We start from the raw sequence: 143,116 nt of genomic DNA on the forward strand, positions 1-143,116 counted from the left end.
TAGGCTCCAAGGTAGCCAACCAAGATTCACTGCACTGGGGGAGGGCAGGACAATGGGGGAGGGGTATCTTCAGAGACTGTGGCAAGTAAGTAGTGTCTCTAGCAAGCAGATTTCAGTGCAGAGAAGGGGACAGAAACACAAGAAAGTTTGATTGTTAAACTCAGAGCTAAGGGCAGGCAGGCTAGCAGGCAGAGTTCAGATAACCACATCAAGGGAGGGGCGTGGGGGCATTTAAATTCTCAGCTTTTAAAACTAAGCCCAAACAAAGCAACACCACTTCTCAGTCAGTGCCCTGGCTCTGGGCCATAAAAGAGGACTCTGAAAAATATGTTCCCCCACCCCCAACCCCACAACTCTGGCCCTGATCTTTGGTTCCATCCCACTCTTGAGGATGTAGTTAGATCTTACCCTGGGGGAGTTGGTGCTGTTACATTTAAATGAGGAGCTTTGAGGCTGAAGAGAGGAGGTCTTGCCGGCTCCTGCTTGTCAGATAATGTCTCTGCTCCAACCGTCAGCTCCATTGCTGGTATGAGAAAAGTGGGCGGGACCAGTAGCCAAGACCCCCATTGAGCGGAGCCAAGGAACCCCTGGCTCCTCCCACTCAGATCTGAGACACAGGATTGGATCCTATCTATAGAGCCTCCTGTTGCTGGCTCTCTCTGAGCCACAGTTTCCTCTAGGGGGAAGCGAAGATCAAAGGTGACTCTTTAATGTTCCTTTCCCCCCCCCTCTATGGTCCAGCGATCAAGTCCTGGGTTCCTTGAACAGCATGTGATAGAAACCTGAGGGCATTTGGCTGGAGCCCTGGTGAACCGGAGCACCCTGTTTGAGCCCTCCTTTCTTTGATGGGAAGGCCTCACCCAACCTCCCCAGCTGCTCCCTCTGGGGCACCAGGACTCCTTGAAGGAAATTCCTGGGAGGTAGCAAAACAACCGGGAAAGAAAGTTACAGATTCAGCACTTTCAGTCTCCAGAGCCAGCCCAGTGAGATAGTAAAAGGCTGGTTCCAAAGTTTATTGCTGCGATTCCCCAGTTCTATGAGCGGTCTCCATTCCTGGAACGGAGAGATTTCTCCTTACAGGAAGTAGCTGATCTGGAAGAATCCGTTTTTTTACAAAAATGATCTAGGCCCAGATAAACAAAACCAAAATGTTCCTGGGGAAGCTGGACTTGTCTGATCTTCCTATTTTGTGTCTGGAGGTGTCTATCTGGGCTTTGTTGCTTAGAAGGAAAAAAAAGGGGGGAGGTGGGTGTTTAATAATTACCTTTGTTGACCTCTGTACTTTCTGGCTTCCTCCACACCTAGGCACAAGACATGGCCCTTCCTGGGGATTGGCCCTACAGTTGCGGACTGGGTGGTCAGCTGAGCGAGCATCATCGGCAAAGGTAAGGCCTGCTTCTGTCCAGCCTGGGGCCTAGACAGAGAAGGGATTTAGACACAGGGTACCACCATCACCTCTCTGTATGTTGTACGTTGAGATGGTTTACTCCAACAAATCACCCCTGCCTTAGTACGTTTCAATTCTTGGCTTATTTTCTTTCTTTCTCTCTCTTTCTTCCTTTCTTTCTCGCTCTTTCTCTCTCTCTCTTTCTTTCTTTCTTTCTTTCTTTCTTTCTTTCTTTCTTTCTTTCTTTTTTCTTCTAAAGACAGAGTCTTTCTATGTATCCCAGGTTGGCTTGACTTGCTGGGTAGCCCAGGCTGGCCTTGAACTTACTATTTTCTACCTCAACTACCCTGGTGCTGGGAGTACAGGTATGCATTAGCACATATGTAATATGTAATAATGTCTTTATAATTTTGAAAAAACAGTGACATTGGGTCATGGAAGTAGAGCATATTTTAAATGTACTGGGGGCAGGCAAAGTTATACAAGATAACTTTGGAAGAGCAATGGGAAGCTCTGTGGTGCGGACAGTGTTCATGTCTGGCTTTCACCCTGGAGTGGAGCAGAGTATTCTCAGGAGAGGGGGCGGGATGAAGGGCTGTGCTCTGCTCAGAGGGAGCAGCTCCCTGCTTTTGGTCAACCACCTAGATGCCCAAGCCTGAGTGAGACCTTGTTGACACCTCACCACCACCACCGGGCCCCCCTCCACTTTGCATATTGTTTGCACCCCCTAACTCTCCTTTCAGCCCCTGGAGCTAGCAGTGGGCAACAATGGAGGAGACAAGCCCGAGGAGACGGAAAGAGGATGAGAAATCCATCCAGAGTACTGAACCCAAGACCACAAGACTCCAGAAAGAGGTGAGGGGTTGGCAGGGTTGGGGTTGGCCAACCGGTACTGGGGAGTGGTGGTGGTCCCTAGGCTCCAATGGTCCCCAGAAGAAGCACAGGATTGCTTGCTTGTTTACTGAACCAAGGTCTTGCTGTGTAGCTCTGCCTGGCTCTGTAGCATCCTAAGAATTGAGATGACGGGCAAGCAGTACATGGTAGCGCCATGCCTGGTGATGTTTTGTGGTGCTGTTGTTTTTATAGTCTGCGTGTCAAGTCTTCCTGGAGCTGTAAACACAGCAGCTGTGAGCCACCATGTGGGCCCGGGGAATAGAACTTGGGTCCTCAGAGCAGTCCTCACTCTTAACTGCTGCATTGGCCCTCCACACCACGGCTGTCTTTAGTACATTTAAAAGTGAACAATCATCTGGACTTGTCTCTTGCACACCCACCAGTGAGTTCAGTGAACTCTTTTGAAGTCCATGTCTATGCACTAAGTCCATGCATGTGTTTCTCTGTGTCAGCAAGCCATCTGCCCTTACAGGGAGCCTGTAAACCAATGGTCCTTTCAAAAAGGATCAGAGAGGCCTCTGATGGCTGCTTCCCCTAGGCCTCCAGTCTCCTAACCACAGCTGGCCATCATCTGTCCCAGCTGTGGTGCTTGGGACGGTTGAGCCTCCAGCAACTGTGCTGCTGTGCACCAGAGAGCTCAAGCTAGCAGGAGGAGCTGACAGGTGGGACCAGCTGAGTGCGCGGAGGTGTTGGGGGGGCGGGGAGGCTGAGTCCCAGGGTAAGAGTGGAGGTGGATTGGAGCTGGGCACGCCACTCGGCACCTGTCCCAGGTGTGTAGGCAGAGCAGGAGCCAGACAACAAGGGCCATGAAGCCTTTTAGGCTCATGGATGAGGAACCAGGGCTCCAGAGCAGCTCAAGATAGGTTTTGAACTCCAGATGACTTCAAGGGCAACACTGGAGGACTGCGGTATGCCTAGCAGGTAGAGGGTCTGGAGAGGGCTGACATGAAACTGTGTGGCCTGGTGGGGGATGGTATATCCCAACTGAGGGTCAGCATGGAGTCTTTGTCCCCAGCAGCCAGGCTCTGGACACTAACATTGTCCTCCCTGCTAGTAGGAGTCCTGATCCCAGTAGTGTCTTCTTGGGACCCCATGACCCTGCAGCCACCCAGCATAGCAAGAAAACGCCAGGTGTCTACACTCAGGTGGCCAGATGCTGAATGGCCGCTGATGTCCAATTTGGAAGCTACCAGTTTCTCTGCTGGGGAAGGCTCTGGAGGTCTCCAGTGGCACTGAGACAAGCCCACACCCTGGGAGGGGCCGAGGAAAGAAAGGAAGCCCAGGCAGCCTTGCTCAGCCTAAAGCTGGATGGAAGCTGATTCTCCATTTGTGTTTGCAGAGTCCTGGGCAGCCTCCAAGGGCCAGCGGTATTAAGTAGAAACCTGCGGCAGCTTGTTTCTTTTCTTTTTTTAATTTTCCATTTATTTATTTTTATTGTTCCAACATTCACGTAAACATTTGTAACCTCAGTCATTTGAGCTTTCGTGTACGAGCTTTTTTCTTTATTTTGTAGTTCTACTCAGTTTTTTTTTTTTTTTTTTTTGACTCATTAATTGGTATTAAGTTTATTTTTGCCGGGCGGTGGTGGTGCACGCCTTTAATCCCAGCACTTGGGAGGCAGAGACAGGCGGATTTCTGAGTCCGAGGCCAGCCTGGTCTACAGAGTGAGTTCCAGGACAGCCAGGATTACACAGAGAAACCCTGTCTCGAAAAACCAAAAAAAAAAAAAAAAAAAAAAAAAAAAAGTTTATGCAAAATAAAATGTGCAGATTTGCTCCCCCTTTTTTCTTTTTGAGACAGGAGCTCATATAGGAAAAGCTTCAAACTCACCACATAGCCAAGGATGACCTCAAACTCCTGATCCCCCTGCCTCTACCTCTCAAGGGCTGGGATTTTAGGCCTGAGCTATCTGAGTGCTTTCCTAAAAAAATGTTTTTCCTAGAAAGCTCAGGCCTCTGAAGTGTGACCGTAGGAGATTTTGTCACTGTCACCAGTGTTCTGCTCTTGGGAGGTTTCTACTGTTCATGTGGTCAGGACTCAGTCTTTGAGTCTTGTCTTGATAGTGGGAAACGATTTTTCTTTTCCTTTTTTCTTTTTTCCTTCCCTTCTTCCTTCCTTCCTTTCTTTTTTTCTCCCCCAATCTCCTCTCAGAGTTTCACTATGTAGCCCAGGCTGACCTCAAAGTCAAGCCTCAGCTTCCCCAGTGCTGGGAACGCTGGTCATCACACCCACTGAAGAAGTCTGTTCTGTTCTCACCAACTGAGAGCCATTTTCCACAGGCTCTTCTTTGTGGAGGCCGAATGACCAGATAGATCAGTGTTTACATGGAATGCAGGAATCAAGCTCCGATTTCCCTTCCTGTCTGTCTGCCTCAATTCCACCCTCCTGCCCAGTGAAATGGGTGTGATGGGGGTATAGCCAAACCCTGGGGCAGTTCTGATGCCTCAGTGTAAGGAAATGGCCTGGTGTTCCCGTGGCAGCAGCACAGGGTAGACATGCCTGGGGCACGAGTCAGCTTGGGCTCTTGTGGCCACACTTGGGCCGGGAGTAGGGGGTGGGTGGGGGGGAGTCACCTCTGGCCCCGTGAACTCCTGGGTGGTAGAATTCATTCTATTCTTGCATGTCTAGGTGGGGCTTCTCAGTGGCATCTGTATCATTGTGGGGACCATCATCGGCTCCGGGATCTTCATCTCTCCCAAGTCTGTTCTGGCCAACACAGCATCCGTGGGGCCCTGTCTCATCATATGGGCAGCCTGTGGAATCCTGGCTACACTGGGTAATAGAGGCAACTCCCTGGTAACTTCTCTGTCAAGTGTGGAGACAAGCCATACAAGCACAGGGTCTCATTTGGTAGCCAGGGCTGGTCTCAAACTGTGGTATGCCTGTTGCAGGGGATGGGGTGGGGGGTGGGAGGCTGGGAGGCGCAGTGGTTCCCAGTCCTCTGCTTCCCCCCTCTCAGGGTGTCTAGCATTGCTGCACACCAGGCTGGAAGGATGAAGCAGAGCCCAGAAGGGGCAGGATTCTGCAGGATCCCGATCTGGCTGGGAGTGTGGGGGGGGGGTGGGGGGGGGGGGCGGGGGGTTCTCCGAGGATCTTAGTGTTACAGCTCTTTTAGACAAAGGCCTTCTCTGACAGTCATCAATGAAACAGCTCTCTCAGAGGATCTCAGCTTGTGTGCATACCTTTATTCTGGGTTGGCTTGTATACATATACTTTATTCAGGGTGAAGGGGGGGGTTACATATGGACCTTCGGAGAGTGGGAAGTGGTCCTTCTTAGGGTGAAGTTTCAGTGGCTAGACTTTAAAGTGCTAGGAATGCCTCCTTTGCATGGAGAGGTGTTCCAGGACTTCCAAGTACTTGCTGGGGTGGGGATTGAATTTGTAAGTCTGTCAAGGACTATTCGACCTTCCCCAGGTAGAAGGTATGAGGGGGTAGGGCTCCCCAGAAAAGTTCCTAAATGTTGGGATTATAGGCTTGCACTACCATGCCCAGCTGGGTTCCTTGTAGTGGATGTGTGGGAAATAAGGGTGAATCTGACTGCAGTTAAAGACCCAGCAGCCAGAACTGGGCTATTCAGAATGTGAGCCCCTAAAGGAGGAAGACCCTGTGGAATAGGATGGAACCTCATAAGGAGGGGGCTCCCTTCTGTGTTCCAGGCGCCCTGTGCTTTGCAGAGCTTGGCACAATGATCACCAAGTCAGGGGGGGAGTACCCCTATCTAATGGAGGCCTTTGGCCCCATCCCTGCCTACCTCTTCTCCTGGACCAGCCTGATCGTCATGAAGCCCACATCCTTCGCCATCATCTGCCTCAGCTTTTCAGAGTATGTGTGTGCGGCCTTTTACTCAGGCTGCACGCCTCCTGCTGTGGTGGTGAAACTCCTAGCTGCTGCCGCCATCTGTGAGTACTAGCTGGGTAGGGGGATGGGAAGGGGAGACAGGAAAGGCCTGAATTGTTGATGTCTTTGGGATTCTAGTCTTGGCTCTCGCTCCCCCAGCACAGCAGACCTGCAGGGTTTGGTGAAGCAGGCCCAGGTTGGCTATCCCAGAAGATGTCGGGCAACCCCCAGGCCTATGGGAGCTGCAGGAAGGGGGCTATCCTGGGCTTTCCTTGTTCAGGGCCTGGCTGCTTCTCCTTCACAGTCTGAGATTGGACTTGATTTCAAGGATCAACATTGGTGTACTTTAACATTGCTAAAGCTAGTTTATTCAACTCTATTCCCATGGTGGGGCGGGGAGGATAGAAAAGAAAGGATTTCTAGGACCTTGGGAAAAACCGTGAATACAGAATGTTACCCGATTTGGGCCTTCCAGTGCTTATCACTACAGTGAATGCGCTGAGCGTGCGACTTGGCAGCTATGTCCAGAATGTCTTCACGGCAGCCAAGCTGGTGATTGTGGCCATCATCATCATCAGCGGACTGGTCTTCCTGGCCCAAGGTGAGGTGCGGCAGGATGGAAGAGCAACCCCCACCTGGCATGTGACTTTTTGTCTTCTGGAGCAGTCTTGCCCACTAGCATGTGTGTTTTGTGGTTTATATATTTGCCCTTGCTTAATGGATGGATTGACTGATTGATTGATGATACAAGAACTTACCATATAGCCCAGGCTTGTCTCTAACTTATAATGCTCCTGCCTCAGCATCCTGAATGCTGGGATGACAGACATGTACTATCACACATAGTTTTGGTTCCTTCTTTCTGGTAGAGAGGGGAATGCAGTGAATGTCTGGTCAGCTAATGTTCTTCACTGTCTGGCTTAATTTCAGGACATGTAAAGAACTTTCAGAATTCTTTTGAGGGTGCACAGACCTCTGTGGGTTCCATCAGCCTGGCATTTTACAATGGACTCTGGGCCTATGATGGGTGGTAAGCACTCCCGAAACATTCCAAGTCCACACTAGTGAGGTCTTTATGATGCTTTGATTTCAGCTGCCATAGAGAGCAAAGATGTTCCCTTTCTGGGGCACGGCAGCACCTCTAGCTCCACCTTCACAGTCCTTTTACATGAGGTGTTCAAACCCTGACCTTCGTGGGGTCACATGATTACCTTAACCCTTGGAACTGGCACCAGCCCCTGACAGTGCCCTGTGAGGGTATAGTTGGTGAAGCCTTGTGTAGAATCTTTACCTGGAGAATACCATCTGAGCTGAATGGAGGCAGCACAGGCTGCCCAAACACCTGACCAGACCAAGGATTTCAATGGTACTACCACAGCAGTTCAGGAGACATTAAATGGACCGTGCTGTGTCCCTCAAGGCAGAAGCATGGCCATGGTGTTGCTGGCCCTCCCCTGTAACCACTGGTTCAGGGTTCATCCTTCTTTCAGCCTCTTTCCAGATTTTCGAGGTACCTTGAATATTCTTGGAAATTCCCATGATTTCCACAGAGAGCAAAGATGTAACCCAGTGACACACAGCTAGCTCTTGGCAGTTGCAAGGAAGACCTGTAACCAACAGGACCTAGGGAGCAGAAGTTACCCTGCACTGGTGTGGAAAGCTCACGTGGGCCTTTTTTCCCCCCTCAGCACTAAGCACTCCTTGCATTATTTTATTTTGTTCTATTTTTAATGTTGAGGATAGAATCTAGGGCTTTGTATATGCTAAGAAAGCATTCTATTGACAAGACACCTCCCCAGTCCAGACCCTCCACCCTCCACCCCCACCCCCTACTCATTGTGGGATTCTAGGCATGTGCTCTACCACTGAGCCACACCCCCAGCCCGTCACTGGGGGAGTCTAGGCAGGGGCTCTACCACTGAGCCACACCCCCAGCCCCTCACTGGGGGATTCTAGGCAGAGGCTCTACCACTGAGCCACACCCCCAGCCCCTCACTGGGGGATTCTAGGCAGGTGCTCTACCACTGAGCCACACCCCGAGCCCCTCACTGGGGGATTCTAGGTAGACACGGATGCTGAGCCATGTCTTTCTGTCCTACAGTAGAAATCTTAATATGAGCCAACATTTATCATTGCTCCACAAACTTAGCCAAGAGAATCATGTAGCACATCATGGTGTCATCCTTGTTACTTTTCTTTGTCTAGGAACCAACTCAACTATATCACTGAAGAGCTTAGAAACCCTTACAGGTAAGAGCATTGCAGAGGGGAGGAGGTGATGTTCCCACAGCGTATTTCTCCTCTGTGGGGAGACAGTGGAGCTTCTGCCTCTTTCCACTATTCTGTTAGTCCATGAGCCTCTTCCACTCAGTCGATTCCACTCCCCACCCCTGTGGGCGTGGAAGCCAGGGCCTTGAGCATTCTGGGCAAGTGCTCTACCACTGGGCTATGCCCTGCCTGAGTGAACAACAGTACCCTTTGTGCTCATTATCCCATTAGTTGTCTCTGTTGGACAGTGGCACGGCTGGTAATTGGAAGGAAGAACACTGACTTTCTTTATCTCTGCTTTATTTTGCTTTAAGCCATTCAAGTCTCCTGTCTTGGAAATGCCTTTGAAAACGTCTCTCATCTCTGTTGGGGCTCCTGTGGAGTAGAAGCAGGGTAGAGAGGAGGGAGAAAATAGACCAGATGAAAAATGTCAGCAGTACCAGTTTCACAGGATGCTCTGGTGTGACTCTGGGTTCCCGTATCTTTGTCACTCTCAGAAACCTGCCCATGGCCATTGTCATTGGGATTCCTCTGGTGACAGTATGTTACATCCTCATGAATATTGCCTACTTCACGGTGATGACCCCAACAGAGCTCTTGCAGTCTCAGGCTGTGGCTGTGGTAAGTGGCTGGCACAGTGACCTTTGGAAGGAGGGAGACTCAGAGCAGACGGACTGGGCACATATCTAGGCTGGGGGCCAAAGGCGGTGGGTAAGACTGTCAACATGCAGCAGGCTGTGGCTCCTGGGTCCTCAGCCTCCCTCCCAGCCGCATGTAGCAATGGCTGAAGGACTGTGGGCTGGAGTCCTCAGAGGAAGGAGGGAGAAGAATGCAATGAGTGAGAGGAGGTAACTTTAGTAATGGGTTGTGGGACCTAGGCTGAGTAAGGGTACCAGGGCACCTAGGATGTTGAAAGGCCATGAACCTGAGACTGGAGGTTGAAAGAAGGTCATACCTGGTGAAGGGATGCTTGCAAGGTAGGGCTAGGAGGTGAGGTAATTGAGGTGAGGTGGGGCCAGGAGTGAGGTAATTGAGGTGAGGTGAGGCCAGGAAGTCAGTGGGGTGAGTTAGGGCCAAGATAAGTGAGGTTTGTCCAGGGAGGTGAGGTGGAGCTGGGAAACAGGTGAGAAGAAGTAGGGCCAGCAAGTGAGGGTCAGGACAGTGAGGTGACTGACAGAGATACCAGGGTGGTGGGCAAGGGTCCTGTCACTGGGCTGCTCTGAAGCCTTCTCCCTTTTCTCCAGTAGAGAGCCCCAGAGGCTGTGCACAGTAAAATGACATGGGGCTGTGGGTGCCCAGTGAGATCCCTCAGGATGGTACTCTGCTTTTCTGCAGACCTTCGGAGACCGCGTTCTCTATCCAGCATCTTGGGTAGTCCCACTTTTTGTGGCATTTTCAACCATTGGTGCTGCTAACGGGACCTGCTTTACAGCGGGCAGGTAGGGTACCCCCTCCTTGTCACACTCTCTGGGGACAAGAAAGTCAATGAGGGACCCCTGCATCCTTAAGGCTCTCTGCTAAGTTAAACCCCACATCGGGGCTGAACCCAGAGCGCACTGGGTGCACAAACGTGTACAAACTCTGAAGTCTATGCAAGGGATGTGGCGTGATCCTGGAAGTAAAGTAGCCAGGAAGGGGTGGACAGCCTTGCTGGATGGAATTGGGCATGACGTGTGCACTTTGGTCCTGTGCTCTAAAGTAGGGAACCTTGCCACTTTAGGACCAGGCAGAGGGGAGGGTCACTCAGTGAACAAGGCTTGTCTTTCACTTGGCACTTTCTACGTTGCATTTTTCTCCCCGGATGATCCTTCCTGAACATTCTGTCATGTTAATATCTGCACGGACTTGACCAGGAATTGACAGGCTTTCCTATAAATGGACAGATGTCAATGGCTGTAGGCTTGCAGGCTATCATCTGTCTGTCACAGCTTAATTCTGTGGAGCCCTGAACAGCTGTGGGGCTAGCCACATGAGCAGGTGTAGTTTGCCACTCTCTAGATCCCGCTGGCTGTGCTGTTTCTCTTTGTGAGGCATATGCTTTAAGGCCCTGGTGATGGGCCAAGCATGAGTTGTTTTTATGAACACTGTTGTGGGGAACATTCTAGAACATGTCTTTGCCCAGGGTAGTGCTCTGAATGGATAGACTTCCAAGTGGGGCTGCCCAGTATCACATGTTAAAAGTGAATCCACACTACAAAATAATTCTGCTAAAGTGTGTATGGAGGCTAGCCCCCAGCTTTCTTCAGGTCCTGTGTTCCATCCCTAGCAAGGAAGGAAAAGAAGGGAGAGAGATAGAGATGGGAAAAAAAAAAAAAACCTTTCAGTTAGTCTAGGGTCTTGATCTTTATGTGTAAATTTTGTTTTCTAATTAGCAACTAATTGCATGTGTTTCTGAGCTACGTTGAGATGTTTCGATACCTGGATGTATTGTAGAATAAGGAAGTTAACCTATCCACCACCTCCCATGCTTACTGGTTCTTTCTGGTGAGAACATTTCACCCTAACTCTTAGCAGTTTTGAAATATGCATCAATAAAGCAGCAGTAGACATATGTATAAACATCTCTCTCTATAGTAGGATCCAAGAGTCCCTCAGGTATCTACCCAGCAGTGTTAAAGCTGGGCTATATGAAAGACCTGCTTTGAGTTTTTTGAGGAGATTCACACAGATTTCCAGTGACTGTACCAGTTTACAATCCCAGTGATAGCGAATAAGGGTTCCTCTTTCCCCTAATCTTTGTCATCATTGTTGAAATTTGTTTTCCTGTGGTCATCTTGACTGGAATAAATAGAACCTCAAAATAGTTTTCAGTTGCATTCTGCCGTGGCTAAGGATGCTGGACACTTTGTATCCATTTGATGACGCCTGCTTGCACGTGTGTGTCCCTGTGGGCATGCAAGTGCTGCGGCACACGTGGAGAGGTCAGTGTAAGTTTCAGGAGCCACTTCTTTCCTTTCACGATTGTGAGTCCCAGAGTCAAACTCCACTGCTAGGCTTGACAGCAAAGATTTTCATCTGATGAGCCATCTTTCTACCCAACCAAGTGTGTTGAACACTTTGTTTGCAGACAGGGTTTCTCGCTGTAGCTCTGACTCTCTTGGAACTCGCTCTGTAGACCAGGCTGGCCTTGAACTCACAGAACTCACAGAAATCTGCCCCCCAAATCACCACAACTGCCCAGCTTGTTAAACATTATTTAAAGTGCTTATTAGCTGTTTGTATTTCTGCTTCTGTTTTGTTTTGTTTGTTTTGTTTTTTGTTTGTTTTGTTTTTTGTTTTTGTTTTTTTTGTTGTTGTTGGTTTTGTTTTGTTTTGTTTTGTTTTTTGAGACAGGGTTTCTCTGGCTGTCCTGGAACTCATTCTGTAGGTCAGACTGGCCTTGAACTCAGAAATCTGCCTGCCTCTGCCTCCCAAGTGCTGGGATTAAAAGGCGTGCGCCACCAGTGCCCGGCTGTATTTCTGCTTTTGAGAATTCTTTATTCAATATCCCTTTTTAAAAATTGTTTCCTAGCTAATTTTTAAGTGATTTGTGTATTCTAGATATTAATTCACTGTCAGATGTGAATTAATTAATTAGGCCAAGATTTTATCCCATTTTGTGGTCTTCCTCTTCACCCTGTTAACTGTTTTCCTTTGTTGTGTAGGAGGCTTTGAATTTCACTATTTTCCATTTGTCAATTTTCACTTTCTTTCTTGAGTGACTAGAGTCTTTCAGAAAGTCCTTACTTATATCTGTTTCTTGAAGTGTTTCCCTTTTCCTCTGTTTTCAGAGTTTTCTGTTATATATATGTAAATTTTAGTTATCTATGTATGAGTGCTCTGCTGCATATACATCCGCCTGCCTGAAGAGGGCATCAGATCCCCTTATAGATGGCCGTGAGCCACCATGTGGTTGCTGGGAATTGAACTCAGGACCTCTGGAAGAGCAGCCAGTGCTCTTAACCACTGAGTCATCTCACCAGCCCCCATCGTGTTTTATATTAAGGTTTTTGACCCACTAGGAGTTGATCCAGCTCTCCCCGCTCTCCCCAAAACCCCCAGTACTGGAGTTACAGGCATTTGCCCACCATGCCTGGCTTTCCTCCCCTCAACTTTGGTTAATTTTTTTTTTTTTTTTTGACAATTTCATACATGCACATACTGCATTCTTATCGTTACTGCTGACACCTTTTGAACCCCACCCACACCCCTTCTAGTTCCCTTTCCCAATTCATGTGTTTTAGCCAGGGGCATTTGTGAGACTGTTTGGAAGCCAGTATTTGGAGGCTGGTTAAGTAAGAACATAACTGAAAATGCATTTGGGTATGTTCTGTTTTCTTCCTTCCAGTTGACTTAGGGTCTTCCTTAGTCAGTATCAAGTGATCTTCTTTTTTTTTTTTTTTTTTTTTTTTTTTTTTTTTTTTTTTTTTTTTGGTTTTTTTCGAGACAGGGTTTCTCTGCGTAGCCCTGGCTGTCCTGGAACTCACTCTGTAGACCAGGCTGGCCCCGAACTCAGAAATCCGCCTGCCTCTGCCTCCCAAGTGCTGGGATTAAAGGCGTGCGCCACCACCGCCCTTCAAGTGATCTTCTTTATGATAACAGCAATACCTGATTATTTCCCATCCCTTTTCCTGCCTTTTATGGTGAGATGCATTTCTCCGAACCAACAGAGAAATGATTCCTACTTTTCTTTAAAATTTATTGATTTTATTGAGACAGGGTTTTTCTCCATTGCCCTGGCTGTCCTGGCACTCCCTATACACTGGGCTTGACCCTATACCACCTGCCTCTGCCTCCTGAATTAGAAGTATGTGCCATTATACCTGGCATGAGTCCTCCCTTTTGATTCAGTCTTCTAGCTTTTGATTAGGGAGTTGAAACCATATATATTCAGTCATTGAAATGTGTGCCTGTCATTTTTCTGGTTTTGTAGTGGTTGATGGTTTCCAGTCTTCTGATTATTCTAGCATGGATTGTCCTTTCCTGTGGCCTCATGGGTGCAGTCATCTCTCCCTTCGATTCGAAAGATTCCTTCAAGTATCTTTTGTAGAGTTGGCTCAGCTGTCACAAGTCCCTTTAGCCTGTTGTAGGCAGCTTTCTGTCTCCGATTATCATAATACCTTTGCTGGGTTGGCAATCATCTTTCAGTACTTGAAAGGTCTCATTCCAAGCCCTCTTAGCTTGATTAAAAATGATATTTGTGTGCATTGAGTATGGGTACCCACATACCATGTGTGTGTCTCTGTGTGGGGTGGTCAGAGGACAACATCTGGGAGTTCTCTCTATCATAAGATATGGGTTCTGGGGCACACACTGGTTGACAGGCTTGGCAGGGCCTTTTCCCACTGAGCTATGGATCTTAGCAGCCCCTCCTGCTGCCGAGAAATCTGCTGGTACTACTCTGGGTTCACTGTTACAGAGGAGCGGGTGCTTCTCTTCTGCCTCTGTCAATACACATTTTATTGAATATATACAACACAACTTTGTCTTAGGAATTTATCAACTTCATTCAAGGCATCCTTTCCGGCCTTGGGACACTAACATCTTGTGATCATTCAGTCTTTCAACTCGAGCATAAACTGTGATTTCTCCCAAGGATTTTGTTTTCTTTTTTAAGTTTTTTTTTAAATATCTTTTATCATGTTTATTAAAAAATCACTGTATAGTTTTTCATGCTGTTATGACATTTTTTTTGGTTTTTCGAGACAGGGTTTCTCTGTGTAGCCCTGGCTGTCCTGGAACTCACTCTGTAGACCAGGCTGGCCTCGAACTCAGAAATCCGCCTGCCTCTGCCTCCCAAGTGCTGGGATTAAAGGTGTGTGCCACCACTGCCCGGCTGACATCTAGATCTTTAAATGTCATTTTCTAATAGTTTTTTTTTTGGGGGGGGGGGTAGTGTATATAGGTACAAATATTCTAAGAATCTTACTTTGTAACTCTAGATAGCCTGGAACTCACTATGTAGACCAGGCTAGTCTCAAACCCACAAAGATCTGCCAGCTTTTGCCTCCCCAGTGCTAGGATTAAAGGTGTGCGCCACCACACCTTGTTTATAGATGCAGTTTTGACATCTGTGCTGCTACAAGTTCCTTCAGACTTTTGCTCTTGTAATTTTACCTCTTGTAAATATAAAGTCATGCAAACATCGTCTGTAACTCAGTTCTAAAATATATCCAACTCTTCTCTAAGGGTTGTTTAATAGAGATTTTTGTTACTTCTTCCATTTCTAGCCTTGGGCAGATCCGCTTCCTGCTTCCGTCACTGTTCGCTCTAGATCTTACATCTAAGTGATGTTTGTAACTGACTCTGTCAAGATCACATGCTCTTGAGTTCATGAGAATGGCAGTGCGTCAGGGCTCTCCTTCTCCTTGCTGAGTGGGACTCCATTGTATGGTAGACACTCTGTTTATCGTCAGTTGAACCTTTGGGATATTTCTATTATTGGCGGTTAAGCCTAATGCTGTTATGCACATTCATCTTTTATTTTACATGCATGTTTTTTTTTTTTTTACGTGGAGTACATTTTCATCTTGGTTAATTTCTAGGAATAGAATTATAAACTCACATAATAACTTAATTTTTGATTGTTAATAGAAACTCGTAGACCCCCAATTATGTATTTGGAAGAGAAAGGTCGGACCTGTTTTTATGAGGTTAAAGCGGTGGTACTGGTTAGGATGTGGCTTCGTGGCAGAGCCTGTGCTTAGCATGTGCAAAGCCCTGACTTCATTCTTAGAACAATAAAGAAAAAAGGACTAGTACATTAAATAAGACTTGGATGATTTTCTCAGTTGCTTACAACATTAGGAAAATTACGTTGTAGACATTTCTCTTCTCAAAGACTTAATGAAGCACATGTCCTTATATAGTCAGAACCTCCTCCTAAACTATGACTATATTTCAAAGAGGCTGCCAAAGAGTTCTGGGTAGGTATCTTTGGCCTGTGTTATTTTACCAAACTGTAACTAGAAATTGTGGTCTTTATTGACATCAATACTTCAGAAATATTTTGTTTAGAATTTTATACTCAATTACATGTCTGTGTGTCTGTGTGTCAGTATGTACATGTGGGTGGAACACCTGTAGATGGAGGAGGCATCTGAGTCCCTGGAAGCCGCAGTTACAGGCAGTTGCAACTTACCCAGAATATGTGCTGTCAATTCCAGTCGGGTCCTCTGCAAGAGCAGTCTGCACCCTTTATCTACTGAGCCATCTCTACAGCCCCCATTTGATTTATTTCTGTGAGAGTGTGTGTGGGTGCCAAAGGTGTCAGATCCCCTTGAACTAGAGTCACAGGCTATTATGAACAACCTACCATGAGTACTGGAAACTGAGTCCCCCTCCTCTGGAAGATCAGCCAGTGCTCTTAAATTCTTAAGCATGACAACTTTCTCATATGTATTTTAGATTTTTTTTCTCTGCTTCACATTTTAAACTGATTGCCAGATGAAGAGGAATCTGGAAGGGGAAGAGGTTTTGTCTGTTCAGGTACCCCTAATACACCTTGAGAACATGGGGACCCCAAAGGCTCAGGTCTGTTAAGCTTCCTGGCCCGAGCTCCACACCCTGGTCTAGTTTTTACATTTTCTTTCTTGCATAAGTCTTGGGAGTTGAGCAGGTAGCTACTCATAAACCATGTCTCCCCTGCCCAAATGACTTCCATGGTACCAGGATGCTGTGTGAATTCCTCACAGGTGCAGCTAACCTTCACACGTGCTCACTCTTCAGCCCCTTGCAGATAACAGTCTACTAGAAGATGGCCTTGCTGGTGACCTCAGAGGCGTCCTCTCTGTTCCCTGTATTGTTCTTTCAGGCTCATCTACGTGGCAGGTCGGGAAGGCCACATGCTTAAAGTGCTGTCCTACATCAGTGTCAAGCGCCTCACGCCGGCCCCTGCCCTCATATTTTATGTAAGTATGGATTCCACCCCAGATGGCAGCAGAAAGCGGAGGGGTCTCTTGCCAGGAGATCCAGTAGAGCTGTGCTGCCGAGCCCAGGCTTTCTGAGAGAACCAGGCTCTCTCATTCTTAGACATAACCCAGAAGCTTCCAAGCCTCTGCGCCCTGCTACCTATATGGATGGACTTATCTGTTCTGAGGCAAATGACAGGAAGGCCTATAGCTCCAGGGAGGGGAATAAGGGCCTTCATGGTGGTTGCTAACAGCCTCTGACTTCAGCCTGTTAACTCGGGTTATCCCTCATGGCTGTGGTTTCTTGGTGATAGGTAGGCCTGGCTCAGGGCCGGAACACTAGGTCATGTTCATTTCCCCACTGACTCTGAAGATGAGTAAACAGACTCAGAAACTGGGATCCCAAGTCCAAGACCGGGTCACAAATGCAGTCATGACCAGACCTGAATTTCGTCATAGTAAAAACTATGTTAAAGTCATCCTTATAAAGCTGGTGTACAAAATGTGTGTGTATATGTGTGTATAACAGAAACAATATGTATGTATGTATGTATGTATGTATTTTTTTTTTCTTGCTTAAAATCGTGACTTTAGGTCAGACGTGGTCGGCTATACCCAGCACTCAGGAGGCTGAGGCAGGAAGACCACAAGTTTCAGGTCAGCCTGGCTTATAGAGCAAGACTGTGCGTGTGCATGTGTGTGTGCACGCATGTAAGAGCGCAAATATCCAAGGGCACAATTTCACAGATTCAAAGCTTGTCCAAGTTCTTCCTGTGGAGCCTTGAGAACAGATATCACAGTGGACCAGCCTGCTGGGAGACAGAGGAAGTCTGCAGGAGAGGCTGCTGCCTTAGCCTTCTGTGAGGACAGTGACAGTGTCTGTGTGCACTGGCAACCTAAAACATGACTCTTCTTCCTACTAGGGTATAATAGCCATCATTTACATCATCCCCGGGGACATCAACTCCTTAGTCAATTATTTCAGTTTTGCTGCATGGCTGTTTTATGGTATGACAATCCTAGGACTCATTGTGATGAGATTCACAAGGAAAGACCTAGAGAGGCCCATCAAGGTAAGTCTGTGCTGACTGTCACAGCAGCTTTGGTTTCTGGCAAGAATTGGAAAGCAGCCATTTCTAATGCTCTTCATCCTGACTGCTCTGCTGTTGAGCATCCCTCGCTCATTTCAAACGATACCTTATGATCCACGCAGTCACTGGGGGTTGGACTCCACTGTCTAGCCAACATCGAAAAGCACATGCTTCGAGGGGAAGGCTGGAACTAGTTCAACCAACAAAATGTTTTCTGGTGCAAATTATAGAACTTTAAAAATGTCTTGGACATCCACTTCTTTTTTTTCTCTGCCTCCATCCCCAAGTCACTTCTAGAATGTGTGTGGGTGGGCGGGGGGCGGGGGGGCAGAGACAACAGCATCATCAGACCCCTTTGACCACACTCGGACCAGAAGACAATCCAGTGCTACCCAAGGGGAGAGGATGCAAGTCAGTCTGCTGTCCGGTCAAACTGACCTTGAGGAACAGATCCCAAGGGAGGGATGCAGGAGGTCTTCCTGCAGTCTCAGCACTCGGGAGCAGAGAGGGAAGACTGCTGTGAGCTCAGTCCAACAAGGATATGTCTATCTACATGAGATTTTGTCTTGGGGTGGTGGGAGGTACAGAGAGAGGAGGGGGAGAGAGAGAAAAATATCAGGCAAATGAATAAATAGAAAATAGATTGTGATCTTATCAGATAAGTACCCAGATTCAAAGCCTTGCTTAAGACAAAGGTTAAAAACAAAACAAAACAAAATACCACCACCACTACCCAACTCATTAATAAAAGCCAGAATGCACGCTGAGATAGCAGCGAAGAAGCCTATTCACCAATTTACCAGCAACTGTGTTCACAAAGCTGCAGGAGAAGCAGAACCAAACCTACTAACAGGCAGCTTGGAAACACACACCTTAGTCTGCAGCAGGTCCAGACCCATCATTGGTAAAAGCAACTGAAGGTCTGAAAACTAAAGCAAGGTGGAGAGCAGCCTGAGTTCAGAGCCTAGACACTCCCATCAAGATCTGAGCAAGCACAGAGACCTGCCTCCTCAAAGACGTGGGTGGTCAGGTGGGACTGTCCTATGGCGTTCCAGCCAAAGTGTTCCTTCTTTCACCTGTATGTAGCCACCTCTTTGCAGAAAGTGAGCCTTAACACATAGAGGAAAAGCCACACAGAGCTAGTGTCGGACACTCCATGCCATTTCTCTAATCTGACGGGACACAGGAGGCAAGGGAAGGGAGGGAAAATGGAATTTGAAAGCAGGCAGCTTTAATTTGGTAGAGACACAAACTTTTTAATATTCAAATGAAGCATCTGCTTTTGCACATTCTAGTAAAGACAAGACAAAGGTGGAAGAGGCGAAACGATGGGCAAACTTTTGCTGGGCTTCTCCACGCCTGTCTTGTTTCTAACAGTTTCAAAGGGAAACAGGAGCCGTCTCATGCTCACATGCTGATGTTCTGTTCTGCTTGCAGGTGCCTATCTTCATCCCTATCCTTGTGATTCTCATATCTGTTTTCTTGGTTCTGGCCCCAATCATCAGTGAGCCGGCCTGGGAATATCTCTACTGTGTGTTGTTCATACTGAGTGGACTTATATTTTACTTCCTTTTTGTCTACTACAAGTTCGGATGGGCCCAGAGAATCTCCAGTAAGTATCAACAGAAGGGCATAAGGAAAGTGCACTGGCTTGACTCAGCACATCACAGTTCCTTTTCAGCTGCACACTCCCCACTGTCACCCTCTGGATCCACCCTTGGTGTTCTCTGTTCCTGTCAATTACTGTAACAAGGAGGCAGCAAAAGCACCATTGTGTATTGCCAAATACACATTCACTGCTAACAATTTTCCATGAGGACCACACTGAGGGTGTAGTTTACAGGCATCTATACAGTCTCATCAGATGAGGTCTTTCAGAGCATGGCCTTTACTGTTGTTGCTAGTTTGAGGCCAAAGTTACCCCAAAGTGACAGCTAGAACCAGAACCAGGTATAAGACAAAGGCCTGAATCCCCCTCCTCCATCCCCACCTCCACCCCCCACCTCAGCCACAGGTCTCTGTTCTGCTGTCCTGGTCCTCAGCTGTTTGGACAAATGTTTTAAAAATTAGCTCATGTTTCTCTACATGGAAAGTAAGATGTCCAACACCACTAACAGAGACTAAACTACGCCTGGTTTTGTGTTTTGAGACAGGGTCTCACTGTGTAGCCTAGGTTGGCATCCCAACTCTTGGTCTTTCTGCCTCAGCCTCCCCGGTGCTGGGATTACAGGTGTTGTGTCACTGCACTCGGGTCTGCTTTACTTTTAAAGTCTAACTATCATATTTAGTGTTCTGCTATAGAGCAGATTTGGTCCCAAGAAACTCTAGCCTCAAGGCTCCTGAGCATCCATCCGTAGGTGGTGATGGAACTGTAGCATGTCTCCTCACTGTATGGTGTCCCTTAAGGACAGGGACTGGGCTGTGCAGTTGAATCCTGGATCAAGCACAGGGTGTTGTGTACTACAGTCACTTAGTGTTAACTGAGTGACTGTAATTAGAACCTGCCTCTTCCAGCTGGGCATTGCAAGCCGGGAATCCCAGTACTGGGGCAGAGGTAGGAAGGTTATAGGAAAAAAAGAGAACCTGTTTTATTTATTTACCTATTTTTCTGTGTAGCTCTGGCTGACCTGGAACTCACTCTAGACTAGGTTGGCTTTGAACTCACAGATATCTGCCTGCTTCTACCTCTCAAGTGCTGGGATTAAAGGCATATGCCACCACTACAGGGCTTTGAAAAAAAAAAACTACCTTTTAAGTATAATGTCTGGCCTGCAACTTAAGACAGGGACTTATAGTTGATAGCCAAATGGAGCTGCAGATGGGGGGGTGGGGGGGGAGGGGCACCTTCAGCTTAGCAGTGCCAGACATTCTCTGCCCATGCTAACTCACCTGTCAAAGCTGGCACCTCACTTACCTCACAGGGATGCAAGAACCAAGAGGGAGAACTGATTTCCTGTTGGCCAAAGTACAGTATGGTGTTTCCCTTTCCCAGGATCACTAGCCCCTCCCCTCTTCAGAGAGAGGGAAGCCTTGCAGAAAGCTAAGGACAGTCAGCATCAGGTTACAGCTGATCGCCCTGATGGATTAACTGGCAGCCTAGAGAACCAAGCTGCTCACTGGACTATCTGCTAAGGCCTGATGACAAACCGATATAAATACGACTATCAGGAGGCTGAAGCAGGACTGAGGCCAGCCTGTGCTGCACAGCAAAACCTTGTCTCAAACAAACAAATGAAAACATTGAATTAGTCTAAGGTAGTGAAAACAAAATGAACAATTTGTATTTTAAATAAAATGTCATCCTAGTCACTGCAGATTCATCCATGCAGCAGATACACATGATTGAGTTTAGAATATAGTTCTTTGGTAGGAACTAACTTACCTCTGAAGAACCCATGCAGTGACTAGGGCAATTCTGACTGACTGTGAACCTCAGTTGTCCGTAATGCAGGGTCTAGCCCATGACACATCACTGGAGTCACAACAATGAAGCCTTGTGGCCATTCTAACTGCACCTATGTCTTGGCTTCTTATATTCCAGGGCCGGTTACCAAGCACCTGCAGATGCTGATGGAAGTTGTCCCACCAGAGAAGGACCCGGAGTAAAAGCTCCATCACTCGTAGCCCAAAGCTATGATCAATTTATTTTTGTAAGCAATTATTTGTGGTTATTTCTTCCTGGTGTTTTTCTTAATGAAAATCTGTATTCAGATATTTTTTTAATGTTATTTTTAGCTATCCCTATTTCTATGAGTTAAGGGTCTTAACTAGAGGTAAGATATGTTTTCTGACATTATCAGGAGTGCTAGATGTGGTGGCACATGCCTCTAATCCTAGCACGGGCAGTGGACCTTTGTGACTTTGAGACTAGCCTAGACTATAGACTGAGTTCCAGGCCAGCCAGGACTACACTTGAGACCCTGTCTACAAACAAACAAACAAACAAATGGAAAATAGAAACCCCTAAGTTACCAGGAGCTGTCACCCATTACCTGACAGGATGGATGGTTGGGAAGGCTGCAGAACAGTGTGCCCGCTGCAGAAGTACTGAATAATAAGTAGCAAGGCACAGCACCTACCGAATGAAGAGGAAGCTGGGCGGCAGCTCAGGCTTGCCTAGCACAGGACGGCTCTGTGTTTGTTACAAACAGAACAAGCAATCCCCAAACTCAACCAAGTCCACAGGTGTTGGGGCCCAAGCTCGAGTCCCTGTTCGGGCGCCAAAATAATGTTGGGGTCCACACTAGCCCCACGTTGGGGCGGCCAAAATAAATGTTGCAGCCCAGGCAAAATGTTGAGGCCCGGGCCGACACACGTTTGGGCGGCCACTGTATCCCGGCCCAAGTTGCTACTCCGGTCTGCGGGTCGGGGTTCAGCAAGAGCGAGGGTGAGGGCAGACTCAAAGAATGGAGACCAGACAGGGTGTGATTCAATCCCGTTTATTCTTCAGTCTCTCTTCCTCTAAGTGTCTCCTGTCTGATTCTCCCTCTATAGTCTGATCTCTACTGTCTGCCTCTGCCTTTTATATGTCTTACTTCTAAGCCACGCCTCTAAGTTACACCTTTAATCATGCCCTTAGGTCTTGTCTCTAACTCTGATCTCTATACTTCTAAGTCATACTCTTAAGTCACACACCTTTAATCTCACACACCTTTAATCTCAAGGTATCTGAACCAAGATTATCGGAGTGTGCTCAGCTGTTGTAGGCTATTGTAATCCAAGTCTCATGTCAGGGTATATAGCTCAAGATGGCTGCAAAGCTGATAGCTGCTTTCTGCAAAAAGTTGGCCCCCAACACACAGGCATCTGAAGCTGCTGCTCACAGATCACTGGCAGCTTTAACTATGCTTTCCTCCTGCTTTTCCTCAGCATCCCGTTTTTTATCCTGTGCTGTGCAGAGCTAGCCTGTGCTCCCCGCAACTGTCCAAGGCAACTCTGCTGGGGTCAGCATCACACGTGCCCCCAGCTAACTGTCTTTGCTGGCATTTTACTTTCCAGAAAGTGTGAATGTTCCTTTGCATTCAACACAGAACAAAAAAAAAATGTGAACAACATTACACTGGAGTTTTATAGATAATCCACCACAGAGATGCTCATGTCATATGGGAGCAATTCTAGAGCACAGACTTTTCAAGTATTTCCATATCACATTTCAGAAACTTTCCTCAATCAGTACAGTTGAATACAATACAGAAAAGCAATAGCTGATGTTTGCATTGCCAGTCTCCCATGTGCTACAAGTTGTTGCTCAGAGGTTTAAGTATTGGAAAATCTGACCACCTGAAAAAAAATGTAAACAGAGCTGTGCCCCATTTCCTTGGGTCTTCTGAGAGCCTGCCACTTGCACACAGTGTCCAGTTCTACCACAGCCCTCCACCAGCTGGATGGACCTGCATCTGTACAAATGGACACTGACCACACCCAGCCTCACAGACACCATGCTTTCTGCTGTCTCAAGAGCCACTTTGCATTATGGCCACTCTGATACCCGCCTATCAACCCGAGAGTCATAGCAGCAAAAAGATGTCCTCCTGGTAGCTGTCCAGGCTGGGAAGTCTTTGACTGCTGGGCACAGGTCTAACCTTCCTCATAGTTGCTGGGAAAGCCAGGTGCCCACCCCACAACACCCTGGACTCTCTTGGGCTGCATGTGCTCAGGTCTTACTTTACAGATAAGAAAACCAAGAACCAGTGTGGGCCCAGCCCTGCTCCTGGCACAGAGAGCCAAGAGTTTGCCTCGGCATTGCAGCGGATCACTCCTGGGGTTACAGAAGTCTTGACATCTGTGTATCTTTTTATTTTTTCTTCAGTTTTTTTTTTTTTTTTTTTTTTTTTGACACTTGTTCTTATGTAGCCCAGGCTGGCCTGACACTTCTGGGTCCTCCTGTTTCCACCTCTCAAATGTTGGAATTATAGGCATGGGTGCATCTTGGAGTATTCATCCTTTCTGATATAAAGAAGAATAAGAGCTTGGGGACAGTCCGTCATCAGCAGTGAGGCGTCACTTGGGGACAGTCAGTCATCAGCAGTGAGGCGTCATCCATGTCCCTGCTCACTTCTAGGGAAACTGATGCAGAAATGCTAAGACACCGAGTTATAAAGTTCCCGCTGGCTCACCTTCCCAGTTATTTCAATGACATTTAAATGATAACTACACACACCCCTTCCCCAAACCAGGGTGTTACAGCTGCATTCAAAGTTGCCATTAGTGTTCTCAGGACTCACCTCATCTGGGTGTTCTGAAGGTTAACTTACAAGCACTATTTAAGTTCTTTTAGCATTTCTGAAAAAAAGTTCTGCCCAGGGTCCTATGAGTCATTTGGTCCCTGAGCTGAGGCATATCTATCTTGCCTTTGGGAAAAGAGGTCAATTTGCATCTCTTAGTAGCTATCAAAGCCAGGAACATTTAGGGGGTATTTGTATGTCAGCCTTAGATGCATTTAGGTCCCAAGTGAAAGGCACTGGCAAGCATGGTTGGTTATAAAAGTGTAAGATGGAAACTTCAGTTTCTATGTGTGACAAGTTGAGCAGTGTCACACACAGGTCTACATGGCACATGAGTAGATTAAGCCCTTCCTTATAAGGACAGTCTACTATCTAATGTCAGCCTGCCTCCGTCAGCACTGAGTAGTCAGGAGGAGCTAGGAGTCAGTGAGGAGGACGGACTGCATAAGCTTGGGTTACACTGGACCTTTGCTTGAAAAGATATTTTTGGAAACAGAACTTCCCTGTATAGGCCAGGCTGCCCTCAAATTTGCAATCCTCCTGTCTCAATCTCCTGAGTGCTAGCATTAAAAATGTCCCTGACTTTCTGTGTCCTCGACTGCGGCCCCTGCTTTGACCATCTCATCATAACCCATCACCTGGTATGTCCACCCACTTTTCTTTAAGTCAATTAAGAATTTTGCAACCGTAGTGGTGGCGCACGCCTTTAATCCCGGCACTTGGGAGGCAGAAGCAGGCAGATTTCTGAGTTCGAGGCCAGCATGGTCTACAGAGTGAGTTCCAGGACAGCCAGGGCTACACAGAGAAACCCTGTCTCGAAAAACAAAAACCAAAAAAAAAAAAAAAAAAAAAAAAAAGAATTTCTCATCGTCATCCATGGCAGTGTCACACAATGAGAGCAGAAGTCACTTTCCTGGTGAAAAGGGTTAGCTGTGACTGTGTGTCCGGTTCTGTCTGTCTCATCTTCTCACCCTGGCGGTTCACTCACAGGTCTCATTCGCTCTCACTCCCATCAGTACTGTCTGAAGAGGAGCCGCTGCTCTCAGCCAATGCTGCCACTTTGCAGGACAGGTTTTTAGAATTTACCACTAGAAGAGTATATTGAAAACAGTACAGGTTAATACCCATGCCCATTATTTTGGTTAGTGTAGCAAATGTCCCATGGGTCTAGCTCTGGTTTTCTTGCAAATTATTTAAGCAAGCAATGAGCAGATAAATGTCTACTCTTAGACAAATAGTTCTAAGGAAGAATATCATAAAAGGGTTCAGAAGGCGTGCTATGGAGCTGACAGTGTAGCTCGATGGTACAGTGCTTTCTTTTCTACCATACATGAAGCTATGGGCTCCATCTCCCGAACTCAAAATGGTTGAAGCAGCATGTTCATGACTAAGGCTCACTCCATACTCATCCTAGAACATTTAGCACCAAGATCAACCCTGGTTTTTAGGGATTTTCATTAATAGCCTATTTCCACAAAGTTAAAATCCCTAAGAACAGCTTATGCCCACCCAGTCTCCCTGCCCTGCCCTGTCCCCATCTGAGAGCCATCCTGTCCATCTTACCCTTGGAGAAAGGGCTGTCCTCTTCACACTCCTCCCAGTGGTCGAAGTCAAAAGCCACATTAGGATTCTGAGCAACACAAGAGTGCACACAGGTGTCTAAGTGCAAGGAGCTCACCAGCAGCAGCAGCAGCCACAGGCGCACCAACTCACCCTCTGCTTGAGGAGGCCGCACCAGCATTCTCGCTTCTCCTTTGCAAGTGTGATCAGAGGTTCGTCATCCTTAATTATGCATTTGCAGTCATCTTTCCTTATGTCACCTTGCAGTTCCATATCAGCCAAGTAAAACTTGTCTCCTACCCAGGCACTAGGTTTTCAATAAAAATAAGGTCAGCAATCTGAAATGCTGTATGCGACTTCAATTTTACTTTATCACACACACACAAACCTACCTGAAAATGACTCTATCTGTAAAGAATTTACACTTATAATCTTTGACATTCCTTATTTTTATCTTTAAGATGACCACATCATCTTTTTGGAACCACTTTATTTGTGGGTGAAAGCTAGAAGGAAAGAAAAGAGTTTTGTACTTGTGAGCATGCAGCTGCAGGCCGGGGGAGGGGTCCCCAGCAGCAGAAGCACATACCTTCTCACATGTGGCTGTGTAGCTTTGCTAATGGCCTCACTGCCAATGTCTTCAGATAACACTCCTGCACAAAATCAGTGTTAAAAATTTCAGGTTATTTATATACAACATACATACATAATTTTTTTTTAACCCAAGGCAAAGCAACTTTTACACGCAGAATTATTTTAAGAGAATAGATTTCAGCCAGATATGGTGGTGCACACTTTTCATCCCAGTGCTTAGGAGGCAGAGGCAGGCGGATTTTTGTGAATTGGAGGCCAGCCAGGTCTACATAGTGAGTTCCAGGACACCCAGAGATATGTAGAAAGACCCTGTCTCAAAAAACAAACATAAAGAAAACAAATTTCAGGCTGGAGAGATGGCTCAGTGGTTAAGAGCACTGAGTCCTCTTCCAGAGGTCCTGAGTTCAATTCCCAGCAACCACATGGTGGCTCACAACCATCTGTAATGGGATCTGATGCCCTCTTCTGGTGTGTCTGAAGACAGCTACAGTGTACTCATATAAAATAAATAAATAAATAAATCTTAAAAAAAAAACAAAAACAAATTTCATTAAAACTCAGGTATCTAGTAGCAAATAATAATGAGAAGAAACTAAATGCCCATCATTTAGGAAACTGACACAATAATCTATAATATAATAAACTTTCAAAGAGTAGAATTACCAGGAAAGTGCAGTTGCTTTTGAAGAGCCATGCTGCACTGCTGGTGTGCAGGCATCCAGGCCTCCTGTTCCCTCAGCCTGCAGGCTTCCAGAACAGAACAACTGCTGAACAAACACTCTCTAAGACAATGGAATTTAGACTTTCTACTAAAATATTTAAAACATAAAACAAGGCTCTAGGTTTGATTCACAGCAATGCAAAAAAATATATATATTAAGCCATTTTAATCCACAATAGCACCTACTGAGAAACAACCTTCATGTTCTCAATAAACCCCTGGTACAAAATAAATGCTAATTCATATAACGTGACAATTAAACCACATCACTGGCTGCAATGCTACAGACTGGAGGAAGCTGCATGCTTCCAACTCAGCAAAACTGGCAGTAATAGGAACAAGAAGGAAAAGCTGGGTCACTGGGGAAGTTCTGCAAACTTTTGGCCAGTAGATTTAAGTGTGGACATTCCCTTCACTGGTTAAACACTCACCACAGAGACAGCCACACTGAGGAAGAGTCACTGGCAGGCAGCACACGGTTCAGTGCTGTCTGTGTGGGTTGCACTGTGCTCAGTAGAAGGGAAGCCTAAATATGGGAAAGTCACAACTTGAGGTTAAGCTTCTTTTAAATACAGGTACTAACCAGGCTTTTGGTTGTCTGAGTCCACCTGAGAACCAGCTCCTCGTTCTGTACCTCCGTCTCTTTGCTGAGTGCCTTGCAAACACATGGTGTCTTCTACTGTGGTAGGTATCCTGAGCAGAAGAGGCAGAGGTTAAAAAGGCTTGAGGAGACTCTGGCAAAAGAGGGTACAGACATTAAACAACTCAGGTGCATCCTCGAGTGAGACCTACCTGGAGTCTGTGTGGGCTACAGACAATGGGAGTGCAGGCCAGTCAGTTTTGCTTAGGGTGTTCTTGCTGCAACCAAGCACATCAGGTGGGGAGGGGACAGGGGACAGGGGTAGGGACACCTGATCAGAAAATGGTGCTCTCTCATTGGCTCAGCTGGCCTTTCCTTCAAGCTCCCTGAACTAGGAAGAGGAGCACATGCAGCTTCCCCACTCATACAGGAGAAGAGAGCCTGGTGGAGAGCTAGTTTCTCCTCTTCCCTATCTGTCTCCTTGCATGTCTGCCCCAGAGTCTATGTTATTATCAGTCTGGGTCAACTTCTAGAAATATTGTTTTCATAAAAAAGTAAGTATCAGTGGGGTAAGGACAGGGAGCTGGCTCTCCAGCTCTGAAGTCAGTGAGGCAGGAAGGTCTAGAGGTTAAGAATATTTATGACTTCAAAAAAATTCCATTCACATGGAATTCTGTATGTATGCACAGAATCTACTAAATCCAACACAGTACCCTTTCATTTTTGCCTATTAGCTAATTAGAGATTACCTGGTTCAGGTGACCTCCTCTTTAAAAAATTACACACACACACACACACACACACACACACACACACACACACAAATTGCAGCCAGGAGTGGTAGCACACACCTTTAATTCCAACTCTTAAAAGGCAGAGGCAAGCAGATCTTTTGAGTTCAAGGACAGCCTACTCTACACAGTAAATTCTAGGACAGCCAGGACTATGTATAGACCTTGTCTCAAAAAAAATTAAAAATATGTATCACTAATCTTTTGGCTGTTTAAGTATATAATCAATTCTTAGAGGTTCTATTGTGATAGGACACCACGACCAAGAGCAACTGGAGAAGAAAGGGTTTATTTCAGTTTACAGTTCCACACCACAGTCTATCAGTGAAGGAGGGCAGGGCAGGAACTCAGACAGGGCAGGAACCTGGAAGCAAGAACCAACGCAGAGGCCATGGAGGAGTCTGCTTATTGGCTTGCTCCTCGTGGATTTTCAGCTTGTTTTCTTATAACATTCAGGACCACCAGCCCAGGAGTGGCAGCAACCATAGAGAGCTGGGTCCTTCTCGCCCCCCCCCCCCCCCCCCGTCAATCACTAAGAAAATGCCCTACAGGCTTGCCTATAGCCCATTTTATGGAAGCATTTTCTTAATCCAGATATGTCTAGATTTGTGTCAAATTGACAAAAACAAGCAGCACAGCAGTCATGTAGTTCAAGATAAAAAATAAAAGGTTGATACCAGGAACACTTCCTTGCAACCCTGCTCCACAGTTCCCGTGCTTATGGCTGGCAATGTAATTCACTGTGCACAGACTTTTAGAGAAAACTTAAGCTGACAGCTGCATGACACAGATATAGACATCTCTGAAGTCTCTGGAGGCTTCTGATCTGTTTATATGAACCTAGCCCACAACCCTGGAACTGGCACAGGGCCTCCATCACTGCCTCCACCAAAGCACTGATCTCCCACACTGGATATGAACGTGCCAACCTACTCCAATCTGCCCCTTCCTCCTTATATGCCTTATCTTCAACCTCACTCCAACAGGCCAAGGGCCTTTCACTAGCTGGTTCCTCAGCACAGCATGTCCTTCCAGTGACCTTAAAATGTACCATGTCCTAGAGCCAAGTCTGGGCCTTTCTCTAATGAGCTGCCCCCACCCAAATATCTCTTCTTACCCACAGCATCAACACTCTCCATCCCTGCATCTTAGAACCCCAATCCCTGTCAGCCCCTTAGTCCTGTGATTTCTCATCAGACAGAGCCCAGAACCTCCTTCTCTTCCTATCCCAGGGGCCACCCCACCCGCCCACATCATCTTATCTCCTCATTCCCTCATGCTGGTTTCCATTCTGAATACCTTTGACATAGCCACAGCCCAACTACACAGGCAGAGACAACAAACCTGCCCACTCATGCTGCACCAGACTTGCCTGGCTCCTGATTTCTTCTCAAAGGCTCTCTCCTCACAGCCTTAGAGTTCCACCACCATCCTTTATCAGAATCTCCCTAAACTTGAAAATCTAAGTGCTATGTGATAGGAGTCTCTTTCCAGACCATTTCATCCTATACATCAAAGGCTTTGCATCTGTCTCTGCTCTGACCTTGGCTCTGACAATAACCAACTTAAGATTCTCTCTGCTCAATTCCCAGACCAAAGTGTGAAGAGGAAATGCACAGTTCTGCCCAGAGTTAGGACTGAATACAAACAGCAATGGCATCTTCATTGTTAAATAATACCTTATAGTAATAGGAACATTTCTTGTTTCCTTGAATATGAGGAAAACCACTAGTATCCTAATTCCACAAATACCTAATTTGTTTCAACGAAAAACTAAAATCATTTCACATTAAAAAATATTTTATCTTTGCCAGATTCTTTGGCCACCTCCCCCTTCACCTGTAATTTAATAACCATCCAAGGTCACAGAAGATCATGACAGTGAACCCAAAGGTCAAGTGGGTCCTCACACCATGGCCAGGGCTCCAGGAGCACAGCAAATTATCCCAAGAATCGACAAAGGAGATTATATGATGTTAAATCACTGTACAGCGAAGGACACAATCACTAGAGTGAATAGAAAGCCTATAGAAATGGAGAAAGGAGCCGGGCAGTGGTGGCGCACGCCTTTAATCCCAGTACTTGGGAGGCAGAGGCAGGCGGATCTCTGAGTTTGAGGCCAGCCTGGTCTACAAAGTGAGTTCCAAGACAGCCAGGGCTACACAGAAAAACCACCCTGTCTCAAAAAACCAAAAAAAAAAAAAAAAAAAAAAAAAACCAAACAAACAAACAAAAAAAAAACCAAAAAAAAAAAAAAGAAATGGAGAAAGGTAAAGATATATATATATATATATACATATATATACATATACATATACATATATATATATCAGATAGGATATATAAAGTATTGCAAAATTTAAACACAAAACAACAAAATTATCCAGTCAATAAACAAAGTGATAAGTGAATAGACAATCCTCAACAGAAGAAATACAAATGGCCAATAAATCCTTAGAGGTCAGGGGAATGCAAATTAAAACTGCTTTGAGGTTCTATTTTACCCTGTCAGAACGACTATTTGTAAAAAAAAAAAAAAAAAAAAAAAAAAAGACCACAAATTCTGGGGAGGAATGTAGTTTTAATGGTCAGCATCTAAAATATGCAGTCACTATGGAAACCAGTTCATAGGTGCGCAAAACTGTTCTCTGTAAGAACAGTAGGCACTCCTACCTGCTGAGCCCTCTCCCCAGCCAGCTCCCCTCCCTCCCCCCATAGCTTTAACCTGCACATTCCTGCTGGCAAATAGAATGAAACAGAGTAAGCAATAACCCGCAGTTACGGATAGGAAAGTAGATTCTAATAGCATAGGGGGTGGATATCTGTCCAGCTCTAGTAATGTTTAAGACTTATTGTAAAAATAAAGGTTGTGTTACCTTTTATCAGGGAACTAAGTGGTCAAAGGAGGGGTAGAAGACCCGGATTGGAATTAAGAACTTCTACAACAGACTGGATGGGAGACACTTTGCCTCATGGGTGTACCTTTATAAGCTTCTGCAAAATGTGATTTACCACCATTGTCAGGAAATCCCAGAATGGGTCTGACCAAAGTCCATCATTCTGGGCAGTATTTAAAGTTTGCTTTAAATTTATAGTATTGGTCTTATTCTCCAACAGCGGGATTAACACTTCTCAGAGTGGCTTCACTAGATGCAGTTATTTTAAGATTGCTCAGTCTCTAACCCTGAGAGCTGGCCATGCTCCTTGCCGGTTGCAACACTCTGGAGCATGGGCTCCGTACCTTACCTGGGCAGCACAGTTGAACTGGCCCTGGTGTTGCAGGGCTGTGGGTGAACTGGCTCTTGGAGGGCATGAACTCTGGAGAGCTGGCCCCAGGGTCATGTGAGAGTGTGGAAAGATGACCCTGCCCTTCTATAGCTGCAGCACTGGGTAAGCTAGCTAGAGCAATGCTGGAGAGCTCACCCTGGTGGTGTGGGTGTGGACAGCTGACGGGCTGACCAACTCAGCTGCCACCAAGGCCCAGATGCAGGGCTTTGAGTCGGCCCACCCCAACATCTACCCCATCTACGAGCTGCTGGGACAACTCATAACCCAGTGCTGCAGGATCTCCATGACACAGGGCAACAACAGGTATCTGAGAGGCGTCCCAGTGAAGGTACAGCATTGATAGTGTAGCAGAAGCCAGAGGCCTTGAACCAGGCCAGGGACTCACTGCAATGAACATTTGCAAGTAAAGATATGTAGACAAAAGTGTATACTGTGTGACACACCACACAGCTTCCCTGACAAGATTTCTTTTTTATGTTTTGTTTTTGTATTTTTTATTTTTCTTTTTGGGGTGTTACACTGATGGAGGGCAGACAAGATGGGGAGATGAGTGGGATTGGGGTGCATGATGTGAAATTCATATAGAATAAAAAGTTAAAAAATGAAAATGGGTCCATACCAAAACAAGTGCTCTACCTATTGGGAAACATGTACATTAATTACATGTTGTATGTTGTGGGGGCACTGCGTCTCTAGCACACATGTGGAGGTCAGAGGATAACTTTCTGGAGTTGATTTTCTCTATCCACATGAGTTCTGTGGATTAAATTTAGGTCATGAGGCTTGGTGGTGGTGCGCTTACTCCTTAAGCCATCTTGCAAGTCCACATGGGCATGTAGGCTGGCAATAGCCAGTATAAAACCTGGTCATCAGCCACATCTGTATGACACTTCAACAGCAGCCAAGCCATGCAACCAATAGCTGCCCATCAGTAGGATACAGAAGATTTGGAGTTTTTCTCTTCTGCAAAACTCGAAATCATGTCATTTATAGGAAAATAGAACTGAAAATAACTGTATTAAGTGAAATAAGCCAGACTTAGACAAATATTGCATCTTTACTTTCACATGTAGAATCTAGATTTTTAAAAAGATGTCAGAGTAGAAAGGGACTATCTGGGGGAAGGAGAAGGGTGAGAGACAAGGGGCAGAAGTGATAGAAGGCCATGGAGACATGGTCAAAGAGCACCGTGTGCATGTGTGGAAGTGTCATGATGAAACCTATCACTTCCTGCAATGGTACTCGTGAAGAAGAAAACCTCGGGGCAGGAGCAGTAAGTACAGCTCCCTGCATCATGCACAGCAGCAGATGTGCAGGGGAGGGTACATGGAAGCCCCCTCACCAGCAGCACACACAATGAGCTTGAGGCCATACTTAGAAGGTACATTAAGAGTGCACACTTAGGTCAACAGCTCCACACACAGTATAAGTGAACTGTATACTCAGTGTATGGTAATGTAGCCAGAAACGAAGCAGAGAAGCACATGTGTTTTCCACTCAAATGACACGCACAGCCAGGGAGCCCCATCTCTTCTTTCCCTGGGTGTCCCCAGTATACTGCACTTTCAGTATACCCAAGTGTACTATCAAACTGCACACTGTGTTATCTGCAAATAAGATGTCAACAAAAGCTCTTTCTGTAAAAGAAACAATTAAAACGACATGTCTGCGGCTTGCTTCTATTGCTCCAGCAACATTAGAGAGGTAAGTTGTGTGTAGGACAACAGAAAGCGCTGAACCCTGAAAGCTCTTAAAGCTGAGTGTTAGAACATAGAAATTCCTCAAGCTTAACACTTGTTATGTTTTATACAACTGCCCCGGCCAGCAGGTCATTGAACAGGGGTCCAGGGAGATCACCTGAAAGAGAAGATGGGGGACAGGCGAATGCAAAGAACAGTGGCTTGTCTATAGGCTGATCAAACTGCTGATTTTACTTTTTCACACAGGGGTTATATACACAAAAAGGCAGAATGTGGGGAAGGGGATGACACAGGAGTGTAGGTGTTCAGGGGGAGTACAGATATCTTCCAGAACAGAGTATCGGCTGGGTGAAGGTTCAGGGAGCAGGTCACTTATGACTCCACCTATGATTTACTTGTCCTTATCTAAGTTCCACCAAGGCTACCCAAGGTCTATGACTATCCACAAGACCCATGACTACTTGTTTTTATCCAGGCTGGTAAATTTCCACCAAAGCTGCCTGTTTACAATATCTTATAGCTATCTGTTTCAGTGTTTTTCCACAGAGACCCAAGACTTTGTGTTAACAGGGTGACTTAGGCCTATTGCTGATTTTAGGCCTTCACTGTATAAGCAAGGCTGCCCCTGACATACAACCAAACAGCTTTTCCAAAAGAAGACAGAAATGCACTTACAAGGTCTGGCTCGGAAGATCCTCAAAGGCTGGCAGTTTAGCTTCTTTGTATAGTTTTTTCAGTTGTTCTAGGTGTTCTGAATTATCAATACCCATTCCCATGGACAAAATTTCAGCTCGAACGTTATAATCAATGACAGAAGTTTTTAGATTTGAAAGTTTTGTAACATGTACCTTCAACCAAAGGGGGGAGGGGGAAAGTAACATTTGTAAGAGTCACATTCTGAATCTTGACTGGGTCACAAGCACTCTCTCAGCCTCTTGTCTTCCTAGATGCACTTGGATACATGTCTCAGTATGGAAGGCTTCCTGCAGCAGCCAGATATTTTATCACTGAGATGATGGCAGAATCCTCTCAAGACTCACCCCATATTGTAGGGTTCTGCGTTAAGGGCAGAACTGTGGTATGATACCTTAGTGGACAGCAATCTAGAAGGCTGTAACCAGATACAAACTCTCCGTGCTTTCTTCCTTCTTCCTTCCCTTTGGCCTCCTTGACAAGGCTCAGATTCCTCATGTGTCTTGAAAGGACTCGTCATGCCAAGGCTTCGAGTCCTGTGTTCTACACCATTCTATCTACTTGTCTTTTCTCTAGCCAAAGCATTTCAAGTTATGCAATTTAAGGAAGACTTGCTATAAAAACCCACAACAGTGAGATTCCTATGTAGAGAGGTGTGGACAGAGGTCAGGTCCTCCCTATGTCCCTCTATGGAGGGACAGGGATGGGGACAGGCTGGCCTGCTGAGCACACACTCCAATTGAGGGATGCACAGAAGAGTCTACCTTCACTCAGAGTGGGGGGAGGGTGTTGCTCTGGGAGGACAAGCTAGGCTGTGCTCCCCTTTGGTATGTCAGTAGATACTGGCAGTTCCTTTACAGCTGTGGAAACATGTTTTCAATTGGGTTTTCTTTTTTGTTTCTTCTTTAGAAACATTTTATGTGTATGGATGCTTTGCTTACATGTATATCTGTGTATTATACATGTGCCTGGTACCTGAAGAGGCCAGAAGAGAGCATGAGACAGTTGTTAGCTACCATATGGGTGCTGGGAATACAACTCTTCAGAAGAACAAAAAACAAACCATAAAATCATTGCTTAAAAAAGTTTCCTTTTTTTTCTAAAACAACAAAACAAAACAACTATAATCCTAACTATGGCAACACTACTTTCTCTCTACTTACCTGCTCTAGTAACTGATATTTTTCTTTCCTAAAATGACTTTTTCTCTAATTCATAAATCTTATATTTAACTCCTCCACTTTAGTGTGTTAAAGCTTTCCCAATCTTATGAAATTTATTTTCAACAGATGGGAATTGAATTTCTTTAAATATGTTAAGTAATCAAAACAAGTAAGGTTTGTCTGATGCAGCAGAACTGTGAAGAATTCATGAAGTGCAAACAGAAAGGGACAGTGTCGGCAAAGACATTCAGGCCTCTGAGCCACATGTCACTAGATCACACTTTCCTTTACATGTTGGCACCACAGGGTCTTTTTTTTCCCACATGTGGAACTCAAGGGTGCCCACAGGATGGCCTTAGCACATAGTTGGGGTTCAACAAATGCATGGTGAAGCAATGGGTGAAGCAACGGAGCAGAAGTAGTGAGCACAGGAACAGCTCTGAGTGCCAAGGACCAGACTCCTCATTAGTGATTGCCCTGCATGCCCCAGGGCTTAGGAACTAGGAAAGGCAAGCACTCCAGCTGCAGACTCTGACCCATGATTTCTCAAACAGGTTGGGGAGTAGGCTCAGAATCCAATGTAATGATCTGCGATTTATAATTCAAAGGATCAAATGAAGCTCCACTGTAAATACTGGGGAGAATGCCACATGCAGTAAGGAAAGGCCCATGAACTTAAGGGACGGCACAGATGTGCATTACACACAGTGCCCACATGCACTGTCACCATGAAAAAATATCTCACCACACAAAAACAAAACCCATACCAAACCCATGACCCAAATAACATGAAAAACATCTCCACTATCACAGATGCTCAAATAAACCTCCGCTTCTAACAACAAACTAGAATCCTTTGCATCATGTCTGGGTCCATCCAAGCAGCTTTCTTTCGAAGGAAACCCAGATACTTACCATTGGATCAATCCAAAGGGTATTTCCCAAAGCCAGTACCACTTTGGCATCATGCATTTTCCCAACAATTTTATGATGAATGTATCTAGTAACCTGAAAAAAAAGTCCCTTTGTTATTCAACTGAGGCTTTAGACAAGCACCTTTCCCTACATATGCTGTATGGTACATAGGACATCGTACATATTGCATCTGCTTCTCATAACATCTCTATGAGGGGGGCTGGTGAGGTGGCTCAGTGGTTAAGAGCACTGACTGCTCTTCCAGAGGTCATGAGTTCAAATCCCAGCAACCACATGGTGGCTCACAACCATCCATAATGAGATCTGATGCCCTCATATGAATAAATAGATTTAAAAAAAAAAAAAAACAAAAAACATCTCTATGAGGTCAGCCTCCTTTCCTACCAAAGGTGAAGCAGAGTTCAACAGAGCAGGTGTGCAAAGGCGCAGGAACTTGCCCAAGGCCTCATGTGAGTTCTGACAACGGGAGGTGGTCTGTGCCTTTGGACCTGTAGTGCTGCTTCTTACTATGGATGGTGGACCCATCTCCTCACCATCCCTCAGCAATGAACACTTTCCTCTCAGACAAGACCTGACTGAGTTATTTCTCACATTAGACAGAAGAGAGTTGGCCCTTGTCGTGAGATGGTTTCAATGCCCCTGGGACAGTGAGTGAAATGGGAACAACACACAGGAGAGCTTGTCCTATGTGTTGTCTAGTTTTATATCAGTTTGACACAAGCTAAGGTATCTGAAAGGAGATTGAGATGCCTCCATTAAGATCTGGCCACAAGGCATTTTTTAAATTAGGATTGATGAATTAGGATTGATGAGGGAGGCTCAGGCCACTCTGGGTGGGGTCATCCCTAGGCTGGTGGTCCAGGGTTCTATAAGAGAGCAGGCTGACAAAGCCAGGGAAAGCAAGCTAGTAAGCAGAACCCCTCCAAGGCCTCTGCATCAGCTCCTGCCTCCAGGTTCCTGCCCTGCTCTCTTCAGTGATGGACTACAGTGTAGAAGTTGAGCCAAACAAACCCTTTCCTCCAAAACTTGCTTTTGGTCATGGTGTTTCATCATAGCAATTGTAACCGCAACCAGGACCTCCCATTTCTACAGAAAGCTGTCCCTTCAGTGAGACTCTTGGTCAAACCATCTTTACAGACCAAGGTTTCACAAAGGACAAGGACTATGACCTTCTTCCTGATGGTGCAGAATTCAGCATGGCCTCTAACATACAATGGACATTCAGTAAATTCTTATTAGAACAAAGGAGGAAGATTTCCAGGTAGAAAAGGCTATTATTGATTAAACTTACCTCTTCAAGGTTGCATCTAAATTGATACTGACTGGCTGCCTCAGCAGTGTTTAGTCTTGTTTAAGACACAGCTGGTTTCCAATCTGCATCCTGATGGTAGTTCTCATCTCCCATCTCCCATTAACCAGCTTGCATAAATTTAACCTTCTAGAATCAGGTGCTTTATCATAAACAGAACTCGTTGCTTTGGCAATAAATGGGACTGTCTACCAGTCCCAAACCTATCTCAGACTGTCATGTGACTCTGAGTGAAATGGTCTTCGGTGTTACATTGCACGGAACAGGCATTTTTCTTTGCTGTTGGTACCCTAACTGACTGATGACATTCTTGTGATTCCCCTGTATCTTTGTGACCTGTTCTGGCATGTCCCCCTTGTCTCTCTGTCTGTCTGTTTCTCTCCCTCCCTCTCCCTTTCCTTCTCCCTCTCCCGCTCTCTCTCAATCCATGATCCCAATCCTGACAGAATCATTTGGTCTTTCCAGGGAAAGTCCATAACCTGTGCTCCTATTTGCACAGGTACTCACATTGTTTTCTTTTTCTAATTGGCCCCATTCTAAGATAGAACACTAAGGACTAAGGCTACATTGCCAGGAGTCGTTGGTGCTAGAGCTCTTTTATAGTGGCACACAGTAACAGTAAGGACCTCAGGAAATCATGCTTTTAATGACCTAAAATTGTGAGGCAAAGGTTTGAATTTAAGACTTCTAATAAACATCAGGAGCTACAGTCCCAGTTACTTAGGATGCTGACCCAGAGGACTGTTTGAATCTAGGAGTTCAAGACTATCCTGGGCAATACAGTAAGACCCCCATGTTAAAAACGAAAACCCCTTTACATATAAAAACTCAAACTAAGTAGCAATTCTTTGTATGTTCTGGGTTAAAAGTACTGCCTAAGTCAATAAAACATAAGAAGCTAAAGTAACCCACCTTTGGGTTCCATTCAATTTCACTGTCAGCTGGCTTAACCCTACAGACAATAAACTCCACAGCCTGAGGGGGCAGAGTGTGGAACTTCTCTGGGAGTAGCAGCAGCTGGTCTCTTGTGATGAGCTTGGTCCTGCCTTCATCTATGAATTTCACCAGGACACTTCCCAAACCCCAGGTGTCTTCCTTCTGGCTCACCTCCAACACCTGAACCCTAAAGAACAGCAGGGATATCAGGGAATCCAAAAAAGAAGTCTCCTTATTCTGCTATTCTGCAGTTTTACTCTACAGTAGAGGAGTCCTTAACTGACAGACTGTCTAAAGCACACATAACCATAGAACAGGCAGCACTTCTGAAAAGAACAAACCCTGTATCTGATACTGTAACAAAAGTTAACAAGGAGAGAATCTGGGTTCTGAGAGGAGGCTAAGAGTGCAGGCCATGTGCATTCAGAAAGGTAGGTGCAAATCATCTGGGGGTGGGGTGCTGGACACTAACTGTGCCATTCACTGAGCTGGCCTTAGACAACTTACTCAACCAGGCCATGGCTCCCCTTGCTTTTCTGTAGAGTGAAAGCAGTGCCTCTTTTATAGGAATCTTAGAGAAATTCAGTGAGTTGCAAGGAGTGTGCATGCCATACAGTGATGGACCAATAACTATTTGGAGTAAGATGGCTGTGCTCTGTGCTCAGGAGCTAACAGGGTATCTTTTGCACCATTTGTACTGGAAGTTTTGAGTGCAATGTACAAGCACCACCTTCCCGAGGGGTGGCCAGGCTCAAGGTTCACACACTCATATAACAGACACTGGTGAGAATAAGCATCCAACACTACTTAAATTACTCACGCCTCACAACTGTAGAGAAGAGATTACAGATAATTTACCTCTGGAAAAGTGTTTTTTCTTCTAATCCATACAACCCCAAATTCTCCACCTTTTCAGCAGCTGTTTTATTACTGGGATCCTTAAAATATTCATTCATTTCTGCATTGAGAGTTTCATAAAGATCCACATGTTTATCAATTATACGACCAAAGTAATTTGTTGCATTTGAAATGTAAAAAGGTATTACCTGAAATACATACAATGAACACATGCAGAAGACAATGAAATAAAACTCATGCAAAGTGACAGCTGCAGAAATCAGCAAATGCACTAGGAACCTAAAGTATGCACAAAAGACTGAAGAATTAGCAGGAAGCAGGCTGAACACTGGACCAACACAAGAGAAATACCATAAGCACAAAAAAAATCATGTATCATTTTAAACTTAACAGAGGATATTTTAGAGAAAATTCCATCTTTCAAAAACTTAGCCATCTTAGTGCCCAAAAGATGGCTCAGCTAGTGGAGGTACTTGCACATAGCCCTGAAGGCCTGAGTTGGATCCTTGGATTCTAGAGCCTACAAAAGGGGATAGAGAGAATGACCTTTGACCTCTGACCTGTACTTGTGCACTCACACGCATACATACAATAAATAAATAAAAAACTTTGTTTTAGTAATGCTCACTTTTAATTTAGTCCTTTGTTCACTTTTTAATTGAAATTATTATGCATCTACTTAAAAACTGCATGTGTATTTTAAAGTTTTTGTACAGGTAAATATGTTGAACATATTACCTCACACACATGCCAATTCCCCACCAACTTTTTCTTGCCCTCTTCCTTCCTGTTTATCCTCTTTGTTACCTTAGACAATCCCACTGCTACTTTTATTTAATGTATACACCTATGATTTTATGTGACTATATAAAATCAATAGGGAAAATATATGGTAATTCACTTAGTATGGCTATCTCCCAGAACATCCATTTCCCTGCAAAACACAGAACTTTATTCTTCTTTATGTCTAAAAAACATTCCATAACTAAGACTGTTGATAAAAATTCTCCCATAGCAGCCTGCCTGAAACTCCTACCACCATGGAAGCTGGCCAGCATGAGAGTTCCAGGCTAACCTGAGTTGCATAGTGAGACCTTACCTAATGAAACAATAATTGAAAGATTATTATTTTATATAAAAGAGTAAACTAACATGTATTGGCGTTATATATGCAGCACCAAGGGGAAGCATGTTCAATGGGCTCTAGAATCACTCCTCAACACTGTCCCCTAGAAAATACCAACATAAATCTGAATTAGAAAAACTTAAAAATAAGTTGACAAAATTAGAAATTAAAGAAAAAAGCATGTCAATAATGAATCTATGTTAGATTGAAATGGTGACCCCTCAGAAAGGTACATACAGATCCTGATCAGGAAGGCTGGATCCATAAGATGCCTAATGCATAAAAGCACTCGCCCTCGAAGCCTGAAGGCCCAAGTGTGAGCCCAAGTTTACATTACGAAGACACAGGTGGTGATGTGCACACAGATCAAGATGGAGGTACAACAGGAACGTTGGTACTCGCTAGCTTGGAGCCAACAAGACAGAAACAAGAGTGTCCCTGCCTCAACAAGGCAGAAAGCTATCCTTTAACCTCTACATGCAAAACTTTGGTTTTTTTTCTCCGTGTTTCATATGGATGGTACACATAGATATACACACACAATATATAAACAATTTAAATACATTCTAACATCCAAAGTCACTATGAGCATGACTTTATTTGGAAAAACAGAGTCTTTGAAAAACCCACTAAGTATCTCCACAAGAGGATACATACAATTTTGCTTTACATTAGAGGAATCCTTAAATGGCAGCTTATTTAAAGCACATGTGAGCATGTAGCAGTTAGTACTTCTGAATACTACAAATGTTCTCGGAAGGGCAGCTTTAGACTAATTGGTGGGCCTTCCACACAGTGACAAGCACTTTTTATTTTTAATAGGGAAAAAGAGAGAAGAAGAGAAGCCTAATTGAAGGAAGAAGCAGTACCCTAAAGAAGCAGACTAAGGGAGATGCAGTTCCGAACCCAGACATGTCAAACTGGAAGGTTCCTGGGGTTAGGAGAAGGCAGCAAGGCTGGGAAAGACAACACAGACCAGGATAGACTGTCCTGCATAGGCTGGAACCCTGTCCATGCTGGATATAAACTGAAAGCAGAGCTCTGTGGGAGTCACCACTGCAGTGCTTTGTTACAGCAACTCTAGGAAGCTAACACAATAGACAGGGCTTAATTTTTTCTGATGCTTTAAAAGCAGTTTTTTTCTGTAAGAGAAAAGCCCCTGCAGATCTACCACGCCTCACCGGAGGGCTACACATCCAAAACTATGTGGGCGGCACAAACTGGATTCTACAGCTTCATGTTTCAAAGAGGACACCATGTCAAGTGGGTAAGGGGTGGGGCTGGGAGGGGGTGGAGGAGTGGGATAAATATGATCAAAACATGTTCTATAAAACTCTCAATAAAACTAATAAAAAATTAAAACAAAGTTTTCATGAAAATGGCTGTTAACACTGTTAACCGATAGGCAAAAGAGACTAGCAGAACTTACCCTAATTTGTCCAAACACTGGTAGAGTTTCATTGGATAATTTCCTTGGGATGTCCAATTCTGGATTAATGTGGTGCCGGTCAGGACAAATCCTTTTGTCTCTGGAAAAAAAAAGGACTAGATTTTAAAACAAGAAGAAAATACGTTTACACAAAGTGTTAATGTAATGTAGTCTGATGCTGCTTGTATGTAGAATACTGCTTTAGCATGTATTCTAATGCTAAAGAAATACTGTCTTCTCAAGATGTGGTTGCCCCCAACAAGCAGATCCTTATCTACACTAAGTGATGCGATGTGAACCTTCTCTCCAATTTAACTGGTCAATAAAAGGCTAGAGCTTGTGACTGGGCAGTGGAGGGGGAGAGGTGGGACTGGAGGATCATTTGGAGGGGTTGCAGGGGGAAGGAGACAGAGAGGAGGAAGGAGAAGGAGGAGGAGAAGAGGAGGAAGAAGAGGAAAAAGGAGGGGAGACAGAGAGAGAGAGAGAGAGAGAGAGAGAGAGAGAGAGAGAGAGAGAGAGGAGGTGGCAGTTATAAGAGGAGATGGACCGTGAGCACGTGGTCAGGAGAAATAGCAAGTAACAAGGGACTTTATAGCTGGAGAATAAGTTAGCATAGCTCCAAACATGCCCAAGGGAAGCTTATGGTTTGTAAATGAAATACTTAGCTTGTATGTATTTTATACGGGCTAGCTAGGATTCTAAATTCATCCAATGTGTTAAGACATTTCCAGGAAACTGACCTGTAGCTACAATCAGAAAAGTTTTATTGCAAACATTTAGATGCCAAGCAGCTAAAGACTGAAGAGGGCACTAACAGTGCAAATGTAAGAAGAGCTCCACCCTTTCACCAGCCCTGGGTGAACTCAAACAACAGAGCTCTTTATTATTCCTTGAGACATTTTTTAAATTTTGTGAATTTTTATGTATGGATGTTTTGCCTGCATATATGTCTATGTATACATGTATGCCTACTACCCAAAATGGCCAGAAGAGGGCACCAGGTACCCTGAAACTGTAGTAACAGATGAGTGTGAGCTGTCACTGGGGTGCTGAGAATCCAACCTGGGTCCTCTGGAAGAGTAGCCAGTGTTCTTAACTGCTGAGCTATCTCTCCAGCCCCTCAAGACACATCACTATAATCAACAACAAAGACCAATTAACCTCTAAGATACAAGCCTCTCCTTCACTATGTCACCCCAAAGAGTGCACATGTATTCCCTAAAAAAACATGCAAGAGAACATTCAAAACAGCACAGTACATAACAGCCCCAACTGCAAACTGCCACAGGCCCATTAACTAAAAGTGGATACACACATGGCAATATAGTCACAGAGCAGATTATAAAGCCACAAAAAATGTAGATAAATTGAAATAAACCTTTTCCCCTCTAGATTGCTTTTGATCAGAATGTTTTATAATGCCAACAAAAAAGCAAACTAACACAATCGATACTCATCAATAAATTAATGTAAAAAGACAATAGGTCCTGAGTTCAATTCCCAGCAACCACATGGTGGCTCACAACCATCTGTAATTGGGATCTGATGCAATGTTCTGGTGTGTCTGAAGACAGCGACAGTGTACTCATCACATACATAAAATAAATAAATCTTTAAAAAAAAGAAAGAAAGTAGAACTGTGATTGCTACAAACTGGAAAGGGTATGTGGGAGGTTAAGAGATTAAGGTTAGACTTGACCAGTGCACTGTATGTCCATGTATGGAACTATTATCCTGAATTCCATTGATATGTATAATGTGTGTCACTTAAAAAACCCCCAAAGCTTGCCAGTGCTAATAGCTATAAGTAGGTAGTCATTTTTGGAAGACCATGTGGGAACCTCTGGGTGCTCCTTTTGTATTGAGTGGGTTGACACAGGGAGATAGGTGTACGATAGTTTCATCAAGGAACAAGTTTATTACCTATAAATTTCAATGCATGGCACTACTCAATTAAAAAAAAAAAAACACTGGCTTACTTGCAAAATCCAAAAGCTTTAAGATATGGACAAAGAGGTCTTCTGGCCTTCTTATCTTCTTTGGCTTCCAGGACCCCTGCAGTAAACTCATACAGCTCTGATGGAATTTTGGCATCTGCTCGCTCCAAGTATCTCAGGACACCAACAGCATGGCTTGCATTCCTCTCCGTCAGCAGCAAGACAGATTTAGTTTTCTTATCTCCCTGCTCTGCAGGTGAACCCTTAAAATTGGGGGTGAATAAAAGACGCAGATCATCCATATCAATGTGTTCTCACTCAATAAAGCTCTGTAGGGTCTGAATTTGCCAGTACACACACACTCACACAGTGTAACAAGAAATATAATACAAATTGGTCAAACCTGTTCAGTTAAACTCTGAAAATGATCAGACATGCAATATAGGCGTCCACCAAATACTTTTGGTGAGGAAGGAAAGCTGAAGTGAACTACACATGTGGCATCGGTGATGGACAGGAGTGGTATGCAGTCATCTGTTAAGGCTAGAGAAAAGAATTCCCATAAGGTCTCATAAATAGGTGTTTTTGCATGAACTCTGATAAACAGGCCCAATACCCACACTGTACTGAATTTCTGTACTATATTTTGCTTTCTTATTTGAAGTGCAGAGGACTGAAGTCAGGCCTCATGCCTGCTAGGCAAAAGCTCAACCATTAAGTTACACCCACAGCCTGCACCATACTTTTAATATGCAAAGTACCATCTTTCTCACACCACCCTCCCCAGCCCCAGCCCCAAAATGCCACAGTGCACTGATAAAATTCCAGAGGACAGTGATCTCTCTTTTAGCTTGAAAAATTCCTTACTCTAGTGTAAATCAGGCTGCCCATAGAGTTTTCCCTTGCTCTGTACATCTTGACCTTTATATTTCTGTTATTAACCTTAATATCATTACAGATGTGTGAATTGATGGACAAACAGACAGATACACAGATCAACATAGACTTTCTACATAGGGGAACTCAAGCAGGAAGAACTCTGCCTGCTAAGCTGAGAGTCCTGGGGTGCCTAGAATCGCCTTTTAAGGAGATTAATTTTCATTTTAGATTGAATTCTGAAACCTTAAAAATCATTAGACGGCTGAAGATGAGAAATGTAAATGAAGAGGTGACCCTACTGCTCAGCCCTGTGTAAACAGAAACTAAAGTACTTACTCAACACAATGTGGGAGCCAGAACTTAACTTCTTCTTCCATTGTTCCAAAATGCTTTTTAAATTAAAAGCCATTTCTTTATGCATTTTCAAGCAAAATATTGAATTGCTTTCTACTACCTAAAGATGAAATCAAAGCCATCAGTTCACCATCATGCCCATGTAAGCTCAGCCAATGGTTGTACTGGTTCTACTGGTGACTACCAGTGTCAAGTAAGCAGCAGGAGTATAAGCCACCCCCAAGGCTGTATAGTTTTCATCTAAAAATCTGCTTTAAGTGAAACACTATTTGCAAAACTATTTCTCTTTTAGGTAATATGACTGTCTGTGCAATGTACACAGGTGTGTGTGTGCATCTATATCAGATATACGTGCTACTCTTAATAAGGCCTTTTAAGCTGTATGCTATAGCTTATTATGATGGAAAGAAAGACATGGTGCTGAGTTTTTCTTTGTATTTGGCTTTGTTTCTATACTTTATCACAAATATTTATAGAATTAGATTAAATAGAGTAAATATTATAGCAATGTGTTTGGCTCTTTTTTGTCTACGATGTAGACGATCATCTTGGTTTTCCTATGAGTATTGATACTCACATGTCTTCACCAACCAAAGCTTGTACATTTCACCTGACATGGCCACACAGCACTGCTCCTCCTCCAGAGCCTGTGCTACACTGTGAGACTACATCTCCCTACCCCTCTCTGCATAATTCTGTCTAGCAGATTCTGCTCTGGCTCCCACCAATGGTGGAAGGATCCCAGTGTGAGGACAGGCTTACCTTACACACAATCTCTGTCTCTGCTACAGAGCAGGTGAAGATCAAGGTCTTCTGAGCCTGACTTGGAACACAGTCGAGAACTTGGAGTAAAGTTGAGGTTTTCTCGCACTCCAGACACAGGTGCACTACCTGCTGATGAACACAGGACAGGTGGTTTCTGAGGTGTCAAACACTGCAGCTGCACTTCTCCAAGAGAGATTATACTTGTAACAGGAAAGAATACAAAGGAAACAAATATAAACATAACTCATGCTTACAAATTTGAGGATGAAACCACAGTTATCATCTAACAGGCAGCATGAATACAACTCGCTTGTATTCAAGGGGCTGCTTTAAGTGAAACACTATTTGCAAAACGATTTCTCTTTTAGATAACATATACATTGCGAGTGTGTGTACACACATGTGTCTATTTACTAATATACACCAGGCCCTCCCCATCACCTGCTGGACATTGCCATAGAGGGCAGCCTCCTCAAGGGCGGTGATCACAACATAGGGATCCTTCATGAACTCTCTGACTAGATGGTCTATGTGTCTGTTCCAGTGAACGCCGACGGCTACAATCTGGTGTGGTGCAGACTCCCGCTCCTCCACTTCAACGTTTTTTTTAAAGTTATCTAATATGGCAAACATCTGAAAAATTTGTAAATTTAATCTTTGTTTCAAAATAGAGTAAAGGATTAGCTAAAACACAGAATTCAGGGACTGTCTACCTGATGTTTTTAGTGTGTTGAAAGATTTTCCAAAAATAAAAAGGAAAAAACAACACTTTGAAAAGAAGAAAATGCATTGTCAATAAATAAACTCTGTAAAATTCTACTGGGATGCAATTAAGCCACAAACAGCATCTTGGTGTATAACATTTGTGACAAGGGATTAGCATGCTTATATTAAAGAGTTCAAAACTCACTTACAGAAAGATAACCCCAGCAAATAAAAACAACTAACCAACACACAGACAAATAGACACAATGATCAATTTGCATTAATTTTCAATCTAACTAGCCAAGGAAATAGGAACTAAGCAAATAGGAACTCACTGTTTACAAGATGGCATAGAAAACAAAGCAAAATACAAGGCAGACTCCGGTTTGTGCAGGGCAGTGTACATGGTGTGATGGCATGCTGCCAACAACGATTGTCCACTGCTCAGACAGGCAATGATGCAAACCTGGTCATCTAAGAACCAGCTTGGGAATGCACTCCAAGACTTCAAAGGAGCCACACAGGCACTAAGAGACAAAGTCTGAGATTTACCCGGGGCGACCATCCCTCCCAAATATATTGCTCTTGGTTACTTTGTCAGCTCCTAATAAATGCTTCAAAAACCTCAGAGGATGTGGCTTAGCTGGAGAGCATTTCCCTAGCATGCATAAGGCACAGGTTTAAAATAACTTGTTACAAGCAGTAACCATCATGCTGCAGAATAGTGAGCACTATTAACTACAAATTTACATTTTAAATGAGTTAAGAGCTGACATATTTCCAAAACATTTGCGCTATTATAACAACTAGCAGTGGATACCCAGTGTGTTCCTACTCACTTGCTCATTAGCTTCAAAGAACAGTACGTGCACTTCATCCAGAACCAGGTGGCAGAGTCTAAGAAACAACAAGCTTCGGTACGTAAGAAGTCTCAAAAGGCTGTGTGGCGTTGTGACAATCACATCACCTACATTTAGAAAAAACAATGAACATCTTTTAGGTTTTCTACATGCTTCTCCAATACTTCCTTCACCATGATTCCACTTCCTTCTCAGCAGCCATTTCTCTACTGGGTGAGCAAGGCAAGCAAGCCCCTGTCCACCCTGTCTGAGCCTGCCATATCTGACCACACCCCCAGCTGCTACAGCTCTGCTTGCCTGAAAGGCAGATTTTTCCTCAGCATCTGGCAGTGAATGTTCGGTAGCATATGACAACTGAATGAAATCATGCAGTTTTCTCAGAAATGTGAGTCAAGAACTGAACCTTTACCACTGATACCCATTGATAACTAGGAAGTCAAGTCAGGGCCAATGGCTAGCAATCAAGGTCCCAGCTACCTAGGCAAGCTCACTGACTTCTGCAAAGAAAACCAAACAGCTTGGAAAGGATGCTTACACCCCCTTGGAAGCTTCATATTTTTGGCTTCATCTTTGTGAAGTCCAATTGTTAATAACACAGGATGAAGAGGCCTGGAGGACATGCTATAGTCTCCCAATAACTCAAAAATAAACTGAGCCTTTTTCCACCCAGGACACACGATGACTGCAAGAGGCTGCAAAGACAAACAGATTCAGATGATTTGGACAGTTGTTAGGAATCAAACATAGTGTATGTGAAACACCCAGACTGTCTCCTGACACAGAATAAGACTTTAGCTATCGTTGTCATGCAGATGAGCAGAGATATCATTTGACTAGAGTGGATTTAGAAACACTAAACTAGTTCTTAAGCTGAGCTAGAGCACTCACTGAGTCTTTTAAACCTTAACTTACTCTTACAGGGTAGGGACAATTAGTCTTCATTCTACAGGGTAAGAGTCTGAGGAATAGAGGTGAAGTCCCTCCTCAAGGCTGCACATCTGGAAACTAAGAACCCAGAAGTCTGGCTCCATTTCCTGCTCCTAAGCACTAGGATGAATGAACGGCTAGAAAACCCATTGCCTCTTCCCTAGGAGACTGCCTTCTGAACTCACACTCCATCAGCTCACAGACCCCCCAGGAGGCCTGCCTACCAACACTTAATGGGCACAGGTTTCATACAGAGATGAACCTAGTCTCTTCCTTCCTCTAGGAAGGTCCAGACAAGTGCCAACCTCTCCACAGGTCTGAAAGCAGGCTGTCCATGGAGGCAAGGAGAAAACAAGAGACAGGAGTAAGGGCTACATGTCACTTTCAGCCCTAAAAGGGGCTCTGCTTCAACACAAATTGTCATTTCCTCCATCAGCTGTGCTCAGCTATTTACTAACCTAATTCAGGGGTATAAATGCATCTATTGAAGTCAATACATAACCAGTGTAAATTCCAAAGATAAGTCATGCATGGTAGGATTAGGAAAAACAAACAAAACAACAAAAACCCAGTATGCTTTTAAACTCTGAGCATGCATCCTTGCCACACATGCTTTATGGTACATGGCGGGACCTTTTCTATGCTGCATCTTTTGTGCCATGTTCTGGGATGGAAGTTTTATAACAACTGTTCTCTAGATAGCCAAAAGCTAGCAAGGCACTACCCATGACCAGGTTGTTCTTATGTCCCATTTCTCTCCTTTCTTATCCATGGGGAAAGATTATTAAACATCATGGTGTGCTATCAATCATAGCATGGAGAAGTACAACAAAAACTGAAATTCTGATCACATACTCACCACTGGTCAGTTAAGCCAACAGCTTCCCATGCACCAATGTTCTCATGTGACACAGTAACAACACATGGCCTGACCATCACATCCAGCTGGGGTGACAATTATATGAATAATGCTAAGATCGTTTTATAGACTCTGTATTCAACTCTAAAAACCACGACTAGGGTCCATGGATGGACCACAGGGAGAGTCACCAGGGACTTAGTGACACTGACAACACTGAGAAAGCAATAGCTACTTTCTAATAGTCCAGGTTTGTCTGTTCAAACAGTCTTAATGTGTATCCGAGGCTGACCTCAAATCCGCTATTATAGTCCAGGCTGGCCTCAAAATTGTAATCAATCCTATTGCCTCAGTGTCCCAAATACTGGGAAAATAGGCTTGTGTCATCAAGCCAGGCTGATAATTCAGCTTCTAGTGTAGTGGTTTTGGAAAATTTTGAGTAATAATCTTTTTTTTAACCAAACAAATATAGATGTGTCATTTGAAAACATTTAATCTGTTTCAAAATCATCTCCAACTTACTCCATTTCTACTCGGTAATGACTTGTAGCAGCCCCCCATCTGCAAAATCGTAAGCAGCGGTGGCAGGTACAACAAGGGGTCATTTCCACAGTGAGAAATGACAACCACATCACAGCCACGTGCAATAGGCGGCCAAGAGTAAGACGCAGTATGGCTGGGCTCTGGGAACTTGTTTCTTTGAAGAGCCTATAGAGAAGATGGCAGGGGAGAGGGGAAGAGAGAGACATAAATGACAGAGGAAACCTTCTGTCTCAGATCTCCATGCACCTCACTATCATCTCGAGGACACACCCACCTATAGTTTATTCTGGTTCTCTCTCAAGACCTACCAGGAGCTCTGAATGGATGCTTCCCAAGTATCAAATCCCTATTTTAAGAACTATTGCTTTTCTGAACCCATTAAAGGGTCTACTGAGGAACCAGCCCCTACCAGATGACTAAAGCACACTGCAACAAGAATGTGGCTTTGTCTCCGTGTCCTTTAATAATCTGCCAGCCCAACTGCCTCATTTGTAAAACTATTCCTAATTTGATTTTTGAGTCAGGATCTTGCCAGGATAGCCCCAGACACTTTTTCTCCCCGCATGAATGGGTGTTCTGGCTGCATGTGTTGTTTGTGCACCATGTTCATGCCAGAAGAGGGCCACGAGATCCAATGGAATTGGACAATTTCGAGCCACCATGTGGGTGCTGAGAACCAAACTCGGTCTTCTGAAAGAGCAGTAAGTGCTCTCAACTATGAAGCCATCTCTGCAGCCCAGACTCTTGATCTTCTTGCCCTAGCTTCCCAGGTGCTGGGATTACAGACACATGCCACCTCACCTACCTTAACCTTTTAAACACACATGCTTTTATTTATTTATTTCTCTTCACCTATTACTAAAACCAGAATGTTTCACAAGTCTGAGACCACAAGTATGATTTCTCAAAAGGTATTGAATTCTCTGTGCTACCCTCCCTCCCAAAGCCCGGAGCTTCCAGATGAGCTCAAGGGCCACGTGGCAGCTTGCTCCTTTGCCTGCAGCTCATGTGATCTTCATTCTTGACACTCTTGTGGAGAAGAGACTTCAGTAGTTTCTGGACATGAGGTAGAAGAAGTACATTTTCTTGCGATTTTAAAAACCTGAAAACCTATTTCTACCCACATAGCTTAATGAGAACCCAAGTTTAGACTTGTCTGTAGGGCTGGAATGACTAAATGCTCAAGTCCAAGGTCCCAAGAGCAGCTGGGTACAAGCCTGAGGTGATTCTAAACCTGACCTCTGGTGGGATCACTTCTTCCATAGCAACTTTCATGACATCTGTATCTGAGTTTGAATGGGTCAAAGCCATGTGCTCATCTCAAGTCTGTTCATCTATGCTAGTTAGGGACTCACTGTCAACATGGGAAGTCATGTCACTTGGGGTCCACAACATGTTCACTGTCCCTCCTCAGAGAACCTCCTGCTCTTCCTTTTTTTCTAGCAATCGACTGTTCAGACCCTAAGTTAAACCCGAGACTTTATTCTACTTTCATCTTTGTTCTTTCCATTCACTTGCACTTTATACTTCCCACCTACTGCTTATAAAGACGCTTTTGTTACTTCTTTACTCTTTGGTTTCTGAATGTTCCTGTCTTCCAAGTTTGTGTGTGTTGAGAGGGTTTCATGTAACTCGAGCTGTCTGTGAATTATTCTTCCTGAGATTGCAGGTATAAACTACATCAGTACTCCATTTAAAGTCTAGGTCTGGTCCTTTTCTTCTTGTACATTAGGCTGTGACCAGTAGCTCAGTTCTGTTATCTTTCATAAAGTACTTTTCTGGCTGGACCAGCTGAAGCCCCAACTGAACCCAGATACACTCATTTTTGGCTTCCTTTCCCCCCCACATTTTCCTGTGTTAAATCAAGATACTTGCTCATTCTCTTGATATGAACCATGCCTGTTTACAACACTGCTAACAGCATGCTGAGTGGTTTGCTGTGATAATATCCAGGGAGCATTCCTTTTTGAACAACACCCCTTCCCTTGACGGCTTCAACATCGCCTTCTTGCAGATTTGGACAGATGTGGTCACAGCACAGCTGCTTGCTTCCTCGAGGCCTGAAGAACATCAGTGAGTAACAGCTTCCCATTCACTAGAAGGGCTAGGGACACATTCCGCAAGCAAGGGTTCCTCCTCTCCCTTTGTGTTTGTCACTATGGTCAATTATGGCAAGATCCTAGTCCAGCTGAAAGGAAGTCCCTGCACCCAAAAAGCAAAAACACAAACAAAAACTTTGTTACTGTTAAATGGATGCAGTATCTTCTTGTATCTCTGCGAGAAATCAAATTTCATTATGCTGCTCATGCTGATTCCAAAGTCCTCAGCTCAAGTAATCCTTCTGTCTCAGCCTCTGGAGTGGCTGGGAGTGCAGGCCCATAACACTGGACCCACTTTCTGGCAGTCTCTACTGCCTGCACAGAGTTTGGTTTGGTTCTCCTTTTTTAGGTGAAGCGTTATCTTCAAAATGTTTATAGTCAGCAGTTTGTTCATAGTAAAGAGAGACACTGCCCCAACAAGCAGCTCAGATGGTGAGGCAAATCTTGCCATCATGGATCCTAACACTGCAGGAAGACAGGGTGGCAGGCAGGCATTTTGACTGGGACAGTTTTAAACAGTATCATGGAATGCTCTCCAGAAAGTGACTCTAGTTATCTACCACTTAGAATAATACACACTGGTAGGGCACAATCAAGAAACACACTTGAGAAAACAAAACAAAACAAAACAAAAGGCTCTTAATCCCAGTAGTTTGGAGGCAGAGGCTGGAGGATCTCTGTGAGTTCAAGGCCAGCCTGGTCTACAAAGTGAGTTCCAGGACAGCTAGGGCTACACAGAGAAACCCTTTCTTGAGAAACAAACCCAAAACAACAAAAATCAATCAATAAGCAGACTATGGCTGTCTACTTGTCCCCGTGCCTCGCTTGACCTATTAAGCCAGCCGTTCTGTACCTGTCCACTACCTTCTTATATCCTGTAAACTCTCCTCCCTACTCAAGACCTCATAACCTCCTCTCATTCTGTCCATCCATATGGTTTGGCTTTCTATTATTGAAAAACAAATCTGAGCCTTTTCTTTAAAATCAGGAAAGAAACATAAGTAAGCATAACTGATTTACCAAGAGAAATCTCTAGGTTATAATGAAATTTTGAAAAGGATGGGCAAACAACCAACTATCACAACTGTCCTAGAAATGTGTTCTAACCCCCCTCCAAAAGCCCATCTAAAATTTTACATCAGAAAAGCTTGGTGGTGGCCACATACTCCTTTAGTCCCAGCACTCAGGAGGCAGAGGCAGACAGTTCTAAGTGCAAGGTCAGGCTGGTCTACAGAGTGAGTTCCAGAAGAGTCAGGGCTACACAGAGAAACTGTGTCAAAAAAAGAAAGAGAGAAAGAGAAGAAGAGAGGAAGAGAGGGAGAGAGAAAGAGAGAAAAAGAAAGAGAGAGAGAGAGAAAGAAAGAAAGGAAGGAAGGAAGGAAGGAAGGAAGGAAGGAAGGAAGGAAGGAAGGAAGAAAACTTACTTCAGAACAGGACCAACAGTTGCACAATGGACTTTTCTATAAAAGAATTAATCTGGGAAGTTAATCTGGACTTACAAATACATGAGAAATAAATCACAAAAGATTTCAAGAGAATTTCAGAAGCAAGAATTAGGCAATGTTGCCTTAGAAGTGTTTATTTAAGATTCTCCTATGGGACTGGGGTGTGGTTCAGTGATAAATGCATGCCCAGGATGCATGAAGCCCTGGATTCATCCCCATCGCTCTTAGAATAGAACAGACAAGGCAAAACAAAGCTCTTGGTTGGAAAAGGCTGGCATTTCCTCAGGAGTCTGGCTTTAAGAACACGTTCACCTTCTTCAGGTCTGCTGACAGAGGTGACTTATCCAGGGTGAGGCAGGGCTCGATCCTGTTCCGGAGCACCACACCAGGCTGCAGTGTGCCCAGCTTCACCTTCTGCAACTAATCAACACAGACATTAGACAACAGCCAGGCTTTCCTTGTGTAGGCAGCAGAGAATTAAGGGCTTTACCAAAAAGAAAATTGTGTTTTCTTGTAGATAGTCATGTAAAAACCTAGGAATACATGCTTCTTGGAAGACATATACAACCACCCAAATTAAAGATCATTTGTTCCCCTAATAAAACACAGGCACTACAGCAGTTGTTCTTTAGATTCTGCAAAAGCCGTGATTTGGGGGAAACCCATCTAAAGGAGTCTGAAGGGAGAAAGGAGGCTTAACACTACCAGTTTCTCTTGTTTGATCTTCTATTTTTAGTTTGTAATACCTGGTGCAGGTCAGAGATCTCATCAGCTCTCAAAGGATCAGGATTTAGAAACTGCAATAATCTGCAAAGCAGTTTAAAGGACAACTTGAAGAAGGAAGTAGTTAACATTTCCCCATTGAAATCCTATTTAACTCTTCCCCTGTGGAAGGAGACACAGTGGGAAAACACTGTGCTCTGTCTTGCTGGCTTCACTACCACGCAAGGACCATGAAGGTCATACCAGTCTCCTGTATTCCACTGGAAACCTGGGCTGGTATCTGGGCTGCTACCCCTATCACCAATGTCCTGCACACTGTTTAAAAGGGGGCCCAGCTAAAGTCGGAACCACTGGTCCAATTACCAGTTTTATTTTATAGTCAGAAAATACCAGATGAGGACTTGTCCTCTGCTAATGCAGAAAAGAAGTAATTTGAAAGTGCTTTTTAAAGTTGAATTTTATTTATTAACAAAAAATATTTTTCACTATTTTTAAAGAGTTTATGATAAATTTCATATTTTGTCTCTGCTGACAAAAGAATATCAACCTTGATTAAAGCACGCCTCATATATGTAATATGGGATACACATAGTTAAAGAACATTTTTTCCTATAAAGCACTACCTAGATCAGATTTCTCTGAACAGCAAATAGCCAGACCCAGTGATCACCCACCATATCATAGGAAGACTAAATTGAACTTAGTTTGGCTTCGATCTATTTGCAACTTTGAGGACAAACCCTGTGTACATCCATAACATTTTATCTTTGAACTACTGACTAAGAAGTCTGAAGTTGTTAAGGCATCTTGTAGAAGCTGAGAAGTCAGTGGAGGGTTTGAACCTGAATAACACAGTATTTTTTCAATGCCTGAGTTCAAAACAAACAGAACACAGTAAATTCACTGATGGAGAAGCTGTTTCATTTCTCTAGTGTAGATTACTCACATGACCTATTTGCTTCACCTTTCTCATTATACATAGATAGCATACTGCCTTCACCTCTAGATCCCTCTGAGAGCTCGGTCTATGAGGCTGACTTTTCTATTGTTGCCCTACTACAGCTCTCAAGATACAGGGATAGCTTTTGCTACTTCTGCTACCAACAATACATTTATTTCTGACTGTCTACATTTTTGCTTATTAAGAAAGCCAAACCATATCTATTAAGTATAAGTCAAACTCCTATGAATATTATTTATCCCAGAAATATATATTTGCATTGATCACATCCCATACTGGACTCATGGCAATGGGTATGCCTTATGTGTCAGTGTGCCTCATTTTTATCACAATCGTGCAAAGATTCTGAAACCAAACTGGGTTTTTAAGGAATAAATTGTAAAATTATTAAACTTATAGATGTAAGATTGTTAAGCGTTAAGTGTTTTTGTTTGTGAGGGGTTATAATCATCATAATAATTTACAATAAATTATAAATAAAATAGTTCCTACCTTACATTAACGACAAAATATAAGAAACTCATCCTTCACCATTTTACTCCATCACCATATATCATTAAGCACAGTCAAATTTTAGTAACGTAGCGCTGCCCTAGTAATATAACTAGTTTTTCTATTCCCTTGGATACAGAAAAGTCATTACTTCGGATCATTCTAGAAACTCATGAATCCAAAGTTAAAAGTGCTTTTCTTTATACCAAGACCCACTCTCTCCTCAGTATGGGTAAGGATTGTAAGAGCAGCAGAGAAGTCACACCATTTTCTGAGGTGGGAACTTGAGGAGGAGTATGGTGGTCACACAGTGAACCACATTCTTTCCTGAAATCCCATTCATGTCTTCAAACTTTTTTGTTGTGGTGGTTGTTTTTGTTTGTTTGTGTGGGTTTTTTGTTTTCAGGATAGGGTTTCTCTATGTACCCTGGCTGGCCTGGAACTTGAAAAGTAGATCAGGTTGGCCTCAACCTCACAGAGATCCTCCTGTCTCTGCTTCCTGAGTGCTGGGATTTAAGGCATGCACCATCACTGCCTGGTTCAGATTTTTTTTTTTAATGCAACAACTAGAGACCTTCCTCTCTCTCAGTTGATGCGTAAATCAAATGCACAATGGAATGCTGCTCAGACTCGGTCATGCTGCAGCAGACTGGAGTCCACACACCAAGGAACCATCTTTGGCTCACTAGGCCCTAGAACACAGCACCAAGAAAAGCCTCTGCCCTGTGGGTTCTCCCTCTTCATTCACACTGCTCAGATGAACCCTGGGGAGTACACGGAGAATGGCCACAATCTGGTGACCTCACGGTTGCATGCCAAGACTGAATGGCTTGCTTTGTAGTTGTTTTATTAATAGGTAGGATCCCTGAGCAGTGTCCTTATACTGAAGTCACATTCTAACTCTGATATGGGTTAGGCATGTTGAAGGGTATGTAAATATTTTCTCTGCCAATCACCTCTCCCTTTGTGTTCTATAAGTCCTTGTAAATTGAGAGTTATCTGGTTTTTTTCTTTATGTTTATGTGTGGTAGGTATGTGCATGTGTCTATGTTTGAATTAGTGGGGAGGCTGAGGTTGGTAACAGGAATCATCTTTGTGGCATGATCTCTCAGCCAAACCCACAGCTCATCAATACAGGCAGTCACAAAGCCAGTTTGCACCAGGAGTTCCATATCCATCTTTCGAAGCTAGAATTAAAGGAGCACTACCATGTCCATTCAAGCAGTTACATGAGTTCTGAGAATCCAAGTCTCTACACTCTTGTTTCATGGTAATTGCGTTATTGCTCAGCCATTTCCCCAACCCATTTTGTGTGTTAAAAAACATTTCATAATATTTAAAAACATTTATTTATGTGCATACAAGTATATAGGTATAGTTTAGAAGACAACTGATAAAAGTTGGTTTTCTCCTTTTACCATGGGGGTCCTGGGGTTCCAACCGGGGCTTGGCAGCAACAAACTTTGCTTGCTGAAACATCTCACCAGTCCTAAGGTCTTAAAAAAATTACATGTAGCAGGGTAGTGGTGATGTATATCTTTAATCCCAGAACTCATGATGCTGAGGCAGGGGGATCTCTCTGAGTCCTGGCCAGCCTGGTATACAGAGTGGGTTCCAGGACAGCCAGAACTACATACAGCTACTCTGTGTCAAAAACACAAAACCAAACAAACAAAACCCCCACATGTATTGTTTTTGTGTATGTTTATCTATGCAAGTGTGGAAATCAAAGAACTACCTGAGGCAGTCAGCCTTTCCTTCCATATGGGATCTGGAGATCTAACTCATGATTAGGTTTGGTGGCAAGCACCTTTACCCCCTGAGCCATCTTACCTACCATGCTCTGTTTTAAGTCATCCTCACAGGGCTTAGGGACTTGAGAGCTACTATTTTTCAATGAATACCTCTTTTCAGTTGGGTTTTTGGTCAATGGTTTTGTAATAATCTTTGAAAGCCTTCTGGTAGTTTCCTATCCTGGCATAGGCTACAGGGTGATTGCTATAGATAGAGCCCAAGGTTCGAGGGATGTGGTTTAACAGCCTTAGAATAGCATGGGAAGGCATCACTGATGTCACTGGCACTCAGTGCCTTATTGCCTGTGCTGGACAGCTTTGTGTCAACTTGACAAAAGCTAGGGAATCTCAATTGTGAAAATGCCTCCATAAGATCTTGCTATAGGCATACTCTTAATCAGTGACTGATGGGGGACGATCTAACCCATTTTGAGTGGTGCCACCCCTGGGCTGGTAGTCCTGGGTTCTATAAGAAAGAAGGCTGAGCAATCCATGGTAGGCAAGCCACTAAGTAGTACCCCTCCACAGTTTTCTGTATCAGCTCCTGCATCCAGGTAACAGCCCTATTTGAGTTCCTGTCCTGACTTCTTTCAATGATGGATTGAATGTGAAAATGTAGGAACCCAAATAAACCAAACCCTTTCCTTCCCAACTTGCTTTTGGCCACACAACAGAAATCCTAACTATGACACTGACTTTCTTCAGCTCCCTGGAATGTACAGCAGATGACAAATAACTGCTATTATCTTCTTCCTTCAGTCAGGACTAAGCAAAGAGCACTTAGCAGGATAGTAGATAAGACAAGGCTTTATGAGGCATAAAAATAATAGAGTTTGTCAGGGTTCACTCAATTATAATTTCAAACTAAATCATAATTTAAAAATTTCTTTGTTCCAAGGAAAATAGTCACTTATAATAGCAAAGATGTCAAACATTAAACAGGAGAGCTTCTCTGGGAGGGGGTGTCAGCATCAGAAGTATTAATCACCAGCCCCACTGTGAGCCTGACACCAGCCTTCAACATACTTGACTCATGTACACTGAGGGGCTTGTACTGGTCAGAGGCCATACAGGGAATGGGGTGGTTCTGGAAGGTGGCTAAGCAACCTCATAGTGACGAAGAACAGTGAGACAGCACGGACACAAACTATTGTAAGCTGTCAGCTTGGTAACTACAGAGCAGCCAGTTACCCAGATGTAACTGTTTAAGCTGGTAGTAATTATTATTTAAAAAAAAAAAATTAGGCTGGGTGGTGGTGGCGCACGCCTTTAATCCCAGCACTTGGGAGGCAGAGGCAGGCGAATTTCTGAGTTCGAGGCCAGCCTGATCTACAGAGTGAGTTCCAGGACAGCCAGGGCTACACAGAGAAACCCTGTCTCAAAAAACAAAAACAAACAAACAAAAAAAAAATCAAAAGCGTGGGTATGAACCAGTTTTGTAAATTAAACAAGCATAAAATAAAATGACTCTGCTGTTAGCGAGGAGGAGGCAGGCCCATTTAACATCAGAAAACTGGGAAGGAAAGCAAGCATCACCCACCAAAATCAACTGCCATAAGATGTGTAAAACTGTACCTAACACCATTTAAACACTGTTCACCTCACTGAAAAAAATCAGGAGAACGACCCCTTACACCAGGACAGAGATTTAACCCGACCCACCCTGACAGGGCTTAAAAAACCTACAGGGGCACTTCCTGAATATTTACTGTTTTATGGGAATGGAGGTTTGAAGTCAACAACAATAGAGGTAAATTCTTGTTTATCATTTTATACAATTATTTTAATAAACAATTCAAGTGAGAAAAAAAGGAAACCAAGCAAACTAATTCAGCCCAAACAAACAAACAAACAAACACAGCCTTACTTTACACAGCCGTTCTTCTCATCACAGTCTTTCTTTTCAGTCAACCTTAGTGGCTTCTCATTTGGCTTCTGGCTAAACCCACTGGAAACAGAAACACATGAAAAGATTTATTCACAAGTTAATACAGACAATCCCCACTGCTATTGGTTGCCACCAGAACCTAGATGATAAGACCCTGATGCCAAGAAAACCATATGCTTCAGTTGTAAGACACAGAGAAACTGTGGGGGTCAGGGTCCTGTCCTTGTCTGTATGTCCTGCCCACCCATCCCATGAAGAGTTCTGATAGCTGGTAGCCTCAAGCCTTTTAGCACAGCAGGAGTAGCTGCTAAACAGAAACAGAAACCAAACAACAACAAAAAAACAAAACCATAACAACAACAAAACCAAAAAAACCACAATAAACAACAAAACAAAAAATCCTGCCCAAACTCAAGTAGAGTGAAATCCCTGGTGGAAGAAGTCAGAAAGCAGCAAGCAGCCTCCAAAGACTGCTGCAGTAACCAGGAACGACCTGCAGTTTCCTTACTAGTTCCTATCGCTGCAAAGGCAGAGGCCTGGGTACCTGTCTTCTCTCTCCACCTACATCTCTTTCCTGGTGGTCCTATTTTTCATTTTCGCATATCCAACCAATCAGGAACCAGATGGCAGTTTTATAAATTCAGTGTGCTGGGGCTTCAAAGCCAGAGCTGCTTAGGAGCTTAAAGAGGAAGAGGAGAAGACTCCAGGGCCCAGCCCCAGTGGCCCTGTTCCCTTCTGGGTAAGAAGCCAGAAGACTTCAGAGACCAGCTCTGAGCTGACTCACTCATCAGTCTGTCTTCAAGACTGGCCAGGAACAGACTGAGTGAAGCTACAGCCCTACGCTACCAGCCACAGGGACTCATTCCTGCTGCAGCCTCTAACACTCACTACACTCTGCAGGGCTGTGAAAGGAAGGTCTTCCCTGAAGCTGCTTCAGCTTTCAAGACCCACAGCTTTAGATTTCAGCCGCTCCAAATTCCAGATCTGTAGCTTCAGAGATTCCTGGCTTTAAGATCTGCTATTCCAGAGACCTGATGGAGACAGAAGACTGGTCCTCCTGCTACTCCTGACCTGCAGACTTCCTCTGAGCGCTCAGCCAGCATCCCAAGGCTCTCTGGGAGCTTCAGAGTTGTCATACTTATCCCAATGGCAATGTCTCTTGGCTAGCATCTCTTGCTAATCAGAGTTTAAATGTTTCATTTGAATCTGACATGGCACTCTGTTTTACCTTCTTTTACCCTGTTTAAGGCAGGTGAGTAAGTCTCAAACTGACAAAGACCTCCCTGTTTCTATTTTTCTCCCTACTCCATCCTTGGAGGAATATTTGACAGAAGAACAATTCCCACTTACCACCTCAAAACAAGGTTACAACTGGGCTTTTATCCAAATTACTTAACCCACAAAGATAACTATTTTCTGGGGAAATTTTTAAAAAGTAGCAGTAACAAAACATTTAATCTACCTAGATACATTTCTGTGAGAACAGGGGCTAAGCACTAACTATGAAATCATGCCTGTGCTGGCCACACTGCCTCTCTGCTACTCAAACTGGCTTAGTTCAGTTAGAAACTAAGTACCAAAGCAACCGAGGGTAAGTAACAACATGGAGACAAACAGAATTCTGGAGATTTCTTAGTCTTTTCCCTTCCTCTATCAGGCTGACGGTTGCCTAGATGTTGAACTGCACAGCAAATGCAGATATCAAAAGTTCTGATCAAGACTCTCCTGGCATGTCAAAGAAACAGGAGGCAGGGCCCTTCAGCCTAAGTATGAGGAATTATAGTTGTTTTTATTTTTGTCTCTGTTTTCTTCTGGTCTTGTCCCAAGACCATAATCAATCTCAGTAATTTCAACTGTGCAGCTATCAGCAATGTGTCCTAAATTACAGAAGAAAATCCATCACTCCATTGGTGATAGATCACTAAAGGAAATGGTGAAATTGTGCTCCAGGTACAGGGAGAATCTCCATCTTATTCCTGCTGTGGATTTGTTCCCTAAGTGGCTCAAACAAAACACACAGCAATTTTCCCCAGAACTCCCAGTCTAGCCTGACAGATATGGAGGAAGAGTACCTGGAATGCTGAGTGTATGTGTGAATCCAAGGCTGAGCCCATGTACACTAGCCATGCAGCCACAGTCCTGGAAAGAGCTGGCACTGCAGCCCCACAGAGAACTTGAGACAGCTCTCCTGATATTTCATTGATGTTACCATGTGCATCTTAATGAGGACAGGGGTATATAGTCAGAGACTTTGGAGAAGACAACTATTCTTGGCTTTCTCCAACCTTGAAAGCTGCTGAGCTGTGTTGCTGTGACCTGTGCTTACTCACCCTGTACATCACAGCCGCTCTGTGCTGTTCATGGGATGAGCCTTATGATACAGCTGTGTCCAACTAGGCAGCAAAGGGACTCTAGACTCACTACTAGTTTTCAGTCCACTGTGTTGTCAGCTAACCAGTTGTTACATAAGATTTTTTTCCCTTTAAAGTAGTGTGTTTTGGGCTAGAGAGATGGCTCAGAGGTTAAGAGCACTGACTGCTCTTCCAGAGGTCCTGAGTTCAATTCCCAGCAACCGCATGGTGGCTCACAACCATCTGTAATAGGATCTGGTGCCCTCTTCTGATAAATAAATCTTAAAATAAAACAAAACAACTATCTCAAAAACTAAAACAAAAACAAACAAAAAAGTGGCCTCTTTTAAAAAAAGAAAAAGTAGTGTGTTTTGAGCCAAAATTTCCCAGACCACCTTGCTGTTTTGGGTGGTGGGGGCAGGGATACTAGTGTCTCATCATCAACCTTTTACTTACTATGTGTCCTTCTGTATTTGTGGCATCCACATGCACTCAACCAACCATACTGGAAATATTTGGCAAAAATAAACTGCCTATACTAAACGTGGAGATTTCTTCCCTTGACATTAATCCCTAAACAATACAGTATTAACAACTACTTATAAAGTATCTACATTGCATTAGGTATTAGATAGAAGTCATTTAGAGATGACTCAAAATGTACATGAGAATATATGCAGATTGTATGTAAATTTCACCATACTTTTTAATCTGGTTTGAGTACACAGAGTTTGGTATTCTCAGCAGTCCTAGAACTAAGCCTCCCCAACCCCACAACATAAAATGAAGGATAACTATGTAAGACTATATCATAGAGTCCTAAGCTCTATTCTGCTAAATGCAATTTTCAAATCATACCTTGCTGCTGGAATATCTGGATCAGCATATATGGTTATGCCTCTTTTTGTTGGCCAGTACACAGAAGATTCAATACTCTGTAAGAACAGAACAAAGGAGGGGGAGAGAGGAGGGGTAAAGGAGGAAGGAAGGGGAAAGGAGGAAGGAAGAGGGAAAAGATAAGCTTTTAAGATTTATATTTTTTGGAACTAAAATACAATGCAAATTATTTTTTATCAACAACCATTCAAGAAGTTTTCATGTACACATAGACATGGAAAGTCCAAGTTGGATGGTTATGCTGTCACATAACTATTAGATTAAAATGTCAAACAGCAGGCAATTCGCATTTCATAGGAGTGTTTAAAATGTCTACAATTACTTTCATTTGTCTTTTGTCAAAAGAACTGTAAGACACCTAGAACTGAAATTAATTATTTCAATGTCTTCCAAATCCAAATAGTAACACATCTATGTTTAGTGAGCACAAGGTATGTTACTACTTTTACAGATAGGTTACTACTCACCTGAAACAAAAGCTCAACAAGGAGAAGCTAGTTACCTCTCCATCAAAACAATCAGACTAAGTACATTTTTTCATTGATAAACTACTCTGAGGATTTCTAAATATGAAGCACACACTTTGTTGATCACAGCATATTTCCATCATGTAAACTTTATATTCAGTGGGCATTTAAACATACAACCTTATCCATGTGTTTTAAAGGGAGGTTCTGCTGCTTCTTCTCAAACATAATTTTAGGCGAGTCTGTCAAGGAATCCTTATAGTTTATAGCTTTATCTGCAAAATAAAGATAGTGATAAAAAGCTATATTGAAAACTATTTATATAAAACAAGACAAAATTAATAAAAACAAGCACTGTTATACAGACTCAATACAAGAATTATCAAACAGATTTCATATTAAACTTGTAGCAATTAAAGTTAAGAATATTGCTTTGGGACTGACAAAATGGTTCATCAGGTAAAGGCAATTGCTGCCAATCCTAAGGACCTGAGACTGAACAAACCCTGGTCCTACAATGCAGGAAGAGAAAACCAACTGTTTTAAGTTGATCTCTGATCTCCATAGGCATTTCATGATATGTATCTCCCCACTCAAATGCACATGTACACACTAAATGAATGTAATTTAAAAAGGATCTTTAAACTATTTTTAAAAAATTGTTGTAGAAATCTATATTCCAACCTATTAAGAATAAAACAATTTTCCCAATTTGGCAGACTATATTTTCCAAAGGAGGCCACAATTATGTGTCCAACATACATGTTCTTCCTAAAATGTACTGGACATATTACCCTTGTCCCCTAAAAAAGCCAAGGCCCCAAACTGAGCTCAAATTTCCAAGAAGCCAGCTATTTGGGAAATGTCAAAGAAAAGTGCTGCCCCTGCCCCCGAACTCCTGGAGACTGGAGAAGTAAAGCAGCCAGCTAGTTGGAGGGATAACAGACCCTGTACTTTCAAACACAGCTCTTTAAAGAGAACTAACTTCCTATTCTGTCCCTAACAAAACCCCTTTCCTCTTCCCTATCCTTAGCTACAGAAGAAACCCCAGCTTGAAGCATATAACCTCCATGGTAACTGTGTTGCTGGGTCCTGTGCCAGATCCAAGACCTCACCTCTCTGGTTAATTAAAGCTACTCTACCTGTTGAGATTATCTAAACTCTTGTCTTTTATTTCATCCTATAAACTTAATTCTTATACAATGTAACTGACTGTCCCCAAGAGATAGGATCTAGGCTGGCATGGTGGCTTATGCCTTTAATCCCAGCACTCAGAGGCAGACGTATCATAGGAGTTGGAAGCTAGCCTGGTTTACATAGTGAATTCTAGGAAAGCCAAGGAGATAAACCCTGTCTCAAAAACAAAAACAAAAACTAGGTTGACAGAGAGGGGTCGGAGAGGAAGAGAGAGACAGACAAAGACAGAGACAGGATCTATATTCCTATCCCACGGACTGGGGTAGAAAATTCCAGTAGCAAAGCAAATAGAAGAAAAAATGTTCACAGAGAAGTATGAAGGAACTATAAAACAACTGCAACATATATCAGTCTGAATCAGTTTCTTAAAAAACAGAAATCAATTTTCTGGGCTGGAGAGACAGCTAACTTAGCAGTTAGTAGCGCTGGCTATTCTTCCAGAGGACCTGGGTTCAATTCCCAGTACCCACATGGCAGTTCACACCTGTCTGTAACTCCAGTTCTAGGGGATTCAACACCCTCACACAGACATACTTGCAGGCAAAACCCTAATGCACATAATTTAAAAAATCATAAATTATTAATCAGAAGAAAATAAAGTAATTTCCTTATAGTTCTGGATGCTGCAAATCCAAGATCAAAAATGTGTTGGCCAATGTGTGTCCTAGAGTGCTATCTTCCTGGTGTGCATACAGCCGCCTTCTCACTAAGTCCACAAGTGCTGGGGAGAAAGTCATCTCCTCTTCTGCTGAGGGCTCTAACCAGAGCAGGCCCATCCTTATGGCATCACTGAGCTAAATCTCCTCATAAAGACCCTGTCTGCAGACACACAGCCACACTTCCAGGCAGGACTGCAGCATATGGATTCTGAGGACACAGAATTCAGCCCACAGCATAAGCAACAAAATTGCTAAGGCTCTAGCTTAGGGGGTGGAAGAAGGGAGATGAAGAGAGCAGTGGGGAAAGAAGAAAGAGGAAGGGAAGAAGGGACGTGACTACTGATTCACGGACACTGAATGGCTGATAAAGGACATTCCCTATATATTTGAAAGCATGTCAAGAAATTTAACGATAGTAGAGTGGACAGCTCTATGCTCACAATTTGATCATCTACATCAGTGGTTCTCAACCTTTCTAATGCTGTGACTCTGTAACGTTGTGGTGACCCCAAACAGAAAATGATGCTGTTGCTACTGCATAGCTGTAATTTTGCTATTGTTATAAATCTGACATCTATCACAGAACACACAAGTTGAGAACCACTGTCCTAGATAAAACAAATTTCTTAAAAAATATACTTTCCCAAAATTCCCAAACAAAACAAAAATAGGTAACAAGGATAGATATGTCTTGAAGAAACTGAATTAGTGATTAATAATATCCTAAAGGGGGTTCTAAATTGATATGGTATCACTGATGAAGTCTACCAAACATTTAAGGAAGACAGGATACCAACCCACAAGCTCTTGCAGAAGTCAGAATCAAAGGAAACACTTCCTAGCTCATCCTATAAGACCCTCACTATTCTGATGCCTAAACCAGAAAACAGTATTTCAAGACAATGAAGGACCATTATGTCTTATAAAAATCTTAGGCAAAATCCCTAAAAATGATGATAAATCAAATCAAGCACTGTAGAAAAGATGCCACTAAAGAACAGGAAAACAAGCCACACACTAGAAGGAAATGACTGCAAACAGTACATCTGAAAAAGAACTATTATTTAGAGTAGATAACACTTAAAGCCAACAATAGAGAACCAATAACCTACTTTTTAAACAGACAAAAGAGGACTGAGGGTTGACAAAGCGCAGTGACTGTCGAGCTTGTGTGAGGCTGTGGGCTCACTCTGTAGTGCTGCTCAGAGTGTGACTTTGTGCTAGCCACGAGAGAAACTAAACTGGCAGGACTCACCCCGTACCGCAGCACATGGTCCTAGGTCACCGACACCATCCTTACACCATGTATGCTGGAGAGACTGTGCCAGAAAATCTAAACTCTGTGAGTCTGAAAGAACATATCATATTTCAAAACCAATACATAAAAGAGAAATCAGCCATTATTTCTTCTGCCCTTGTTTATGCTGTAAAGCTGAAAGAGACCTAGCAAAGAATGACATCTGAGGAACTAATAATATTTGAAAGCAGAGGGGACCATTTTAAACTGTATCTAGGATCCATACTAAACATCAATTGTAATAAAAAGCTCTCTCGGTGTCTGAAAACTACACAAAACCCAATTTTGCTAAAATCTTTAAACCATGTACTATCTGAATTTCTGAAAATATAGCCAAAAGTCAACAGGAAGATCAGATTTTCCTGGTCTCAGGCTCCTGAGAAGTAAACTTTGATCATTAAACACAGAGTCTAAATCTCTGTTTCCAAGCAGGAAAGAGCTTAGACAGAACCTAGTATGCCAAGGATGGGGGAACACAGGATACTCACTTTTCATTCTGTGACAGTCTTTTCCTTGCAGAAGCATTGGCCACAGAGTAAGTGATGGGCTGAGCTTACTGGAGCAGGGCACTGAATTGAGACTCAGCCTGGGTTTCTCCAAAGTATTAAGGTTTTTATTTCCCATTGGTGACACATAATAAGCAAAATTCTTTGCAACTAGATCATCATTAACACAAACCTATAAAATTTTAAACATTTTATGAATTATTATTCAGATGGGTGTAGTCAATGTACGAGAAATCAATATCACAAACTCAGCCCCAAAGTCCTGAAAAATTATTTTATGGAGCATAATTTAACAAAAACACCTCTCAGTTCCTGCCATGTTAGCAACAAACTAAAAGATTCTCATGAGCCCCCTCATCAGAAAATAGCAATAAACTTCATAAAATACAAGGCATACCTTGGAGGAAGAGGGTGCTCACACAATCTGGCAAGGCACAGATCAAGTGAGAGGTCACTAACAACAAAAGGGGAAACTGGAAAAAGTAGATCTTATCAAACCTTAATTCTTTGCCAGGCTGGGATTCAAGGTGGTGCTTGCTTTTGATCCCAGCACTGAGGAGGCAGAGGCAAGGGGGATCTCAGAGTTCAAGGCCAGGCTGGTCTACAGAACTAGTTCCAGAACAACCAGGTCTACACAAAGAAACAGTCTCAAAAAACCAGAAACCAAACCAATGACAAAACAAAATCTTACTGCTTCGAGCCAGGCATGATAGCAGTGCCTGGAATCCGAGTACCTGGAGGCAAAGACAGGATGCTCACAATGGAGAAATGGGGCAAAAATATTATAGAATGAAGTCACTGGACAGAGATACATCCAAAATGAAGCATTTGGTGGATGAGGAGATATGATAAAGGGCTTGTTTGTGAATATAAGAATCTGAGTCTGATCCTTAAGACCCAAATAAAAATGTTGCAGGTATGGTGGAATACAATAGTAATCCCAGATCTAGAGAGGCAGATGGTCCCTAGAGTTGGCTGACCATCAGTCTAGCCTAATTGGTGAGGGAGGGAGAGGGAGAGGGAGAGGGGGAGGGGGAGGGGGAGGGGGAGGGGGAGGGGGGAGGGGGAGAGGGAGAGGGAGAGGGAGAGGGAGAGGGAGAGGGAGAGGGAGAGGGAGAGGGAGAGGGAGAGGGGGACAGGGAGAGGGAGAGGGGGACAGGGAGGGGGACAGGGAGAGGGACAGGGAGAGGGGGACAGGGAGAGGGAGAGGGGGACAGGGAGAGAGGGAGAGGGAGAGGGAGAGAGGGAGAGGGAGAGAGGGGGAGGGAGAGGGAGGGGGAGAGGGAGGGGGAGAGGGAGAGGGAGAGGGAGAGGGGGACAGGGAGAGAGGGAGAGGGGGACAGGGAGAGGGACAGGGAGAGGGGGACAGGGAGAGGGAGAGGGGGACAGGGAGAGAGGGAGAGGGAGAGGGAGAGAGGGAGAGGGAGAGGGAGAGGGAGAGGGAGGGGGAGAGGGAGGGGGAGAGGGGAGGGAGAGAGGGAGAGGGAGAGAGGGAGAGGGAGAGGGAGAGGGAGAGAGGGAGAGGGAGGGGAGAGGGAGGGGGAGAGGGGAGGGGGATGGGGAGAGGGAGGGGGAGAGGGAGAAAGGGAGGGGGAGAGGGAGAGGGGGAGAGGGAGGGGGAGAGGGAGAGTGACAGGGAGAGTGGGAGAGGGAGAGGGGAGAGTGAGGGGGAGGGGGAGGGGGAGGGGGAGGGGGAGGGGGGAGGGGGAGAGGGAGGGGGGAGAGGGGGGAGGGGGGAGGGGGAAGGGGGAGGGGGAGAGGGACAGTGACAGGGAGAGTGGGAGAGGGAGGGGGAGAGGGAGGGTGAGGGTGAGGGAGGGGGAAGGGGAGGAGGAGGGGGATGGGGAGAGGGGGAGGGGGAGGGGGAAGGGGAGGAGGAGGGGGACGGGGAGAGGGAGAAACTATCAGAGCAGCTTTTAGGAACTATATCTTTGCTATACTAACATTTTTTTCCCACAGAATACAGGTAATACTTTGAAATTGCTTCATTTAAGTTAAGTACTGGCATTAATAAGTTAGTGGCACTGTGATTAATAAGAAGTATGTTTCTCACAGTTAAGAGAAAGTGTTAAGGACAATAAGGCTGGGAGTCATGGTTCATGTCTTCAAAGCCATCCAGGCCTACAAAATAAGTCCTTATCTCAAAAGAGGAGAAGGAAAAGGTCCACTCTTTCCAATCTTGTTCAATATAGACCAAGGATCTCTGGTGCAGCAATAAGAGAAAAAAAAAGATACAGAAAGGAAAATCCCTATTTTCAGATCACATGGTCCTACACTTAAACTGTAAAGATGCCACCAGAAAACCCTTGAACTTCATAAATATTTTTCAGTACTTAGACAGAAAATCAATCCTAAGACACCTCCCACCCCATCCCACATGTCTTTCACTTACTTTTTCATTTTTTATTGTTGCATAAAGGTAAACCTCAAAAGTATCTTCTTCCACAGCACATAGTTCTGCTTCCACTTGGGTAGTTGCTAAATGGCAATATATGGACAAAGAAGCTGACATTAACGATTGTTTAAAGTAACTATGGTCTCAGTAGGCAGCCAGCAACTTCCAGGCCTTTCACATCTCATCACATTCCAGAGCAGTCCTAGCAGGTAAGCATAACCATAAAAATACTGACTGACAAGAGTTAGGACAGACCCTACAGGCAGTATTTTATAATTGCCAACTAGTTAAAGACATTTTATATGCTTTAAGTTAGCAATGATGATTATTGTACGACAAATGTCCATTTACTATCCCTTGTTCAGTAAAAGAAGCTGGGCTTTTCATCAACTGCTGGATCAATAAAATACACACACATTCACTCTGTATCCTCTTAGCACTTAAAAGCAATCTGAGAAGCAGAGACTGTTACTGTAAAAAAGGTCCTTTACAGCAACCAGACAGTTCTTTATTTCAGTTGACAATTACTAATATCCAATTCCACTTGAAAAGTTACAGGGGCATAGTCAATGTGATACTGGGCATGGAAGAGGCTTCAAGTAATGTAAGAGCCCTATAAAGAGGGCCAACAGTTATGCATGGGGATCTAAGACATCTGGCAACAGAAGAGGAAGCCACCAGAGGTATCAGCTTAAAGCACTCTGCAAACATACCCTGGCCTTACCTCTTAGAATGTTCTGAAAGTACTGGATAGCTGCACTGTCCCATTTTGTGGCAGGTCTGGAACAGCAGCAGACACAACTTCATTAAATAAAAACCATAGGCTAATTATACCATTGCTACATTCTTAGCTGGATAATGGGTGTTTCTGACCCTAAACACTAAGCATCTAACACAAACAGGAACCTGTGACAGCTCTGCATCAGGGTACAGACTCCAGATGTATCTGACAATGGCCCCTTTACATAGGCCCTGCTGAAATGATACCCCCCCATTCCATGCCAATAGATGGTACCGTTTGTCATACCACCACTGTCCCCAGTTAACTACAATAAATCTATTTCCTACAAACACAGTACAAGCTCCTTGAAGAGAAAGCCTAAGCATGCACCATCCATCCACTGGCTGCCAAAGAGAATGGCAGCATTGATTAACCAATTCTAGAGTCAGCCATGGGAAAGCCAGCTATGTTGTCTGGGAGGCCCGTACTCCAGGACTAGTTAGTACTTTGGCCCCAGCTCCCTTTCATCTCCACCAGCTTGCTCTGTCTACATGTCACAAAGACTGTCAGAGGAAGAGTTGTAGGCACTGCAAACACAGGACAGAGCAGAGCTTAGAAGGGACAAAAATAAAGTTTGTTAATGTTAGGTCCAGAGGAAACTCCATTTCCCCAAACTCCAAAAGGCAGTCCAAATATCCAGAAATGGGCCCAACCCAGACTATAGGAGAATCTCTGGTGATTAGATAAAAACCACCATTCCTCAGGAACTTGTGAAGCCTGTTCCCCTCTACCAAAAGGAGTCATTTCCCTCACCTCTGGCAGAAGGGACTTAAGGCTACTTACTTGAGGTGGCTATCAGCTTATCAACTGTTGGCCTGCAGGCTCCCTCCCTGTTACATATTCCAAAGTTCATCCTGCTGGCCTTCCTCACTGCCTCCCCTCCTTCCCCTCCCTCTGGCTCCCCACCCCCATCTGACTCATTGCTATTCTGGCTCTGTCCTCCTGGCAGCCTTCTCTTCTCTGCTCCTGCTCCTTACTTCCTGCTCTCTCTTCCCTATCCCTGCTGTTCTCGCCTCTCTTGTACACAGCCCTGGCCAGGTCCAGTCTGCTGGCCATATTCGGTCTACTACTTTCTTTCTCAGCTCTGGACTCTTCCAGAGGTCTCTGGCTATTTTCTCCCTCCTAGCAATAAAAAAATCTTCCCCTTAACTATCCCAAGCAACAGTCATGTTATTGGTTTCTACAATTAGCACAAGAAATCTCATGTTTCTAATGCTTTTAGTCATTAAAGATAACCCCATTGCCCTCCAACAAATGCTTTAAAGATCAAATAAGCCGGGCGGTGGTAGCGCACGCCTTTAATCCCAGCACTTGGGAGGCAGAGGCAGGTGGATTTCTGAGTTCGAGGCCAGCCTGGTCTACAGAGTGAGTTCCAGGACAGCCAGCACTACACAGAGAAACCCTGTCTTGAAAAAACAAAAAACAAAAAACAAACAAACAAACAAAAAAGATCAAATGAATGGCACACATAGCCAGTGCCCTGGTATTCAAAAATATATATTTGATTTTTACTGAGAGATTATGTACATTACTTTCAGGGAATTGTAAAGGATTTCTAAAAACAGCAAAAGTCATACTATACATAAAAAAATAACCTAGTAACTATTTTTAGAAAAAAATAAATTCTTATCAGGCAACAAACTCAAGAGAAAACTCAATATAGTACGAATGGGTGTCCATCTGCCTCTGTGTGTGTGTGTGTGTGTGTGTGTGTGTGTGTGTGTGTGTGTGTGTAAGGATAAGCACAAGAGAACACAGGAAGAGAGATCTAACACCAACACTAACATTCGACAATGTGTGGAAAATCAATGACTTTTAAGAGAATCTTTGAGGTGGTTCATATTTGTATATGGTATAGATGTGCAGTGTGCAAACATGTGGCTAAGGTGTGTATGGAAGGTCGGGTCAATGTCAGATGTCTCCCCTCTATCACTTGCCTTTTTTTTTTTTTTTTTTTTTTTTTTTTGGATACTATATCATCAGTTTTCCCAGGCTAGCAGGCCAACAACAACAGACTAGACTAAACCTGAAGCTTATCAGTTTTCCCAGGGTGGCTGGCCAACACGTTTCAGGGATCTTGTCACCACTCCTCCTCCCCGGGGCTAAGGTTAGAGGCTTACCACCATATCTAACCTTTTACTAGGGATTCAAATTCAGATCTGTTTGCAAGGCAGGCACTTTACTGATTGACCCATATTCTCAGGCCCAAAGATACACTTTTAAAAAAAATTGTCTTAGGTGTGTGGAAGTTAGTTTGCATGCACATCTGTGTACTATTTAGTATATGCCTGGTGCCTGTGGAGGTCAGAGAGGGGCCTAGGATTCCCTGGAACTAGAAGTTACGGGTGATTGTGATCACTCATGTTGAGTGCTGAAGATCAACGCCAACTGCTCTGAGAGAACGGTCCATGCTGTTAACTGCTGAACTGCCATCTCCTCAGCCCTCAAGAAGCACTCCATATATACACAACAAAGATGGTAGACGGTGCTAGTCTTTTTGAAAGGAAACTTGACAAGAATATATAAAAAAATTTCAATACACATTATTAAGAAAATTATTTACCTAAAATAAAAAGGGAAAATCGTTATGTTGAAGGTAAGTGAAACTCAATGGGGAGCCCTCTGCTAGTGCTGGGTACTCTAATATTGGACAAGGTCAGGAGTGTGCAGAAGGCTCACCCTGAAAACCACTGTAGTACTGAGCTTGGAATCCTGCAGTAGCCAACAGGAAGAAGGAAACAGCTTTTCTGAGATCCACCTCATACCTGGAGAACCAGCAGCTAGTGACAGGAACATAATAAGCACAGACCACCATCCCAGAGCCTCATTCCCAGTCTCCAAGGGACAAGATATCTAAGTGGTAGGCTTGCTGCAGGGCAGCTCCACAGGAAACACTGGCCTCTAGTTTACTAACAACCAGCTAACTACCCTGTTTGTGTACAATCCAAAGCCAACCACAAAAGCAATGCATCACCTCAAGCAAACTGGTGATAGTATGAGCAAGGTTGAGCAATGGAGGATGGGCTTGTCACAGAAAGCTTCCAGATAGGTAGCTTCCGCAATGCAACGTTTCCAGGACATGTTAGAAGAGTCAAAACAGGGCTGTTCCTCAAGCTTTCTTTCCATAATACCATAGTACTAGAGGAAAAGAACAACACTGGCTGCTAACTCTACAGGAGGCAGGGGACAGAAGTCAATTCCTCCACTAACATCTATCCCAGACAGAAGTGATGACCAACCTAACAGCACTAAACAGTGCAGGGAGTTGCCCGGTATAAACACTGGTACCATGGTCAGATGCTGAGAGAAATAAGTAAGGACAGGGAGGGGTATGCACATATACATCTCTATAGCTACAGAGGATTTGTGTATGTGTTGTGCACATCTATATGTACTTGTTCATGTGGGATGCAAGAATATGTAGGCAGGAATGGGGCTGGAGGCCACAAGTTGACATCACTTGTCTTCCTTTAGTGTGTTCCACTTTATTTACTGAAACAGTCTTTCAAGCCAGAGCTCACCAATCTAGCTAGTCTGGCTACCCAGTTTATTCTAGGGATTCCCTGCCTGGGCAACAAGCACAGAATACAGGTCTTCCTGAAGGCTACAGTGAGTTTCTTTTAGGAAGACCTGTGTTCTGTGCTTGTTGCCCAGACTACCCTGGGGATTCTGCTGTTTCTGGGGAGAGCACAGACCTATGCAACTGCTTGGCCATGCTAAAGAGGAAGAGATTTCAAAATAACCACATACACTGGTTTAAGGCATTTCTCAAAGTTCATTTAGTTAACAAGCTGTATTTACTGGGAACATGCACACTAGTCCAGCCAGGGAAACAGGTAGTTAAGTTCAGATTTTCACCTCTCTCTACTCCTACAAATCCAAGCCCCCAGTCTCATCCAAAGCTCTGCAGCAAAAAACATGCTACAGCCTCTTACCCTGCTCCCGTCTCTAGTCGACCACACAGATCTTCCCCTTCTAATCTACCCCAACTCATTGCTGTATCCCAGCAGGCACTCCATGCGAACACACCGGCTGCTCTGCCCAGGGACTTTACACAGCATAACTGTAGATCTCCACCTCTCCCTCCATTCTTTCAAGCCCAACTCCCATTCTCATTCTTAGCCCTATAATAGACCTTTTGCTGTGGCCTCTCCTCATTCTCTGCCCCATTCCTGGGGGACTAAGCAGATTCTGGTGGAACACCCTGCTTTCCTTGGAATTTCCTTTTACTTGGAATTTCCAATGGCTACACCTATCAGGAACTCAGAAGAATTTCCTACAAGGCAACATAAAGCCACCACTCTCTCAAAAGAATGAGAAAGGGCAACAGAAACCAAGGAACAAAACACCCACCCAACAAAGACAAGACCAAATATCAGCACCTAGAATTACAATCTTTCTGCTCCCATATGCCTAGATGCCAGTGTAAAATCAGTCACAACCAGGACAATATGTCTCCACTTGAGCCAAGAAAACCCACCACAACAGGCCCTGAGTATTCCAAAAAATAGCTGAAACACAAGAAAAATACCTTGAAATAACCCTTATGAGTAAGATAGAGGTCCATAAAGAGGAAATGAACAAATCTCTTAAAGAAATCTAAAACAGTTCAAGACCTGAACGTGAATATAGAAGCAATCAAGAAAGCCCAAACTGAGGGAAGTGTGGAAATGGAAAACTTAAGAACTCAAACAATAATCACAAAGGCAAACCTTATCAATAAAATACAAGGGGTGGAAGAAAGAATCTCAGACACTGAACACACAACAGAAGAAATGGAAGATCAGTCAAAAAATGTTGAATTGAAAAACAAAACCAAAAAAAGAAACAAAACAAAAACCTTCTGGCACTGAAAATCCAGAAAATCTGGGACTCTTATGAAAAGACATAATTTATGAATAATAAGAATAGAGAAAGGAGAAGACTAAAGGCCCAGAAAACATTTTCAACAAAATCACAGAAGAAAATTTTCCTAACCAAAAAAAAAAAAAAAAAAAAAAAAAAAGATGCCTATCAAGATACAAGAAGCATACAAAACACCAAATAGACTGGACCAGAAGACAGTCCTCTAGGTACATAATAATCAAAACACTAAATGTACAGAACAGACAAATAATATTAAAATCTGTGAGGGAAACAGAACACGTAACATGCAGGAAAACCAATTAGTGTAACATCTGACTTCTCAATGGTCACTCTAAAAGTCAGAAGGGCCTAGACAGATGTGCTACAGACTCTTATATCACAGTTTCCATCCCCAGGCTACCCAGTAAAAATTTCAATCACCATAGATGGAGAAAATAAGACATTCCATGTTAAATCCAAATTTTAGCAATATCTATCTACAAATCCAGTATTACAGAAGGCACTAGAAGGAAAACTCCAACCTGAAGAAGTTAACTACCCAAGAAAACAGAAAAAACAAATAATCCCAGACCAGCAAATCAGGAGGGGAAGCACAAATCACTCAAGCACACGCACGCATGTGCAAATGCATGTACACATATACCATGCATATGCACACACCACTACTACCACCACCACCACCACCAACATACATAACAGGAATCCACAAACAATATGCATTGACATGTTTCAACATCAAGGGTTTTAATTCCCCAATAAAAAGACACAAACTAACAGAATGGATGTAAAAACAGAATCCATAAATCCATCTGCTACATCCAAGAAACTCACGTCAAGGATAGACATCATCTCAGGGTAAACAAGTGGTAAAAGATATTTCAAGCAAATAGACCTAAGAATCAAGCTGGTATATACATTTTGATATCTAACAAAATAGACTTTAAACCAAAACTAATCCAAAGAGATAGGGAAGCACACAATACAATCAAAGAAAAAAATATACCAAGAGGACAGTGCAATTCTTAACATCTGTGCACCAAACAAAAGGGCACCCAAGCTCATAAAAGAAACTCTACTTACAGCTAAAGTCACATACTGATCCTCCTCACACAGTGATAGTGGATGACTTCAATACACTAACAGTTTTTCTCATGTAGACGAAGACTAAACAGAAATGCTGGAGCTAACTGAAGTTATAAACCAAACAAACGGACCTGACAAATATTTATAGAACATTTATTGCACTAGACACAAAAGAATATATCTTCTTCTCAGCACCTCATAAAACTTTCTCTAAAGCTGACCACATACTTAGACACAAAACAAGTACTAGCAGATACAAGAAAATTGAAATAACACCCTGCATCCTATCTGACCACCACAAATTAAAAACCGGGTATCAACAACAGAAACAACAGACAGCTTACAAATTCATGGAAACCGAACAACTCACTACATGATGAAAAATCGACCAAGGCAGAAATTAAAAATAAAATTAGACTTCCTATGATTGGATAAAGACGAACACACAACAAACCTAAACTCACGGGACACAATAAGGGTAGTTATAAGAGGCACGTTCATAGTACCAAGTACCTACACTAAACAATTGGAGAGATCGCACACTAGTAACTTAACAGCACACCTGAGAACTCTACAAAGAAAAAATAGAAATCCAGCCAAAAGGAGTAGGTGGAAATAAATAACCAAACTCAGGGATGAAGTCAATAATATAGAAACAAACAAACAAACATACAAAGAGTTAATGCAACTAAGAGTTGGTTCTTTTAGAAAATCAGTAAGATTGACAAACCCTTATCCAAATTAATTAAAAATTGAATAAAGAATTATCCAAATTAAAAAAAATTAGAAATGAACAGGAGGACATAACGACACTGAGGGAATAGAGAGAATCATTAGGACACACTTTAAAAACCTGTACCCCACCCCCAAATTAAAGAATCTAAAAGAAATAGACAATTTTGTCAAATTATATCATTTACCAAAATGAAATTACAATCAGATAAGCAATTTATAACAGACTTATAATCCCTAGAAATAGAAGCAGCAATCAAACACCTCTCAATGAAAAAAAAAAAAAAAGCTCCAGGCTAGATGCTTTTAGTGCAGAATTCTACCAGACTTTCAAAGAAGATACTCCTCAAATTATTTCACAAAACAGAAACAGAGGGAACATTCCATAACTCATTTTGAGGTCACAGTTACTCTAATTATCAAACCACATAAAGATCCCATAAAGAGAATTACATACCAATTTCCCTTATTAACATGAATGCAAAAATTCTTAATATTTGCAAACTGAATCCAAAAACACATCAAAAAGATCATCATCCATCATGATCATATAGGCTTCATCCCAGAGTTGCAGGGATGGTTTAACACACATAAATTGATAAATATAATCCACCATATAAACAAATTAAAAGACAAAACCTATATGGTCATCTCATTAGATGCAGAAAAGGCTTTTGACAAAATCTAACACCCCTTCATGATAAAAGTTCTAGGGAGATAAGGGACACAGTGCCATACTTCAACATAATAAGGCACTTTACAGCAGGCTCATAGCAAACAACAACTTAAAGGGAGATAAACTCAAAGCAAGTCCATTAAAATCAATAATAAGACAAGGTTGTCCACCATCACCCCAAACCTATTTCAGTATGGTATTGAAGTCTTAGGTAGGATGGTAAGATAATGGAAAGAGACCGAGAGGATACAAACTGGAAAGTAAACAGTCAATGTATCTTTATTTACAGGTGATATGATTATATATGAATCTAAAAATTCCACCAGCAACTCCTACAGCTGGTATCACTCTCAGCCAAGTAGCTGAACATAAAATTAACTCACAAAACAAGTAACTCTCCTTGTTACTGAGAAAGAAATTAGGGAAACAACACCCTTCACAACAGCATCAAATACTACAAAATATCTGCTCAACCATGTTCATAGCTGCTCTATGCATAATAACTAGAAACTGGAAACAGCCTCAACAGGAGAATGGATAAAAAAAAAAAACTACAGTATGTTAATACAATGGAGTATTACTCAATTATTTTAAAAAGACATGATGACATTCTTAGGTAAATGGATGAAACTAGAAAAAAAATCATCCTTAGTGGGGTTGTATTAGATTCAAAAGACAAAAAATGGTATATATTCAAGTATATGAAAATATTAGCTGTTAAATCAGTGATAGCCAAGCTGCAGCCTGTAGAACCACAGATCTCATTAGGAAGGGGAAACAGAACAGAGTTATGGATGGATGCAGAAGTTGGAATGGGAGGATCACATGGAAAAAAAGAGAGAACAAAGGAGGGAATATTGGGGAGAAACAAAATTAAGGGTCATTTTGAGGAGTAGTATGTAAACATAATACAGTAGAAACTTCCTCAAATACATGAAGGCAATCTAAGTGAAATCCTCAAGTAATGGGGGAGACAGGGTCCCAGCTAACCAGCTCTTATGATGAAAGGAAGTTTCCTGTACCAGGATTGAGTTACATCAAATTAAGTTGTTGGCCAAAGGAGTTCCATGAAAATCCCCAAACAACTCAGGTGTTGCCAAGACAACTACGGACAGAAAGGCTCCATTGCTGAAGACAACACCTATGCAACTCATTGAACATAGAGGTCAAGCTGATGCCTAAATGCTACACCCCTGTGTTCTAGCATCTTTGGTGCAGGAAGGTACTGTATACACTACCAAAAGAGAAAGGTAAATACCAACCCAGCCTGCAGTGGGAAAATTATGAATGCTGTTGTATCTGGCATAAACACTGGAATGCTGGGATTGCTTTTAGGTAGACCTAAGCCCTGAGGAAATTTTTTAGATCTCATCAGTGATTGGCTTTTGAGATTTGTGAGGGCTGTATTTCTGAAGTATTGTTATGGTCTTCACAGGACTTCAGTCACATGACATTCCTGGCAAACCTGGAACTTCTGTATTATTGAGTGCTGCAAACAGTGCATAGTAAGGACTGAGAAGTCTGTGGTTCATGTGTTCCTTCAGACAGCACATGGATCAGATCAGAGGTATGAACAACTTGACTTCCTGTAAAGTTAACTTTTTAGTAATAATAAATACGCTTCTGCAAAGCTACTGGGGGTTCAGCCCACAGAGGCTCTTTTCTCCCTGTTGCTTGCAAAGACTTATTTCATTCTTAAGTGTCTCTCTTGCTTAGATTATCCTGCCTAGCTAAGGATACTGACACCAGCCACAAATGCCTTCAATCTACAGTGGTGTCCTGCCTGCAAGATATGTTAGTGTAATGGTGGCACAAAGCTTGTGGGAGTGACCAACCAATGTCTGATTTAAGGCCCACTCCATGACACAGATCCCATCCCCGACACTGCTTGGGTGACCAAAAACCTAAGACAAGATAGCCCAGGGACCCTAAGGTAAAATCTTAAGGAAAAATACTAGTGTTTTTTTTCTAACTTTCTTTTAGAAACAGGGTTTCCTCTGTGTAACCCTGGCTATCCTACAACTCAGGAGATCTGCCTGGCTCTGCCTCCCAAGTATCTTTTTTTAAGGTAGTAGTAAACTGACATTTGCTATACTCATAGATCAGTGCCTTCCTGAGCCATCACCAGAGACGCTTCTTCCTGTACCTTATGGGAACAAATACAGAGACCCACAGCCAGAAATATGCAGAGTGTGAGAGACCTTAAACACTCAATCTTAAATGGAATGACTATCAAATCACTCCCCTGAAAGATCAGGGAACTCCAAGGAAGAGGAGGCAGAAAGAGTGTATGAGCCAGAGAGGATGAAGGACACCAAGACAAGGCCATCTGAATTCAACAGGAGCAAAGCCCATATGAACTCACAGACACTAAAGCAGTGTACACAGGCCATGCATAGGTCTGCTCCAGGTCCTCTGTCTATTTGTCATGGCTTCCAGTTTAAGGTTTGTAATGGGATCCCTGAGTGTGGGAACTAGTGGGTCTCTGTTTCTTGTGCCTTCTCTTGGGCTCTTTTTGTTTCCTGTTGGTTTGTCTTGTCTAACTCCAATGTGACAGTTTTTGTTTTATCTATATTTTATTACTATCTCTTAGAAGCCTGTTTTCTAATGAGACAGAAAAGGAGTGGATCTGGAGGGGAGGAACTGAGAAACTGTAATCAGAATATGTATTGTATGAGAAAAAAAAATCTATGTTTTAAAATGGGGGGAGATAATATGGAGGGAGGCTCAGTCATTTTCAAAGCAATTTGGTTACATCAGCAGAACACTTGGGAAAAGATTTGGTAACAAGATCTCATAAATTTTTCACAAGGGAAAAATGTTAAAAATGAAAAATATTTACTAACTTTTAGTATTACAGTTATCAAAACTTTTAGTGAACTGTCTTATGTTGTGTATTGTTTCTGCTTGCCTTTGAGACAAGATCTCAGTATCATCGAGGCAACAAGCAGTCATCTCACCTTAGGCTCTGGAGTATGTGGATTACAGGAATACACTGCCACATCCGGCTTTATTATTTTTTAAATCACACCTTGATTTCTCTGTTTTTAACTTTAGAACAATTCAGAAGGAAAGCAGCTTGTCATTGCTCTCTTTGCTAGCAAATGAACCTAAAGGGTATCAAAACCACTCAAAATAAAAAGACAGAGGAAACTGGAGAGCCCCCACATCCAAAATTTGTACAGTATCTGTGAACAGCTATTTTACTGATTTCAGAAACAAAGGGCTACATTAGGATGCTGCATAAAATTAATGTCATTTTTTTAAGATAAAAAAAGAAACAAAAAAATCCATAGTATCCTTATCTCAAACATTCTTTCCTCAGCTTGTTTCATTGCCTCATCTCATGTTGTACGCTGCCTACCAGGAAGGAGAATGTGAACACGGCAAGGATTCTGTGTCTAAGGGTATTGTCTTTTATTTCTAACATAACTAAGATATCAAACGCTATCCCCTTACTCAATGAATTTGTTTTATGTCATATCTGGAGGTTAACAGTTGTTGGGAGTACACCAGGAGGTCCTTGTGTCCGCAGATCTCTAGAGAAGCCAGGAATGTTAGGCACACAGGATTGTCTTTCCAATGGGAAAGATGAAAAACCTGTTCTTCCATCCAGAAAGCCAAGAATTGGAGGCAATTCTTGTAGCCTGGTGATCTTCCTTATCTGTTGGGCCAGGCCATATGAAGCTCCTACAACCAGGACTGGAGGTGGCTAGTAATCTAAATGACCCTTACAGCCAGGGGCTCCCCAAGTTTCCACAACCAGTATCAGAGGTGGCCAAATGCCCTTTACGCTATGATCAAGACCTGTCCAGAGCCTTAGGCCCTTAAGCTAGTACAGATAGTCTGTCTCTATAACCCATCTTCTTGGGGGGGGAAATGATATGTAGCCTGAATTGAGTGTCAATGTAATTATGCTTCCTGTGCATTAAGGACTGTATTATAACAAGATCCTCCCTTTTTTTTTTTTTTTTCAAATTACATTGGGCTTCAATACATTAGGAATATACCGACTGTTATTAGGCTCCCTGAAGTCCATCTAGGTTGATAAAGTCAGTCTGGCTGGATCTCTTCACAATCCACTTCCCTGTACGACATCTACAGGGAACCCCCCCCAAACAGTGACCTCACAATACCACACCATGGTATTACAGGGCTACTGGCTCAAACCTGCATGCAAGTGGAATCAATTGTTAACTAGACTTTGCTCTTTCTCTGATTGTATAACAAATGAGAATGGAAACACATACAGAAATAAAAGGAGTGCCAGTATTTTAAGCTTTCAAAAAAAGATATACTTACACAATCTCAGCATTGTCTTCACAGAAGTCAATGTGCAATGTCACAGGTTTTGTACAGTAAAGTCTGAATTTTTTTGCTCTGTAAGGAAGCTGCATAAAAGACTCTACTGCAACTCGGATGCTTAAAAGTAAAATATAAACAATTTTACTGTAAAAAATATACATACCAAATTCATTTGAAGCACACTTATATAATTAATATACTGTTCACAAAGGAACAAAAGAAAACAAGTATGTATAAAGGTCTACACACTGCACATAATCTATGGTATTACTATTCTGTGGCATAGTATTTAGAATATAGAATTTAGGCAAAAAAATTATATGTCTAGCGAGGCTACAAGTGGTGAGAATGAATAACAATTGAACTTGTGAAGGAGTCTAATTAAATTTTTATTTTTATTCTTTTAGATAAGGTTTTAATATGGCTCAGACTGGCCTGCTTCCATGTCCCAAGTGCTAGGATTACTAGCACGTGCCACCATCACCATGTCTGGTTACTTACAACTTTTAAATACCAAATCGAGGCAGGTGAGGTGCCTAGAGGGTTAAAGCACCAGCCACCAAGTCTGATGACCTGAGCTTGATCCCTGAGACCTACATGGTGGAAGGAACTGACTCCTGCAAGTTGTCTTCTGACCTTCACACATGCATTGTGGCTTGAGTATCAATCCCAACACTCACAACAAATAAATACATAAAATGCCAATTTTATCATATGATCAGAATCACACAAAAGTTTCTTTAGACAGATGGATGTCGTCACAAAAGCTGGAGGACTGAGATTTGATAAGTTACAATTTGGTCCATTCTTCTTCAAGAAAACTCCAGGCCACTTTAACCTAACCCATTTCAAATGCCAACTGGTTCTCTTCCTGGGACCCCACCCTCTATGGGCAACCATATAGGCTGGTTATCGAGGACAGTTAGACAGTACAGGTAGCTGTACTGAACTTATTACACTCATATATCATGTAATTCTCTTGCCCTAAATAAACTGACCAAGGAGAAAAATAAATATACAAGGAGAAAAGTTCCCAACAGGTAAGCACAATAGTTCTTCTGAAATAAACAAAGAAATAAATTAAAAGCTGTAAAGCTCTGAACACAAACTGCTTCTTCCTGTACTCTCTGTAAACCCTAATGTCCCATTTACCAAATGCCTCTAACGCTACTATAGCCTGCCTGTTATAGTGTCTTATTCAGTGGGAACAAGGGTCCTCATGTTTAACTGACTACTTTTTACTTTGGGTAGAAAACTTGAAACATTGTCACAAAATGCAAAGACTAACCTATTAGTTCCAGTAAACTGAACATGTGGTCCCAGAATCAGTGCAGCCTGCCCAATGGACATTTGGCTACTGTGTCCTACCTTAAGAGACAGCCAAACTCTGTCCTTGTTCTGCAAGAGAATCAAGAATGTATGTTCGCATACCTTGCCCTGTGTACCCTAACAGTGGTCTGCATTCCCCTTTTCTATGAGACAAAATTTCTACTTCTTGGCAGCATCTTTCTTGAGTCATAGCTCCCTCTAAGACCTACTCTGTTCATGAGCAAGCTAGAGGACAGAGAGACCAGATGGCAGTGGCACAAGAGATGCAAAGAGAATAGCTTGCATGGCCCTTTCAGGAAAGAAGCCACCTATGAGCCCCATTCTGACTCCTTGTGTTTCCAAGTCTCTCCTTATTTTAAAAATTGACATTGATTTGGTTGTAGAGATAGCTTAGCAATTAAGAACACATGCTGCTACAGTGGAGGTCCTGAATTTGGTTCTCAGTATGTACAATGGGTGGCTCACACCAGCTGTAAGTCTAGCTCCAAGAGTCTAATGGTTTTCTGGTGTGAGCACACACACATACACACCAACACACAAAACACATGTACACATAATTCAAAATATATTCTTAAAATGTTTAAAACAAGAGTTAAATGTATTTCCTTTAAGACATTTTACTTTAAAGCTGCCATCTGTCTCCTTAGGATACAAGACAAAATTAACACATATGTACTTTTTAGATTTTACTGGAATATACTTGGCAAAATCCACAAGGAAACACTCTGCCAGGTAATGGTCTGCAGAAGAGATGATCGACTTAATCACAGCCCTGCACCAGCACTTCAGCTCCTGACAGTACACCACACACACCTGCAATGAAAACAAGCTCAGGGTTACATCACAAATGGGAAACAGAAGGTCCCTCAGTTGACCACAGGGCAGAGTGGCAGGGAGCTGGACCTATCCTCATGAAGCACTGTCGACCAGGAAAGAGGTTCAGGATGACTTTTCTTACTACAATAGTTCTCATTAGCAACAGTTTCTGTTACTCACAGTTAACTATAATCTGAAAAGATTAATGATTGTCCCAGAAGTCAACAATTTGTAATTTTTAAGTATCCTCTGCTCCAGGTAGTATAAGGAATTCTTACACCATCTTGGTCCACTGAGCCTGAACGTGAATTGCTCAGTTGTGCGGCACATACGATATGAACAGTACTGCTCTCTTAATCATGATCCTGTCTTGGACATAAGGCCAGCTGTCATAGGACTGAAACACTTGGTTCAAATAACCTTTATTTCACCTAAAAATGACCTTACAGAAGATTTTTATTATAATAATTGTCATAATTATGTTATTTTATTATTGTTGCCAGTGTCTTCCTATGCTTAATTTGTAGATTAAGCTCTGCAGTAACTCATATCTCCACTAGAATCTTAGTGGTGCAGTTCCTTAACTCCAGGCTGTTTCTACAACATGCAAGTTAAAATGCACTGTTTCACACCAAAGCATGGATGCTACAGTCCTACTCGGACGGGGGAAGAAAATAATCTCAGGAAGAAGAAGGAGAGAGGGATCTGGGAGGGAAAGGGGAGGGGAAGCAAAAAAGGGGGGCCAGTTCAGATACAGGAGGAGATGGAGGAGAAGTACGGAGAGTCAGAAATTTGAAAGGAGGAGAGTAGCAGTGGGGGAGGGGGAACTGAGGGTAGCCACTAGAAAGTCCCAGATGCCAGGGACCCAAGAGGTTCCCAGGAACCATCAGAGAGGACATTAGCCAGAATATACAACAAAGAGGAGATAGAACCTGTAGAGACCATATTCAGTGGATACGCATGGTCCCCAGATGAGAGATGGGGCCACCCATCCACCTCAAAAATATTAATCCAGAATTCCTCCTGTCAAAAGGAAATGCAGGGACAAAAAAATGGAACCGATACTGAAAAAAACACCATCCAGAGACTGCCTCACCTAGGGATCCATTACATTTCAGACACCAAACCTAAACACTATTGCTGATGACAAGAAGCACTTGCTGACAAAAGTAAAGTATAGCTGTCCCTTGAGAGGTTCCGACAGAGCCTGACCAGTACAGATGAGGATGCACGCAGCCAAACATCAGTCTGAGCACAGGGACCCCAATGGAGAAGTTAGGGCAAGGACTGAAGGAGCTGAAGGGGTTTGCAACCCCATAGGAAGAACAACATATCAACCAACCAGACCCCCTAAAACTCCCAGAGACTAAACCACCAACCAAAGAGTATACATAGGGGGACTCATGGCTCCAGCTGGATATGCCTTATTAGGCATCACTAGGAGGGGAGCCCCTTGGTCTTGTGGAGGGTCAATGACTCGGGGTAGGAGAATACTAGGGTGCTGAGGCAGAAGTGGGTAGGCAGGTGGGAGAGCACCCTCATAGAGGCAGGGGGAAGGGGAAAGAGGATAGGAGGTTTGTGGAGGGGAAACTAGGAAGGGGGATAACATTTGAAATGTCAATCAATAAATAAAAAAACAAGAAAAAAATTTTTTTAAAAAGCATTTTTCTCTCTTCTCTGGTCAGAAATTCCAACTCTGGTTCCTTTATCCCTTGGCTTGCTACACTTTAATGTCCATTTTTTTCTCTGGCATAAATAGTCTCTGACTCTATGGCAGCATGAACTTTGTCTTTCGGGGTTTGCTTGGTCATTGTACACTGCCTGCCATATACTAAGTCTTCAAAAACTACATGCTTACTTTGAGAGAAAAGATCTGAGTGGAAGGTTTTCAGCTGACATTTATTCTAAGCCAAGAAAAAAGCCTGGTTCAAAACTAAGTGTTTTAGTTAGGAGAGACGACAGAGGTTCTGGTTAGTCAACAAAATGATGGACTGGGTATTAGGATTATCTTGTACCTCACTGGTACAGATAGGAATAATTATGCTTTAATTGTATTTTGAGAGAAAAGTGTTATTTTAACAGGAAGGGTGATGTGTAGGAGGAGCTAAGGGGGAAGGAATAACGAGAGGAAGAGATGGAGTAAGGAGAGGAGAAGCAAGGTGATGAGAGAGAGAAAGAGAGAGAAAGAGAGGGGGCGCATGGAGGCAGATGTCCATTTGTCTCCACCAGTCAAAGACAGTTTATATATCTAGGTTGGGTATTGGATTACACTTCTGATTGAGCATTACCAAACGTATAAAGCCTTTGACTAACACTTTAAAAAACTGTATAAAAGCAAAAAGGAAAAGGGGACATGGGATAGGGGTTTTCTAGGGAGGGGAAATGGGGAAAGGGGATGGCATCTGAAATGTAAATAAAATATAAAATAAAAAAAATGAAAAAAAAAAAAAACTACATGCAATGGCTGCAGCTGCTCTTAAGGGAAATACCCTGACAAAGTGACAGCACTTAGCATCCTGACTAGAGCTTAGGGTCCTGCCAGGCCTCAGGTTATTTGGCCACAGCCAGGCAAACCATGTGCTGACTGCAGGCTTTTACAAAGTCACCCAGAAAACTGACTTTGGAAACTACAGTGCACTATACTACAAGAACAATACAGTTCAAAAGTAAATGACTGAAAAGAAATTCTGATAGGAGATGAAGGTTACTTCTAAATGAATGCCAAAATGAGACACTTGTAGGAGTTATTGCACAGGTAACTTCCACAGCCAGATTTTGAAACTGTGTTATTCTACAGCAAGCTATCAAGTATAACATGATTACAAATAACGTACCTTAGTAGTATGCATACCTACATGACATACCTACAAATAATGCAGCTTAGTAGTGTGCATACCTACATGACATACCTACAAATAATGCAGCTTAGTAGTGTGCATACCTACATGACATGCCTACATGCAAGAGCACAGCTTCAATGTACCTTAGTAGTGTACAGACCTACATGCAAGAGCACAGCTTCAATGTACCTTAGTAGCGTACAGACCTACATGCAAGAGCACAGCTTCAATAGTGTACAGACCTACATGCAAGAGCACAACTTCAATGCAGCTTAGTAGCGTGCATACCTACATGGAAGAGCACAGCTTCAGTCCCTATAACCTGAGACACAGAGCTTTCTAGTAGTGACAACCTTCCTACAAGAACATGCCTTTTCCTTCACGTCTCTTCAAAAGGAAGGGGAAACCTGAGCAGCAGCACCTGGAGCAGGGTTCCAGTTTGTACTTCATAAATGTGAAATGTCCAGGAGGCTGTAAAGTTACCATGGGCTTGAGTCCTACACAAACTATAGTCTTGTGTCCTGGCTGTTGCCCTATCTTCAGTCAGCCATGTACAAAAAAGTGAAGGCTACTGAAGGATGCTCCATCCAGAGGAAGGCCCTGGATCAAGGAGCCAGTTAACAGACACATTTGAATTTAAAAATAGGAAGGAAGGAAGGAAGGAAGGAAGGAAGGAAGGAAGGAAGGAAGGAAGGAAGGAGGGAAGGAAGGAAGGAAGGAAGGCTAACAAGTCACTATGAAGTTCAAAGGAAGGAGCTGGAAGTAAAGTTCAGACGCACACATGAAGCTCTGGGTTCCATCCCTAGTACAAAAATAGAAATTAAGTAAGTAGGGGTAAAGAGCTGCTCAGAGGTTGAGAGCACTGGCTGCTCTTCCAGAGGGTCTGAGTTCAAGTCCCAGCAACCAGATGGCGGCTCACAACCATCTGTAATGGGATCTGATGCCCTCTCTGACATGCAGGTGTACATGAAGATAGAGTACTCATACATAAAATAAATAAATACAATAAATCTTTAAAATTAAGTAAAAAAAAAAAAAAAAAACAAAGGAGAAAGAGAGAAGACTCTGAAAACCAAAGGGGATACCTGGGCACCAATCACTAAGATGAAAAACTGAAAGAATAAGAATCATTCTTAGGATAAAAAAAAATATGGTACATTTACACAATTAAGTATTACTCAGCTAATAAAAACAACGACATCATGAAATTTGCAGGCAAATGGGTGGAACTAAAAAGGTCATCTTGAGAGAGGTAACCTAGACCCAGAAAGACAAACACGGTATATACTCACGTAAGTGGATATTAGCCATAAAGTACAGGACAATCATGCTACAATCCACAGATACAAAGAAGCTAAGTAACAAGGAGTGCTGAGGAGGGTGGTGACACATGAATCTCACTGAGAAAGAGAAAGAAACTGACATCAAAGGTGGGTGGGGAGAGGGGACTGGACAGAGGTGGGAGTGGGAATGGAAACAGAGGGGTTTGGGTGTGGAGAGAATGGAAGGAGAGAATACTGGGAAAGACAACTGGAATGGAGACATCTCTGGGACAAGCTAGAAACCTAGGGTAATGGAAACATCCTGGAATGGATGAGGGTGGCCCTAGCTAAGACTCTTACCAACAGAGGATATGGAGTTTGAACTGGCTATCTCCTATAACCAGGAAGACTTCCAGTGGAAGGATTGGATATCAATCGAGGCATAAAACCTTCTACCTACCATTTGTCCTGCCTACAAGATGTGCTGGGGTAAAGGTGGTGAAGAAATTGTGGAAGTGGCCAACCAAGGAGTGGTCTAGCTTAAGACCCATGCTATAAATAGGAACTCACCCCTGACACTGCCTGGAAGGCCAGGAGCCAGAGACTGGATAGCCCAGGGACCCACAATAGAACCAAACACAAATGGAAAAAAACAATGAAATGATTCCTAATAATATTCTGATATACTCATAGGTGGGCATCTGGCTCAATTGTCATTAGAGAGGCTTCACCCAGCAACAGACGGAAACAGATGCAGAGACCCACAGCCAAATATTTGGCAAAGCTTAGGGAACACTTCTGAAGAGGGGAAGGAAGGATTGTAGGAGCCAGAGGGGATCAAGGATACCACAAGAAAACCCACAGAATCAACCAACCTGAGCCCATAAGGGTCCACAGAGACTGAATTGCCAACTGGGAAATCTTCATGGGACTGACCTAGGCCCTCTGCACATATACTGCAGTTGTGTAGCTTTGTCTTCTTGTGATACTACTATCTCTAACTCTGGTGCCTGCCTTGGAGACCCTTTCCCTACTAGGTGGCCTTGTCTAGCCTAAATAGGAGGTACCTAGTCTTACGGCAACTTCATAAGCCATGGCTGGTTGATATCCATCAAGGCCAGCTCTTTTCTAAAGAGAAATGGAGAAGGAGCAGATAAGGTTTGGGGGTGGGTTGGGGGAGAGGGCTGAAAGGAGAGGGGGAGAGAAAACTGTGGTCAGGATGTAATATAAGTAAAAATTTTTAAAAAGAGAACCATTCTTAAGTGTTTACATTACAAATTCTTTTCTTTTTGCTTTGTTTTTGTTTTTGAGACAGGTCTCTCTACATAGCCCTGGCTGTTCTGGAACTCACTATGCACCAGGCTGGCCTCAAATTGGTCTACCTGCTTCTGTGTCCTCCTAAAGGCATGAGCCACCATACCCAGCTAACTATTTCATGTTTTATTAGTTAATAAATGAGGAAAAGATGAATCCTAACTGTGGTGGTTTGTATATGCTTGGCCAGGGAGTGGCTGGATTAGAAGGTGTGGCCTTGTTGGAGTAGGTGTGTCACCTTGGGTGTGGTCTTAAAACCCCCATTTTAGCTGCCTGAAAGTCTAGCAGTCTTCAGATGAAGATGTAGAACTCTCAGTTCGGCCTGCTCCATGCCTGCCTGGATGCTGTCATGTTCCCATCTTGATACTGGACTGAACCTCTGAACCTGTAAGCCAGCCCCAATTAAATGTTGTCTTTATAAGAGTTGCCTTGGTCATAGTGTCTGTTCATAGCAGCAAACCCTAAGGCACTAACTCAGAATGCAGAGAAATGAGAAAAAATCTCATGCCAAAACCACTAAGGAAAGAGCTGATGGTCACTACTGAATGGAAAGACCACTAAGTGAAACACTGTTAGTGATGTACAGAATGAGACCCAGCTGTCGAAACCTCAATCCATGGCATTTTAGCACACCTCTCAGAGTCTTACTTTCCAAGTTAATACAACAAGAAGTTCATAGGCTACATATTGAGGGAAAGAGACATCAAATCCATCCAAAATATTTAGTTATGCTTGTTAGTCTATGCAAAATATAAAAAACAAAAGGAAAAGTTTAAACAGACTATCTGAAATATACGGATATAAGTGCACACACACTTTAAAGGACCAACTGACCTAGTTTCATTTTAGAAGTTAACATTTAACTAACAGGATAAACAATATATCATGTTACTAATGATGATGAAATGTTTCCTAGGTTTTTCTTTTTTTTTTTTTAGAGAAGATTTAATTTATGTATATGAGTATACTGTAGCTGTCTTCAGACCCACAAGAAAATTCTATTACAGATGGTTGTGAGCCACCATTTGGTTACTTAGAATTGAACTCAGGACCTCTGGAAGAGCATTCAGTGCTCTCAACAGCTGAGCTATCTTTCCAACCCCTAGTTTTTTTCTTAAAACACACTTATAAATTTTTCCTACCAAATTATTATAAAAATTCACTCTCCTGGAAAAGGCCTGACAAGAGGGTCAGATTGTGGGCAGTGACAGTTTATGTTCTAAGAATACAGAGGGGCCAGGACATGGAACAAGTAGAATAAAGAAATATCACTGTCCCAAAGCCTGAGTAACAAAACAAAACAAACAAAAAACCAAGCAAACAAAAAGGCAGTCCCAGCCCCTGCTCTTGAAAGGCCTGCATATACATGTTGGGTTCCGAAGACCATGTGCTGTCTACTTTGTTCAAGCTATAAGAAGAAGGTTGACTGAGATCTCTCTGCCTGTAAAAGTTCCTGCTGCCAAGTTTGATCCCTGGTAGGAGAACCCTGCCTAACAATCCTCTTCCAAGACTAGGTTCTAGCATGTACAAAATAAACCAGTACCAGGCAATGATAGAAAGAGTTAAAATAGTCCAAAACTTTTACTATCTAGGTATGACATATTTTGCATTTTAAGCTCTGTTTTAAGCCCCTGAGATCAAAGCACGTTTAGGTACATACCTGACCTTCTTGCAGCATTAATGGCTTTATTTCTTTGTCTTGACACATGTTGTTATAGAAGTCATTCATGGCACTATTTAGTTTTTGGTAGTCAACTTCTTGTTCTAAAAAATGACTACATCCTTTTATAATTACCCAGAAGCAACCTGGATCTTCAATCTGTAATATTAAGAAGACAAAAGAATGCATGATTTAAAAGTAGAGTCATGTGACATAAAGCCTGTTTGTAATGTCAGTGACCTAACAAATCCTTAACAAGCACCTTTGTCTTAAACGGTCAGATTGAAGCAGCAGGATGGCACAATTATGTGAGTTTGATGCCAGCCTGGTCTACATAGCTCCAGAATAGCCAGAGGTACAGAAGTGAGACCCTGTCTTAAAAACAAAACAAAACAAAACAAAACAAAAAGATCTGACAGAAGATAAAAATCCCCAAACCACATAAACAAGAAGAGGCAAGCAATTCTCAATTATGTACGCAACTCAAAAAGCAGACAAGATAGTGGGCGTGGTGGCACACGTATATGATGATAAAACAGTGATGAGGGGCTGGGGTGAAGTTCAATGGTAGTGCACTTAACTAGCATGTGCAAGGCCCTAGATTGCATTCTCAGCATGACCCCCCCAAAGATGGGGGTGGAAAACAGATAAATATAAAGTATTACCTAGGGAAGAGTGGAGTAGAAGATCAAAGTCGGAACTATCTGAGTTTATCTTGGAATATATTATTATTTTTAAAATTATTTAAAAAAATACAGCTCAGCTGTAAAGGGGTTGCTGCTACGGCTGACAGCCTGTCTTGTTTGAGCCTTGGAACCCATTAAGTAGGAGAAAAGCTCCACAAGCTGTTAAGTTGTCCTCTGACCTCCACATGCCCATTGCCACAAACACATGCACAAAATAAATAAAATGGAACTAAAAGACCCCAAAGGGCTGGAGACATCAGAAGCTAAGACCACTTGCTCCTCTTCCAGAAGACCTGAATTCATTGTCATAAACCAAGCCAGGTAGCTCAAAAACACTTGCAGGGCCAGCTCCAGGGGATCTGATGCTCTCCTCTAGCCTCCAAGGCTAGCGGCACACACATGGTGCACACCAAGATACATACTGTCTTAGTGTTCTAATGCTGTGAAGAGACACCATGACAACCAAAGTAACTCTTATAAAGGAAAGCATTTAATTGGGGCTGGCTTGAAGTTTCAATAGTCCATTTGCATCATGCAGGAAGCACGGTGGCATGCAGGGGGACACAGTGCTAGAGAAGGAGCTGAGTTCTACATCCAGATCTGCAGATAGCCATACTTCAGGGCTTGGCTTCTTGGGCCTTTGAAAACTTCAAAGCCCACTTCCAGTGACACACTTCCTCTAACAGGGCCATGTCTCCCCTATCTTTTTAAATACTGCCACTCCTTGGTGACCAAGCATTCAAATCTATGAGCCTCTGGGGGCCATCCTTATTCAAACCATCACACATATAAATAAAAATTTAAAACTCCACAAAAGGACCATTTTTAGAAATAAGCTAAAAAATGAAAAAGTTAAACTTGAATAAAAAATATCAGTTAAAACTACCGACTTTTCAAATGCACACCCTACTTCTGCCTACTGAGGGGGTCAAGAAGCAATAAGACACAACTTTGTATCCTACACACCAGAAGGCAGGAACACAAGTGTTTGTTTTAGTGTTTTTCTACTCTTATGAATGCTTGATTTTTTTTTCTTTTTAAAGACCAGATTTCACTATGTATCTTGGCTGGCCTGGAACTGGCCTTGTAGACTAGGCTGGCCTCAAACTCACAAAGATCTACCTGCCTCTAAAAACCCCACTCAGGTTTTGTTACTGCAGAGTAGTCTGTAGTCATATACTTAATAGCATAAGTATCTCCTTCTTGCTGAATGCAATAACGAAGGACTAAAGCAAAGCCCAGTAAAGCCAGTTACTAGGCATACGAAGAAATAAAACCATGACACATGGCCAAGAACAAAGTCACTAGACAGTGACTCCAGGGCTGGGATGTAGCTCAGTGGCACACACTTGCCTAACATCTCAAGGTCCAGAGCTCTATCCTAGAAAGGGAAGAAGGAGGGAACCCAAGCTGCTTAGCTGGCAAGGACTTGAAAGTAACTATTACAAGAATGTTCAAGAATTTAAGGACCACATGGTTATAATAAGTGTCTAAACAATTTTAGGAAATGGGACTTTGTCATTGTTTTGTTTTCCAAGCAGGATCCCCCATAGCTCAAGCTAGCCTCAGACTTGCAATAGCAGAGTTCACTCTCCTACTTCCATCTCCTGAGTGCTAGACTGACTGACTTACAAGAGTGTGCCATGACACCCAGCTGTATTTGCAAATGAGATCTATATTAAAGGAAAGAAGTAGGGCTGGAGAGATGGCTCAGTGGTTAAGAGCAATGACTGCTCTTCCAGAGGTCCTGAATTCAATTCCCAGCATCCACATGGTGGCTCACAACCATCTGTAATGGGATCTGATGCCCTCTTCTGGTGTGTCTTAAGACAGCTACAGTGTACACATAAAGAATTCTTTAAAAAAAAAAATACACACACACACACATTTTTTTTTTTTAATCACAGGAAATAAAACACAGGAAATAAAGACCTAATAGTGGTGTACATATTCCTTTCTTCAACACTGGCTGGAGTGTGCTAGATACTACTGTAAGACAAGGCTATCAGGAAAGCTGAAAAGAAATAAACTCCCGTTTTGTTTTGTTTGTTTGTTTTTTGAGCCAGGGTTTTTCCTGTGTTGCCCTAACTACCCTGAAATTTGCTCTGTAGATCAGGATGGCCTTGAATTCAGAGATCCACCTGCCTCTGCCTTCTAAGTGCTGGGATTAAAGTCATGAGTTACCACTGCCCGGCAACTTGCCAGTTTTTGTAAGTATGACTTTATACATAGAAAATCCTTAAGAGTCTATAAAAATATACTACAACTACAATGGAAAAATATAAAATTACAATAAAAGAAATTCAGAGTCAAAAATACACAGAGATTCAGAGCACATGTCTTTAATCCCAGCACTCTAAAGAAGGAGACAGATCTCCTAATAGTCAAGGCCAACTTGGTCTACATAGTGAGTTCCTGGCAAGCCAGGGCTACGTCAGATTCTATCTTTAAAAAAAAATCATACAAACACATGCACACTTGTGGGTTAGAAGATTTAATATTGACATAAATTAAGATGTTAATACTAATACACAGATTTAATATTTATCATTAATCATGACTTCAAAACAAAATTTTAAGGAACCCTAAGTAGCCAATAAACCTCTAAAAAGAAAGAAGCTAAAGTACTGAGTGTGTAGCTCAATTAGTAGAATGATTGCTACTCATGCAGCAGGAACAACAAATGACTTTATAACTCAGAATGTTGGCCATGGTTTACCACAGCCACATGAGCGAGCCTCAGCGAGGCAAGGCTCTGAGGACTATGTGTCCTGAGGACTTTATGCTGTTATGGAGTTCTGCTCTGCCTGCTGCCCTCGCACCCCTCTTAATCTAATAATTACAGGAAAACTCTTAAGAGGGTTTCCAGCCCCTTGCTGGGCAGTATCTCTGACACAATAATAATGCTTGATCTCTTTCAGGCATTGCTGATGGAGCACATTAATGATTCAATCATCACTCTAGGAAAGAACTTAGAGATGTAGATTGTCAGCAATGACTACCACCCTCAGAAAATATTTAGAAAAATAAAATTGTTAGTGAAGCTAGGTTGAGATTTTAGAAACATTTAGAAAAATAAAATTGTTAGTGAAGCTAGGTTTTTTACTACTGGCTCTGATGTAGAAAATCTTAGGGAACAATCTGAAGTTCAGAAAGGAACACTCTTATCAGTTAAGCTAGGGCCTTTATGGTCGGGGAACAAGAACAATGGCAGCACTGGCTTATATGACTCTCACTGAGGCTGGATTGGTGATAATTGATTTCTTATATCCATTTTTGCCCTCAGCCTCCTGATATAATTTAATAAGAATTGCTGATGAGTAGATATGCATTCTGAGGATTTAAGATACATATGGCTGATTTTTATATAAAAGTTTAGATTTGTGATTCAAGATTCTTACAAAATTACTTTAGATTTTTTTAAAAGATTGATTGATTGATTGATTGATTGATTGATGTGAGTACACTGTAGCTGTCTTCAGACACACCAGAAGAGGGCATCAGATCCCATTACAGATGGTTGTGAGCCACCATGTGGTTGCTGGGAATTGAACTCAGAACCTCTGGAAGAACAGTCATTGCTCTTAACTGCTGAGCCATCTCTCAAGCCTACAAGGTTACTTTTAAAGATGCCAAAGCTGGTCATTGGCAGCTTGCCTAGCTGTACATGGAGTCCTAGGTTCAAGCTCCAGCGCTACATAAAACTTGCCATGGTAGTACATGCCTGTAATCCCAGCCCTCCTGAGATGGAGGGGAGGATCAGGCTACTGAAGAAGACAGAGGCCATTCTCAGCGGAAAACACTGATTCAATACAAAACTAGCTAGAGGAATTCATGCCTTATTTCAAAACTTACTACAAAACCACAATAATCCAAACAGTGTGGTGCTATTGTAATCCAGACACACCGACCAGAAGGATAAAAGTCCCAGGACCGCCTCCTTTACAATGTGGCCCAGTAATAGCAGACAAAGGTAGCAAAGTCATTCTAGGGAAAATGATTGTCTGTTCAAAACTGTTAGCAGGAAACTGAGTACATCATGCCAAAGGATGAACTAGCACCATACAGAAATTCCAAGCCTGGCAGGATGGCTTACTTGCTGGAGAGGCCTGGCAACTTGAGCTCAGTCTCTGAAACCCATGGAGACATGTGAGAATTAACTCTGCAACTTTCACAGGTATGCCACAGCATGTGCCTCCTCATAATAAATATGAATGCAATAAAAATTTAAAAAAAAAGAAAACTAACTCAAAAGGTATCATAGCCTAATTGTGACATGTACGAGACTATAACACTCTTAGAAGCAAACAATACAAAAGCTTTCCATTATATTTGGCATTGGCTGCTTGGATACGACAGACACAGCAACAAAAGAAAACTAAACAACCAAACTGATCAAAACTGTATCGTATGAATCCAGAGAGATTATAAATGTAAGGACTATAAATGTAACAGTCAATCGTGTGTCCTAGTCTCCTTTCTGTGACTAAAAGCACAGCAAGGGAAGAACAGGCTTATCTGGCTTACAGTTCCAAGTTGTAGTTACTGTAGAGAAGTGAAGCCAAGGTTGGAACTGGAAGGAGTGAGTCTCCCAGAGAGAGAACCCCTGGATCCTTGCTTGCTTGAGCTCAGCTAGCTTTTTCAGTTATACAGTCCTGGGAAGGCCAAGGCCCTCGATGGGGTGTGTCTTCTCACATTAATTAGCAATCAAAATAACCACACATATACATGTCCCCAGGCCAGCTTGATCTAGTTTATTCCTCATTGAGATGCTCTTCCCAGATGATCAATTCTAGGTTGTGTCAACTCTAAGTAACCAGAACATCATAGAATAAGAGAAAATTACTTCTCTGCAGTGGGAGAAGGAAAAAAAAAGGCCTTGTGCACACAGATAAGCATTGGAGAAGCCAGAAGGCTAAACACACAGCTTATCTATTCAATGGACGGTGGTACATAGCTGCTCTTCCTGGAATGCCAGGAATGATAAGAGTGTTACAACTTGGTGACCCTTTGCTGTTTGATGAGACAGGCTCTGCCCATATCTCCCAGAATTCATGTTTTTATTTATCCCAGATCTTTCCTCTAAATCTTGAGCATTGCTTTTATATCATAAATCTATTCTTATGAATGATGTCACTTGTGCTTTCAACAGCCGAAGTGACTTCTGTGTTATCTCTGTGCCAGGCCAACCCTAACACCAATGGGTGTTATGTTTACCTCAGTCTAACTCCCTAGATCCTAAATCTTGGGCTCTATCTCTGAGCCAACAGTACCCATTCTTGTGAAAGAAACCAGGTGTGGTTTGTAAAGAATCTCAATGTTTTAAACATATCTTAAATTGTTGTACTCTTCAAACTGAGTTCATTGTAATTTGAATACTTCTTCCCCCCCACCCCCCACCCCCGAGAATTGTGCTTTGCTTAAACCTGGCTGAAGTTAAATGATATGGGCCAGATTCTAAGTCTTCGTCCAGCCTCGGTTACAATATAATCAAGCTGAGGCGAGTGTCACTCTTACCTCACCCTATCTTTTTCCTACCCGAAGTAAAGCCTGCAGGAGAATCACCATACTTTCCAGGTAAGGAACTGAGAGCTCAAAATGTAAAAAGAACTTGGAGACTCATTCAACCACACCATAAAGCCAAACAGCTCAAAAAACCGAACTGATGACCTGAGGTGGCATTTTTCCAGTGAAGCTAATATAGGTGACCAATAATCACATGAAAAGATGTTTGATGGACTGTACACACTGCACTGTGGTTAAGAGTAAGTGACTGGTTGCTCTGGCAGAGGCCCCAAATTCCATTCTCATCAGTTGCTAGCACCTACATGGGGGAGGGAGGAATCACAACTGCCTGGAACTCCAGCTCAGAGGGTTCTTTAACTCATGTGCACATATCCATACAGACACATTAGAACAAGATAAAAAAATTTAATGATGCTTGACATGCTGGGTACAATAGTGCACAACTTTGATCCCAGCACTGGAGAGGCAAAAAGGCAGGTTGATCTTTGTAAGTCCAAGGCCATCTTTGTCTACATAGAGATTACTGAGCAAGCCAGCGCTACAGAGTTAAGCAGCTAAAATTGAATACATTTGTTAAAAAAAAAAAAAAAAAAAAAAAAAAAAAAAAAGCGGGACCAGTAGGAGGATTCAGTAAAAGGTGATTGCCAACAGGCCTGAGTTCAATCCTCAGGTAAACTGCCTCTGACCTCTACACGTTCATCATGGCACAGGCACTCCCACAGGGATAACACAAATACATTTTAAAATAAGTGACAGTACCAAGGTTACAAGGCCTAAGTTTACAGAATAAAGTTAATTGTAATTGATCGGTTCACCAATGAATATTTAATTTGAGGAGGTGCTATTTGTGAGATAGGGTCTCATTATGTAGCCCAGGCTGGCTCTGAATTCACTGTGACTTTTTTGCATGCTCCACTGCGCCCAATTTATATACTGAATATTTGAAGTATATTAGCATTTGCCACTGCGTCTGCAACCAGGGTGTGCAACTGCGGCGTCACCCTCTTATCTGAAAGCGAGCCTCGGGCACTAGGGCTTTGAGGCCCCAAGATGGCGTCAGCACGTGGGGAAGCTCCTCGAAGAAGGCCTCGGGCACTCCTCACCTTCAGCACCAGGACCTCCAGCATCCCGCAGAAGCTTCCTGGCCCTTCTCTCACAAAGGAGCTCACAACGCACAGACAGGGAGACAGCACACGGGGTGAGAGTGAGAGTCCCTCACCACCAACAAAGAAGATGCTTGAACTGGCCTGGGAGCGTCTGCACTGGCAGCTTTCCAAGGCACACACTCTTTAACGGCCTGCGCTCACCCTGCGCCTGCGCACAGGGCTCCAGCGGGCTAGAAAGCACCTGCGCGCTAACGGCCTGGATAACGGCCTGGCTGCGCCTGGCGCCATCCTCAGGCTGGGCGGTGAACTACAGGGCGAGGTAGGATGCGTGGTGAAACCTGTATGAGGTTTTACTTGCCCCCCCCCCCCCAAGTCTTTAGCAGTATTGCCTGCCAGAAAAGCCTGCTCTCCACTTTCCTTTGATCCCAGTGCTGGGATCAAAGTTGTGCACTACTGCACCCAGCTTGCATCCTCCATCACAGCACTTCTGTAGGGTCTCTCCTATATCAATACCTGACCGGCTTGCAGCCATCATGGGGTGTTCTTACCAGCCACCCAGATCTTGTGTCTTCCTGGCATCATTTCCACCTGACCACATTCTGCAAAAGGCCCTACCTCCTGATCCAGGTTCTACTCACACCTGTACTTTATTGTGGCAGCATAGGGGTTTTTTTAACTCCTATTTTCTGATCTTGTATCCTGAGACAAACATAATGGTTCTAAGTTACCTGTGACTACACTGAAATAAAGGATACACAGGAGCACGGGGAGGGTTAGCTATCAGTGCCATCTTGGGGATCACCAACAAACAAGAAGTGGACTGATAATAGTCTGTTAAAACTTAAGGAATCATGACTCTACTGACCCAAATGATTTTACAAAAGAATTCTTTGATGGTTGAATTTTGAAAAAAAAAAAAAAAAACTGCTTCCGTTCGTATTCAATTGTATTCATCTTCCAGTAAGGGAATCAAGATGGCAACAAAGAGGCTTCCAGTTTCAAGAACGTGTGGAAATAGGAGGGAATGGGGAATCATGAGTTTAGGAAACAATGCACACATAAGCATCCACTTTTAAAAGTAAGCTTGATGCCAGGGAGATAGTTCAATGGGCAAAGCATTTGTTGCCATGTACATAATGAAGATGTGAGTTTGATCCCTAGATTCCATTTTTAAAAAGCTAAGTTTGGTGGTGCTGTCCCAGTGCCCAAAAGGGAAGAAACAGGCAGATCCCTGGCACTTGATGACCAGCAAGCCTGACCTGCTTCATAAACATCAGGAGGGTGAAAAGACAAGAAAAAAAAAAGTGTATCTAGGTAGATGGTTCAGTGAGTGAGAGGACTTGTTATGCAAACACGGGGAACTGAGTTCAAATCCCTAACACCTATGTAAAAAGCTAGATATGGCTATAGTTGCCTATAATCAGAGAATTGAGGTAAAGAGAGAGATGGTTCTTAGAACTCACCTGAGTCAGCCAATCTCCTCAAAATGGTGACTTTCACATTCAGTGAGAGACCCTGTCTCAAGGGAGTCCCATAGAGAGCCTATGCTCTCCTCTGTCAACCTTGTGTTGAATTGTGTGCATGTACACTGCACATGTGCATCCATACATAACCAAGGTGAACGGCTCCTGAGGGATGTCACCCAAGATTTTGGACACAAAGGAACAAATGCACCCACACAAATAAGCCTGAAGAGATAAGGTGGCTTACAGCTACAGTCTCAGCAGGAGAAGCATGAGGCAGGATTGCTGCTGGTTTGAGGTTAGCCTGGATTACGATAAAAAGAATGTGTCTCCAAAAGCAAAATACCACACATGTGGTTGATTTCACAAGGACCTGCAAATATGTATTTAAAGGCTCAGGAAGGAAAGTGGAAGAAATAACCCTCTCTGTAGTGTAGGAAAATCATTTTCTCCTTTGGCTAAGTCACAGGCTACAGGATTGTGCTTTATATTTTGTTTTCTCGTGGCTTATGGAAACTAGAATGACCCTGAATGGTCAAGACTACTGAATTGTATATGAAGACACACTCCTCTGACACTCCAGAGGCCGAGGCAGGAGGGTAGTAAGTACAAGGCTAACCTACATTACGTAGGTTCTAGGCTAGCCTGGGCAGCTTTGTGAGACCCTGTCTCAAAATAATAACAATAATAGCAACAACAGCAGCAATAATACTTTCACTTTGTATTTTTGAGATAGGGTCTTGCTATGTAGCCCTGGCTGGCCTCGAACTCACAGATATCCTTCTATCTCTGCCTCTCTCTTGAGTGTCAGGATTAAAGGTGTGTAGAGAGAATTTCTAATAAACAACACCTGTCAATATGAAAGCTAATGGCCAATGAGCTGAGGCAGAATATAGGAGGTGGGACATCCAACAGGGGATAGAGAGGATTCTGGGAGAAAGTGAGAAGTGGGAGGGCTTTGCCTGGAACTCTGAAAAGGCTGTAAACCAGCCACATAAATGAACTCAGGTTAGAATAAAGGGAGATTTGTCCCAGGAACTTTGAGGAGGAGATAGATGTAAGAAGACAAGAAGAGGAAGCCAGCCATGTAGCTGAACCCAGGTTAGAATAACAGGGATAATAAGAACAAGTCAGAGGACAAGCCAAAGCTTATGGCCTAGGCATTTATTATTAAATAGTCACCAAGTAGTTATTTCTCGGAATTAAGTGGACAGGAGGGAAGAACTTGGAATGTGTATATATATATTTTACAGAGATACGCACTCACCTTTGTAAAAAAAATGATTTTTGGGTTCATTGACTTTGGTAGAGTGGTGTCTGTATCACACGATCCATGGGTACTTCTCTGTTCTGTGCAACATACACATTTTATGGAACTATCAAATCTGTCCTCTCAGATTCTTTCCTATTCCTCCTATAGACACTTTTTTTTTGAAAGAACTATTTGGGCAATGAACTTGCCACATGACTCCTTTCTTTTTTCTTTCTTTCTTTTTTTTGTTTTTTAAAGATTTATTTATTTTTATTTATATGAGTACACTGTAGCTGTCTTCAGACACACACCAGAAAAGGGCATCAGATCCCATTATAGATGATTGTGAGCCACCATGTAGTTGCTGGGAATTGAACTCAGGACCCCAGGAAGAGCAGTCAGTGTTCTTAACCTCTGAGTCATCTCTCCAGCCACCCCCCCACACCCTTCTATTTATGAAAAAAATATAGAATTTTTATGAGAAAAATCTGAGGTTTTTTTTTTTTTTTAAACTAAACTAATGTTTGAGTTCTTTTAAACATTGGCAGTCTTTTCTAGCCATCTATTATTCAGACATCATGCTGATATTTAATTGATTTCTACACTTGCCATCAGGGTTTCTACTGTATACTGCCATTTTAACACATTACATGTTGGCTTGGATAGCTGGTTTGGTAGTAAAGAATACTCAACTGCTCTTTCAGAGGACCCCAGTTAGGATCTAGCATCCATATCATAATGCTCACAGACACCAGTAACTATAGCACCAAGGGATCAAATGTCCTGTTCTGCTTTCTGTGGGTACCAGCACACACAGAGATGAACATATATACATACACATAAAAATAGAAATGCTTTATTAAAAGAAATTTAATCAATCTTTCAGTCTATGGAATTTCTATTCATGACTTTTTCTCAGAGATGGAGAATTTTCAGAGCCAACACACACATAAATGGTTATTTCTACAGCTTTTACATGAGACTGATATAGAATTGATAGTAAGTATACACCCTTTCCCCCATCAATGTTTCACATATATTGTTCAGCTATCCCAATACTGATTTTTGGATGTTTGTAACTTACTTCTTTTTGTTTCTTAAAACTTGGTATTTTGTTTATGTGTTATCTATTTGTTACCAGGGCACGGTCTCACTTTCTATTCCAGCCAGGGTTTGAAATTACTGTGTAGACCAAGATAGCCTTAAGCTAGCCTCAAAGTCAGCACTCTTCCTGAGTGAACCTCTCAAGTTCTGAAATTATAGGTATAACTGTATAATCACCATACAATCGCTCTCTCTTGCTCTCTGTGTATGTATATGTGTGTGTGTGTGTGTGTGTGTGTGTTCCAGAGGCTGATGACAGTGGGATGTTTTCCTCTTACTGTTTTCCCCTCTATTCCCTATCTTTTGTTATTTGACCGTTTCATACATGTGTTTCCACTTTCCTTTTCTTTACTATGATAAGCAGCATAATCCGAAGCAACTTAGGGTAGGAGATGGTTTATTTGGCTCACAGGTCACACAGTTAATCACTGAGGGAAATCAAGGCAGGAACTGAACTCAGGAATGGAAGCACAGATCATGGCAGAACCCACCACAGTGGATTGATTCCCTACCGGCTCACCTAATTTCTGCTAAAGCCCAGGACCAGGTGTTCCAGATAGCACAGACAAAAGTGGGCTGGGTCTTCATCCATCAAAAAGCAATCAAGAGAGTGCCCATTAACCTGCCCATAGGCCAATGTGATGGAGGCAGTTCCTCAGTTGAGGTTCCATTTTCCCAGTTGACAACCAAGATTCACCAGCACACAGTAAGTATACAGAGATTTAGTAGTTCTAACACCTCTCATCCTGTCATCCCCCTCCCTCTTTCACTGCACCCCCTCTTCCCAGGAAGTCTCCCTCTGCTTTCCTGTCTCTTGGGTGTGATCCACTGAGTCTACTTAGAGTCACCTGCACGAATATGGGCAGGTGGTTATTTACTGAAACATGCTATACCACTGAAGATAACGGTACCACGGCACCCAGCAACCTTTTGACTGCTCATAGTCCCTCAAGGAGGGCTCCTCCCCACCCATGATGAGATGCTGACAGGTGCAAATCACCACAGTTGCAGTGAGTTGGCGAGTGTGAGTGAGCCCAATGTCAAGTCCAGAACACAATGTTTTGCTGCACATCCTTTGACGCTTGCTTCTTTGTGCCCCTCTTCCACAGCATTCGAACCTTGGTGTTGTATATATCCTGTTTAGGCCAAGCTCTCCATCATCTCTTGTTCTCTGCACTTTGGCCAGGTATGGGTTTCTGCAGTGACATATCTCTGATGAAGGCTGGAGACTGAGCTAATCTCAAACAGCAAAGCAGAGCTGGGGCAAATCCACCATACTTTATGAGACAGGGTCTCTCAATGGACTTAGTGCTTACTGCTTTGGCCTCAATGGTTTGTATTAAACAGATCCCCAGGATCTGCCTGTCTACATTTCCCTGCACTGGGGTTTACAGGAGACCAACATACCTAATTTTACAGGGGTGCTAGGGTTATGAACTCAGGTCCCCATGATTGTACAGCTTTACCAATGACTGAACCATCTCCCCAATCCCTATCCATGAGTTTATCAACCACATAGATGTGTGGGTACCAAACTGGGCCTGATGGCAAAGCACTGTAACCTCAGCTCTTCAAGAGGTTTCGGCAGGATGATCACAACCTCAGGGTCAGCCTGGGCTACAGAGTGAGTGAGTTCATGTCCAACCCAAGCAATTTTATAAGTCTCAGTGCCACAAGGACTTGAGTTTGGATCCCAGGCACCAGTGTAAAACCCTGGATATGGTGGCAAGTGCATATAGTACCAGTGCTTGGGAGGCAGAGACAGGCAGATCTCTGGAGCTTGCTGCTCAGCCTAGTCAATGTGAGCAGATTCAGTGAGAGACTCTGTGTCAAAAAGTAAAGTGGAGATTGAAGAAGATGCCCTAACATCAACCTGTGGACTTGGCAGACTTGAGTACACACACACACACACACACACACTTGCACACACGTGTGCACACAGTCACACAAATTTGTTGTTGTTGTTGGGCTTAATGGTGAATTCATTTAGTCTCAACAGTTGAGAGTCAGAGGCAGGCAGATCTCCTGCGTTTGAGGCTAGCCTGGATTACATAGTGAGTTCCAGACCAGCCAGGGCTACCAAATGAAACTCTGTCTGGAAAACTTTTATAAAGCAAAACTTTAAAAGGGCTGGTGATGTAACTCAGTGGTAGAGCACCTGCCTAGAATCCACCAGGGAGAGAGACCCAGGCAACCTATTGGGTAAGATGCCACATGAGACCTGTCTGGCTTGGTGTGGCATGCCTTTCATCCCAGCACTCTAGAGGCAGAGAACAAAACCAAAAACAAACAAACAAACAAAAACAAAACAAAAAAACCCTACAAATGATAGAAGTAATGAACTTGATCTAAACTCTAAAAGCTTTTCAGAGTGTGAAGACAGTGTTGTTTAGGGCTGCTGGAGAAGGCTGTTGCTGCAGGTGGGAAGTCATACAAGTTTCTCAGAATGATTCCTCAGGGGAGACAAGTTTCATTTAGATCAACAGCTTCGGCCATGAGTTCATCGAGCAACGACACAAACCCATAACCCCAGAACTCAATAGGCTGAGGCAAGAGGATCAGAAATTCAAGGCCATCCTTAGCTACACGGACACTCCAAGGCCAGCCTGGACTACAAAGGACTATGTCAAAACAAGAAGCCTCAAAAGGAATGATGTGTGTTCTTCTAATACCAGATCTCAGGTGGCAGAGGCAGGAGACACTGTGCAGTCTGGGAGTTCAAAGCCAGTCTGAGACACATAAGGACTCGCTCTCTCAAGAAACAGCCATACCTATATGATTATATCTTTCCTATGAAAAGTTAGTCATTATTGTCTTAGACATCTCCTAAGACCACCAGGGAAGACAGTGACTTCACAAATAGGTCAGGACTCCTGTCCAAGCTCTCTTCTTAGCCAGGACAGAAACTCAAGGCATGCCATCTGTCTCTCAGCCTCCTCACTGACAGAACAGTGGCATTCACCAGGGTCCCTTCCCGCAGTGATGCTCTGGAGAATGAACACTATGGCCAATATTCCTAAGAATTTTGGTGGATTGAGAAGCCACATAGAATATTATCATCTATAGATCTCAAATTTACATATTGGGACCTTCTACTAAAAAAAAAAAAAAAAAAAAAAAAAAAAAAAAAAAAAAAAAAAAAAAAAGCTAGATTTGGAGCCAGAGAGATGGCTCAGCAGTTAAGAGTGCTTCCAGGGGACTTGAGTTCAGTTTCCAGTGGCTCACAACCTCCAAAAACTCCAACAGAGGATCCAACACCCTCTTCTAGCTCTGTGGGCAACTCCACTTGTTAGCACTCTTCTAGGCTCTGCCCCAGTTACCTGGAAATAGCCAGGTAATGCCTGGCCTACTATAAAAGGGGCTGTACTCTCTTCTCTCTCTGCTCCTTCTCCCTCTCCCCCTACGCCCCCCCCCTCACATTTCTGGCAGGCCTTCCCTCTCCTCTTCCCTTCTCTCTCTCTCCCCTCCTTTCTCAACTCTCCTTCCCATGGTCTAAATAAACTCTGTTCTGTACCATACCCATCATGTGGCTGGTCCTTTAGGGGAAGGGATGCCTCAGCATGGGCCCACAAGGCACCCCTCCCACCTCACCATACCTCGCTCTGTCAAACATATCCTCAGCTTTTTCTTTTCTATAAAACACAACACCACTGATATGCACATACACCAATAGGGACACATACACACAAACACAGAGTTAAAAAATGCATACGCTTTATGTGTGTATGTGTGGCAGATGCCTTTAATGTCAGCACTTGGGAAACAGAGGCAGGTGGATCTCTGAGTTTAAGGCCAGTCTGGTCTGCAGAGTGAGTTCTAGGACAACAAAAGCTACACAGAGAAGACCTGTCTCAAAAAGCCAAAACCAAGCAGCCAACCAAATACAATTAGAGCCTTGCACATACTAGGTCTGCCTTAGCCTTCTGTTAAAATTTTGAGGCAGGTTCTTGGTCTTCAACTCACTTTGTAACCCAGGCAGACTTTGAACTTCTGACTGTCCTGTTCCAGCCTTCCAAGTAGCTGGGATCACAGACCTGTACACCAGACTTACTAGATTCTACCTCTAGTCTATTAACTTAACTCTCCTTTACACGCCAGGCTAACTGTACCGGCACACTCTGCACTAGATGGCACTATTTGTTCCTCAACAGTGACAACTGATATTTCCAGACATAGTCAAAATATCTGGAAAAGCACTAACAAGCTAAGAAGCACTGCTCTCTTTTTATTTGTCTAATAGGGATTAAGCAACACACAGAGAGAGGGCTGGGCTGATGGTTTAGCCATTGGAGTGCTTACTGCTCTTGCAGGGGACTTGAGTTTGGCTGTCTGCCTCACTAACTCCAGTTCCAGGGCATCCAACACTCTCTTCTGGATTCCAAGTGGTGCACATAAACTCATGCAGACAGACATGCAGACATGCAGACATGCAGACATGCAGACAGACAGACAGACAGACAGACACACACACACACACAACTAGTACCTTTACTATCATTTCTCACCTTTAGTCAATAAAGCTCACTAGCCACCCACATTAAACATATTAACACCCCCCCCACCCCCGTGACTTTAACATTCTCTCTCCAGCCTCATTAACTATTCATTGAGTATACAAAGGCTGAGGAGTTTTATGGTGTCTGTGTGTGCATTAGGTGTGTGTGAGGGCACAAGTGCCTCGGCACTCACGGAGGGACAACTTTGTAAAGTAGGTCCTCTCTTCACACCTTTACATGGGTTCCGGAGATCAGACTCAGGTGGCCAGGCATGTGCAGTAAGTAAGTGCCTTTACCCGCTGAGCCATCTCACCAGCCTGGGTATTTTTATGGCTTCCTGACCTGAGCTTAATCTACAGGATCCACACGCAACAGGAAAGAAGTCTCCTGAAAGGTATTCGCTGCCCTCCACATGCTCCATGGTATGCACTCCTCTGTGTGTGTGTGTGTGTGGGCGTGCGTGCACATAAATAAGTAAAATAAAAAATACAATTTGGAAGTCAAAATGAGTGCCTTTTGGTTTTAAACCAAATACTGTATGTTAATTATCAAGTTGAGTATGTGGCAAGAACACGACATCACCCTTGAAGGATGATCTCTTTCCTTACTATGATCAAATGCCTCACAGAAACAACATGTGACCTTCATGGAGGCAGAAACCTGAGGCAAAATCTGCTCACATCTCCTCAGATGAGGAAACAAAGAGGCACAAAGGTAGGACTAAATCCCTCAAGACCCACTTCTTCCAGCTAAAGCCTGCCCTTCAGTTTTCACAACCTGCCAAAACAGAGCTACCAACTAGGGAGCAAGTAGGGGAATCTCACACCCAACCCTTAGCACTCTTTAACTAGGTATCTCTGAATTAACTCCTGCGAAGGGTAAGAGATGCGGGGCTCAGTCTCCACAGCACACCAGGAAACCTCTAACGTATGGACAGTTGGGAGACGGCTGCAGACCCCTTTCCAATGTTCAACTAATAAAACAGCCGTTGTGAAACCACTTATCTTGGAAACAAGAGCTTTAATACTTGGCATACTCTATATTTGGCTTGCTGTGCAGTTTGACAAATGGCAGAGGCTCCCAAAACACACGTGACACAGGTAACACCGAGTTGTGACTTTTATGGGCACATTCCTTAGATTTCCGGGCTCAGTTGATCCTCGTTACTTGCTAACAGTACACAGACAGTGCAGCTCACAGGCGGGCAATATGGCTCTTAGGCACTATGTAGTTCCTGGGGTACATGTGCTTATTCTGTGATGAAAGAGTCATGTAGATTTCATACACATGGGGACTGCGGATCACAATTCGGTTAACTACTTTGCCTTCCCTCACGATTTCTTCAGTCTTTTTGTCAGTAGACATATTCTTTTCTAAGAAGTCCGAGTCTTTCACGTACAGCTCATCTCCTGAAAAATATTAAAAATGTATTTCCACAGAGCATTGTTTCATATCCCCCCCCAACATATCAAAGACATAAAGCAGTGGTTTTTGGATGTTTTTCATGTTGAAGCTTAGTTGGTGTTTTTCTTGTTGCTAGTTTTAAATTTTACTTTATCATTAATCCATGTATGTGTGTATATGTGCATGTACACACTGCCTAGGATGGGTACTGGGAACTGAACTCAGATACTCTGAGAAAGTAGCAACACAGCCTCTAACCACTGAGGCTGGCTCTGTTTCAGGTTTTTATTGGGGTGGGGGGAGAGGGAGGGAGGGAGGGAGGAGCATGTGGTATACATATGCATGCAGGTGGAAGTCAGAGACCAGCCTGCTAGGGTTGGATCTCTCCCTCCATCAAGCATGACTAAAATCAAGGAAGCAGGAGGACCAGAGAACGACCTCAGTGTTCCTCCAGAACTTTCCACCTTTTGTCTCAGACAGGATTTCTTAGGCCTGGAACTTTACCACTTAGGCCAGGATACTTAGCCTATGACCGTCCAGGGATCTGCCTGTGTCTGCCTCCCCTCCTGCCACTGCAAGGCTGAGATCAGATGCCTATCACCAGGCCTTTCTCTCTGCACCGCTTCAGGGGACCCAAACTCGGGCCTTCACACTTGCAAGGCCAACATTTTACTGACTTAGTCAACTCTCTACTCTGTGTTGGATTTTAATATCCCTACTTTATGTCTACCTCCAAGATACGCATTCTCTTTGGGCACATCAAACTTGATGACTACAGTGTTTCACAGATCAGCAGCACTGGGAATTACGTTGAGGCAAGTATTCCACCAAGTCACATGCCCAGCCAAGAGCACTATAAGTTCTAAACTATTTCATGACTCTCTATTAAATAGTAACATTAATGCTGGCCTTAATAACAATGATTTTGATTTTTCTTTCTTTTTTTTTTTTTCCCCCATGAAACTCGGGCAGAGTCACACGGGGAAAGCGGGATTTTGATTTTTCAATACAACTTTGTTCTGATAATCTTATGGTTAATCCATTTTTTGCTTAGTCTTAAATTTTTCCTTATGTACTTGCGTGTGTGCGCAGGCGTGAAGGCCAGAAGTTGACACTGGGGGTCTTCCTCAGTCACTCTCCACCTTATTTTTTGAGGCACAGACTCTCACCAAACCCGGAGCTCATCCATTTAATGAGACTCGCTGGCCAGCAAGCCCCAACAATCTGCTGTCTTTACCTGCTTAGCTGAGATTAAAATGGCCCCCCCAGGCTGGCCTCTAACATGGGTACTGGCAATATGAATTCACATCATGTGCTTATACAGCAAGTACTTACTGACTGAGCCATACCACAATCACCAAGGTTAATTTAGATAAATTATCATTTGTATTAAAACTATTAGGGGTTGGAGAGATGGTTCAGGGGTTAAGAACACCGGCTGCTTTTCCAGAAGATCTGAGTTCTGGTTCCAGCACCCACATGGCAGCACACTACAACCTGTAACTCCAGTTCCAGGGAATCGATGCTCTCTTTTGGCTTCTGTGGCTATTATGCACACTGATGGTGCAATACATATGGGCAAGCAAACATTCTTACATAAAATAAGAATAAATCTCAAACCCAGCTAAACTAGCCTCCTGTAGGGTGAATAACAAATCTTACTAGTATTATCAGGAACTAAAGAGGCAGATATGAAAAATGACAAGACACACAGTGCTTGCCCCAACACTAATCAGTGTTTGCCAAACTATAACTGACCACCAACAAACTTCCTAATTCAAAGAAGCTGACCGTCTACAAGTTCTCATAATTTGATTTTTTTTTTTGTTTTTTGTTTGTTTTTTTGGTTTTTTTGTTTTTTTGTTTTTCGAGACAGGGTTTCTCTGTATAGCCCTGGCTGTCCTGGAACTCACTCTGTAGACCAGGCTGGCCTCAAACTCAGAAATCCACCTGCCTCTGCCTCCCAAGTGCTGGGATTAAAGGTGTGCACCACCACTACCCGGCTGTTCTCATAATTTGAAATGAAAATGTAAAAGTAAGAAAATGCATGATAACAGAATTTTGTCCATCCCTAGGAAATATATACATAAGTTCAGAATTTCTAGTTATAATAAACATTATGGGCTGGGCACAGTGGTACACCTGTGATCCCAGCACAGAGGTAATGAAGGCAGGAGGATGTCAGGCTGGAATAAACTGCAAGTTCTATGCCAGCCTGAGATCTGTATTACAGATTTTCTCAAAAATAAAAATAAACACTATGTGTCCTAAAGATAACTTGGACAAAACCATTCAGCCTATAGTCACCTGAGAAAAAGCCTTAACTAAAGGACTGCCCAGATCATATTGGCCTGTGAAAGTGTTGTCCTGATTGTTATTTGAAATAGGTGGACCCAGCCCACTGTGGGCAGCACCATTGCTTAGTCAGTGGGTCCCAAACTGAATAAGAAAGTTAGCTAAGCATAGTTCTTCATGAGCCAGCTAGCAAGTAGAATTCTCCATGGTTCCTGATGTTTGCCTATGGTTGTGAAGTGTGCTCGTTGGTTGGAAGCAATACTGTGTGTGGTAAAGCTTGAAGCCTGCTTTCAAGTTCCTGCCCCAGCTTCTCTCAATAATGAACCATAACCCACAGTCTGACATAAACCTTCATCCTCAAAGTTGCATATGGTCATGGTATTTGTCATTGGAACAGACTCAAACTAGAAACATGTATATTTTATGATTCTGACCTTCTTTCCCTCTTCCCCCCTCAGTTTTTTGAGACAGGGTTTCACTGTATAACAGCCCTAATTGTCCTGGAACTCTTTCTAAAGATCAGGCTGGCCTCCAAATCACAGAGATCTGCCTGCCTCTGCCTCCCAAATACTGGGATTAAAAGCATACACCACCACAGTGGGGTAACATTGACTTTCTTTTAATTACTATTCCACCAGGCATGGCAAACTTCTTGATTAAAGGCTAGAGCTTGTGATTGAGCAGTGGAAGGGAAAGGTGGGGCTGGAGGTTTTAGAAAGGGAGAAGAGAGGCAAGAAGAGAGAGATGGAAGAGACAGAGGAAGATGCAGGAAGGGGAGGTGAAAGGAAGATGGAGCAGAACCACGTGGCCTGGAGGTGCCACAAGTAGCAAGGGGTCTCATAGCTGGGGAACAGAGTAGTGCAGCGGTAAATCTGCCCAATCTAGGCATGCAGCTTATAAATATTGTAACTGAGTTGTGTGTTCTTTGCTTATTGGGGTTGGAGATTTACTGAAACACTTGACAATAAAGTTTATATCTGAGAACCACACAGCTGAACAACTATAAATAAACAAAAAAACTTAAAACAAAAGAAGTTAAGAAAAATATCCCTCAATACTTTAAGGAAGCATAAGATTTTGTATTGGGCTGCATTCACAGCTATCAGGGGGTACATGTGGCCTATAAACAGAGGTTAGCCACACCCACAGGCAGGGGCTATACAAAATAGACTGTAACTCCTGACTCTGCTGGGCTATGCTGCCAGAAAGCCTGGCTGTACCTAATGTGACTATTAACAGGAGCACTGGAACTTCTCTGACTCACCTGGGAGAAGATGGATGGAGCCATCAGAAGTTAAAAATATGATTGGTAGCCATTTCTCAGCCACTTCTAAACGGCGATCCGTACAAAATCTATACAGAGCAGAGAGGGAGGCGAATTCTTCAAGTCTTCTCACTTCATAGAACTGTGGTGGTGCCAGCCAGATTTCTTTTGATAGGAAACATTCAGTTGCCTCTGATGGGGACAACCACTGTAGGAAACAAAGGAACAAGCTTTGAAAGATGTATTCAGTCATCAGCCAGATCTGTGGTTGTTAGATGGGGATACAAGATCTACTTGATGTGAAAAAAAATTAACTTGTCCAAAGGCCTTGCTAGTTCTCTCCAAGGCAGCATAAGAATCTATTGTCCTGCTTACTCAGGGGCTGAAGCAGGACAACTGCTGGAGTCTAGGAGCTGAAGTCCTACCTGGGCAAGATAATGAAAGAACAGTCGGCGGCTAGAGAGCTGCCTCAGTGCTTCACAGCAGTTGCTACTCTCCCAGAGGACCAGAGTTGGGTTCCCAGCACTTACACAGAACAGCTCACAACAATCCATAACTCATGTTCTAGGGGATCCAATGCTCTCTTCTGGACTCCATGGTCAGCTGCATGCGTGTTGAACAAAAATAATGACAACCAAATAATAAGTATAAATAATAACACTTAATAATAAAATGCCAATTACAATATTAATAATTAATAAATAAAATTTAAAAATCCTTTCAGTCATAAGAGCTAAACTCACACACTACACAACAACTTAAAAAAAAAATCTATCTTCAGACACCAAAAATGTCTAACTATAAGTAAGTAAATAAATACATAATAGGATGAAGTGAGACCACCTGTCTACTTAGAGTCAATTCCCAGACTGAGAGCTGTGGGGGAACCTGAGCAGCATCCAGGAGTCTTAACAGACTGGAGCAGACATGGAATCAGAACTTGGAAGGCTTACACAGGGTAGCACCTGGTGAGCATGTGGCTGAGAAGGTCCAGAGAACTGAACTCCAAAGCTCTACTGACTTCTTACCTGTGCACACTGACATCTGAGGAAAGAGCAACCACCTGGGAGGGTGCTGATTAAATTCTCCAAGCTTACCCGGAGCCAAGATGGTTTCCCCAGCAGTGTGAAACCTTATTTGAATGTTAGGAGCTTTTCTACTCTGTGACCAGAGAAGGGCCACATAATAGGACTGCAGCTAATGAGCTCCAGGATGAAAGCCACTGTAAAGCCATCCACAAACCATTTAAAACACACCTCAAAAGGATAAAGTCCACCTCTAAGAACTTAACTGCCTTCGGGGAAAAGGGCAATAGTATTTAAAAGACTAGAACAAAACCCAGCATTCAACAACCCAAAAACAATGCTAACATGCACTGGAAAACCTCAGCACATGTCAAGCACAGGGAGATGTGGTCCATAACTAAAACACATGCACATGGATAAAATAAAATCGTCTGTTAAAAGGCGAATGTGAAAACAGTCAAAGAGAAGCCCAAGGGCAATTTTTCCTCCAGTTTGAGTTCGAAGCTATGGAGTTCAGCAGGTGCTAGCAGGACGGATGTGGGGTGGATAAAGGGGGACAGCCTTGTTTTAAGTGGTCACCTGATGGAGGGGATTAGCGGAATAGCTATAGAGAATGTCTGGACAAGCACACCCAGGTTTTAGTATGGATGAAAAAGGCATTTGTGAGAGCACCTCAAGAGAAGCAGTCAGGTCTGCGTCCTACATCAGGGAAGCTCTGTAAGCATCTGCGCCAAAAGGCTCCTGGAAGTCTGGGCTGTGGCAAACTGGCAAAACTAACACACTGCCTGACTCTCTTCTTTTTTTCCCCCTGAAATTTCCCTTCTCCCTCTCCCTCAGGCCCCGCTCACTCCGGCCCAAAGGTTTTTATTTATTATATGTAAGTACACTGTAGCTGTCTTCAGACACTCCATAAGAGGGCATCTGATCTCATAATGGATGGTTGTGAGCCACCATGTGGTTGCTGGGATTCGAACTCATGACCTTTGGAAGAGCAGTGTTCTTAATGACTGAGCCACCTCACCAGCCCACCTTACTCTTTTCTATCTCCTGTTCTCAGCAGTCCCTTTGGTTCAAAGATGTAAAGAAAATATCAACATGATAAAATAAAATAAAAAGGAAAAAATTAGTTTTACATGTAGTTACTTTGTATTCGTGTGTTTTGCCTGCTTAGACACCTGTGCACTAATGAGGATCAGAAGAGGGGGTCAGATCTTCTAGAACTGAAGCTACAGGCAGCTATAATGCTTCCAGAAATACTATTTACAGTTGATATTTCATAAGAAAAGTGCAAACTTGAACAATTGAGCTGGGTGTGGTGGTCCATGCCTTTAATCATAGCACTTAGGAGGCAGAGGCAGCCAGAACTCTAAGTTCAAGGTCAGCATGGTCTACAGAGTCACTTCCAGGACAGCCAGGGCTGCAGAGAGAAGCCCTGTCTCAAAAATAAATAAATAAATTAATTAATTAAAATAAAAACAAACCACAACCAAATATAACAAAACAAAAACCAGCCATTGAGTTTACTCAATTGGAATACTGAAAGAAAAAAGTTTAAAACAAGTGAACAAGGCATCCATGTGCTATGGTAGGCCAAGCAGTCCATCATATGTGCAACTGCAGTTACAAGAAACAGGGAGAGGAGCGAGAGACATGGCTCAGCTGAGATCTGGAGAGGAACCATTCTGCAGAAGGCCTGAGTTCGGTCTCCAGCACCCATTCAAGGTGGCTCACAACCTTCCTCAACTCCTGCTCCAGGTAATTATATGCTCTGGCATAAGTGGGCACCTGCACTCACATGCATATACTCTCGCACGGGAACACAACTTAAAATAAGTCATTTTGTTTATTTTACAAAAGAAAAATAAAGGAAAGTTGAAAACATTTTGCATAAATAAAGGTGAACTTGAAGCGGGGGCACACTCAAGACCTCGGGTTCTAGGCTTGAAGCCTAACTGTGCCTGGTGCAAGTGACACAAAAAAGAAAGGGAGGGAGGGAGGGAGGGAGGGAGGGAGGGAGGGAAGGAGAGGGACAGACAGGCAGACACACACGCAAGTGCGCGCAGAGAGAAAGGGATTAGAAAAGAGAGAAAGATGGGAAGAGAAAGGAGAGAGGGAGTGAAAGATGATGGAGATGAGAACAGAGAAACAGGAAGAGATGAAGAAGGAAGAAGAAAGTTAATGGGACTGAAATCCTAGAATGTGTTCTAGAAACCGAATTAAAACGATTTAGGGCATGAAGTGAATTGTGAAGTGTCCAGAACAGGCAGCTGAGAGCGCTGCTGAGCCCCGGTTTAGGGAACCCGGTGGGGTGAGAGTTGAGTCCTTTAGAGCCTAAGGCAAGGTCTCGCCTTTGGGCTGGGGTAAGGCTCAGCGCATCCCGGGGGGCGGGTCGCGCGACTCCTACCTTGTAGCCCACCACCTCGGCCAGATCGGGCTCCACGCGCGGGGTCTCGCGCAGGCAGCACAGGAGGAAGGTGGTGTCGAAGCGGCGGCTTCGTCCGTATGGCGTGAGCCAGCCGCCCCAGTCATGCAGCGCCCAGATGTCCGGCGTGCAGTCCAGATGCGCACACAGCTGGAGGAAGCAGCGCGGGTCATTGCGCACGCGCGAGCGCCAGTCGGCTAGGCCTGCCGGAGGCGACAGCGCGACACTGGGCTCCTGAGAAGCTGGCGTCGAGTCCCGCGGCCTCAGCAGCAGCACCCCCGCCTCCTCGAAGGCTTCGCGGATGGCACAGATGCGCAGCGCTACGTCATCAGGCAGCGCCGCGGGGTCCGCGTCGCCGTAGAACAGCCCGGGAAAGGGGGCCCGTCGAGGGGGCTCTGGACCTAGGCCGAAACGGGGTGGCGTGTACCGAGGCGCGAACAGACTCACCCAGTCGGGCGAGCGGTCGGCCGCGTCCAGCACGCCGCCCGGGAAGACGTGCGCGCCGGGCAAAAAGCTCTGGTTTTGCGCTCGCTGGAGAAGCAGCAGCCGAAAGCCGGCGGGGCTCGAGTGAGCCCAGCCCGCGGCCAACATCACGGTGGCTGCCCGCCGCCAGCTGCTCGAGCCGCTCATGGCTGGCGTCCTTCAGATCCCCTTTATGAAGTGGCCGGATCGTAGAGTGGTGTCCGGAAGCACGATAAAGTTTGAGGGCCTAAGAGCCGGGCTGGAGGCTTCCGGAGGTTTGCTTGTGGGAGGAGCGTGATTCCCGCGCCAGAGCACCTCCTCGAGTGCCCAAGTGCCCGGAGATTCCGTCAGGGTCCTTCTCTCCCTGTCACAGCGGCTGCAGTCACCAGCCAGCGCCTGGGAGCTGGAGTGCCGAACAGTGTGGAATGGAAACCAATCCCATTAAACGCACGTGACTAGGACTTTGTCCCCTATGCTGGTCTGTTGCCTATGGGGCATTGGAATATAGGAACTTCCAAGAACAGTCTGAGCTTTGCATGCTCTGTTGAACTAACGCTAATAAACGAATGGGTGAATCAAATGACAAGTTAGACTAACTGCTGTGTAGTTTTGAAGGTTTTTGGTGAGTCCCTGTCCCTGTCTTAAGTTGTAGATGCTGTTATTGCTAGGGCACCTGAGGATCAGGGGAAATTATCTTAGTGTGATTAGTTATCTTTTTACACGAGAGACGTCCAATCCTAGACTAGCAATGCTTTCCCTCTTCTCCAATTTTTAAGTGGCTGGAGGACTTGCACTTCTAAGAACACCATGACTTCGAGGTGGGGGGAATACAGCTAGTTTCTGTCTCCCTTTTTACAGCTTTCTCAGTCACCAACTCTTGCAAATCCCATCTTAATTAATCACGTATTTTTAGTTTTTTGGGTGAGTTAGGTTGTATCTTGGGGGCTAGAGAGAAGGTTTTGTTTGTTTGGTTTTGAGAAACTATTATTGGCCTTTTGTCTTGGCCTTTTGGGAACTTGCTATGTAGACCAGGCTGGCCTTGAACTCACAGAGATCTGTCTGCCTCTGCCTCCTAAAGTTTAGGACTAAAGTGTGCCAGCCTCATCATTTTTAAGTTGATTTTTGTTGCTGTTAACTTTAATGTCATGTCTAAAGATGCAGGTGTCTGTGTACTTACTGCGTCTCCAGAAACAGAAAAGGGGACCACAGGTTGAGAAGCACCTGCTCTAGTAAAGATAACCTGCCACCTGCCATCTACCTTTGAGTCAACAGATTACCCATGTCTAAACTGATGCTCTTGGCACTGAAACAGGAATTTTGAACTGAAATTCATTTCTAAGTCTATTGTAGAACCCGGATGTCATTAGGGGAACTTTTTGTTTTTTACTCTTACTACTTACTTATATTTGCAAGTGCCATTGAATGCATGTGGTGCCCAGAGGACAACTTGTGGGAGTCAGTTCTCTCCTCCCGAAGTGTAGGTCCTGGGAATCCAACTTGGGTCGTCAGGTTTAGCTGCAAGTGCCATTACCTGCCTCCCCCTGTGCCCCAGCCATCTCACCAGCCCCCTACATTAAAAAAAAAAAAAAAATCCTCTCTCTTCCAGGTGTTAACAGGATGACTCCTGTGTCTTTAAAGGACATACTGACAACTGTATAGTGACTCAGTTGGGTGGGCCTGGTCTAGAGGCCATAGAATGTACTAGGCAAGAAACAAGAGCTTCAATGAAAAGAATGGTAGCAGAACAGGAACAAGGGACTGGTTTACAGTGCACTTAGGAGATAGACAACACAGTGTGATACTTGACTGACTGTGCAGAGCAATGGATAGGAAGGAGTTAAGGTCTGGCTTAAGAGACTGGTGACCTTCCTTCAAATCCTAGGAGTAATAGTATTATGTGTGAGACATGTCAAGCTTTGTCAGTATACTTGTGTAATACTTGCCAAAGCCAGTAAGGTTACAAAGTTATTACAGATGGCTAACCTGTTACACAAGAGAGTAAATGGCTCTGTGGTTTTATGACTCTTGAATATTTGGTTAGATACCAGCTGTTTTTTTTTTTTTTTTTTTTCCCAGATTCTGGTCACTCCAGAGCAAATCAACCAAGCCCTGGAGTACAAAGCAAAGCAGCAGAAGTGGTGTTTATGCATGTATTTTTGTAGCGCTAGGGATTATTCCCACATCTTTACTTATGCTAGACAAATATCACACCTTGATACTGCATTACTACTGCCTGTGGGTTTTTGGGGGGTTGTTAGTTAGTTTGTTTTTTGAAACAGTGCCTTACAGTGTAGGCCTCAAGCATCTGATTGTCCAAAACCAGCCTGTGGAGTCCTGGTATGCACCTGCATAGTTAGAAAGAAGCTGGATTTTTAAATTATTCTCTCTCTCTCTCTCTCTCTCTCTCTCTCTCTCTCTCTCTCTCTCTCTCTCTGTGTGTGTGTGTGTGTGTGTGTGTATTTGAATGTCTGAATTGCACAGAAGTACATGTGCCTTCAGAGGCTAAAAGGTATCTGATCCCCATGGACCTGAAATTACAAGCAGTTAAGAGCTGCACAAAGTAGGCTCTAGGAACTGAACTCAGGTCTTCTGTAAAAGCAACAAGCACTCTTGACCATGAGCCATTGCTTCAACCCAGAAACTGGGTCTTAACCAATACAAAACCATCTCCAAAGCCATCTTGCCACCATGGCTGTTCTGCCCAGTAGGCTTTATAGTGATGCAATACCAGTTTTATGAAACTAGAGATGAAATCAGTATCCTGGACTGTAGCCAAGAACCCAAACAGAAGCAAGGAATTGAACCTCAGCATCAAGAGAGTTTTAAATACAGATCTAATCTTCTGAGCTCAGAGAACTAATCATGTACTAACTATTCCAAAGCTTGGTGGCTTAAAACAATAAGCATTTGTTATACCTTCTGTTGATAAAGAATTTTTGAATATTTGGTTGAGTGGCTTTGACTCAGTATATCCCCTATGAGACTTCAGTCAGTATGCCATCCATGGCCCAACTGGGCTTGATGGATCCAGTGTGCCATCCAGGGCCTGACTGGGCTTGATGGAGTTTCTTATCATGTGGGGCCTTCCATTTGGCTTCTTGGCTACTAGAGATTTTTTGGCTCTGATGTCTCTAACTTAGCCTCAGAAGTTACACTCTGTAGTAATGATGATTTGATTTATTCAGGAATATGTGTTTACTGACTCTGAAGGTCCTTGCCCCCAATTGGTTTTTGATCTATCAGTAAAGATGCCAGTGGCCAATGGCTGGATAGAAAGAAAGAGACTGGACTTTCCAGGTTCCTGCAGGCTAGGGGAGAAAAGATGGCAGGAGGAGGAAGATGGAGATACTTGGGGGAGAGAGATGGAACAGAGTTAGAGTTACAGAGAAGCTTTTCCAAAATGTAGGTGGAAAGGGGAAATAGCCCATGGAAAGGCAGCCCGAAAGGGTCTTGGGCAGCAAGACCAGTGGGCTTCACAGATGATAACTGGGCAACTGAGCTGAGGGCATATTTAGGGGTGTTGAGCAAAGAGTAAAGGTAAGGTCACACTAGCTGTGGAGGCTTAGAACAGGTTAGCCACTGAGCCAGTCAGGCAGGTTAAAAATGAGCCAATGTGTGTGTGTGTTTCATCTACAGATCCAAGATAGCTCCTTGGTGGCTGCGCACCTGCAACTCTCCTGGAGCTCAAAGCAGTGTAGCCAAAACCACCCGCCACAACACTCCTTGATTCCTGCTGCACTTTGTTACATCAGTCACTTCCAGTTAATAACGGGAAAGATGGAGGTATCTGGGGTCATCTTGGAGTCTGGCTACCACAGTGAATTGAAAACAATAAGGTGGTCTAGTTTGTTACCCTCAGCAGTGGGGGTTAAACCCAGAGCTTCCCAAATGCTAGACAAGAATTCTACCACTGAGCTACAACTCCAGTCATAGCTGTCTAAAAACAGTAAGAAAACATTAAAAATGTCTATCACACTTAGCTCGACATTTAAGTGCAATAATGTAGGTGTTCGATCAACTTGGGTTTCCATATATGTAACTGCTATCAACAACAACAACAACAACAGAAAACAAACCTAGCAGTAAAGTCAACACAACAAACTAGAAAATCTTAATATCTAGAAGCATTTGGATTCAGGAAAAGGAGAGGGAAAACCTACGATTTCAAGGGAAAACTACAGAAAAGATAAGAAAAGACAAGCCATAATGGTTTATGTAGGGCCATAAGCCTAGCAAGTGTTTGAATCTGGCTCTGTCCTGCCCTGCATGTTCTCAGAGCACTCTGCTCTGTTCTGCAAGGTGGGACCAGTAGCTGCAGGCCCACCCAGCAGGAAGTGCACACAGGGTTTGTTTACGATCATTATTCTTATTTGTGTGTCAGTAGGCCACCAGGGAGTGGGTGGCTTTATGACAACAGTCACTCACTTGAAAGCCAAAAATACTTGATGATTCTGTTCAAATGATCCTTCTCAGCTCTCTTCACAACAAGAAACGTTCTCACGTGATTTATCAGAACATATATAAAACTCTGTAAGAAAGGTGGGGGGGGAACTTTATCAGGTCATATTGCTATTTCCCTAGGTCCATGCAGTCTTCTTTCAGCCTCAAGTTAAACAAGCCCACATACATTTCTGTTATTCATTGTGTGTGTGTGTGTGTGGAGGGGAGGGGGGGTACCCTGCAAACGCCATGGCCAACAGAATAACATCTGCATGAGGCAGGAATGAAATCGGGTTCAACACGACTCTGTAGATGGTTCAAACATCTAGAGTTTGGCACCAGGCACAGTTTAGTCATAATAAAGTACAGAACAATTTGGGAAAATGTTTGCTGGCGTAACACAATTCTGTGTGCACAATGAGGCGCAGTTACATTGAAAGTACTTGTCAGCGAACTGCCGGTGGCTCGGCCCTTAAGGCGCCCGCCCGCAGAGGGCGCGCGTCTCTTGAGAGATAGGCTCCATGTAGTATCTTAAGCACCTATCTTAAGCACCTAGGGGAGGACCTAGGGGAGATTACTTAGGTTATTAACTATTTCCTCGCTGTGGGAGCTTGAGGGGAGCGAGGTATGGCCTGGCCCTACGAATAGTTGCAGGGGTTGCCTACACTATCAGCCACCTCCGTTTCCTGCCTTCCAGGTGGAAAATGGGTTATATAGATCTTTTCCCGTGAAAAGACAATCTTGCATGTTTAACATTTCTGGTTTCTCTAGTGCCATCCTGTGAGTGCAAAGACCTTTGTGCTGCCAGCAATTCATTATTGGGTGTTTCAGTTACGAGAGTAGAGACACTATGTTGAGGGTTTATTTCAGTGCCTGCTTTAACCCTTGAAAACAACAACCTGGGTGCTAGAGATGATTTAACAGGTAAAAGGCACTCTCTGCCAAACCTGAGGGACTGGGTTTAGTTCCCAGAGCCTACCATCAGGTAGAAGAACACTGAGTTCTGTAATTTGCACTCTGATCTTTCATGAATGCATGGTGGTGCAAAGTAGAAACTTGAGAAATGATTCAAAAAAAACCTAAAGTAATCTGTGTTAAAGTAACTGTGTTGCCAATTTTTGTTTTGTTATATTTACTTGTTTTAATTCATGTATGTGTTTTGCCTGCATGACTGTGCACTACATGCTTCCCCTGTGCCCATGGAGGTCAGAGAGGTCATTAGGTTCCCTGGAATTGGAGTTACAGAAAGTTGTAAGTTGCCATGTAGATGCTGGAATTGAAGCCAGGTCCTCTGGAAGTAGTCAGTGCTCTTAACCACTGAGCCACCTCTCTAGTGCAAAAAATCTACTGCTTTTGCTATATTGACCCAGTGGGAGATCTCACTCTGTTTTGTAAAACAGAAACTGCACTAAATCGTGAATTGTGAATAAAAAACCAGTAAGATCTATGTCTTACTTACTGTTCTATAAAGCTAAAATTTAAATGGCACTTCTCTGGGGTTTCCAGAAATGCATTGGGGCGTTGGGGGGTAGACTGGATAGCAACCAGTAGGGACCCGGTAGTCCAGCAATGGCTGCCTGCCTGTCTGCACTCAGGAGAGGCTAAGAGCCTGGTAGCCACTCAATCCTCAAAGCTGGATACCTCAGCAGTCCCACTGTGGAGCTGAAGGCCTGGCAGATTTCTAGAAAGTCACTGGCCTTTAGTGCACATTAGAAGGCTGAAGAAGCCAAGGTCTGATGTCATCAGAGGATTGGAGGGTCACGAGTCAGTAATAGATGGACTTGCTCTCTTTATATCAGGCCACCTGTTGGAAGGTGACACACTGAGGGCAGACCTCCCTTCTTGCTTAACCTTGACAGGCACTCCCAGAGCTGTGTTTTCTGGGTGATTCTAAACTCAGCCAAGCTTACGTCAAGCATTCACCAAGTGTATTTGACAAATGTATTCACTTCTGATTTTCTTTGTTCTGGGACGATAAAAGCATCGTCAAATTGCTGTCAGTTGGAACATGGAATCTGACGCAGTCTAAACCACGTTTTTCAAGCCAAGGCCACTCATAATTTAGCCCTAGAGTAAGCTACCTTATATCCCCTTTGAGGTGTGAACTGTATTTTTCTGTGAAGACAAAGGTAGAATTTGGTTAGACATATTTAGGGACAGTAACCCTAAAAGGCTGGGGTGTCAACTGGGAGCTCTAGTTTTTATCTCTTCTAAATAAATCTCTTCCTAGAACCGTGTGTGATGGTGTGAAAGCCCAGTCCAGACAATAATCATGTCAGTTGAACAGCTAACCCTAAAAAACCCTTTCCACCTTAAGTTGCTTTTGGTTGCTGTAGTGGTCTGAATGAAAATGGCTCCCATGGGCCCACAGGGAGTGGCACTGTTAGGAGGAAATGTGTCACTGGGGGCGGGCTTTGAGGTTTCAGATGCTCAAGCCGAGCCCTGAATCACTTTTCCTGCTGCTGTCCCATCCAGATGTGGAACTCTCAGCTACCTTTCCTGCATCATGTCTGTCTGAATGCTGCCATGCTTCCTGCTATGACCATCTTAGTTAGGATTTCTATTGCTGTGATGAAATGGTTTATTTGGCTTACACTTCCATATTTCTGTTTGACATTGAAGGTCAGGACGGGAGCTGAAACAGGGCAGAAACTTAGAGACAGGAGCTGATACAGAAGCCATGGAGAGGAGCTGTTTACTGCGTTGCTCTCCCTGGCTTGCTCAGTCTGCTTTCTTATAGAACCCAGGATCACCAGTCCAGGGATGGCTCTACCCACAATGGGCTGGGCCCTCCCCCATTTATCACTAATGGAGAATGTGTTTTATAGCTGGATCTCATAGAGGCATTTCCTCACCTGAGGTTCCTTCCTCTCTGATGACCCTAGTTTGTATGAAGTTGACACACAAAACCAGCCAATACATTGAAAATAATAGACTAAACCTCTGAACTGTAAGCCAGACCCAGTTAAATGCTTTCCTTTATAATAATTTCCATGATTGCCAGGCAGTGGTGGTGCATGCCTTCAATCTCAGCACTTGGAAGGCAGAGGCAGGCAGATAGATCTTTATGAGTTCAAAGCCAGACTGGTCAACAGAGCAAGTTTCAGAACAGCCAGGACTACACAGAGACACCCTGTCTCAAAACAAAACAAGTGCTGCTATGGTCAATCTTGGTGCCTCTTCACAGCAATAGAAAGTCTAACTAAGACAGTTATGGCATTTTATTACAACCATAAAAACCTAAGTCACCCTAGAAGCACATAGACCAAGTGTGGTGACACACCTGCAATCTCAGCACTCGTGAGGAAGAGGCAGAAGGATTGGAAGTTCAGGGTAGACATGGGTCATATCTATTTTCTAATTCTACCCTGTCTCCTAAATGACTTTAGGTCTCTTGCGGGGGGGGATATTATATAACCCTGGAGGCCGTTGAGAATGGGTATCAGGGGTCTCTTGAGGCCCACCTAGAAAAAGTTATATTGTTGTGTTCTAATGATATATATTCCAGTCAATATTTATTAATATATATTTAACATGTATAATATACTTATTATAAACAATATGTTTACTTTATATACATGTATAATATAAAATAATAAATACTTTAACATATAGTTTAATAATATATAGTCTTGTCAATAATGTATATTTCTGGTCAAAAGAATAGAATCCACCTCTGACACTGGATAGACATTCTGATCTGCTCCTAAGAATAAAACATCACAGACTCTCCTTTCTTCTCCTTCCTTCGGAGTCAGTCCATCTGGGCCTGTCAATCACTTAGCCAGGAGACCACATCTCAGGAAGGCTGGCTCACCAGAGGACATGCTAAGAAGAGGGGAGGAATAATTATCTCTTTAACGAGATAGTGTACTTTTTTTTTTTTTTTTCGAGACAGGGTTTCTCTGTGTAGCTCTGGCTGTCCTGGAACTCACTCTGTAGACCAGGCTGGCCTTGAACTCAGAAATCCACCTGCCTCTGCCTCCCAAGTGCTGGGATTAAAGGCGTGCGCCACCACCGCCCATTGAGATAGTGTACTTTAACCTTGCCAGAAAGAACACTTCTATGAAGTTGCTTGCAGAGTCCGTCTGCCCTGCATTTCAGATTTTTTGTTTTTCTTCATTTTTTTCACCTTTTTTCTGTCTTTTAGATACTGGCCAAAGCCTAGGCATGCCTGCCCCTGTATTCTAGACTTTCTTACTCCTTTTCTCTGAAGCTACACACCCCCCTTGCCTTCTGTGCTTACAGCTGGCATGGCTTTCCCCTCTTCCTCTCCCTCCTGACAGCGCTCAAGATTACAGCTTGCCTGCCCTGTGGTTTTTTCTCATAAACTATAATAAAATTGTCCTCAAACTTCCACATAGTGGAAGGAGAGAACTGACTCCTGTAATTGGTCTCTGAGCTCCACACAAGTGTCATGGCTCTCTCTCTCTCTCTCTCTCTCTCTCTCTCTCTCTCTCTCTCTCTCTCTCTTGTGAGAGATAAGTAGATAGGTAGATGATAAATAATGTTAGATAGATAGATGTTCTATAATAGATGATTGATAGACAGCTATAGATGTGGATAGATAGATGATAGATAAATCCATAGATAATAGGTAAATGATAGATGATAGGTAGATAGATAAATAGCTAGATGATAGGCAGATAGACAGATACAGAGACAGATAGATAGACGATAGGTGATAAATGCAATAAAACTCTGAAGGCATAACTTTGTCTCCCTGCTTCCTGGCACTTTTCTTTTTTCCTCTCAAACACTGATAAAGTTGCCCTTGAGCTCCCCTCTGAGTCCATTTTTAAACTCGTTTCTTATTAATGAGACTAAAAATCTCAAAAGAGAACACTGGATGCTTGTGCCGCGCCGAGCTCCCGACCAGCGGGAAGAAAGACACGCACAACAGTTCCTTCCAACAGCAATTTACTCAGGCCTTGAAAGAAATGGGTGAGCCCCGGGGCGATCTGATGGCTCCCTCCTCCTCCTAGGGTGAGCCTTATATCCCTGAAATGACGTCCCAGCACGCCACATCACGCCACTGCAAGCCATAGGCTCGGGCCCAGAAACGTCAGGTCAGGCGATTGCTAAGTCCTCCCATCTCTCCGCCCAGCCAGGAGTTGTACAGCTCTGGCGCGCATCCGACAGGCGCCATCTTTAGGGCACGCGGTGTCGGTGTGGCTCTCCACAGTTCCCCCTTTTTTATTTTGTTGCAGACACAGTACGATCAAGCAAGACTCTTCATTAGGAGTCCAGCGATCAAGAACTGGCAAGCAAAAAATAAGTACCACACTCTCCTGGGTGCAATGGGTTAAACCCTCCAGTGTGCAAGAGCTGTGGCACCAAATGTATCGGAACACCCTTCCCTGTGCAATGGACCTCAAAAGTCCTAGGGGTGCAAGGGCTGTTCCTACAAATACTGGGAATGTTTAAAGCTTAACACCGGCCAACCACGCCTATGGTGACACTCCTTCATCAAGGGCATTGAGAGCTTGGACTACCAAGGCCATATCCCTGCGTCTGGCTCTCACCATACGGCATATGCAGAGCAGACACAACGCACTGGTTGCCATTAGGACAAAAGCCAGCACCCCTATTCTCGCCCATTCCTTCAAATGATAAACTGCTTGAAGGATCCACGAGGATAGTCCAGATGCCAGTGACATATCAACTCGGGTAGAATTAATGATGGTCTTGCATCGGGGAGTCAAACCCTTGGGACCAATTGCCCAAAGCTTGAGCCACAGTAGATGAGCAACAATGGAATTTTAAAAAAAAGTGAAAGAGAAAGGTTGGATTGAAAATTAAAATGTTTAAGTCAACATTGATTTCCCGCCCCCGACAAGGATATTTTAACTATTACCCAAAAGTTTGGTGGCATATTCTTTAGTAGGTCCTTAAGGCAATATATTTAAAACTAATTTACAATTTGACTGGATGTTAGCTATTTTAAAACATCACCTCAAAATAGATGCTCAAAATAATACCCTCATAAGCCTTTTGAAAATGTTCAGATGTTTCATAAAAAATAATGGTGACTTTATTACAGCAGTGCTCATTAGCACCACTGCTGTTAAAGGCCTACCAAGTTTCCATCAAAGACACCTATTTCTTAAGAGCTCACCACAGAAGATCACATTGGCTTAACCAGTTCAGTAGTGCACAAAAAGGCAGTCTTATCATAGGTTGCTGGTGCTTTTTTTTTTTTTTTTTTTTTTTTTTTTTTTTTACTACATTATCAAAAAAATTCTCATTGCATCTTCAAAATCCAACTGCTATAAAGGAAATCAAATCACCTCATGACTTAGAACAAAGTAGAGACATCTGCAGCTATCATGAAATTGCCACTTTTAATAGGAAAATATGATTCTTGAATCAGAATCAAGTTATTTTCAATTTCCTTTGCTTTTATAAGAGGAACATTATAAACTGTACTAGAGTATGTTAGTAACTCCAGTAATTCTCAAAGAATAGTTACATTTCTTCAAAATCTATTCAGAAAACTATTTCCCTGCACCTTTAAAAATTTACCTTTTTAAATGAGCTGAAAACTAAACTATACAGATACTTCAGGGGTATTCACTCTCTACTCAAACTTTTCAGAAAAACTGTTTCTAAAAATTAACAATGCAACTAGGCTTTCAGAGGACATGGTAGATCAAATTAACATGTTTTTACGTTGACTTGTTTTATAGGTCCTCTGAAATCCCTGCCCCTTTTTTCAACCCAAACTTCCTGATATAAATTCTTCTAAGTGTTTAAATATGTGCCATCTTAAAAGGAGGAAAGTTGACATTATTGTAAATGCACTTCTTTTTTCCTGTGACACAATTAAAACCCAGTGTTATGTAAATTGGACTTAAAATAATCCCTGGTCTGAATTAGACTTTAAATCATACTATATTTGGTATGCTGCCTGTGTCAAGATTCTCTCTCTCCCTCTCTCTCTCTTTCTCTCTCTCTCACCAAGACACACACACACACACATACACAGACACACATACACAGAGCTGCCGAGCAGAAATACACATACACCAAAGTTTCCATACTCGTCCCAAAACCGGGAACTTATACTTTCACTTTCCCTTTCTCTTACTGCTGCCGCTTCACTGCGAACCTTAATCGTCTCCTTCCGAGAGCTTGAAAAAGGAATTGGACCACACTTACCGGTCACTTACCAAGCGCTTGCCCTGATTGCTTGAAGGTTCTGGAACTCTATCCTCGAACCCGCTCTTTAACGAGACAGGTTCCCCGTACGGGCCACCAATTGTGCCGTGCCGAGCTCCCGACCAGCGGGAAGAAAGACACGCACAACAGTTCCTTCCAACAGCAATTTACTCAGGCCTTGAAAGAAATGGGTGAGCCCCGGGGCGATCTGATGGCTCCCTCCTCCTCCTAGGGTGAGCCTTATATCCCTGAAATGACGTCCCAGCACGCCACATCACGCCACTGCAAGCCATAGGCTCGGGCCCAGAAACGTCAGGTCAGGCGATTGCTAAGTCCTCCCATCTCTCCGCCCAGCCAGGAGTTGTACAGCTCTGGCGCGCATCCGACAGGCGCCATCTTTAGGGCACGCGGTGTCGGTGTGGCTCTCCACAGATGCTCTAGTAACAGGAGAATGTGAAAGAGGTTTGCCTTAGTCCCCTCTTCCGATAAAGGGGAAAGCAGAGGTCCTTGAGAACTTTCTTGGCCTGGGTGAGCAGTGGCTGGGGTCCTGGAAAATCAAGAGCCATCAAAACCACACTAGACCCTTTGTCTCAGGAACTTGAAGAATGAGTTTCATGGACATTGGGGAGGGTGGGATTTTCTAAAGAAGCTTGTTATTGGAAGGTCATAGTTGGAGCTTAAGAGAAGGAAGCAAGTGGACTCCTGTGGAGCAAAGGCAGGACTCAGAGAAGGCTTGTCACCAAGGGCCTCTTGCTAGGGTTTACTCCCGGTTAGTCCAGTTGTCTCACACATGGAATGTTCATGTGCCTTTCCATCCTAGTGTCTACACTGGACTGCTGGCCATGCCCTCTCACACAGCTTCCAGCCAACTTCACTAAGAAAGGTGGTAATGAAAGGGGCTGCCAACATGGTCCAGAGGGCAAAAGTGTGTGTCACCAAACCTGATGATCTGCCTTTGATCCCCAATATTTACATGGTGGGAAGAAAGAACCAATGTCTTCAAGGATTTTTTCCAACTTCCACACACGTGGAAGTCACACACACATGCACACACACACAATAACAAATGAAGAAAAAAAGCTAGAAGAAGAAGGAAATAATAAATAGGGAATAGCTGTGGCCCAACAATTAAGAATATGTGCTTGTCTTGCAGAGGACCTGAGTTCAGTTTCCAGCACCCATGTTGGGCAGCTCACAACTGCCAGTCACTGCAGCTCCAGGGATCCAAACCCTCTTCTGGCCTCCATGCATATGTACATTAACACACACACACACACACACACACACACACACACACACAGAGAGAGAGAGAGAGAGAGAGAGAGAGAGAGAGAGAGAGAGAGAGGCACATTTTTAAAGGAAAGAAAGATAAAGAAAGCTAGAAAGCAAGAAAAGAATCTAGAACCCAAATCAGTGTTTCTCAAACACTCTAGCATTACTGGAGGCCAGTAAGGACATGTCAGGAGCCATAATGGGACAAGCTAATAATTAGCAGATGATCATCCTGAAATGCTTGCCTCGGATTATTATATAATCTGTGACGAGTGTGCTCCATCCAGCAAGGCTGTGGAGACGTAATTTTAGGGAAGATTCCTGCTATTAATAAGCTTTTCCTATTATTATTATTATTATTATTATTATTAAACATATGTAACAATCACTAAGCTAGCACACCCCTTTGGAGCAGATCTCTGCAGATTCACGAAGATGTACTGTCTTGTAGTGATACTATATAGACAAATAGATGACTTCTTAAGTCTTAATGATGATCTTATAAGAATTCCTAAAATTATATCAATGATTATTAAGCTCTTTTATAATGGGACTGCTATTAGATCCCTCACGCATAGTCAAAACTGCAATGAGAACTCTGCTAGTCTCCTGAATGTCAACAGTTAATTACCCTGAGAGAGATAGTAACCAGACTTTTTCCTGCTCAGAGCACATTCCAAGAAGTTGTAAGACAATTAACCAAGGGTCACTAAAAGGGAATTAACAATTTATTATAGGTACCAGGACAGAAGAGAAAATATTGCCTGGGTTTATCTATACAAAACTTTACTAATTTCTAAAGTTTATAGTTTCACACTTTCTGGAAACCTGTGGAGCTAGACAGGTGATGAATGTCTAGCTAGATAATTACTCTTAATGGATATTCATATAAACATTCTGTGTTGTAAACTTCTATTTCAATTTATGATTTGAATTTTGCTGTGAACTTGTGATGAACTTTGTAACATGTGGCCATGTAGTCTGAAAGATGCATAAGTACTGAAGACAAAGAGAGTAGTAGTCGTTAGCAGTAGTAGTAGTCGTTAGAAGTTAGATTAGTTAGACAGTTAGAATAGTTATATACAGAAATAGAGATAGAATATAGTTTTTCCCTTTTCCCAAATAGAAGTTTTCCTTTTTCCCCACTTAGGACCTTTCTGCTTTTCCCCTTAGATAGCTTTCATAGGAAACTTTTTACACTTAGTAATAAACTGTATATAATAACTTTTCTTAAGTGTCTTTTCTTTCTGCCACCTCAGACTAGCAGATGTAAGTTAGAGCCCAGCAGTTTCTGCTGAGCTAGAACAAAGGCCACATTGCCTAATCCTCTGCTGTTAGGCTACAGGTGTTAATCACCTAAGCCTGCAGTCTTTTACCCTCAGAAGAAGGTTTTAGGACTTTTTAGAAGTTATCACCAGCATTCCAGTACAGTCCAGAGAGCCAGAAAGCCCTGAGACCCTCAGACTTTAAAGCCATCACAAGAGTCCTACTCTGTGCCCCTGCCACTACCCTCTCCAGAGCTGGACTGGCTCATGGCAAGGACAGAACTAGCCACAGAACCAAAGTTGCTTCTAGTTATCAACTATAAGCTAGGCATGGTGGTGCATGCCTTTAATCCCAATACACAGAAGACAGAGAAAGACAGATCTCTGTGAGTTTCAGGACAGCCAGAGCTACACTGAGAAACGAAGAAGAAGAAGAAGAAGAAGAAGAAGAAGAAGAAGAAGAAGAAGAAGAAGAAGAAGAGGAGGAGGAGGAGGAGGAGGAGGAGGAGGAGGAGGAGGAGGAGGAGGAGGAGGAGGAGGAGGAGGAGGAGGAGGAGGAGGAGGAGGAGGAGGGAGAGAGAGAAAGAGAGAGAGAGCAGAAAGCACAATTGGTTTGTGTAAGAAAGTGGGTATGTACATTACCTTTTGAGAGTGAGGGTTGTTACTAAAGGGGCCTTGCCTGAAGCCATGAGCGGCTGTCAGGTGGGAGAGCATTAGAAAGAAGAGGTACACCCATCTTCACTGCCACTGTATTCACAGTAGCTAGGAAATGGAAAATCCAATGACCTGGGGATCTCAGTGTGACAGCCAAAGGGAAGGTCAGGTGTCTCTTTAGAATATCTTTATTCCTGACAGAGTTGCATTGTTAGTGTGCATATGTGTAATAACTTTTGAAAGAATACCTTACAATACTGGCTTCTGCTGTATTGTAACAGAACAACAAAACCAACAAACAAGCAAAACTCCAGGCTTCATTTATGCCAGGGCCTGAATCCAAATCACTCAACTGTGGTTTACTCTCAGTCACTGAGTACCTGGAAAGTGTACAGAGAGCCTTTAGTCACCATTCCTTAAGGCCAGACTCTGACATCCAGGAGACAGAATAGGGAGGGAATCAAGCTCAGCCACCAAGAGCACTAGCTGCCTTGCCCTGCCCTGCCCTGCCCTGCCCTGCCCTGCCCTGCCCTGCCCTGCCCTGCCCTGCCCTGCCCTGCCCTGCCTTTCTCTTCCCTTCCCTTCCCTTCCCTTCCCTTCCCTTCCCTGCCTTTCCCTTCCCTTCCCTTCCCTTCCCTTCCCTTCCCTTCCCTTCCCTTCCCTTCCCTTCCCTTCCCTTCCCTTCCCTTCCCTTCCCTCCCCTCCCCTCCCCTCCCCTCCCCTCCCCTCCCCTCCCCTCCCCTCCCCTCCCCTCCCCTCCCCTTCCCCTCCCTTCCCTTTTTTCCCTTCCCGTTTTTCCTTCCCTTTTTTCCCTTCCCTTTTTCCCTTCCCTTTTTTCCCTTCCCTTTTCCCTTCCCTTTTTCCCTTCCCTTTTTTCCCTTCCCTTTTTCCCTTCCCTTTTTTCCCTTCCCTTCCCTTTTTCCCTTCGCTTTTTCCCTTCCCTTTTTTCCCTTCCCTTTTTCCCTTCCCTTTTTCCCTTCCCTTTTTTCCTTCCCTTTTTCCCTTCCCTTTTCTCCCTTCCCTTTTTTCCTTCCCTTTTTCCTTCCCTTTTTTCCCTTCCCTTTTTTCCTTCCCCTTTTCCCTTCCCTTTTTCCCTTCCCTTTTTCCCTTCCCTTTTTTCCCTTCCCTTTTTCCCTTCCCTTTTTCCCTTCCCTTTTTCCCTTCCCTTTTTCCGTTTCCTTTTTTCCGTTCCCTTTTTCCCTTCCCTTTTTCCGTTCCCTTTTTCCCTTCCCTTTTTCCCTTCCCTTTTTCCCTTCCCTTTTTCCCTTCCCTTTTTCTCTACCCTTTTTCCCTTCCCTTTTTCCTTCCCTTTTTCTCTACCCTTTTTCACTTCCCTTTTTTCCCTTCTCTTTTTTCCCTTCCGTTTTTCCCTTCTCTTTTTCCCTTCCCTTTTTTCCCTTCCCTTTTTTCCCTTCCCTTTTTCCCTTCCCTTTTTTCCCTTCCCTTTTTCCGTTCCCTTTTTTCCGTTCCCTTTTTTCCCTTCCCTTTTTCCGTTCTCTTTTTTCCCTTCCCTTTTTCCGTTCCCTTTTTCCATTCCCTTTTTTCCTTCCCTTTTCTCCTTCCCTTTTTCCCTTCCCTTTTTCCGTTCCCTTTTTTCCGTTCCCTTTTTTCCGTTCCCTTTTTTCCCTTCCCTTTTTTCCGTTCCCTTTTTCCCTTCCCTTTTTCCCTTCCATTTTTTCCCTTCCCTTTTTTCCCTTCCCTTTTTTCCCTTCCCTTTTTCCCTTCCCTTTTTCCCTTCCCTTTTTTCCCTTCCCTTTTTCCATTGCCTTTTTTCCCTTCCCTTTTTCCCTTCCATTTTTTCCCTTTCCTTTTTTCCTTCCCTTTTGTCCCTTCCCTTTTTCCCTTCCCTTTTTCCTTCCCTTTTTTCCCTTCCCCTTTTCCTTCCCTTTTTTCCCTTCCCTCTTTTTCTTCCCTTTTTCCGTTCCCTTTTTTCCATTCCCCTTTTCCCTTCCCTTTTTCCCTTCCCTTTTTTCCTTCCATTTTTCCCTTCCCTTTTTCGCTTCCCTTTTTCCCCTTCCCTTTTTCCCTTCCCTTCTTTCCCTTCCCTTTTTCCCTTCCCTTTTTTCTCTTCCCTTTTTTCCTTCCCTTTTTTCCATTCCCTTTTCCCTTCCCTTTTCTCCCTTCCTTTTTACCCTTCGCTTTTTTTCCTTCCCTTTTTCCGTTCCCATTTTCCCCTTCCCTTTTTTCCCTTCCCTTTTTTCGTTCCCTTATTTCCGTTCCCTTTTTTCCTTCCCTTTTTTCCTTTCCCTTTTTTCCCTTCCCTTTTTCCCTTCCCTTATTCCTTCCCTTCTTTCCATTCCCTTTTTTCCCTTCCCTTTTTTCCCTTCCCTTTTTCCCTTCCCTTTTCTCCTTCCCTTTTTCCGTTCCCTTTTTTCCTTCCCTTTTTTCCCTTCCCTTTCTTCCCTTCCCTTATTCCGTTCCCTTTTTCCCTTCCCTTCTTTCCCTTCCCTTTTTCCCTTCCCTTTTTTCCTTCCCTTTTTCCCTTCCCTTTTTCCATTCCCTTTTTTCCCTTCCCTTTTTTCCCTTCCCTTTTTTCCCTACCCTTTTTCCCTTTCCTTTTTTCCTGTTCCCTTTTTTCCCTTCCCTTTTTGCCCTTCCCTTTTTTCCCTTGCCTTATTTCCGTTCCCTTTTTCTCTTCCCTTTTTTCCCTTCCCTCTTTTCCCTTCCCTTTTCCGTTCCCTTTTTCCCTTCCCTTTTTCCGTTCCCTTTTTTCCTTTCCTTTTTCCCTTCCCTTTTTTCCCTTCCCTTATTCCGGTCCCTTTTTTCCCTTTTCTTTTTCCCTTCCCTTTTTTCCCTTCCCTTTTTTCCCTTCCCTTTTTTCTGTTCCCTTTTTTCCCTTCCCTTTTTCCATTCCCTTTTTTCCCTTGCCTTATTTCCGTTCCCTTTTTCTCTTCCCTTTTTTCCTTCCCTTTTTTCCCTTCCCTTTTTCCGTTCCCTTTTTTCCCTTCCCTTTTCCGTTCCCTTTTTCCGTTCCCTTTTTCCTTCCCTTTTTTCCCTTCCCTTTCTTCCCTTCCCTTATTCCGTTCCCTTTTTTCCTTCCCTTTTTCCATTCTTTTTTTCCCTTCCCTTTTCTCCCTTCCCTTTTACCCTTCGCTTTTTTCGCTTCCCTTTTTCCGTTCCCATTTTCCCCTTCCCTTTTTTCCCTTCCCTTTTTCCGTTCCCTTTTTTCTTTCCTTTTTTCCCTTCCCTTTTTTCCCTTACCTTTTTTCCCTTGCCTTTTTTCCCTTCCCATTTTCCCCTTCCCTTTTTTCCTTACTTTTTTCCTTCCCTTTTTTTCTTCCCTTTTTTCCCTTCCCTTTTTCCGTTCCCCTTTTTCCCTTTCCTTTTTTCCCTTCCCTTTTTTCCTTCCCTTTTTTCCCTTCCCTTTTTTCCTTCTTTTTTTTCCCTTCCCTTTTTCCGGTCCCTTTTTCCCTTCCCTTTTTCCGTTCCCTTTTTTCCTTCCCTTTTTTCCCTTCCCTTTTTTCCCTTCCCTTATTCCGTTCCCTTTTTTCCTTCCCTTTTTTCCATTCCATTTTTCCCTTCCCTTTTCTCCCTTAACTTTTACCCTTCGCTTTTTTCCCTTCCCTTTTTCCGTTCCCATTTTCCCCTTCCCTTTTTTCCTTCCCTTTTTTCCCTTCCCTTTTTTCCCTTCCCTTTTTCCGTTCCCTTTTTCCCTTCCCTTTTTCCATTCCCTTTTTTCCTTCCTTTTTTCCTTCCCTTTTTCCCTTCCCTTTTTCCCTTCCCTTTTTTCCCTTCCCTTTTTCCCTTCCCTTTTTTCTCTTCCCTTTTTCCGTTCCCTTTTTCAATTCCCTTTTTCCCTTCCCATTTTCCCTTCCCTTTTTCCCTTCCCTTTTTCCCTTCCCTTTTTTCCCTTCCCTTTTTTTCCCTTTTTTCCCTTCCCTTTTTCCCTTCCCTTTTCTCCTTCCCTTTTTCCGTTCCCTTTTTTCCTTCCCTTTTTTTCTTCCCTTTTTTCCCTTTTCTTTTTACCTTCCCTTTTTTCCCTTCCCTTTCTTCCCTTCCCTTTTTTCCTTCCCTTTTTTCCCTTGCCTTTTTTCCCTTCCCTTTTTCTCTTCCCTTTTTTCCTTCCCTTTTTTCCCTTCCCTTTTCCCTTCCCTTTTCTCCCTTCCCTTTTTCCGTTCCCTTTTTCCCTTTCCTTTTTTCCCTTCCCTTTTTTCCCTTCCCTTTTTCCCGTTCCCTTTTTTTTCCCTTCCCTTTTTCCCTTCCCTTTTTTCCCTTCCCTTGTTTCGCGTCCCTTTTTTCCCTTCCCTTTTTTCCATACCTTATTTCCATTCCCTTTTTCTCTTCCCCTTTTCCCTTCCCTTTTTTTCCTTCCTTTTTTCCGTTCCCTTTTTTCCTTCCCTTTTTTTCATTCCCTTTTTCCCTTCCCTTTTCTCCCTTCTCTTTTACCCTTCGCTTTTTTCCCTTCCCTTTTTTCCCTTCCATTTTTCCCTTCCCTTTTTTCCTTCCCTTATTTCCGTTCCCTTTTTCCTTCCCTTTTTTCCTTTCCCTTTTTTCCCTTCCCTTTTTCCCTTCCCTTATTCCTTCCCTTCTTTCCATTCTCTTTTTTCCCTTCCCTTTTTCTGTTCCCTTTTTTCCTTCCCTTTTTCCCTACACTTTTTCCCTTCCCTTTTTTCCCTTCCCTTTTCCCTTCCTTTTTTCCCTTCCCTTTTTCACTTCCCTATTTTTCTTCACTTTTTCCCTTCCCTTTTTTCCCTTCCCTTTTTCCCTTCCCTTTTTTCCCTTCCCTTGTTCCCTTCCCTTTTTTCCCTTCCCTTGTTCCCTTCCCTTTTTCCCTTCCCTGTTTCCCTTCCCTTTTTTCCCTTCCATTTTTTCCCTTGCCTTTTTCCATTCCCTTTTTTCCGTTCCCTTTTTCCATTCCCTTTTTTCCCTTCCCTTTTTTCCCTTCCTTTTTTTCCCTTCCCTTTTTTCCCTTCCCTTTTTTCCCTTCCCTCTTTTCCTTCCCTTTTTTCCCTTCCCTTTTTTCCCTTGCCTTTTTTCCCTTCCCTTTTTCTCTTCCCTGTTTTCCTTCCCTTTTTTCCCTTCCATTTTTTCCCTTGCCTTTTTCCGTTCCCTTTTTTCCGTTCCCTTTTTCCCTTCCCTTTTTTCCCTTCCCTTTTTTCCTTCCCTTTTTTCCCTTCCCTTTTTCTGTTCCCTTTTTTCCCTTCCCTTTTCCCTTCCCTTTTCTCCCTTCCCTTTTTCCGTTCCCTTTTTCCCTTTCCTTTTTTCCCTTCCCTTTTTTCCTTCCCTTTTTTCCCTTCCCTTTTTCTGTTCCCTTTTTTCCCTTCCCTTTTTCCCTTCCCTTTTTTCCCTTCCCTTTTTCCCTTCCCTTTTTTCCCTTCCCTTTTTTTCCCTTGCCTTATTTCCATTCCCTTTTTCTCTTCCCCTTTTCCCTTCCCTTTTTTCCCTTCCCTTTTTCCGTTCCCTTTTTTCCCTTCCCTTATTCCGTTCCCTTTTTTCCTTCCCTTTTTTCCATTCCCTTTTTCCGTTCCCTTTTTTCCTTCCCTTTTTTTCATTCCCTTTTTCCCTTCCCTTTTCTCCCTTCTCTTTTACCCTTCGCTTTTTTCCCTTCCCTTTTTCCGTTCCCATTTTCCCCTTCCCTTTTTTCCCTTCCCTTTTTTTGTTCCCTTATTTCCGTTCCCTTTTTCCTTCCCTTTTTTCCTTTCCCTTTTTTCCCTTCCCTTTTTCCCTTCCCTTATTCCTTCCCTTCTTTCCATTCTCTTTTTTCCCTTCCCTTTTTCTGTTCCCTTTTTTCCTTCCCTTTTTTCCCTACACTTTTTCCCTTCCCTTTTTTCCCTTCCCTTTTCCCTTCCTTTTTTCCCTTCCCTTTTTCACTTCCCTATTTTTCTTCACTTTTTCCCTTCCCTTTTTTCCCTTCCCTTTTTCCCTTCCCTTTTTTCCCTTCCCTTGTTCCCTTCCCTTTTTTCCTTCCCTTGTTCCCTTCCCTTTTTCCCTTCCCTGTTTCCCTTCCCTTTTTTCCCTTCCATTTTTTCCCTTGCCTTTTTCCATTCCCTTTTTTCCGTTCCCTTTTTCCATTCCCTTTTTTCCCTTCCCTTTTTTCCCTTCCTTTTTTTCCCTTCCCTTTTTTCCCTTCCCTTTTTTCCCTTCCCTCTTTTCCTTCCCTTTTTTCCCTTCCCTTTTTTCCCTACACTTTTTCCCTTCCCTTTTTTCCCTTCCCTTTTTCCCTTCCTTTTTTTCCCTTCCCTTTTTTCCCTTGCCTTATTTCCATTCCCTTTTTCTCTTCCCTTTATTCTCTTCCCTTTTTCTGTTCCCTTTTTTCCCTTCCCTTATTCAGTTCCCTTTTTCCCTTCCCTTTTTTCCCTTCCCTTTTTTCCCTTCCCTTATTCCGTTCCCTTTTTTTCCTTCCCTTTTTTCCATTCCCTTTTTCCCTTCCCTTTTCTCCCTTCCCTTTTCCCCTTCGCTTTTTTCCCTTCCCTTTTTCCGTTCCCATTTTCCCCTTCCCTTTTTTCTTTTCCCTTTTTCCGTTCCCTTATTTCCGTTCCCTTTTTTCCTTCCCTTTTTTCCTTTCCCTTTTTTCCCTTCTCTTTTTCCCTTCCCTTATTCCTTCCCTTCTTTCCATTCCCTTTTTTCCCTTCCCTTTTTTTCCCTTCCCTTTTTCCCTTCCCTTTTCTCCTTCCCTTTTTCCGTTCCCTTTTTTCCTTCCCTTTTTTTCTTCCCTTTTTTCCCTTTCCTTTTTCCCTTCCCTTTTTTCCCTTCCCTTTTTCCCATTCCCTTTTTTCCCTTCCCTTTTTTCTCTTCCCTTTTTTCCTTCCCTTTTTTCCCTTCCCTTTTCCCTTCCCTTTTCGCCCTTCCCTTTTTCCGTTCCCTTTTTCCCTTTCCTTTTTTCCCTTCCGTTTTTTCCTTCCCTTTTTTCCCTTCCCTTTTTCTGTTCCCTTTTTTCCCTTTTCTTTTTCCCTTCCCTTTTTTCCCTTCCCTTTTTCCCTTCCCTTTTTTCCCTTCCCTTTTTTCCCTTCCCTCTTTTCCTTCCCTTTTTTCCCTTCCCTTTTTTCCCTACACTTTTCCCTTCCCTTTTTTCCCTTCCCTTTTTCCCTTCCTTTTTTCCCTTCCCTTTTTTCCCTTCCCTTTTTCCCTTCCCTTTATTCCCTTCCCTTTTTCCCTTCCCTTTATTCCCTTCCCTTTTTCCGTTCCCTTTTTTCCCTTCCCTTATTCCGTTCCCTTTTTTCCTTCCTTTTTTTCCCTTCCCTTTTTTCCCTTCCCTTATTCTGTTTCCTTTTTTCCTTCCCTTTTTTTCCATTCCCTTTTTCCCTTCCTTTTTCTCCCTTCCCTTTTACCCTTCGCTGTTTTCCCTTCCCTTTTTCCGTTCCCATTTTCCCCTTCCCTTTTTTCCCTTCCCTTTTTTCCCTTCCCTTTTTCCGTTCCCTTATTTCTGTTCCCTTTTTTCCTTCCCTTTTTTCCTTTCCCTTTTTCCCTTCCCTTATTCCTTCCCTTCTTTCCATTCCCTTTTTTCCCTTCCCTTTTTCTGTTCCCTTTTTTCCGTTCCCTTTTTTCCCTTCTCTTTTTTCCCTTCCCTTTCTTCCCTTCCCTTTTTCCCTTCCCTTTTTTCCCTTCCCTTTTTTCTCTTCCCTTTTTTCATTCCCTTTTTTCATTCCCTTTTTTCCTTCCCTTTTTTCCCTACACTTTTTCCCTTCCCTGTTTTCCCTTCCCTTTTCCCTTCCTTTTTTCCCTTCCCTTTTTCCCTTCCCTATTTCCCTTCCCTTTTTCCCTTCCCTTTTTTCCCTTCCCTTTTTTCCCTTCCCTTTTTTCCCTTCCCTTTTTTCCCTTCCCTTGTTCCCTTCCCTTTTTCCCTTCCCTTGTTCCCTTCTCTTTTTTCCTTCCCTGTTTTCCTTCCCTTTTTTCCCTTCCATTTTTTCCCTTGCCTTTTTCCGTTCCCCTTTTTCCGTTCCCTTTTTCTGTTCCCTTTTTTCCCTTCCCTTTTTTCCCTTCCCTTTTTTCCCTTCCCTTTTTTCTCTTCCCTTTTTTCCCTACACTTTTTCCCTTCCCTTTTTTCCCTTCCCTTTTTCCCTTCCTTTTTTTCCCTTCCCCTTTTCACTTCCCTATTTCCCTTCCCTTTTTCCCTTCCCTTTTTTCCCTTCCCTTTTTTCCCTTCCCTTTTTTCCTTCCCTTTTTTCCATTCCCTTTTTTTGTTCCCTTTTTCCTTTCCCCTTTTTCCTTCCCTTGTTCCCTTCCCTTTTCCCTTCCCTTTTTTCTCTTCCCTTTTTCCCTTCCCTGTTTTCCTTCCCTTTTTTCCCTTCCATTTTTCCCTTGCCTTTTTCCGTTCCCCTTTTTCCGTTCCCTTTTTCCGTTCCCTTTTTTCCCTTCCCTTTTTTCCCTTCCTTTTTTCCCTTCCCTTTTTTCCCTTCCCTTTTTCCCTTTTTTTTTTCCCTTTCCTTTTTTCCTTCCCTTTTTCCGTTCCCTTTTTTCCCTTCCCTTTTTCCCCTTCCCTTTTTTCCCTTTCCTTTTTCCCTTCCCTTTTTTCCCTTCCCTTTTTCCCCTTCCCTTTTTTCCCTTCCCTTTTTCCCTTCCCTTTTTTCCTTCCCTTTTTCTGTTCCCTTTTTTCTGTTCCCTTTTTCCCTTCCCTTTTTCCCTTCCCTTTTTCCGTTCCTTTTTTTCCCTTCCCTTTTTTCTCTTCCCTTTTTCCCTTCCCTTTTTTCCCTTCCCTTTTTCCCTTCCCCTTTTCCCTTCCATTTTTCCCTTCCCTTTTTTCCCTTCCCTTTTTCTGTTCCCCTTTTTCCGTTCCCTTTCTCCATTCCCTTTTTTCTGTTCCCTTTTTCCCCTTCCCTTTTTCCCTTCCCTTTTTCCTTCCCTTTTTCCATTCCCTTTTTTCTGTTCCCTTTTTTCCCTTCCCTTTTTCCCTTCCCTTTTTTCCTTCCCTTTTTCCGTTCCCCTTTTTCCCCTTCCCTTTTTCCCTTCCCTTCTTTCCCTTCCCTTTTTCCCTTCCCTTTTTTCTTTTCCCTTTTTCCCTTCCCTTTTTCTTTTCCTTTTTTCCCTTCCCTTTTTCCCTTCCCTTTTTTCCTTCCCTTTTTTACCTTCCCTTTTTTCCCTTCCCTTTTTCCATTCCCTTTTTTCTGTTCCCTTTTTCCCTTCCCTTTTTCCCTTTACCTTTTCCCTTCCCTTTTTTCCCTTCCCTTTTTTCCCTTCCCTTTTTTTCTTCCCTTTTTCTGTTTCCTTTTTTCCGTTCCCTTTTTTCTGTTCCCTTTTTTCCATTTCCTTTTCCCTTCCCTTTTTTCCCTTCCCTTTTCCCTTCCCTTTTTTTCCCTTCCCTTTTTTCCCTTCCCTTTTCCCTTCCCTTTTTTCCCTTCCCTTTTTCTGTTCCCTTTTTTCCGTTCCCTTTTTCCCTTCCCTTTTTCCCTTTACCTTTTCCCTTCCCTTTTTTCCCTTCCCTTTTTTCCCTTCCCTTTTTTTCTTCCCTTTTTCCGTTCCCTTTTTTCTGTTCCCTTTTTTCCATTTCCTTTTCCCTTCCCCTTTTTCCCTTCCCTTTTCCCTTCCCTTTTTTCCCTTCCCTTTTTTTCTGTTCCCTTTTTCCCTTCCCTTTTTCCCTTTACCTTTTCCCTTCCCTTTTTTCCCTTCCCTTTTTTCCCTTCCCTTTTTTTCTTCCCTTTTTCGTTTCCTTTTTTCCGTTCCCTTTTTTCTGTTCCCTTTTTTCCATTTCCTTTTCCCTTCCCTTTTTTCCTTCCCTTTTCCCTTCCCTTTTTTCCCTTCCCTTTTTTCCTTCCCTTTTTTCCCTTCCCTTTTTTCCCTTCCCTTTTTCTGTTCCCTTTTTTCCGTTCCCTTTTTCCCTTCCCTTTTTCCCTTTACCTTTTCCCTTCCCTTTTTTCCCTTCCCTTTTTTTCCCTTCCCTTTTTTTCTTCCCTTTTTCCGTTCCCTTTTTTCTGTTCCCTTTTTTCCATTTCCTTTTCCCTTCCCCTTTTTCCCTTCCCTTTTCCCTTCCCTTTTTTCCCTTCCCTTTTTTCTGTTCCCTTTTTCCCTTCCCTTTTTCCCTTTACCTTTTCCCTTCCCTTTTTTCCCTTCCCTTTTTTTCCCTTCCCTTTTTTTCTTCCCTTTTTCGTTTCCTTTTTTCCGTTCCCTTTTTTCTGTTCCCTTTTTTCCATTTCCTTTTCCCTTCCCTTTTTTCCTTCCCTTTTCCCTTCCCTTTTTTCCCTTCCCTTTTTTCCTTCCCTTTTTTCCCTTCCCTTTTTTCCCTTCCCTTTTTCTGTTCCCTTTTTTCCGTTCCCTTTTTCCCTTCCCTTTTTCCCTTTACCTTTTCCCTTCCCTTTTTTCCCTTCCCTTTTTTCCCTTCCCTTCTTTTCTTCCCTTTTTCCGTTCCCTTTTTTCTGTTCCCTTTTTTCCATTTCCTTTTCCCTTCCCTTTTTTCCCTTCCCTTTTCCCTTCCCTTTTCCCTTCCCTTTTTTCCCTTCCCTTTTTTCCATTCCCTTTTTCCGTTTCCTTTTTTCCCTTCCCTTTTTTCCGTTCCCTTTTTCCGTTCCCTTTTTTCCCTTCCCTTTTTCCCTTCCCTTTTTCCGTTCCCTTTTTTCCCTTCCCTTTTTTCCCTTCCCTTTTTCCCTTCCCTTTTTTCCCTTCCCTTTTTTCCCTTCCCTTTTTTCCATTTCCTTTTCCCTTCCCTTTTTTCCCTTCCCTTTTTCCCTTCCCTTTTTCCCTTCCCTTTTTTCCCTTCCCTTTTCCCTTCCCTTTTTTCCCTTCCCTTTTTCCCTTCCCTTTTTTCCCTTCCCTTTTTTCCCCTTCCCTTTTTTCCCTTCCCTTTTTCCCCTTCCCTTTTTTCCCTTCCCTTTTTCCCCTTCCCTTTTTTCCCTTCCCTTTTTCCCTTCCCTTTTTTCCCTTCCCCTTTTTCCTTTTCCTTTCCCTTCTCCCTTCCCTTCTTTCTTCCCTTCCCTTCTCCCTTCCCTTCCCTCTTCCCCCTTCCCTTCCCTTTCCCCTTCCCTTCCCCTTCCCCCTTCCTCCTTCCCCCTTCCCCCTCCCCTTTCCCCCTTCCTTCTTCCCCCTTCCCCCTTCCCTTTCCCCCTTCTCCCTTCCCCCTTCCCCCTTCCCCTTTCCCCCTTCCTCCTTCACTTCCCTCTTCCCTTCACTTCACTTCCCTTCCCTTCCCTTCTCCCTTCCCTTCCCTTCTTCCTTCCCTTCCCTTCTCCCTTCCCTTCTCCCTTCCCTTCTCCCTTCCCTTCTCTTCTCCCTTCCCTTCCCTTCTCCCTTCCCTTCTCTTCTTTTCCCTTCCCTTCTCCCTTCCCTTCCCTTCTCCCTTCCCTTCCCTTCTCCCTTCCCTTCTCTTCCCTTCCCTTCTCTTCCCTTCCCTTCCCTTCTCCCTTCCCTTCCCTTCCCTTTCCTTCCCTTCCCTTCCCTTCTCCCTTCCCTTCCTTCTCCCTTCCCTTCTCCCTTCCCTTCTTCCTTCCCTTCTCCCTTCCCTTCTCCCTTCCCTTCTCCCTTCCCTTCTCCCTTCCCTTCTCCCTTCCCTTCTCCCTTCCCTTCTCCCTTCCCTTCTCCCTTCCCTTCTCCCTTCCCTTCTCCCTTCCCTTCCCTTCCCTTCCCTTCTCCCTTCCCTTCTCCCTTCCCTTCCCTTCTCCCTTCCCTTCTCCCTTCGTTTCCCTTCCCTTTTCTGTTGTTTTAGACAAAGTATCTCTGTGTAGCCCTGATTGTCCTGGAGCTCATTAGGTAGACCAGGCTGGGCTCTAACTCACAAAGATTCTCCTGCCTCTGCCCCAGAGCTGGCCACTGGCTGCTTTTGCAGAGGACCCAGATTGTTTCACAATGCTGCTCACAAACCGTTGTAAGCCAGTTCCAGGGGATCTGATTCCCTCTTCTGGTTTCAGTGGGCACTGCAAGTAGGTGGTGCGTATGCAGTCTAAATCACTCATACAAGTAAAAATAAAATAAAAATAAAAACTTTTAAAGGAAAGAAGAGGTACAACATATTAAAAGTGACATAACTGGGCCTAAAAAGAAAGTGAGGCTTTTGTTTAAAACCTGGAGAGAGGTTTTAAACTTCCTCTCATGTACCTGTTTCTGCAAAACATTCTCTCTAGGCAGCTTCCAGAAAAAACATCACGTGATACAACTGAGTTTCCAAAGAAACCAGAAATTTCTTCTTCAAAAAACTGTCTTTTGTTCCTCACAATAAGCTCCTTTGAAAACACCTGATTTTATAAAATGAGGTAACTTGGGGCTAGAGCCCCAGGAAAGCTCCCCCAAATGATAGAGTGGTTATCAACCTGTGGGCTGTGGCCCCTTTGGGGTTGCTTATCAGATATCCTGCATATCAGATATTTCCATTATGATCCATAACAGTAGCAAAATTAGTTATGAAGTAGCAACAAGGTAATTTTATGGTTGGGGGGTCACCACAGCATGAGGAACTGTACTAATGTTTGACATAGGTGACTCCATGTTAATGCAGACAGCTTCCACAAACCTGAAGAGGAAGGCTGTGAGAACCACAGGGCTTACACCAGTCAGGGCACAGGTCACGTGGTTGTTGAAGCCTGGTGACGCTGAGCCTGACACTCATTCTGAGAAGAAATTGTCAAAATTGAATTTTAAGAAGCTCAGTTAGTTTCTGCGGGAGAATTTCTTATATTCAGGTTTTTAAAAACACCCCAAAATAAAATAAAATAAATCTTCAGGATCAGTGGCACACTCCTTTGATCCTAGCATTCAGGAGGCAGAGGCAGGCAGATTTCTGAGCTCAAGGCCAACCTGGTCTACAGAGTGAGTTCCAGGACAGCCAGGGCTACACAGAGAAACCCTGTCTAGAAAAAAAAAAACCAAAACAAACAAACAAACAAACAAACAAAAAACAAAAATTAAAACAAAAACAAAAAACACCACCACCATGAAAACCCTTCAGGCCTATAGTCACATAACTGTTCCAAGCTGGGTGAGTAGGAGTACAGAAGAATTTCATTTCAATGTGTCATTTTCTTTCAGAGACATAACTGGTTTTCACTTTAAGGTTTAAGTAGATTTTATCTAGTCATGGAAAAGTTAAAGTTTGTGTGTATACTGTTGTTTTTTTTTTTTTTTTAGGACTTTGAATATTGTTTGAGAAATGATAACAGCATAGCAGCATATTTTATCTACCAATCTTTTTGAGAGTGTATGAGTGAATGTGTGCATGTGAATGTGTGTGTGCGTGTGAATGTATGTGCGCATGTGAATGTCTGTTTGTGTGCATGTGAATGTGTGTGTGCATGTGAATGTCTGTGTGTGTGCATGTGAATGTGTGTGTGTGCATGTGAATGTGTGTGTGTGTGAATGTGTGTATGTGAATGTCTGTGTGTGCGCATGTGAATGTGTGTGCATGTGAATGTGTGTGTATGCATGTGAATGTGTGTGTGTGTGTGAATGTGTGTATGTGAATGTCTGTGTGTGCGCATGTGAATGTGTGTGTGAGCATGTGAATGTATGTATGTGCATGTGAATGTCTGTGTGTGCTCATGTGAATGTGTGTGGGCATGTGAATGTCTGTGTGTGTGAATGTGAATGTATGTGTGTGCACATGTGAATGTGTGTGTGAATGTGAATGTCTGTGTGTGTGCATATGAATGTCTGTGTGTGCGCATGTGAATGTCTGTGTGTGCGCATGTGAATGTCTGTGTGTGCGCATGTGAATGTCTCTGTGTGCACATGTGAATGTCTGTGTGTGCTCATGTGAATGTGTGTGCACATGTGAATGTGTGTGTGTGCATGTGAATGTCTGTATGTGCTCATATGAATGTGTGTGTGCATGTGAATGTGTATGTGTGAGCATGTGAATGTCTGTGTGTGTGCATGTAAAATGTATGTGTGTGCGCATGTGAATGTGTATGCATGTGAATGTGTGTGTGAGCATGTGAATGTGTATGCATGTGAATGTATGTGTATACACATGTGAATGTCTGTACGTGCACATGTGAATGTGTGTGTGCATGTGAATGTGTGTGT

The 143,116-nt window shown here is 43.5% G+C and overlaps 3 protein-coding genes across 13 annotated transcripts; 1 reads left to right on the forward strand and 2 right to left on the reverse strand.

Annotated features, from left to right (window-relative positions):
• The first annotated feature begins 777 nt into the window (after window positions 1–777).
• Window positions 778–21,079, forward strand: Slc7a9 (solute carrier family 7 member 9). 10 transcript variants are annotated; one of them, XM_076932226.1, is made up of 16 exons: window positions 778–920; window positions 1,306–1,385; window positions 1,647–1,752; window positions 2,131–2,242; window positions 4,910–5,057; window positions 5,939–6,181; window positions 6,595–6,720; window positions 7,050–7,149; window positions 8,325–8,369; window positions 8,885–9,008; window positions 9,723–9,826; window positions 16,180–16,276; window positions 16,871–16,933; window positions 17,200–17,349; window positions 18,805–18,979; window positions 20,909–21,079. In XM_076932226.1, exons 4-16 carry the CDS (start codon window positions 2,156–2,158, stop codon window positions 20,971–20,973), a joined length of 1,527 nt encoding a protein of 508 aa, XP_076788341.1. In that variant the 5' UTR covers window positions 778–920; window positions 1,306–1,385; window positions 1,647–1,752; window positions 2,131–2,155; the 3' UTR covers window positions 20,974–21,079. The 10 variants fall into 10 exon arrangements, with proteins under 10 accessions (XP_076788341.1, XP_076788360.1, XP_076788387.1 ...); XM_076932245.1 differs by having other exon boundaries at window positions 1,671–1,752; XM_076932222.1 differs by lacking the exon at window positions 778–920 and adding an exon at window positions 988–1,199.
• Window positions 21,080–21,790: 711 nt separating this feature from the next.
• Window positions 21,791–97,472, reverse strand: Tdrd12 (tudor domain containing 12). Of its 2 annotated transcripts, XM_076932214.1 has the most exons (33): window positions 97,254–97,472; window positions 89,939–90,097; window positions 82,723–82,859; window positions 80,715–80,834; window positions 68,999–69,054; window positions 68,272–68,357; window positions 65,862–66,051; window positions 65,332–65,424; window positions 62,401–62,495; window positions 61,715–61,791; window positions 58,485–58,565; window positions 53,395–53,455; window positions 52,961–53,068; window positions 49,084–49,269; window positions 47,311–47,467; window positions 46,755–46,882; window positions 45,652–45,843; window positions 45,208–45,336; window positions 44,428–44,545; window positions 43,616–43,755; window positions 43,255–43,475; window positions 41,276–41,375; window positions 38,721–38,908; window positions 37,839–38,049; window positions 35,597–35,689; window positions 33,501–33,673; window positions 27,259–27,324; window positions 27,050–27,159; window positions 25,741–25,804; window positions 25,544–25,657; window positions 25,305–25,458; window positions 25,155–25,221; window positions 21,791–24,679 (listed from the first exon to the last, which is right to left on the reverse strand). In XM_076932214.1, the coding sequence occupies exons 1-33, from the start codon at window positions 97,275–97,277 to the stop codon at window positions 24,585–24,587; spliced, it is 3,993 nt and encodes a 1,330-aa protein (XP_076788329.1). In that variant the 5' UTR covers window positions 97,278–97,472; the 3' UTR covers window positions 21,791–24,584. The 2 variants fall into 2 exon arrangements, with proteins under 2 accessions (XP_076788329.1, XP_076788334.1); XM_076932219.1 differs by lacking the exon at window positions 27,259–27,324.
• Window positions 97,473–106,571: 9,099 nt separating this feature from the next.
• Window positions 106,572–114,869, reverse strand: Nudt19 (nudix hydrolase 19). The gene is made up of 3 exons (XM_034497271.2): window positions 113,964–114,869; window positions 110,535–110,742; window positions 106,572–106,980 (listed from the first exon to the last, which is right to left on the reverse strand). Exons 1-3 carry the CDS (start codon window positions 114,609–114,611, stop codon window positions 106,766–106,768), a joined length of 1,071 nt encoding a protein of 356 aa, XP_034353162.1. The 5' UTR covers window positions 114,612–114,869; the 3' UTR covers window positions 106,572–106,765.
• Between the last annotated feature and the right edge of the window lie 28,247 nt (window positions 114,870–143,116).

Source organism: Arvicanthis niloticus, chromosome 1 (assembly GCF_011762505.2).
Source record: "Arvicanthis niloticus isolate mArvNil1 chromosome 1, mArvNil1.pat.X, whole genome shotgun sequence".
Classification (NCBI taxonomy): Eukaryota; Metazoa; Chordata; class Mammalia; order Rodentia; family Muridae; genus Arvicanthis; species Arvicanthis niloticus.

What these genes read in the sequence shown, in the direction of transcription:
- Slc7a9 (XM_076932226.1), top strand. Translation starts at nt 2,156, where the DNA reads ATGGAGGAGACAAGCCCGAGGAGACGGAAAGAGGATGAGAAATCCATC. An exon ending in CCCCTGCCCTCATATTTTAT is followed by an intron (nt 16,277 to 16,870) that starts GTAAGTATGGAT and finishes TCGTGACTTTAG; the next exon opens with GTCAGACGTGGTCGGCTATA. An exon ending in ATGGGCCCAGAGAATCTCCA is followed by an intron (nt 18,980 to 20,908) that starts GTAAGTATCAAC and finishes CTTATATTCCAG; the next exon opens with GGCCGGTTACCAAGCACCTG.
- Tdrd12 (XM_076932214.1), bottom strand. Translation starts at nt 97,277, where the DNA reads ATGCTGGAGGTCCTGGTGCTGAAG. An exon ending in AGACTGTCACAGAATGAAAA is followed by an intron (nt 65,425 to 65,861) that starts GTGAGTATCCTG and finishes ATGTTCTTTCAG; the next exon opens with ACTCACAGAGTTTAGATTTT. An exon ending in GTAGCCCACACAGACTCCAG is followed by an intron (nt 27,160 to 27,258) that starts GTAGGTCTCACT and finishes TCTTCTGCTCAG; the next exon opens with GATACCTACCACAGTAGAAG.
- Nudt19 (XM_034497271.2), bottom strand. Translation starts at nt 114,611, where the DNA reads ATGAGCGGCTCGAGCAGCTGGCGGCGGGCAGCCACCGTGATGTTGGCC. An exon ending in CCGAGGTGGTGGGCTACAAG is followed by an intron (nt 110,743 to 113,963) that starts GTAGGAGTCGCG and finishes TGTTTCCTACAG; the next exon opens with TGGTTGTCCCCATCAGAGGC. An exon ending in CTCCATCCATCTTCTCCCAG is followed by an intron (nt 106,981 to 110,534) that starts GTGAGTCAGAGA and finishes AATATTTTTCAG; the next exon opens with GAGATGAGCTGTACGTGAAA.